At 35.1% G+C, this 144,179-nt stretch overlaps 1 pseudogene; it reads left to right on the top strand.

Moving 5' to 3' along the window:
- Positions 1-39,865: 39,865 nt before the first annotated feature.
- LOC141494072 (polypeptide N-acetylgalactosaminyltransferase 11-like) lies at positions 39,866-118,513 on the top strand (annotated as a pseudogene).
- Positions 118,514-144,179: the final 25,666 nt, after the last annotated feature.

Genomic DNA, 144,179 nt, shown 5'->3' with positions numbered 1-144,179 from the left:
AGTCATCCTTGTTTCACCCTGATCTTATTGGGAATGCCTCTAGCTTATCCGCATTTTTGACAGTTTAGCTTGAGAAAAGATCTCAGGGTCTGGTATCTTTTCCTGCCAGGTGATCTTCAGAATTTTCTTAAGAAAATTTAAATGGAAATAATTCAGTTTCCTGGAATGGTGCTAACAGACTGTCCAGGTTTCACAAGCATACAGCAGCACAATGACTCTATAGACCTTCAGTTTGATGGAGCCTTCCAAATACTGAGCTAGCTCTGGCAATACATTTGTCAACCTCATTATCAATGTGTACCCCCCTGGAAAGGACACTTCAAAGGTAAGTGATACCACATATAGATGGTATGGTTCTGGCTGATGGAGCACCTGGGTTTTCTTGTTATTAATTGTGAAGCCAAAGTTATCACAAGAAGCAGAGAATCAATCCATACTTTGTTGTATTTCAGTTTCAGATGCTGCATTGAGTGTACAATCATCTGCAAACAGAAGATCATGCACCAACTCCCCTCCCCACACACTTTGGTCTTGGCTTATAGCTTTTTCAAATTGCAGAATTTACCAGTAGGGTGCTAGTTGACTTTGACACCATAATCCTCCTCAATGAAGGTGTTTGATAACATGACTGAAAATGTCATGCTAAAAGTATGGGAGCAAGGACAGCCTTGTTTCATTGGCGACTGGGAAATCACAAGAGCATCATCCACTGTCCAGCACTCAGACAAGCACTCCATCTTGAAACTGATGTACAATACCAATGAACTTCTCTAGGCAACCAAACTTTGACATAATTTTCCATAAGTCTTTGTGACTGATGGTATCAAGTGCCTTGGTCAAAGGCCTTCCCCTCAAAGATGGTACCAACATTTGAACTCTAGATGAAGTCTTACCAAGGACTATCAACTCCTTACTCTTAAAACTTCTAAAACTAACTACTTAGCCAAGTAGTCATTAATTTTCATCAATTCTTCTTTGAAGTGTCTCTCATGGGTGGTCCTTTTTTAAAGAAAAAAATGTTATTAGAAAGCTAACAATCACCAAAAACAAACATTTCAATCAATAAAAACCAGAAAAGAAGATTGACATATGAAACCAGAGTCCTTTTACACAAGTTTGCAGTTTATAAATGTTTATTAAATTATCAAGGTAATAATAAAATTGTTCTTTTTACTTGTCTCTCCTACCGAATTTTTTCTTTTGTATATCTTTTAAGTGTTATGATGCTGTTTCTCTTCTACCTGCTTACCTTAAGACTTTTTACCCAAGCAGAAGTCCTTGCCTTGTTATAAACAAGGATAGCTAAGAAAAATCAATACTTCGTCCATATTTGAAAATATATATCTTAAACTACATACACCTTTAGGCCTGCCAAGAGCCAAAAAGAAGACAATCAATCTTTTGAAATTAAAGTTGGTCACTGAATTTATCAGAATACTGTAGCCTTTTGAAGTTATTTTTCTCTTAAATTTTTGCAGTTTGGGATAAAAATTTTCTCTTGATTTTGCTTATTTTACTCTGTATCAGTTTATACAAATCTTCCCACGATTTTTCAAATTCTCCACATTTGTCCTTTCTTATGAGCGAATTTTTTTTTACATTCATATCCCTTTTTTTCTGTTCCCAGTGCTACTCAAGTTTAGTTCAGTATCTCTCCAATTTATACTTGTACTATGTCACTATGGTGACAACTCCCTAAGGGACCTCTATTTCCAAATCTCTTATTCCTTGGTTTAAACTCACTCTCTTAAACACTGATTTTATCTTGTTATTCTTTTGTTCAAAATCTTTTAATCCTTTCCCATGGTCTACAGCTGTGGTTTCCAAACTTTATAATTAAAATTGTGATGTTTCATCATAATTTTCATAAAACTATGCAAATAAATTTCATAGCTCATTCTATTCAAATAAAATTAAAAATTTATCTTAAAACAACACAAACAAATCTTAAACATAGGATAGAAAATAGCAAGGCACTTATTTATAAAAGTCTTTATGATATTCACATTTATAAATTTTAAAAACATCAACCAAAATAATATTACTAATGGGATTGGTGAGCTTTTTTTTCAGTACAAGGATTTTCAAACTATGGTGTCAATTTTGCTAATCCATAATTTTTTTCAATCTCTAATCAAGATCAGTACTTTGTCATTCTAGCATTTAGAGTAGAAAATGCTATTTCACAAATAAGATACCAGGTACAGTAGTAAAATTTGTATCACCCTGATAAACTAGAGAACATGTTATTCCCTCTCAGACAAAAAATATATCTATCAATTAGTAAGCACTCAAGTTCCCGGTATGTGCCAAGTTCTATACTAGGTATTGGGAATACAAAGACAGAAAAGGAGATAATTTCTACTCTATTGAGTTTTCAGGGACAGAAAATATGTGCATCTACAAGCATGTGTGGTAAATATGAAGAGAATTAATACTAACAATTGTAAAGTAGTTAAATGCAGGGTGGTTGTGATGGTGGGCACTAGCAGAGAACTAGGAAAAGATGGTGCCTGAGCTGTGTCTTAAAGGAAGTGAGGGGTTGAGTCTATAAGAGGGAGGTAAAATTTGCAGGTTCAAGTGCTTATAATCATAATCTTCATAACCATTCTTGTTGAGAAGGGATAATGCCAAATGTGGTCTATTTGTCTATAACAAATGCGTTCCTTATCCAGTCATATTTTAAAATATCTTTCTTTTAAAAATAAAATAAAAATTGCTTCTGTAGACCAATCAAGTGATTAACCACTTGTTCTTTATTTTCTTCAATTTCAGTTTCATTTACAGGCTAAGTAGCTTTTAAATTGGAAAACATTAAAATGCTATTTTGCAAATTTATTATCCATAGCTTAAATTTTTTTTTCATATATGCAGTTACTTTCTTTTTTGAATCAGAGATAGAATGTAAGTATCTTGCCCTGAGTTAGAGTACCGAGTTTTTTAGAAATATTCAGCAAATGAGAAAATCTCAACAAAAATCATCAAACTTCAAAATAATGAAATCTGAGAGTTGGAAAGGATGTCAGTGGCCACCCCCTTCAACCCATGAAGTAAAATAAATTTACTTCCTCTATTCTTTTCACTAAGAGAAAATGACTATTTCTTTTTTTAACTGAAATGCCTTTGCTGGTACTTTGATAAGAGTAAGCCAGCCTGTTTCACAATAATATAAAAGAGCCCTTTGCTCTGCCCCCCAGATTATCACACAATTTTGCCACTGTATTTCCTTTTAATGGACTATAGTTATTCCTATAGCAACATGAAAAACTATATCTAGCCAGTTGCTCTCTCATTTTTCTTAGAATAAGCAATAAATATCATTATAAAATAAACTTAAGCATACCACATGTCCAAATTGCTTGAGGAGTCACATTTTTAGCTAGAGTTTTCTCTTTGAGATTATTTCCAACTTTTCTTGTATATTTCATGTTTGTTCATAATTGTTTTTTGAGATTCTTGAGAAGAAGAACTGTTTGTATCCTGCACATAGTAAGTATTCAGTATTGTTGACTTGATTGATGGCTTGCTGACTTACATTTCACCCTTATACTGATTGTGATCTGTTCACTGCAGAATATAATTCTCCAACATTATTGCAATTTCATTTTAAAAAGTCTATCTTTGGTGGTGGCTAGGTGGCGCAGTGGATAAAGCACCAGCCCTGGAGTCAGGAGTACCTGGGTTCAAATCTGGTCTCAGACACTTGATAATTACCTAGCTGCATGGCCTTGGGCAAGCCACTTAACCCCATTTGCCTTGCAAAAAAAACCTAAAAAAAAAAGTCTATCTTTTATGGTGAAAATTTTTCTTGGGATGGTGCTGTTATTAATGGACTTGGGTAACAAATCTTCTCTAATATTAATTTTTAAAATTAATATACTCAAAAGAACATTAAGCTATAGCTAATGCTTTCTCTCTTGAAATTCAAAATAAGAATATTTTATATTCTCAACTAATTGATCAAAAAGATCTCCAAATATATGGGCAGTTCTCCCAACCACATTATCTCTAAGCAGGACTATTAAAAGCTACCTACAGTTGGTTCATCAAATGTTGTTTTGACCATAGTAGTAGCTCCAGGGCAGTTAGACGGTGTAGTGAATAGAGCACCAGCGCTGGAGTCAGAGGATCTGAGTTCAAATTTGACCTCAGACATACTTAATAGCCATGTGACCTTGTACAATTCATTTAACTCTGCCTCACATCCAGGGCTCTCTCTAGTTGATTCATATCTGGCCACTGTGCACCACTGAGCCTGGTGACTTAACATAGCATTCAAATCCAATTCATTTACTTGTCATGGAATCACCTCCCTGATATCATGATCCTCTTTGAGAATAAAGGACAAATATCATCATCAATTGTAAGCAATTCCAACTTTTTTCTATCAAGTGAGGTTATTTTTTACATTTAGCAGTTCTGTAATCAAATATAAAGTAGAAGCAATCTTTTAGAACCATCACAGATGTTTTTAAGTTTGTTTTTGCATATTAAAAGTGCCTAATTTTCTCTCTAAAATTCTTTGCATACATTTTCAAGCTATCATATCAATTTATTAGATTTCATAATATCTGCAGCTAAAGTATTAATAAAAGTAGCAGGGTTTTTTCCCCTACTCATCAACAATACTTTTGATTAATGCCATGATCCCATAATAGATACCATGGATCACCTTTCCTGGTTTTTGACTTTTCCCAATGTGTTTCTATATATCTGATACTTAAAACTATTTCTATGGTCTTAGCTTATACTAGTTTTACATGGTATTCAAAGCCCTCTATAATCAATCTATCCCTTTCCTGATGAATTTTATCTCCTTTTGTGCTCACAATCAACTTTATTCCCATCTTCAAAAATTTGCTAAAGTTTCTCCCCTTACTTGGAATAGCCCTTAACAAATCTGTCCTCTTACCAAATCATGCATTCCTACAAAGGTCAGCCCCATTCCTATGTCTTCTATGAGACCCTCCCCCACCTCCTTTTCCCAAAGTGATCTCCCATTTTTTTAAAAATTCCTATAACCCTTACTATATATGATATTTATTTTGGTCCATATAACATGCTGTCTTATATAATTTAACAATTTCATATATGTAGACTCCCATTACAAGGTAGTCTGGGGTTTCTGTTGTTATACAAGTTGTGTTACTTAGACAAATCACTGTTTCTCTAGGCTTCAGATTAACTGTAAAATAAGGATTTTTGTTGTTCAGTCATGGCAGTCATGACCACCTCTTTGTGAACTCATAGGGGTTTCTTGGCAAAGATACTGAAATTGTTTGCCATTTTCTTCTCCTGCTCACTTTACAGATGAGGAAACTGAGGCAAACAAGGTTAAGTGTCTTACCCAGGTTCACATAGCTAGTAAATATCTAAGGCCAGATTTGAACTCATGAAAATGAATTTTCCTGACTCCAGGCTTGGGGTTCTATCCACTATACCACCCAGTTCTTTTCAGATTTCTCTGTATATTCTCTGAATACTGTCACAGTCTCATCCCTTAGCATAGTTCTATGAACATGGTAGGCATTTAATAAATAGAAGTATAACTAATCTTTTTTCCCCTGACCAACCTCTCTCTTGAGGAATGAAAAGAGGGGACTTCTGGCTACGGTTTATAGTCTCTATAGGTGACTTGAACCTTTCAAATTCTACCCATTGATTAAACCTTTTCCTTGCTGATTTTGTGACAAAACAAGGCAGATACAAGATGCCACAAGGTTTCTTTTGGCACTTACTGGTTCCTCTTCAAGCTACTCCTTGGTCCCTCAGCACCTGGACAGCTCAGTGGTGATTTCTCAGCACTACCCTGGAGGGGCAGCTCATAGCCACATGCTGAGCCCTCTGGTGGTAGTTATGGTCCTACACAGTTCTTTAAGGGAACTTGGTGAAAGTCTTTAGAGTTGGTTAAAGTCCTTGTATAGAGTTGCATTAGAAAGCAATCCTAATTAGGATATGCTCCACCATAGCTGCTCTTACAATCTGGACACAGTACATTGACTCTGCCTAGACTTAGCCTACATTCTCACACTCCCAAGGGTTCACTCATAGAATGGTGAATGCCTTCTTGAAATATTTAAACTTGTTAGGGTAGTGTTTCCTAACCCAAAGTCTAAAGCATATTGGTAAAACCATATAACTTATCTATTGCATGTGATTTTTCCTTCTGAGTTACTCTCAGATGCTCAGAGAGAGAACTGAAGTCAAGAGGGAGCTGAGAACTGAAAGAATAGAATGAAGAAAAAGGGAAGGGAAAGAGTCAGGTTTTTTTAAGTTTCTAGGTTTTAAAACTTGTAGTAAAGGTGTCTCTGATATTTCATTGTGACATGGGCTAACGACAGGTCCTAACAGACTGGAAATGACTTTGGCAATGTCCTCTATATTTCTTGTCTAAGGACTAGTGTAGTTAATGTAAAGGGATCGATGCCACTTTGTATAGCATTTGTCTGAGGATAATTATGATGTCTCAGGTGTTGCTTTATATGTCTTTTGTCTAAGTACTAGCCTAAGTTCAAAGTATCATAGATGTATAGTTGGGAGGGATCTCAACACTAATCTAGACTAACCCCTCACTTAATAGGTGAGGAAACTGAACCCCATGGAAGTTAATGACTTGCTGAAGGTCACAAAGATGATTTGAACCTTAATAGTCTTGTTTTGTTTTGTGGAGGCAATTGGGATTAAGTGATTTGCCCAGGGTATATAGTTAATAAAGTCCTCCTGATGTCAGGGCTAATGAGCTATCCTCTGTGCTACCTAACTGTCCTGTGAACCCCAGTATTTTGATTTAAAAACCAATGCCCTTTTCATTGTACCACACTAACTCAGAGAGGTTTATTATTTAGTTGGACACTGGCTAGTGATTTCTTTTGGCCACAGCAATTCTCTAAGGCAGTCTTCTAAATTATAGAAAAGTTCTTATCTATGCAGATGGAGGGAGCACCCACTATGATAGCATTACAGGTCCTTAAATGTTGAAACATATGTTTTAAGAAAGAAGAACTTCTACTAGTGAGTGACTAGTGAAAATTGACTGTACATCAGCTATTGAGAAACAAATTGAAAGATCACAGAGAACAGGAGAAGTCACACTGGACTGGAGAAAGGCAGATTTTGCCTTAATTTTCAAAAAAAAGGAAGAGAATAGGATCTGAAAAACTACAGAAATGACTTTGATTTCAGACAGAAGTAGAGAACATATTATTAAAAAGTTGGTTTGTGTATGTTTACAAAAGAAAGCAATAATGAGAGAGAGCCAACATAGCTTCATCAAGAAGTCAGTTCAGACTAACCTCATGTCCTTTATTTGATAGGGTTAATAGATTGGGTTGATCAGGGAACTCCTGTAGATCTAATTTTCTTAGAGTTTGCCATCTCATACTATTCTTGTGGAAAAGATAAATGTCAGCCAGAGAACAGATTATGAACTGATTGAATTGCTGAACTCAAGATTAGTCATTAATTTCTTCAAGGTCAGCTTTGATGATCTCCAGGGGAGCCCTCCCAGGAATTTGTACTTGACTTTATACTGTTTATCCTTTTTTCGTCAAAGACTTGAAGGAAGACAAAGATAGCATCCTGATCAAATTTGCAGATGACATAAAACTGAGAGGGCTAGATGACATACTGGATATCAGGGTCAGAATCCAAAAAGACCTTGGCATACTAGACATTGAACTGACTCCAATGAGATGAAATTTAATAGGGATAAATGTCAAAGGCAGCATGGAACAACCTTAGAGTGAGAAAGACTTGGCTTTAGGCATTGTAGACACATATTAACTGTGTAACCACAGGTACATCATTTACCTCCTCTGTGTCTCACTTTCCTCATCTGTAAAATGAGAGGAATTGGGTCATTGAGGACCCTCCTTGCTCTATGACTATGATCCTATGAATTTAGCCAGACTAGGTTTAATTCTAAGACAATAGGTATATATACCATTTTCAGTTTGACATGACCTGCCAGAGTTAGCCCTCTCCTGGAAAAGCCTTTGAGAACTTGGGGTCAACCCCAAGCCTAATGGCACATCAGAGCAGGCTTCTAGTAGATATATTAAAATCTTTAAAGTTAAAAACTCCTCGCTTTCCTCCTATCTTGTCCCAGGTAATTCTCTTAGGACTAAGTTAGAGGAGTTGCCAACCTGTATCAGTGGAGGAAGTTTCCACTTGAGGGAGTTTCCCAAAGGGATGAAATCACAATGAGAAGAAGAAAAAGAAGGAGAAGGAGGAGGAGGAGGAGGAAAAGGAAGGAGAAGGAAAAAAAAGAGAAAAAGGAGGATGGAGGAGAGGAAAGAAGGAAGAAGAAGGAGGAAGAAAAGGAGAAGGAGAAGAATCTTACATTTTTACTCAAAAAAATTAAATTCTCAAGGTCAGCATGAAGGTCATATAGTTAGACAGTTGGACTGAAAAGGTGCTGGGAATTTTAGATGACTGTGAGCACCATTTGAGTCAAAAGTTTGATGGAATAGAAAACCTAGGAAAAGATATGAGACTTCCATTTAAAAGAGACATGAATTCTGCTCCAGACTTTGACAATCCCCATCAGTGTAGCTGCAACTATATGACTTGACTTCTCCAAACACGAGTTTTCTCTTCTGTAAAATCATAGGATTATGATACCTATAATACCAAAGTTACTGTCAGTAAACTATTTTGTAAAACTGAAAGGGTAAGCCTAAAAATGTGGATCATTGTCTTTATGGTATATACGAAATTGTCCTCTGCTGCAGATAGTTCTCATAGATTTATACACAAGGGGACCTTCCCCAAGCCCTACAATTTTTACCCTGAAGGCAAACAAATCATGGTTTGGACATCTCCAGAAAGATAATGCTTTCTGTCCAAATCAGTTATTTGGCAGAAATATATTCATTGATTCTAATTTTCTAGATGCTTCAAGAATATGATCATTTTGGGGAGAGCTTCTCCTTTCAAGTATAATGATTGTTTGGTTAGTCAACATATAACATGCTATTATTATGGGGCTCCTTATTCTGGTGCTGAGAGTTTAAGAAAAGATCCACCAAACCTTTGAATTTTTGTCTTTGTACAGTTTTGGAGTATTAGATTAAGGAATTGAAGTAACTAGGCAGCTTGGTGGATAGAGTACTGTACCTGGAGTTAGGAAGACTGATGTTCCTGATTTCAAAGTCTTGGACACTACTTGTATGACTCTGGGCAAGTCACTCAACTCTGTTTGCCTCAGTTTCCTCATCTATTAAATGAACTAGAGAAGGAAATGTCAAGCCACTCCAGTATCTCTGCCAGGGAAACTTCAAATAGAGTCACAAAGAGTTGCACATGCATGACTGAAAAAAACAACTCAACAGAAACAGTTAACAAATTGATGTGGTCTATGGCTCTCCAATTTTAAAATCCCTGAATGCCTCCCCATACCAGACCAATGTCTTCTGCATTCCAAGGACTCTACGTTTTCCCATGCTAATTTCTTCTGTACTGTAGATATTGCAGAGACAAAACTAAAATGTGTATTGGAGTCAAGAAATTATTATAATTTAAGGGGGTAAGAGAAATAGGGAGCAGAACTAGGATTGTAGAGAGGGATGAGAACACACCAAGAATAGTCATCTAATGTGACTTCCAGAGGGGAAGGAACATATCCTAAATTTCTAAGCAACTGAAAGATAAGCTGTTGCTAAGAAGGTATGGGGTAAGATAATGTGATGCAGTAGATAGAACCCACAGGCCTGGAGTCAGAAGAACCTGAATTCAAATCTGGTTTCAGATACATGATACTTAACTAGCTGTGTGACTTTGGTCAAGTGACGTCACACTGATTCCCTCCCATCTAGAGCCATCTCCAGTCATCCTGATCCATATCTGGCCATTAGACTCAGATGGTTCCAGAGGAGAAAGTGAGGCTAGTGATTTATCACACAGTTCCCTCCCTTCTCACTAAAATCCAGTTAACTTGCACATTTTGTCATCACCTCCCTGATATCATGGTCACAAAGGACAAGCATCAGTATCATCATGGAGTTCAAAGATATAAGTACATTATAGGGAAATGTCATCTCTAAAATTCGATACTCTGGAACAAAACTCGTCAGCCTTCTTAGTCACAACTCCAAGATTTTAAAACTACAAATTGTAGTTCTTTTCTCCTCTACAACCTCCTGACTCACTCAAAATTTCCTAGTTCCTTCTCACAGTTTGAAAAACAGTAACTCATAAGCCAAAGAAGTCAGGGACAGTGTTCTGCCTAATTCTGGCTATCTCTGTGACTTTGTTAAATGTATCTAAAAATACAGAACTTGATAAACCTAGAAGACTTAATTTTATGTATGAGATTTATGTTGATGGCTATGATTTTCTAACCAACTAAAATCTTATGACAACAAATATGGAAGATATTTTGGTCCTTCAGTCCAAAGATGGTATATATAATGGTTGATAAACCTTGCCATCATCATCATCAATCCCCATATTTCAGCTGGGGGGAGGGTTATGGGAGCTGGAATTTTAAATAGCCAAAAGTGGTCAACATTCCTTAGTCTCTGTTGTTCCTATTGTTCAACAAGTACTGTGCTAGCCTCTGAGGGTAGAATTAAAATGAATGATAGTTCCTGCTCATAAGGAACTCACATTGGTGAGTCTATAAATAATCAAATATATGTATAAGGTAATATAATATATAACACATTATATACATGTATACACAGACATGTGTGTATTATCTGTGTGTGTTTGTGTGTATAAAATCAAGTGATTGCAAAGTAGTTAACCATACAGGAGTCTGTACTAACAGATGGGATCAGGAATTATAAATGGTACTCGGGTTGAATCTTGAAGGGAAAGAAGAATTATTTAAGCTAGAGATAAGGAGGGAGTATATTCCAAGCATGGGAGACAACCTCAACAAAGGAACTGGGGTAAAGTGCTATGTATGCACAATTGAAAAGGCTGGTTTCAGTGGGGGTGGGGGATGGGGAGTGATGTAGAGAGTAAGAGAGATAGTAGTTTACAGTGATTCTGGAAAAATGGGGTCAGGTGGTAAAAGACCTTCAGAACTAAATGGAAGAGTTTCTATGTGATCCTAATGAGACATTGTAGTTTACTGAGGATATAATCAGATTTACACTTAAGGAAATTCATTTAGGGAAGTTTTGTGGAGAAGAGATTGGAATGGGAAGTGACTTGAGGCAGCAGACCAATGAAGAGGCTGTTACAACAATCTAGGCAAGAGGTGATGAAGGTTTGAACTATGGCAATAGATCTGTATGAGTAGAGAAAAGGAATCCAATTCAAGAGATGTGAAACTGGAAGCGGCCAGATTGGGCAATTGATTACCATTGTGGAGTGAGAGAAAGAGTGAAAAGTCTAGGATAATGCTGAGGTTGTAGCCCTGGGAGACCAGAAGGATAGCACTGCCTTCAACAGAAATGGAGAAATTTAGAATAGGTATGGGTTTTGGAGGAAAGCTGAGTTCAGTTTTGGACATATTGAATTTGAGATGTCTTCAGCACATCCAGTCTTAAATGCCAAGCTAAAATTAGACTTTATTTTGGTAATATGGATCGGTTGAAAGCTTTGAAGTAATCAACATTCTAGGAAGAATCAGCATTGTACAAGGCAGAGGAGAGATTAACAGGAAGAACCACGAGTGTATGCAGAAGCTAGCGAACTGTGGCCCAAGGGCCAAATCTGACCAAACATCTGTTTTTGTATAGTTGGACAAGCTAAGAATGGTTTCCATTATCATTACCTTGCCAGTCATTGAGAAGCAAGTTAAGGGACAGATTTGCCCCTCAGGCCTTGGTTTGCCATCCCTTGGCTTATTACAATAATGGAGACATATCGACATAGGATAACAAGGATCTGAACTAAAATGGTGGGGTTGGGAATTCAGAGAAAAGAGATAATCTGTGATGTGTTTTTAGGAAAGAATTAAAAGTACCTGGTGACTAATTAAGTGAGAAGGGAAGACTCAAAGAAGATTTTCATACCAGGAGACTAGGATCAGGGTGGTTCCCTTAACAGCAAAAAGGAACTTAGAAGAACTTGCCTTCTGTGCAATGAACACCAAGGTCTCATTCATCTCTATAGGTCTCCATGAAAAGTGGACAATAACTTAAGTTTTGAATTTGAAGTCCAGCTTTTTTTCTGATTCACGTGGTCCAGATTAAGGTCTGTTTCTCTGTTCCTTAGCTATAAAATAACTATAATGATATTAACTCACTTCATTGAAATACAGTAATACAAGAACATACTTTGTCTCCATCATTAGGATCTCAAAGCATGATCTAGTTTAACCTTACAATACCTCATTTCCCCATATAGGAAGGTAAGAACAGGTATCATAATAGCTATTTTACAACAGGGAAAGCTAAAGCACAGAGAAATTTCAGATGACCTTCATAAAATCACACTAGTCAGCAACAGTTCTGGGAATCAATCCAAGGTTTCCTGGTTTTAGCTCAGTCCTTTGTTTTATTTTTGCAGTAGACCAAGCTACCTCTAATAAGAGTGAACAAAGTACTTTGTAGATATCAAGTGCTATATAAATACTAAATAATACCTCTAATTCAATTCCATACAATTCAAAGAACATTTATTAAGTATTTTATTTATTTATTTGCTTGTTTGTTTATTTATTTATTATCATCTGCATATAAAGCAGTGAACATAAAGATAAAAAGACACAGTTTCATAAATTCATAGAACTGCTTTCAAAGACTAAATAGTACCAAGATGAAATGTGCACAAGAAACTATAATACAAGTTAAAAAATGATTGAGTACATAGAAAAGGTCAAACAGAATAACCTGTGAGACAAAATGAGGTAAGGATAACATCTAACAGGGGAGGCAGAGCCTAAACCAGACAGTGAGGAGAGAGGATGTCAATAAATAAATTTTAAGCAGAAAGAATTGATAAATAGAAATGTATAGAATGATTTAATAGATATACATATTCATACCTAATGATAATCATCTCTAGGCGGGAGGAAGAAAGAAAAAAAGAAATTTATATGATCACCTTTTCATATATTTAAAAGGAATAGTAAGTTGAACTTAATAGATTTTCAGTTTCATGTGCAATCAACTTTTTAAATTGTACTATGTTTTGAAAATGTTTGTTTCATTCCATAAATTAAAAAGAAAAATAAAGAAAAATTTTAAAAAAGGGAAAATGATAAAAAAAAAAAAAGCAGATTAGGTTAAGTCTATTCCTTGGAAGATTCAGGTGCAAAAAAAGGATCAGAAGGCATTGAGGAATGAAGAATACTACAATTTGACAATAATAATAATAATAATAATAGTTACTAGCATTTATATGACATTTATAAAGTACTTCACATATGTTCACTTGTTTGATACAACAATCCCATGAGCTAAGTGCTACTGTTACCTCCATTTTACAGATGAGGAAACTGAGGCATAAAGAGATTTTTTTTTTTAAGTGACTTGGCCATAGTCACACAGGTAGTAAATGGCCAAGGCAATATTTGAATTCATATTTTTCTGACTCCAAGTCCTGGACTCTATCCACTGTACCACCAAGATTCCTGGAACATACAAATTATGTAACAAGGTTTTGGTGCTTGTTTTTCACAGGGGGAAAACTTTTTTTTGGGAAGAGGGAATTTGAATCTTTATAGGGTAACTTTACTTAAAGTCATTCCCATCCACAGAACCCAGAAATAAGACATGCCATAGCTAAAGCTAGTAACTAGTTAGACAGATCATCATCCTGATGTTTGTCTAGGCACTGGTGCACCCTTCCCTTACCCGCTAAATTACCTGTTTTTTAATTTTCCATATATTTTGTGAAACAGAATGAGATGTAGAAGTAGCCAAGTGGTACAGTGGATAGAGGGTTGGTCCTAAAGTCAGGAGGACCTGAGTTCAAATGTGACCTCAGACATTTATACTGTGTGACCTAGGGAAATCATTTAATTCTGTTTGCCTCAGTTTCTCATCCAGTCTCAGAAACTCTCTAAAGAGCTAGAGAAGGAAATTGCAAACCACTCCTGTACCCTTGCCAAGAAAATCTCAAATGGAGTCACACAGACTGAGATCGACAAAACAATAACAGTAGGGTGAGGCAGATAGAGATGTAGCCACAGGGTTAGGGAGTCCTGCTTCTGGAATGTATTATCTGGCTGACTATGGACAAATCTTTTCATCTCTCAGGATCCTAGGGTACTCTCTAAGACCATGAGTTAGTTAAATAGTTCTGAACTGCATTAGGTCCAGTCCTGATCCTTATATTTTGTGTACACTTTTAAATGTATACATCTCCTCTCTCCATAGAATATAAGCTCCATGAGTGAAGAAATAGTTTTGCTTTTGTCTTTGTGTCCCTAGCAAACTCTCCACAGTGCCTGGAAGATAGATAGCACTTAATAAATACATATTGAGTGATTGAGTGATGCAGATTTAAAGCAAGAATTTGGTTAAGTCAGCATCGAAAACAATTTAACCAAATTCTCTGGCCTGACAATAGTCATCATTGATTACTGGTAAGAGAGGTTACCATTTTCCATTCAAGCTTGTTGCCTGAAGAAAACAATGTGCTGGAGGGGTTGGAGACAGGTGTTTCTTCCTTACATAACCAGAAAGGACACTTTGTTGTGCCTTCCTAATTTTCTCTTTTTGCTAAACAATGGAGTTAAGTGACTTGCCCAAGGCCACACAGCTAAGTAAGTATTAAGTGTCTGAGACCAGATCTGAACTTAGGTCCTCCTGACTACAGGGTCAGCACTCTATCCATTGTACCACCTAACTGTTCCATTCCCTCCTAATTTCAAAGAAGAGAATGAAACTCCATTATAATTTTCTGAAATGTCCATTGATATATGTAGCAGACTATAATCACCAAAGACAAAATAGATGCCTATACATTTCCTTCCTATATGGAAAGAAGAAAAGAATCCAAGAAAACAATGTCTAATTTATCTACCTGAAAATATAACATTGATCAAACTAGTTAAAATAAAACAAACTGAAACTCATTTCTCCTAAGAAAATGTTAATTGTTCTCTTCAATTTAGGAACTGAATTTCTAAAAGTTTAACCATTTTATTCACATTCTGAACAAAACATTGAAATATACTACATCAATAAACTGATTGTGTAACCTGGTCAATAATTAGCTTCCCTTGGACTCACAACATGCCCTTTTCTTACAAGGACAGATGTTCATATGTAATGAAACCAGCGATAACTTCAAAGGGCCCCTAGACTCCCTCCTTGATCCCACTTTCTCCTTAAAAGGAAAAGAGTTTTATAAAGAAACAAGTAGAAGAAAAGGAAAGAAATTATTTCACATTAGATAGATATGACCAAACTAATCTAAACTAGAATTGGTAGAAAAATCAGAGAGGGCCTCCAAAAGGAACTATATCCCTTTTTTTATTCCATTATGAGAGTAAAAAAGGAAAAAAGGAAACTTCCACTTTCCCTACAAGAAAAAAGAGGGATGTTGGAAGTCAGTCATAAAGAAAGAAGCAGTAGTTGTCACCATTACTGAATGTGTAAAAATTGTTCCTTTGTATTTGTACCTTCCAGGCCTAGAAAAGTACTTGTCTTAATAGGAAGTAATTAATAAATATTTTGTTGATTGATTCATTAATTCATAGTGGGCCACACTTGGTAGGAGGGGCTACCTTACTATTTATTGTGAGAATTTGAAGCTGTCATAGTAAAGAAAAATAGATGAGTGGTAACAGGATAAAATCATAGGCTGGCAGTATGTTATGACTGCAAGAGACTTTAAAAGATCCATCTGGGAAAAAAAAACCCCACTAATATTTCTTCTCTCCTCTGCTACCTCTATCCCACAGGTACCATTATCACTCCACTCCCTTGTTCTCTCAGTCAGATAGAACTGATTCCAAGTGGAAGAGAAAAAAGAAGAATGATTGCCAACTGATAAACTCAAGTTTTAAGGAAGATGGCAGAAAGGAAAGATAGTTAAGGATAAAAAGAAAAGAGTGATAAGAATAATGTTGGGAAGTCATTATTAGATGTATTACCCATGATTTTTTAACTGCATTTGTAGTAGAGGGAAGATCAAGGAGGAAATAGTTCTCTAACTTGATGAATCCTGTCCTGGGTCATAGTTTTAGTAATGTCTTGGTGGAGAGCTGTGATATCATGTTTATCCAGTTAGCAGAAACCCAAAGCTGAAAAAAGATGGAAAATACAAGAGATGACCAAAGGAGAATCCATAGAAGTCTCAACAGACTAAGATGGTGGTTTGACAAGTTCAAATTTAATAAGGATACATATAAATTTTTCTATGTGGCTTAAAAAGGAAATCCACTGCGCATATACAGGACTGGAGTAATGTGAGTGGGGGAATATTAGTTTTCATGAAAAAAAAAGAAAAAAGAAAAGATCTAACAACTCTAGTAACAACTTCCAGATCAATATTAATCAATAGAATAGTCAAAAGATTTAATCTGATCTTAGGTTAAATTCATAGAAATATTGCAGCTAGACCAAGGGAAGTAATAGTCCTTCTGTGCTCTGCTGGTCAGACCACACAGCCACATGGATATTATTAAATCTGATTCTAGACCTTTAGGAAGAACTTTAACAAGCTAAAGCACACACACAGGCAAGGTAGCCAGAATGGTGGTGCAGTGGCCTGGAGTCACAAATAGTCATCTTCTTGATTTCAAATATGGTCTAAAACTGTGTGGCCCCAGACAAGTCTGTTAGTTCTGTTTGCCTCAGTGTCCTCATCTGTAAAAGGAGCTGGAGAAGGAACTGGCAAACTGCTGCAGTATCTTTGCCAAGAAAATCCCATTGGGGTCACAAAGAGTTGAATACAATTGAAATGACTCAACAACAAAAGGTTGATTCAGGCTGGTTCAGTGATTCGGGCTCCGGGTTACTGTAAAATCAGATATTTATTGATAATATTGGTTGATGGTGGTGGTTGTCCTTTGTGTACAAAGAGGACCAAACTGACATCACTAAGTTGGGGTCAAGGTACAAAATGTCCTACTGTGGCTAATTAGACCAACATGAACTCAGAAAGCTCTACCACAGTCAGGCACAAATAGCCCCTGAGAACACTTAGAGATGTCTCTCTAAATTTGTGTTATCTCACATTTCTTTTGAGCTACTATAATTCTGCTTTGCTCATGGAGTACAGCACCTTCTCATTAAACAAGAGCTATATATCTGCTCTATAGATCATATAGCATTTAGCAAAAGTGTATTCATCAAAAATAAGTATCTTAAAAACTTTAACATGGAAATGATATGCAGCAAAAACAAAGTGTTGGTTCTGTTACACAAATTTCCTCCTGGCCACCACATTTGCCATAAAGACACATACAGAAAGGTATTGGACTGAAGAATATTACTAATTTATGGACTGGAGTTTTACACTTTGGGCAACAAGAAAGCTACTGTCTGGTTTTTTTTTAGGTTATATACGTACAATCATGTTGAACATATTTCCATATTAGGCTGTTGTGAAAGAAGAATCAGAAGTAAAGGGAGAAAAACATTAGAAAGAAAAAAACATAAAACAAGTTTTAAAAAGTGAAAAGAGTATGTTTTGGTTTGCATTTTGGCTCCTCAGTTTTTTGGGGGGGTTTTTTGGATGTGGATGGAATTATCTGTGATCATTAAACTGCTGAGAGAAACTAAGTATAGTTGATTATCACACAGTGTTGTTATTAATGCGTACAATGTTCCCCTGGTTCTGCTTACTTCACTCAGCATCAGTTCATGCAAATCTCTCCAGGTTTTTCCGAAGGCCTCCTGCTTATAATTTTTTACAGGATAATAGTATTCCATCACATTCATATACTATTATTTATTCAACCATTCTCCAGTTGATGAGCATCCCCTCAATTTCCAATTCTTTGCCTCGATAAAAAGAACTGCTATATTTTTATACCTGTGGGTCTTTTCCCTTTTTTTTGTGATCTCTGTCTGTTCTAACCTTAATCCTTTGAACCAAATTACATTTCAAGGATGACTTTGTTGCCTTTAAGACAAACAAACAAACAAACTAGTCTAGGTGGTAAAGTCCTTCCATTCTTCCTGGGCCATTTGTTGTGAATTTCTAGTTACACTGTGGAGTCTACTGCTATGGATCCCACTAAATGTTGCTTCTTTCATATTGGGGGAACTCAAAACCATGCTATAAAAGAGAGTATTGGGGGGAAAAGTAACATGATAACATATTTGGAGTATGGTTATATGGAAGAAGGTTTTAACTTCTCTACTTGGCCCCAGTGAGCAGAATAGGGACCAATGGATAGAAATTAAATGAGGCAGATTTTTTTTTGCAAGGCAGTAGGGTTAAGTGGCTTGCCTAAGGCCACACAGTTAAGTAATTATTAAGTGTCTCAGGCCGCATTTGAACTCAAGTACTCCTGACTCCAGGGCCAGTGCTCTGTCCACTATGCCACCTAGCCGCCCCAATGAGGCAGATTTTTAGGACTTCCTTAAAACCAGAGTTGCATAAAGTTAGCTGCAACTATGAAGCAGTGGGTTCCTCATCACAAGAAGTCAGTATGATAAGTACTGTGCTAAGTGATGGGAATCCAATTACAAATAAAAAGAAACTCCCAGTTCTCAAAGAATTTATATTCTAATAGAAGAAGACAAACATGTAAAAGGAAGCTAAAAAGGGGAGAGACTCCAGGAAGAAAGAAAGTGGAGGGGCTTGACAAAGGAAGTCTGGATAAGGAATCAAACAATAGATGACCTAGGGGTTATCCTTAAAATGGAGGAGCCATATTTTCATCAAATCAGAAGAAGAGGCTGCAGAAGTGGAGGATATTTCCAATATATAAGTTCCAGGATTGTAGTGAGGCTTCAGGATGAAGAACTGAGGCATGGTAGAAGAGATCTGAGTGCATCCTAGATAAAAATTATCTAAGCATAGTAGGTAGCCTTGAAAAGAATTTCACCAAATTTTTTAGTCTACTAGCTTGCCCTGATTTGGTTCAGAATTGGACCAGGTAACTTTGAACTTAGAACTTTTAGATTGTAGGATCCATATTTTTATGATTTAGTTCTTCTATAAAAGGTAAAAGGGACCTGACTGTAAATGTGACAGAAGTGTGACTATGTTGAAGTATCCAGTAAACAGACAGAAATATTGCACCTTCATGAGACAATCCTTCCCATCCTTGAAATCCTTGCAGACTACAACCACTGGAGCTTCAAAGGTATTGAACACTAAAAAAAAAAAAACAAAAAAAAAACAGAAAACAAACCACAAAAGGGATAAAATTATTAATCGCATTATAATAATATTCAAGGACCCTTGGAATGGCCTATATTCATTATATGGGAGTCTGTTAGCCTGACATTTTCCAGGACCTACTCTTGGCTCCAATCTAACTAGAAACTGACTCAAGTTCTGGGAACCAAGAAACCTTGCTCTTAGCTTCCATAATGTAATTGAGAGTGCAGCTTCTGGAAGTAGCCAGCCTCTTTAACTCTTTGGCCTAAAGATATTATACTAAAACTTGGAGTAAACAATTTTCTTATTTAAAATCCATGGTGCTTTAAATTATGCTTATTATATTATCCTTTTTTAGGACAAAGTCATAATTTTTTCTGGGTTCAGTAACATTGTAATTGTAAGACTACTTTGACTTTAGGTGGTACAATTAGATAGAGTGGTGGGCTTGGAGTCAGAAAAAATTAAGTTTAACTCTAGTCTCAGAGACTAGTTGTATGAGTTCAAATTTGGTCTCAGACACTCAATAGCTCTGTGACCTTAGGCAAGTCACTTAACCCTGTTTGTTTCAGTTTCCTTATCTGTAAAATGAGCTGGAGAAGGAAATGGCAAACTACTCCAGTATCTTTGCCAAGAAAATTCCAAGTGGGGTGGGTCACAAAGAGTCAGAAACAACTGAACAACAACAAAATGCTTTAAAATGTATTTATATTTTATTAATCACCATAGCATCTTTATAATTTGAAAAATGGTAATACATAGAAAGAATATCATTTATTCTGGCTTCTGTACTGGGTTGAGAAGGAGCATAGGATTATAGATTTAGTGTAACTTTGGTCTCCCCCCACCCCAATCCCTTGTTCTTCTCCTTATTCTGTGCTTCTGTATGCCTGTCCCTGGAAACCATTTTTGTTCTGTTTATAAAATCATGAAATTAGAGCAAAAGGTTTCTCGGAGATCACAGATCATCGCTTTTGAGTTAGAAGGTACTTTTGATGCCATCTTAAGCACATTTTTTTAAAGTTTTTTTTTAGGTTTTTTTGTTTGTTTTTATTTTTATTTTTAGGTTTTTGCAAGGCAAATGGGGTTAAGAGGCTTGCCCAAGGCCACACAGCTAGGTAATTATTAAGTGTCTGAGACCAGATTTGAACCCAGGTACTCCTGACTCCAAGGCCAGTGCTTTATCCACTACACCACCTAGCCACCCGAAGCACATTTTTTAATGGAGAAACTGAGGTCCAGAGAGGGGATGGACTTACACCAGATCATGTTTCTAGGAAGTATCAGGTGAGGTATTTGAACCTCGATCCTCTGATTCTAAATTCAAAGCTCTTTCTCCTGTGCTAGTGTAGCCACTGGCTACTTGGGTTCAATTACTGCCACATGAATAATGACAACTCAGACCTGGGAATTCAGGTGTGGAAAGAAAAATAAAGATTTATTAAAAGAAGTTACAACATATAAAAAGTGATAGGTAAAGAGAGAGACAGAAGAACAGTCAAGCAGAGTTGACTGTGCCAACAAGTCAGACAACTGGTCCCAACAGAGATCCAACCCAGATTTTTAATATAACAATTACCTATAACCAGAGCTTCCCTTATCCAGGACCCAGAATTAGGAAAAGGTTTGAAGCCTGAGGAGATCAGGATACAAATTTTACATTAAATAATGAAACAATGGTAGCCAATTTACATCTCAAGAGTAGGGAACTTCCACTCAATTTAACAAGATTTAACAGCCTTTAAGATGACAAATTTTGTTACTACTACATTCATAATTCTCTACATCTAGTCAATTTACATCTCAAAAGCAGGAAACCTCTGCTCATTTAACAAGATTTAACAGACAGATTCTGTTTCTGCTAAATTCATAATTCTCTATATCTTTTCCTTGCATCGTTTCCCCCTTCAAATTATTCGGGACCCAGATTCTAATGCATCACAACAAGAACTTCAGTGAGTCAGGGTCCAGAAAAGGATTGGTTGGCATAGATGGTTGCCATCCTGAAGAGGCTGGTTTTGGAGAAATACAGCTAGAGAAACGAAACTCAAGGGAAAAAAATTGAGGAAGCAAAAACCAGAGATGTAACAGAGAAGGCTATTTAACAGAGGCCCAATAATTACGAAAATTAGAAGGCCTATAAAGAGCAGGAATTATACTCTCTGATCCTAAGCCAGTATCAAAATACCTTTATAAGAACATAGGTTCCAATATACCACAGATATGTTAATGGATGCCACATAAGTTGCAAACAAAAACACAAAAATAATATAAACAAATGTACTGAAAAGGCATTTTAAAACTGCACATGTCCAAAAAGTAATTTGCACCAAAATTTTCTGTTTTGCTTTGACCATGTTTAGAATGAACAAAAATTCCAGTTGAAGAATGGATTTCTCTTTTAAAGCAGTTAAAAATATACCAATAGGCATTATTCTGATATAAACAGCCATACTGATATTTCTTTTCTTTAAGGGAATTTGTTGTAGTTAAAAAGTCACATCCTATGTTAAAAGGTCAAGACAAAAATAATTATTTAATTAAATTATTTAATTAAATTATTTAAAATTTAGAAGATAGAGTTCCACTGGTTCACTCTCCTATTTAATTATGATGCACCTGGAATGATATGGCAATTTGCTAGTACAGAGCAGAGAGGGGCACAAGGACATGTTCCCTTATGAAGTCATATAGACAATCCTTTTCAATGAACTAGATGAGGTATTCCTTTAAGAGAATCCTACCCCAGTTGAGGCTAGGACTGTTCTTTCAAAGGTCACTCACTCCATCTGCAGTATTTATCATCAAACCCCATAGGGCTAATGGCTTCACTGGCATATTGTTGTCTTTCTATTTTAGCATACCTGATGTCAGACAGATCAATTATCAATACATTGTAATATAACAATTACCTATAACCAGAGCTTCAGCTGACTTGAGTACTAAGGAGAATCAAGAGTGTGCCAGGTTGTAATTTGGTATGAGATCCAGGGAAAAAATTATAATTCAATTGTTGCTCATGTATCTAAGGACAGTGCTGTAAATGAAATACAACAAAACATATTTTGAGATGTAAAAAACACAATAACCCTAATTCATATTTTTTATAAGATCAACTTTTTGCAATGAATCCATTTTGGTTATTAACTACATTTAAAATAACTAAACATCTGCTTCTGGCTAGGAGGTTGCCCATCATTTCCATACTTCTCACATAACAATTGGCTAGAGATTGCCTCAGAGAAATCTAAAATTATCATCATCATTTTATCTTCTTCATGTTACATAAGTGCTTTTCCCTCATAGTAAATAACCATAATTTAGTCTCAGTTTACATATATAGCTAGAAACTTCTATACATAAACTTTTAACTACTACTCATCTTCAAAATGCAAATTATTACTTTCGGAATTCTTTAAAAAACCATTAGAACATCTTAGGTGACTTTAAATTTCTAACATGTCTTATTGATTCCAATGCAATAAAAACGATAGTAAAAACAACCAGGCATTCAAGTCAATTAACAACATGGAGTTATTAAATTTTATAAAATAATATTTCCATCATTATATCATGCATGAATCCACAGATTCATCCCAGAAGGGGTCATAATTTGTGAGATTTCTCTTACCACCCCTTCAAAGCAATCACATGTTAATTCTAGGCTTTAGCATTACAGTATTCAAATAGTTCACATGCTTACAAGAGAACCAAACATTGTAAATATAATTTTTTGAAGTTACAAAAGAATATCACATAACTGATAAATACATCTTGTTCATCAATAAATTACCCTACAGAGGGAACATACAATTGCTATTTGTTCATCAGTCAGAGCTGTCTGCAGTTACCATGAGAAAGTCCATATTTTTTACTTCTTTAGAATTAAGTATACATTATTAATTTACATTGAACATAAAATTCTTATTTAAACATCTTATTCCCCTTAGAACAAGAACAAAATGCTATAAATGCTAGGCAATGTTAATATATTTTCTTATTTCATATAACAGATGTTAAGTAGATTTTACTTTAGTCATACATATACATATATATTTATATATTCACATATACATACATATTCCCTTCCATAAACATGTGACAAGAGACAAAGATTACACTTTCTTCCTTTACCAACAAAAGACCTTGTAAGATTGTTGACAATGAATTATCAATATTGATTTAACATCAAAACAAATCAGATTACAAAATTTAGTACAATATTTCTCTTTCCCAAAAGAAATCAGTAAATATAATTATATTTGATTCAATATTCCTAAATTCCTTGATATACAATATATCTCAATTATATTTTCCTTCTTAATAACACATATAAATTCTCAAATTTGTTACAAAACTTTCAAAGGCAACCAAATCACTCTCATTTTAAACACAAGGTGGTGACCTTTTTCTATCAAAGGCCTTTCTACCCCCTTTTCAAAGCCTTTTGAGGGCAGAAGGTCTACATTTACTATATCTTAAAGTCCACAGCTATCAATCAATATTAGGTTAACAAAGCTTGGCTCACAGCTGAGATCATTTCACAAACTTTGCAACTTACAAAATTTCAAATGCACAAAAGGCATTAAGATTCCCTAGTGACAGGTAGACTCAGATCCCAACTTCATTAATTACTTAATTTTAAATTAGACCTTTTTAAGCAATTAAATTAATATCCAAAACTAAAAGGAGCAATATTTAACTCAGGTAACTGTAACTGTTTCAGAATAAACCATACACACACACACACACACACACACACACACACACACACGGACACAAACACTGAGACTACTCTTTCAAATTTCAGATTTCAATTTTACCAAAGTGAGATTTTGGGACACCCTGGCTGGCATTAAAATCTCAAAATTTATAAACATTTTCCCACCTCTCCAGAGAGATGTGAAAATGTCCAATTGAAGTAAATACATACCACACATATATACACATATATTTATATTATATATTTTTTTGAATTTACCAATGAAAACCAGTAAGAAAATAATTTTTAGAATCGATCAGAATTTCTTGAGGAATTTCTTATATATTCGTTAAGATTTTAAAATAGCCAATCAAAAACTAAAATTGAATAGTCTTAAGTAACTTTATATAAAGTTCAAATCCAGTTAATCTATTATAGAGATATTAGTTATTAGCACAGGTTTAATTAAAAGATGATTTCCTACCCCTTACCCCTTTTAACTAATTGACCATGAGGCTTCTCAAACTGCCCATTTCCCCTTCCCCCTCCCAAATGGGGCTTTCTCAGCCCAGGTAATATCTTTAGGGAATGGGGCTGGGAAGTGATGAGCACATGTAGTCTAAGGAAAACATGATCATTCTTCCAGGCCCCCTCCTCCCCAAACCCAGAAGAAGGCATGGGGGTCCCTATCTTAAACAATGGAGCTAAAACAAATTTTGGGGGGAATCTTACCCTTCCTGCAGTGAAGCATGGATTCCATCTGAGACATAGGTTTGAGTTTCTAAGTTCTAAAAAGGAAGATTTCCCTTCTCCCTCCTCCTCCCCCTGGTGGGGGGGGGGGGCACAGAGAATGAGAGAGAACATTTTAAGAGAAAGAGAGTCCCACCCAAAGATAATTTTCAGGAGCTCAGGTGCTTTGCTAATCAAATCTAATTCCTTCCAAGGAGCTATCACACAGCTGGGGGTGGGGTCTTTGGTATCAAGTTTTCCCCATGTTTTAATTCTCCTAAACTTTTAAAAAGGCAAACACGTCAATTGGACATACATCAAACGTCCTTCTTTAACAACCCACCACTCCATAGTGGGGGTCCCAAGTACTTCAGGACTGCTTTAACCCATCAGCCTGAACAAAACACAAGACAGGCCCATGTTTAAGGGCTACTATGAACAACACAGGACAGGTCCACATAAGGGTGGCCGAAACCAAACGAGATGAAAACCCGGGTCACATCTGAGCCAGGCCTCTGCTAATCTCTCAACATCAACCTGCTATCCCTACCCTGGGAGGCTAAGCAGGGAACACACAGGAGGGCTAGAGGTTCAATAATTTTCCTACTTTTGTAAAAATCTAGGATCTAAAAAGGGGTGTTCTTCTCACCTATGGAGCTAGATACAGTTCCCAGGTCTGGGCAGAAATTTCTCCTGGTTGGCTCACCAAATATGTAGCTTCTGGCTACTTGGGTTTGATTACTACCATGCAAAGAATCATGACACAGACCTGGGAATTCAGGCGTGGAAAGAAAAATAAAGATTTATTAAAAGAAGTTATGCACATAAGAAGTGACAGGTAAAGAAAGTTGACTGGGCCAACAAGTAAGACAACTGGTCCTGAGCAGAGGTCTAACCCAGATTTTTATGGTCTTGCCCCTTATCCAGAGGGCAAAAGGTGAATTCCCTTCCCCCTTACTGGACCCAGAATTAGGAAGAGGGTTGAAGCCTGAGGAGATCAGGATACAAATTTTATATTAAACAATGAAACAATGGTAGTCAATTTACACCTCAAGAGTAGGGAACCTCCACCCAATTTAACAATATTTAACAAAGCCTTTAAGAAATACAAATTTTGGGGGTCAGCTAGGTGGCCCTGGAGTCAGGAGTACCTGGGTTCAAATCCAACCTCAGAAACTTAATAATTATCTAGCTGTGTGGTCTTGGGCAAGTCACTTAAGCCCATTTCCTTGTAATAAACAAATAAATAAATAAATAAAACCTAAAGATTACAAATTTTGTTTCTACTACATTCATAATTCTCTACATCTAGTCAATTTATATCTCAAGAGCAGGAAACCACTTATTTTACAAGATTTAACATTCTGTTTCAACTACATTCATAATTCTCTATACTATGACTTGTGAGAACTCTCTCCTTCACTACTCTATTCGTATAAAAAACCTTCTTATACTTCCTATCTTTTTTGTCTTTGAAGCCCTTGACTCTATTCAACTACTTGTGTTATGAATTTTCTCTAAAAAATTTTTGATATTATTCATTTTTAAAAAGTTTAATCTACATTATTTTCAGTTAATAAACATTTATTATAATATTATGTAATCAGCACTGTGTTAATAGCTAGGGATTAAAAGAAAAATCAAAAAGAGTCCTTCCCTGGAAGAGCTCACAATCTAATGGACAAACAATATGCAAATAACTATATTTAGGCAAACTATATATATAGGATAAATAGTAAATGTCATGATTTTGTCCTAAAGTAGAACATATTCACCACTACTTCCAGTTCATTCTCCTTATTACCCAGTTCAGTGACTGTGTAACCTTGCAAGGAGGACTTCTGTATTAGAGAAAATAGTGCAGGAAGTGAAACTAAATAAGCCATGATTAAGTGAAAGCTTTTTCCATTTTTCTACCTCAGAAGATTGTCCTTTATTTTCATTACTTGACAGTCCTCTGAAATGTTCAAGAGTTCCCCCTCATGGAAGTCCATAGAACTACAATATGCCAAATAAGGACCATGACTTACCTGTTGCTGAAACTCATCCCCTGAACAAGGTTTTGAAAATTTCAAAGGATTATTTAGGGATTCTTTATGCAGTGTAGATTAATTATACCCTTCAATTTTCCTTTATGTCTTTTCTGTCCTATGAGTTTACTTGTGTCAGAGGGTAGCTAGCTCCAGCAACAACAATGAGAAACTATTTGGGGGGGGGGGGGTACATTATATGTAGAAATACATGTCATACTGAAGGAAATATAAAACTTAGATGAGACTTGTTTCTTGTGTTCATGGAGTTTACATTCTGTAAGATAAAAACACAGGTGACTTTAATACACAATATTAAATGATATCATATGAGGGCCAAAGGGAATGATCATTCCCATCGAGCTTATTTTAGAGGGCTTCATGGAAGATTGTAGGATGGATCATAGATCCAGAAATGAAAGGTAGCTCAGTGGCCATCTAGTTAAATTACTCATTTTAAAGATAAACAGAAGAGTAAACGGATTAAGTGTCTTGACTGAGGTTACACAGATAATTAATATTAGAAGTAAATTTAAATCAAGTGTTTTGATTCCAGAGCCAGTGACATTAAGAGAATGTATAGAATTTTAATAGGTGTAAGGAAGATATTCAATGTATGTGACATACTCTGAATTATATGTGCATAACCTATATTAGATTACTCTCTCTGGAGGAAGGGAGAGAGAAAAAAATGTGAAAATCAAAATCTTACAAAAAATTATTATTGAAAACTATCTTTACATGTAATTGGAAAAATTAATAAATACAATTAAAAAACAGATATGGGGAAACAGTTAATATTTGGAGAGCAAAGATTAATATAGTTAGAAGTACAGAATTTATTGAGGAGAATAATAATTAGTAGTCCTGGAAAGGAAAGGGTGACCAGATTTTGAAGCATCTTAAATAATAGGTAGTAAAGCTTTTCTGAATATACAATGAATATTTTTGAGTAGAATAATGCTATCACCAAACCTAAGGTTAAGAAACATTATTCTCTGTTGAAAACTATTTTTTCATGTAAAACTATTAAAATAAAAAATTATTCTGATTAAATACGCTGTTGGATATGGTCGATATTTTGAATAGTTTTGCTGAATTGTTTTTCCCTCCTTTTAATATCTTTATTATGAAGGATGACTTATTGGGAAAAAGTCAGAAGAAGTTATATATATGGAAATGAAAGTGATATAAAATAAAAGGATCAGTGGCTGAAAATAAAATAAAGTTGAAAAAAAAATATGTTCCATGAAGTAGTTCTTCCTGTTGAAATCACTGATCTAGGGATTCTCTCTGGTTCAGTAGAGTAATTTTGCTATTCTTTGGTCCCCTACTGCCTTTATTCTCTCTTTTTGCTACACTTCTTTAAACTTATCATCTTAAACCAATTTTGTTCTCATGCTCATACCATTAGAATCAAAAGTCTTCTTAGAGATCACAGAATTGTAACTTTTGAGCTGAAAGGGAACTCTCATGGCATCTAGATCCACCATCTTTTCCTTAGGGAAAAATTGAAGTTCAGAAAAAGAATAGGACTTGCTCCAGATCATGCAGCAGGCAAAGTGTTTGAACTTCACTTAATTTCTTGGTGCCTCAGTGTCTTCATTTGTAAAATGTCAAAATAAAATTTACAAAGTCTCCCTAATAACATTATTGTGAGAAAAATATTTTTAAAAGAGCTGGGGGCAGCTAGGTGGTGCAGTGGATAGAGCACCAGCCCTGGAGTCAGGAGTACCTGAGTTCAAATTTGACCTCAAACACCTAATAATTACCTAGCTGTGTGACCTTGGGCAAGTCACTTAGCCCCAATGCTTTACCAAAAAAAAAAAAAAAACCCAAACAAACAAAAACAAAAAAAGTTAAAGTGCTTCTAATGCCTTGTTAATGGAGTTGTGAACTGGGTCTAGGATTCTGGAGAGCAATTTGCAACTCTGCCCAAAGGACAATAAAAATGTGCATACTCTTTGATCCAGCAACACCACTACTAGGTCTGTATTCCAAAGAAATTATTAAAAAATGGAAAAAGACCTACATGTACAAAAATTCTCATATTAGCTCTTTTTAGTAATAACAAAGAACTGGAAATTAAGGGGATGTCCATCAATTGAGGAATGACTGGACAAGTTATGGTGTATTAATGTGATGGAGTGCTATTGTTCTGTAAGAAATCATAAGCAGACAAACTTCAGAAAAGCCTGGAGAGACTTTAATGAAGTGAAGCTAAATGAAGTGAACAGAACCAAGAGAACATTGTACACAGTACCAGTAACATTGTGAGAAATTATGATGGACACAATTCCTCTCAGCAGTTCAATGATCAAGGATAATCCTAAAAGACTTGTTATGGAGGCAGTTAGGTGGCACAGTAAATAGAGCACTGACCCTGGAGACAGGAGAACCTGAGTTCAAATTCAAGCTCAGACACTTAATAATTGCCTAGCTGTGTGATCTTGGGCAAGTCACTTAATCCCATTGCCTTAGATAAATTGAATTTTTTTTAAAGACCTGTTGTGGACAATGCCATCCACATCCAGAGGAAAAAAATACTAGGGCATTTGAATGCAGAATAAAGCATATTATGCTCACTTTTAAAAAACTTATTTTATTATATTTTCTTTCTCATGATTTTTCCCCTTAGTTCTAATTCTTCTTTCACAACATGATTAATATGGAAATATGATAAACACTATTATAGGGGGCAGCTAGGTGACACAGTTCAAATCTGACCTCCAGCAAGTCACTTAACCTCATTGCCTTAAATTTAAAAAAAATTTAAAAACACTATTATATATGTATAACATATATCAGATTGCTCACTGCCATGGGAAAGGGGGAGGGAAAGGAAGGTGGTAGAAAAATGTGGAACTCAAAAACTTGCACAAAGATAAATGTCAAAAACTATCTTTGCATGTAATTGGGAAAAGGGGGGAAAAAGTTAAAGTGCTATAGAAATTAGTTTTTTCCAAGGAAAAGCATAACTACTTACATCCTCCACATGGACAAAATGCTAAAAACCACAAGAATCAAAAGTACAAATTGACAAAGATAGAAAACATGAAACGGTAAGTTCCAGTTCCTATTTTACTTTCCTAGAATAATGTTACATAAAACTTCAAAGAATATAACATTTTATTGTTTTTGTTTTTTTGTATGTGTTTTTGTCCTTCATTTTTGAAGACCACAACATTAGGGAGGTGATGCCATGACAAGCACATGAATTAGATTTGAGTGAGGGGCTACTGTGCTAAGTCACACCTCACTTTCTCCTCCAGAGCCATCTGAATCCAGTGGCCAGATATGAATCAGAATGACTGGAGATAGCCCTGGAGGCAAGGTAATCAAAGTTAAGTGACTTGCCCAAATGTCACACAACTAGTAAAAGTCAAGTATCTGAGGTCAGATTTGAACTCCTGCCCTCCTGACTTCCAAGGCCAGTGCTCTATCCACTGTGCTTCCTAGCTGCCTGTGTAACATTTTATAGGTCTGCTCAATAACCTTTTCACTTTTATCTTGAACTGTCCAACTCACTCAGTAGTCTTTTGCCATTTCAAACCATATCTTAGGCTCATCCTCCTGACCATGGTTAACTTCTCCAAGAAGAGCTACAAGGGATCAAGAAGCACCTTTTATAGTATAGCCAATACCATCTGAAGGATCCAGATGTCCCTTCCCTACATGTTAAACATCTAAGGCTGAAAATATCTACCTCTATGCTTAGGAAAGAAACATAAAATAGGAGGAATATCAAGAACTTTGAGATACAGTCCCAAGTTCACCTAGGCTGGCATACCTCCTAGCCTTTTCATGTGAGAGCAGCTCACCATTTTTGGCAGATAAAGGAAATGACCCTTCTCCATCCCTCAGGGAAATCTAAGGATAGAAATGATACCCTCTTTCAAAAGACAGGAAAATAGTTTTACCTCTTTTATGTTTTTGTGATTTGCCTTCCTAACTAAATTCCTTGAGGGCAGGAACCTTAACTTATTACTTACCTCACATACTGCCTAACATAATAAATGACTCAAAAAATTTGAAGGGGCTAACTTTGGTTGAACTTATCCACCCAAGAAGTTAGGCAAATTTTAGCTCTTGCTCATTAAAAGTTTCTGGGGTTCAGTTTCCATTTCTGTAAAATTATGAAGGTTGAGCTAGGTAATTCTTAATATCTTTTCCATTTCTAACATTATATGACTACACCTGCAGACTGGGCTTCTGGTGATTGTTGGTGTCTTTTGTGATGTCACTTGAACCACCTGAGGTTGTCTGTTCCTGGGGCTTATCCAATACCATAGAAGTAAGGTTAAATACTCAGAGTATTTATTTGGACCCCAGAAGACAGCAGTGTGTAACCCAAGGGACAGTTCAAGATTAAAAATGAAAAGGTTATTGAGCAGGCCTATAAAATGTTACATGGTTTATCTAGGTAGCACAGTGGAAAGAGCACTGTCCTTGGAAGTCAGGAGGGCAGGAGTTCAAATCTGGTCTCAGACACATTTGGTATCTCATACTATACATTTCCCTAATATCTCCCCTCTACCCTATTTGGAAATTCTTTTGACCACAAAATAGAATTTCAAGCCAAGCAGCCACCTGAACTGTAAGTGAGGTCAGGGTGGTGGAGAGGATTGGCAGAGATGTTAGGGAAATAACCCTCCATGCTCTCTCCCTCCCATGCCAGATACATACTATTTACAAATGGTACATCTACATTTCTCTTTCTTATTCATACCCTTTTATAAATCATGGAGTTATAGATTTAAATCTGAAAGTGATTTTAGATTTCACTTAATCCATCCCTCATTTTACAATTGAGGAAAATGAGGCCCTTAGAAGAAGTAAATTGAGGCCCTTAGAAGTGAAGTAAATTATCCAATTGTCACAATGTTTACTAATAAAATTGAAAGAACTGCAATTTACCAAGAAAGGGATATTTAGAATAAAAGTTTGGTATCATCAAAACTATAATATTTTCTGATTTATCATTTAGTTCCCCAAAGGGATGTTGGAAGCCTTCGACAAAATGAAAGCTCTAAGATGTGAATTCTATGTAATTGTAGTAAACTGCAAAACTAGGAATCAAACCTAAGTCCTTTGATTCCAAATCTAGTGCTTTTTCCTCTCTATTACAGAGGACCTGCCACACATACTAAAAGTTTTTCTCTAGACCATTAGCATTTTCAGGGCAACATGCTGCCAAAACACTACCCCTTATTCTCATTCCTTTTAAAATAATAAATTTCTAAAAGCTGTCCTTGATGAAATTTCTCTAAGTCCTTGTTGTTATTACTATAGCTAACCAATACCTGCCATGTATCTAACCATAATTCTTTGGGTCAGCCCCAATTTTAAGATGGTAATAAGTCTTGATTTATATTTACAATGTGATGTATCACATTGTCCAAGGGTCACCAGCATCCTGAATTGAATAAAATCATGGGAATCCAGTCTCTTGCATAGCTAGCATCACCTTTCATGATTCAGTCCAAATATGTAAGCATTCCCACATATATATGTATACAGAGAATATGCATAAGTTGATACATACATGTGTATACTTATTTTTACATACACATCTGGAATCCCAGATTTTACTGAATTGAGGGTGCTATTGGCTGGCCCTTTACACAAGACAATCTCACCTTAAATGACAATCAGAGCTTTGCCTTTTACATTTTCAGTTTTTGCACAGGACATACCCTTTATGTTATTGGAAAGTCACAAACTGTAATATTTAAACTATTATTAAGAATTTTCAAGGAAAATTAGCAGTTGAAAGCACTGTTTCAAAAGTAAAATATCTTGCTTTTACTTTACCAGTCACAGTCTAATTTTTGTTGCTAAATGTGGGTCCACTTTTAACCAACCTTCTATATAGTTTTAGATTTCTTAAAAATTACTGAGGGTGCTTCTATTCATAAAAAATTATAGTGGAATTCACAATATTACATAAGAAATTGATTGAATCAGATTCGTTGGAAAAGCACATGGGTGAAAAATGACTGCTTCTCATGAAATTGGGTAGAATGAGCACATCAGTATATGCATCCCAGAGAAGCATTGTCTTTGAGTTGAGTTTAGGAAGTCAGAGTCAGAGGAAGAGACAGATGCATATTGAAATTGCCTAGTATTTTCACAGTCATAGATATACAGATCAAATAATACAAGTTCATTTTATAGATGAGACCCAAGGAGGATAAGCTACTAGCTCATAGACAAGTCATGTTAAACTCTTAAAGTCCCAGATAATTCTCTAAAGTAGAGAGAATTTCCATACTAATATTAAAAAAAGCAAACTTCAGTTGGCAAACCTTCAGTTTATTAGAAAGGAAGCAGAATACTAATGACCTCTTTGTTTCTACCCCCCCACACACACATATATACACCTTTTTGTTTTTTAAATTTTATTTATCTCTCTATTTCTCCAGCCATGGAAGAGAATCTGTATTCAAGCATTTTAATTAGAAAAATTGGTTCCATGAGAACTTCTCATTTTGAAAGGATAAAAATTCTAAAGGAATACAAAAGATATATTCAGTATTCCAGATAATTTGGTAAAAGAAGCACATAAGAAAAATTTCTAACATTTCTTTAGTCTTACCATCAAAAAAACCAGTCAAACAACCTATCACATTTCAAAACATTTGCATGAGAACCTTGACAAATCATATTAAATAATTTACTTCTTTAGTTAAATAAAGGATAACAAAAAATACTTTGAACTTTTTTGAGAATATAAGATAATTCTATCAGCATAATTATTTTACTGTGCTATAATAAATTTATATCCCTCAAATGCTGTCAAGATATGGAGGGCAATGTGCCCTTTCTCTAAATAACCCCAGATTATCCAGAGTTCTTGGATCTATTTCTAATGATTTTATGTGTCTTTTTTGCCTCTGGCAGTTCCATTTCCTGCTCCCCCTTCTTAATAACTGCTTTAAATCTTCATGAATTGAAGAAATGAGCAACCAAGTTTTTGAAATGTATGTGAAATAAGAACAGTGTATCTAAGAGACACTCATGTGAGCAAAATCTGTTTTAGAACTATTCTTTATGATCTCTACTATGACTCTTCAGAAGTCTTTTATCCCACCACCCCCAGTTCTCAAAACTGCTTTAGAAAATTGAAATTGCTAGTTAAATAATTACAAAGTGATAGTCTTATTCTCTGTTTTCCAAATTGTGAGTAAAGATTTTCCAAAGTTAACTATAATTTAGATGAGAATCTTTAGTGACAGAAAATAAAGATAGAATTTAAAAGAATGAGTGGAATGGGATGAAGAATAGGGGAACTTGGAGTTTATTTAGAGGAAAAGGGTAGGCTGGAGGGCAAGACCAGGTCAGGAGATATTATGAAGGCAATTATGGTGAAAAAGGAAAGGAACAACATTTAGTGATAAAATTGAAAGAGGATGACTGCAATTTACTTAAAAAAAGGATATTTAGAATAAAAGTTTGGTAATTATTGAAACTATAATATCTTCTGATTTATCATTTAGTTCCCCAAAGGGATGTTGGAAGCCTTCAATAAAATGAAAGTGCTAAGATGTGAATTCTGTGTAAACTTGGTCTTCTTGATCAAAGTCTTAATTAGGTTGCAAAAATGATTAGGGATCAGGTAATGGCAACACATTTCTTGAAGTCTTCTCAAAGCCCCTCAAAAGTCCCATACTACTTATAGCTCAGGCACTTTTAATTCAAGAAACAGTTATTAAGCACTATGTGCAAGTTATTATACCAATCATCTTTGATCACTAGATATTTGTTAGTAGAAATATGGTAACTTGCAAAGGATCTCTTGGGGAGGTCCAGTATGGATGTTCCTTTGCCAAAGTAGATCACAATTTGTCCATCATTTAATTGATTAGTTCTAGGGAGTTGTCCAAGGAACACAGATAAAGGTCAAATGATTACCCAGGGTCACACATCTATTCAGACTCCATGTCCAGCACGCTTTCCATTGTGCCAAATTTCCTCCTTATCAGAATTTAAGAGCAGAACTTGTGCTTAGATATCTGTAAACCTCCAGAGTAATTTCAGAAAGCTTATTGAAATTCAAAGAAATATTCCACTTTCTGAAAGAAAGGCTCTATTCTCTAGAGTTAACTTCTTTAATGGAATAATAATGAGGTCAATGAAGGCCAAGGGTGCTGTCTTGAACCTTTAATAAAGACTAAGGAATAGTATCTCTTGAAAGTGTGTATTTTCTGCAAATTAAAGCATCTCTGAGATGCCACCTCACACCTCTCAGACTGGCCAATATAGCCAGAAAGAACAATGATCAATGCTGAAAGGGATGCAGGAAATCTAGGACACTAATACATTGTTGGTGGAGCTGTGAACTTATTCAACTTTTCTGGAGAGTAGTCTGGAACTAGGCCTAAAGGGCAACAAAAATGTGCACACCCTTTGATCCAGCAATAGCACTACTGGGTCTATACCCTGAAGAGATTATGAAAAAGGGTAAAAACATCACTTGTACAAAAATATTCATAGCAACCCTGTTTGTGGTGGCAAAGAATTGGAAATTAAGTGAATGCCCTTCAATTGGGGAATGGCTTAACAAACTGTGGTATATGTATGTCATGGAACACTATTGTTCTATTAGAAACCAGGAGGGATGAGAATTCAGGGAAGCCTGGAGGGATTTGCATGAAATGATGCTGAGTGTGATGAGCAGAACCAGAAAAACATTGTACACCCTAACATCAATATGGGGGCGATGATCAACCTTGATGGACTTGTTTATTCTATTAGTGCAATAATCAGGGACAATTTTGGGCTATCTGCAATGGAGAATATCATCTGTACCCAGAGAAAGAATTATGTACTTTGAACAAAGGCCAAAGACTATTACCTTCAAATTGGGGGGGGGGGCGACCTGTTATCTTATTATGTAATTTTACTAACTCATACTTAATTTTTCTTCCTTTCAGGCTATGATTTCTCTGTCATCACATTCAACTGAGATTAATGTATAACATAGAACCAATGTAAAGACTAGCAGAATGCCTTCTGTGGGGGATAGGGAAGCAAGAATGGAGGAAAAGTTTTAAAACTCAAAATAAATAAAATCTTTCTAAAAAAAGAAAGTGTATTTTTTGTGAGATTTTGCTATTACATCTCTGCTAAATATATGTGTGTGTATGTGACTTATATGAAGGATATATAATATCTACAAAATATGAATGTAGGTTCATTAAAGGAATGAAGTATCTTAAGGCTTATGCTGAAGAATTAATGAAGCAATAGATCATGCTTTGAAAATAATCTACAGTTCTGGATGACTTGGGCATTATTTGAACATATTGTTTTACCCAGTTCAAAATCAGTGTCACCTCTTCCATAAAACTTGATCCCTTCAACCTAAAGGTTGGAAACACTCCTTCCTTAAACTTTTCTAGGGTACTTTATCTGTATTTCTCTTGGTTTTTGTTATGTTCCACCTTACACCCCACATGTTTGTGAACTTATTGTATCTTTCACCATTGGATTGTAAACTTGAGGGCAGGAAGTGTGGAATCCCTGGAGCCTTGCATGTTCATCATAATCAAGGGGATCTTCTTAATGATAACTATCATTTATAGAGTACTTTGGGCTGCCATAGTGCCCCCCTGTACTCCATCACCTCTCTTCAGTAAGACTTATCTAAAAAGTTCAAATCTGGTCTCAGATACAAAGTAGCTGTGTGACCTCGGGCAAATCACTTAACCCTGTTTGCCTCAGTTTCTTCATCTGTAAAATGAATTGAGAAGGAAATGGCAAGCCACTTCTTTTATCTCTGCCAAGAAAACCTCAAAAGGGGTCATGGAGAGTTGGACATGACTGAAAATAAGACAAAACAAGCAAAATTGAGTATTTTAAGGTTTGCAAAATTCTTTGCATAACTCATCTCATTTAATTCTCACAACAATATGAGTAGTAACTAATATTATCCACATTTTGAAAATTAATAAATTGAGACTCAGACAGCTTCAATGATATGCCTATATCATTTATATGTGTGTGTGTGTGTGTGTGTGTGTGTATCAGGTAGTGAAGAGAGTGTGTCATTTTGTTATATTGGTCATTCTCTGACTTATTTTTTTTCCTATCTAGCCTTAATCACTGAATGGGAATTACCTTGGGTCAAACTGAGAAGCATCAAAGATCTTAGCTAAAAAAGCCAAGGTCTCCCATTGCATCCAGGGCCATCTCCAATCATTTTGATCTATACCCAGCCACAGGACCCAGATGAACAAAAAAGTGAGGCTGCTGACTTTGGACAAGCCCTCCCTCATTTAAATTCAATTCATTTGGCATGTCATGATATCACATCCCTGATGTCATGATCCTCTTGTCTAGAACAATTCTTGTCTAGGAAGATAAAATCCAAACATCTCAATTTATAATCCTATGCAATCCTACCTCCAAATTAACTTTCCAGCCCTATTTCAAACTATTCCCTTTCATGTATTCTGCATTTCAACCAAACTAGATTGCTAACTTTTCCCTCAAATTGCCCTTTTCCTCCTCTTCATGTCCAACTATTCCTCAAGCCTAGAACACACTCTTCTCACTAGATTCTCCTGTTCTTTCAAAATGAAGCTTGGAATTTTTCCTGATCCCTCCAAACAAAATTCTTCCCAGAATTTCCTAGAATATTGTGTCTGAATTTCTCCCTTGCTCTTCTTTCATCTTGTGTCATGCTTATTTGCATACATACTGTATTTCCACCATGAGAGTATAAGTTCTTTGAGGCTAGAGACAGTATATGTAGGGTTTTTTCAACTTTATATCATTAGTAGCTATCATAGTGCCTTACATATCAAAAATATTTCATGTTTGCTAAATAAAACTGAATCAAATTATACTTTGTCAGAGTAAGTAGCCTGTAATTTCTCTTTCCCCTTATCTGGCATGTTACCACATTCATGAATTGGTAGCAATAAACTGATTTTCCTGTAGCCACCTTCTCCCATTGGTGAGTTTTCCCAGAATCTCCAATTTGAGAATGTGCCTCACTAAATTGACTTTGCCATTATGCTTCAGAAGCCTATGAACACTCGTCCCAGTGTTAGTTCCTCCCAAAACCATCCTGCCCATTTTACCATTGTAATATCTTTTATATAACTCACCTCCTTTCCTCTGATACTGCCAGCACCTGGTGTAGACTTTCATTACCTCATGCCTGTTCTGTTGCAGCAGGTTCCATGCCTCAAGTTTCTTCCTACTCTAATCCATTTTCCATGAACTATTAGATGGAAGAGCTTCTGAAGGGCGAAGGGAAGGGAATAAGCATTTAAATAGTATCTCCTATATATTAGACACTATACCTTTAAGCACTTTACAAATATTTGATCCCTAAAGCACATATCTAACCCCCCATTCAATAAATTTCAGTGACTCTATAATTGTAAAATATGAAATCCTTGTTGTCATTCAAAGTCCTTAGCAACCTGCTCCCTTCCTATCTTCCTAATATTTTCAACTCAGTGACACTAGCCTCTTTATCATTCCTCACAGGACACATTCCATCTCTAGGCTCTTGGAATTTTCATTGACTTTCCCCCATTCCTGTTCTCTCTCTTTTCATATTTGCTTCCTGGCTTCTCTGAAGTCCCACCTATAATCCTACCTTTTACAAGAAGTTTTCCTTGATTCCCCTTAATTCTAGTGCTTTCCTGCTATTGATTATTGTCAAGTTATAGCACATATATGATGACTGTCCTTCATTCTTGGAGAAGATATATCAGGGAAGTAGGTGATGCCATGACAAGAACATGAATTGGATTTGAGTGAGGGCCCCATTCTCACTTTTTTCCTTTGGAATCAGCTGGGTTCAGGAGCCAGATATGAATCAGAACAACTGGAGATGTCCCTGGATGCAAGGCAATCAGGTTTAAGTAACTTATCCAAAGGTAGCTAGGTGATGCAGTGGAAAGAGCACTGGTCCTGGAGTCGGGAGGATCTGAGTTCGAATATGGCCTCAGACACATAATAATTATCTAGTTGTGTGACTTTGGTCAAGTCACTAAAAGTCACTGTTTGGTGACTTATCCAAGGTCACATAGTAAGTGTCTGAGGCCAGATTTGTATTTAGGTCCTTCTGACTTCAGTGTAGTATATACATATTATATATGTATATATATATATATATATATATATATATATATAGTGTGTGTGTATATACATATCTATTTATCTATATCTTGTTTTTACAGTTGCATTCATGTCATCTTTCTCATTAGTCTGTGAGCTCCTCAAGAACATGAACTGTCTTTTTGTCTTTCTTTGTATCCTCAACACTTAGCCTAGTGCTTAGTACAACAAAAGTTAGTCATTTAATAAATACTTTTTAACTCACATACTTTCACTCCATGACCCTCTTCTCAGCTCTCTTTTATATGTTGTCTTCCACTATTAGAACATAAGCTCCTTGGGAGCAGGGGCTGTCTTTTACCTATTCATTTTTAATAATAGAAGGATGTCTTGGGAGGGAATACTGCTGGCCAAAGCAAAATGCTTTGAGCTTCATGGATTTATTTTTAAAAAGAGACTATATACTGTAATGTTAATGATTTTGTTTTTATTTTTCTCTATGAAAAGGGAAATATTAAAAAGAAAACAAACCAGAAGTCAATCAAGCATGAATGAACAAAGCTCATCTATTTTGCTGAATGTGATTGCTAGAGGACTAACAAGTGTGCCTGTGACTTTAAATGAAACTTCTTCATCCAAAACTAATTATGTTACCTTGATCAGTAGCCCTTTATTTAATTTGGGGAACTGATGACATTATTGAAGAGTAATTTATTGAAGACCTTCTTCAACATAGACCCAACCTTTTCTTACAACCTTATTTCCCCAAATATTTATACTCTGGACAATCTGGATCACTCACAGTTCCTTATGCCCACTGTCTACTTTCTGATACCCACACCTTTGCTCCTGCTGCTCCCTCTATCTGGAATATCTTCTTCTTGTCAAAAATTTGTTCATCTTTCAATGCTCAACTTAGATGCTACCTCCTTCTTAAAGTCTTCCCTGAAATATTCAACTTGATGCTATATATAATATATATATATATAATATATATTATATATAATATATATTATATAATGGATATGCATATACACATACATATATATATATATATAATTGTATCAGAATCATTTTGTACTCTTGTTACACTAGCAGTTAGCCTACACCTCTCTTTTAGTTTTTGCTACTGAGCATGTCTGTCATGAGCATCCTGTCACTGTGCAAGGTACTGTTAGTCAGCCTAGATGCTGACAAACCCTGGAAGGGACTCTAAGTCTTCAGCCCCTAATAGTTCTGACATTGGAAACTAAAAAGTATGTAGAGTGGGGGGCAGCTAGGTGGTATAGCGGATAAAGCACCAGCCTTGAAGTCAGGAGTACTTGGGTTCAAATCCAGTCTCAGACACTTAATAATTACCTAGCTGTGTGGCCTTGGGCAAGCCACTTAACCCCATTGCCTTGCAAAATTCTAAAACAAACAAACAAACAAAAAAGTATGTAGAGTAGTCTATTCTGTCTCTGATATTCCTCTTAGGACTAGGAAAGAACAAACATGAAGAGGAAAAGAAACAGAGGCACTATTTTCTTGGCAACTTTTGTGCAGGGAAATAGGTAACTAGTAGCAGGAACCTGCAGGGGCAGCTAGGTGGTATAGTGGATAGAGTGTCAGACCTCCAGTCAGGAAAACTCATCTTCCTGAGTTCAAATGTGATCTCAGACACTTACTAGCTGGGTGACCCTGGGCAAGACACTTAACCCTGTTTGCTTCAGTTTCCTCATCTGTAAAATGAATTCAGGGAAGAAATGGCAAACCATTCCAGTATATTTGATAAGAAAGCCCTAAGTAGGGTGGCAATGTCTTAGACACGACTTAACATAGCAGGAGGCTGATGGCACCACCACTGTTACCTATCTCCCCATCTGGATGTTGATTGCATCGCTCACCAACAAGATTTACAAGTTTACTGTCCTTTGTATTTCACTGAGTTCTGGCTCAGACACAAGAAGCAGTCATAGACTACTTATGCATGCTTTGAAGTGGAGAGCAAAATCCTTACTTTATACATTAGCATGAGCTTCTTGAAGCAGGCTCGCCAAGCTAGAGTCCCTTGTGTGTGATCTGAGAATGGGCTTCAAATTGCCAGCCCTATTACATGATGAGAGAGTTTATCCATTCGTGGGAACCAAGTTCTCATAATACGTAGGGTCAAGAGAACCTTATTTATTAAATAAAACTTCTTGTTCTCTAACTACCAGAAGGCTGTGCATGGACTGGACAGTAACTAGCTAAGTAGAAGTTTGTTAAGCCCTTTCCATTTGCTGGATATTATGCTAAACCACTGAGATATAAACACACACCAAAAAAGAGAATCCCTATCCTTGAGGAATTTACATTTTAAAAGGAAGACATCACATAAGGAACACATAGTGGAAAGGTGGACTGGGAGAAAGCTGCTGAAAAGAAGGTAGAAACATCTAGAGATTGAATTGAACAGGAGCAAAGTGAAAATGGTAGGAGTCCTCATGAAATGACAGTCAGTCCCAAGAGCAGTGTTCAGGAAAGGGACATCTCCAAGGTGGGCAAAGCTGCTGATGAGGAGGGGGAGAAGTCAAAAGAAGGAACTGAGTCAGGAGTATATAATAACAATAATAATTCTGATTGAGTGGGTGAGTTTTCAATGCATTCAATTTAAAAGTTGGAGAGTCTTGTTATTGAGGGGGAAAGATGGCTATAATTAATTGTGGATAATATCTGCATATACACATTCATGTTTTTCTATATTAACCAGGTGATCATTTCCCACACCACAGCAATATTCCTTTCTGGATGAAAAGAGCATCTTTCTCCATTGGATCTAAGGTTAATTTGGGTATTTATAATAGAATGACCTGGTTGCTCAAAATTGTTCTTAAAACAATACTGCTGTTATTGAATACGGCATTCTCTTGGTTCTGCTCATTTTGCTTTTCATTATTTTGTGGAGGTTTCTCCATGCTTTTCTAAAATCATTGAGCTCGGCATTTCTTATGGAGGAACAATGTTCCATCATAAACATAACAACACAATTTGTTTAGCCATTCCCCAATTGACAGGCATCCCTGCAACTTCCAGTTCTTTGCCACCAGAAAGAGAGCTGCTATATATATTTTAGAACATGCATATTCCTTTACCTTTCCCCTAATCATCTTGGAAACCAGACCTAATAGTAGTATGACTGAATCAAAGACTATAGGTAATTTAAAAACTTTTTGAGCAGAATTTCAAATCTCTCTCCAAAATGTTGGATCACCTCACAGATCCAATAATGAATTAAGGTCCCAATTTTTCCACATCTCCTCCAACATTTATCACGTTCCCCTTCAATCATTTTATTCAGTTTCATAGGTGTAAAATGTTATCTCAAGGTTATTTTAATTTGCATTTCTCTAATCAATAATGATTTTAGTATTTTCTCATATGACTATAAATTGTTTTGATTTCTTTATTAAAAAACTGCCTGTTCATATCATTTGACTACTTATCAATTAAGAAATTGCATTCTTATAGATTTGACAAGTCCTTTTTATATTTAAGAAATGAGATCTTTTACCTGAGGGACTGTTGTAATTTAAAATAAGTTCCATTGATGCCTTTTGTATCCATATCACAGACATTTCTGGATGGATTACATCCACACAATATCCCCTGAAACTGAACCTTCCCTTGCAGCAAAGAAAAATAGCCAAATCAAATATCTGGTGCAGCAACTATGTCCAACACTGTATACAACATTCTGTCCACAGTCCCCCAGTTTTGCTTTATTTTTATTCTTTGGGACCATTATTGTTTTTTCATTTGCTTTCAAAAGAATGCTGTTTGTTTATTTGATTTTTTAAAATATTGAATTGGATTTAGTAGCTTATTTTAAATGACATGTAAGCATCTAAAAGAACTTTCTCTCACAGGAAATTGAAATTGCAATGAGAATATAAATAATCACCATTTTGGTCATTGTTTCTTTGATCTGTATGTGTTGCTCTTTACTTATTTAAATTATATTGAAGTGAACCAACTTCTCAAGAATGTACCCCTCAAGAGTGCTGGATCCCATCAGACATTTCCTACAAAATTCTCTGTCTATTTTTCCAACTTCCCAAAGCAAATAAGACCACAGTTTAAAAAATGGTGTTGAAAATAAGTTAGATATTAAAGCCACAAATAACAAAGTGATTTCTCATGAACTGAGTAAGTGGATTTAGCTTCCATTATTAGCTATTTTGAGATTATAATTTAATCATTGAAGATTTAGAAAAAAATGCTTTTTTTCTTAATTGTATTTTCAACTAAATGTTGCTTAGGAATTTGTCCTTTTGGTCACAATAAAAACTCATCTTGCCTTTTTAAAAATTAAATTTCATATTGTTCTCAGTAAAATGACTAAATTTTTTGTTTTTATGTAGACCCATGAAGTAGCTCCTCCATGCTTCCCATACTTGTATCCTATTCTAGTCTTCATATATGCCTTTTAATCTAATATACTTGACTTCTTTCCTCCTCAATTCTTTTTTTTTTTAGTGTTTTTGCAAGGCAATGGGGCTAAGTGGCTTGCCCAAGGCCACACAGCTAGGTAATTATTAAGTGTCTGAAGCCAGATTTGAACTATGGCAATTTAGATACCATATTTAATTTGGTACTTTCAACAAGCTGTGATTTCATTTTTCCTTTTGACATAGATCATACCTTTTCAATCAATCTTGACCAAGTTTTCCCATAAATCCTCCACAGACAATAATATGCTAAAATGAAAGGGAGGTTTTCCTTCTTCCTATAAGTATTTTTAGAATACTAATATACTATCTGAGTTTTTTATATTTGATAAACCCATATTTATTTTTTGGTCATGTATATGCTCTATAATTGCTTTTACACCACTTTCTGCAAGCACATCATCCTTAGTAACTTTTTTCATCCTGCTTATGCCTACTGTGCATCACTGCATTGATCTCTGAGTTATTTATTACAATAATTCTTTTGAGATTAGATTGTTCCCCAATTTGTGGCCATATAGTATCACCAAGAAAATATTGCTAAGAGAGTGGTTTTGTGACAGGAAACAATTTGAAATTGCAATTAAATTATTAAGATCATTAGGTCTTGAACAAAAGGCCAGGTAAGTGGTTTCTGTCACTGCTGCTAATCAAAAGTATGGATTTTAAAGGAGGAAGACACTTAGGAAATGTAGAACTGGTTGAAAAGATGGCATCTGAGAAGGAGATTTGAGTTTCTGGTTATAATATAGGAGTAATAAGTATTTGTCCAAAGAAGGAATATTCTCAGAAAAGACTGGTAAAACTATTTGCCTGGATTCCAACAAATCCATTTAAAGGGAATTTAAGCTGAAAAACAAGTAGTGTAGTGAAAACTACATCTATGCATCATAATGTATGAAGTAGAGACACTCGGAAGTTGACACAAAGCAAAATTCAAGAAAGCAAGCAACAAAATCCATGGCCTTAGATGTCTTACTCAAAGTTACAAAATATGAATAACAAGCAAAATAGACTAGAGATCCTAAATCTGGAAAGCAAATTTAACCTCAAAGATATCATTGAGACTTTGAGGAATGGAATCCAGTATTAGAATATGACTGGAAAAGTAAAGCTTATTCAAAGGGAATGGTATAGCTAAAAAAAATTTATGTATACATATTTATCTATCTATCTCTCTCTCTATATATAATCTTTATACATATATGTATATCATACATATTCATACATAAATATGCATACATACAGAGTAATTAGATATCTTTATTTGTGTAAAAAGTAGTAAGTGCAGAAATAGAAGTGATAGTCTTCAGAATATACTATCGATCAATTGATCAGATAAATTAAATAGAAAAAGAGTTTAGGGAACCAAGTCTATCTTGAGGCATGATGTAGCAGTGCTGAAGGGTTTTTGATATCCAAAAACTTATTGTAATTCTCTCTGTCAAAATCAGAGTAACTAATAATTTCCTTACTTGCATTTATGATAGTTCTTCTTCGAAAGTAGAGCAACCATAGAAGAAAATTTCTATTCCAGATCTGATTCTGACTAGCCAAGACTGACTAGCTTGTTGAAGCAGAAATCATGGAAATCTTTGAGAAGTGATAACTACATCTTAGAAATTGTATTAGACGAGGGGAAAGCCAGGTATAGACTTAACGTGCATGATAGATTTTGGAAGAGCAATGTTCAAAGACTTCAGAGAAAGGATAGGAAGATCCAACAGACTGAAGTTATTTCAGGAAGGATAGATGCTCTCATGAATTAAATTCTGAAGACAAAAAGAACTCATTCTAACGAGAAGGAAAATGGGCATAGTTAAAAAAGTTAACATGGGTGCCAGAAAAAAACTTTAGTTTTAAGAAAGATGTGGAATGTGACTTGGAATATGAAATTGTAGCATCTTCCTTTAACAAAAGTGATAAGTGTTAGCCAAAGTTGAAGAAGAAAATCATGGTCAATGAAAACTGCTGTAAAAGCTATTTTGAAGAACAGAAGGATTAAAGAAGAGACAGGAACAAATTCCCAGAACTGATGGGAATGATTAAAAAAAAAGTCAGTGGAGAGAAGCCAGAACTTACTGAACTCTTTTATTCTGTTTTCTCTGCTGAAGATGCAGAATAATTTTTGGATTGGGAAGAACTGAACAAAAATGGCAGTATTAGGCAAATCTATCTATCTATCTATCTATTATCTATCTATCTATCTGTCTGTCTTTCTGTCAATCTATCTCTACAAATATGTTTCAAAGGGCTATTAAAGTTTTAAACTGCACTTTCTCTTCTGTGACACCTGTTCATGCCTATATGTGTATAAATATAAATATATATATAAATTTATATATATGCATATATATAAACACATTTGTACATGTCTGTTGGGATATTTATGTGAATACATGTTTCAGGGTCCTGAAAAATGTAATAGATGTGGTTGTTCAGTCACTGTCAGTGATCTTTGAAAGATTATAGAGATAAGAAGAAAGGCAACTAATATGACTGTGGAAATCTATAGTTCAGTCAGCTTGACTTTAATTGCTGGCAACATAGTAGACCATTGTATTTCATGTATGGTTTGTTCTTCTGTGAGAATGAAGGACAAACATCATCATCATCATCATCATTATTCCATGGATGGTCATTGTATAGACTTATTTTTTGTATTTTTAAAAATTTGATTTATTTAAGGCAATGGGTTTAAGTGACTTGCCCAAGGTTAGATAATTATTAAGTATCTGAGGTTGAATTTGAACTTAGGTCCTCCTGACTCCAGGACCAGTGCTCTATTCACTGTGCCACCTAGCTGTCCATAGACTTATTTTTTACAATATGAATTCACTTATCAAGAAATAAACTCTCAGGGGTTACTAATTTTTTATACTGTTGAGATGAAAATATTCAGTGATGGGTAAGAAAGAAACTAAGGGGACATTTCTTGTTTTACATTTTGACAAATATCTACTAGTTTTCTTCCTGACTCCCAGGAATAAACCTGGAGTATAATAATGGAAACATATTTTACCCTTTGAATTTTGTATACAACTATGTTGATAAGGCCAAAGAGAAGAAAACTGCCAGCATTAGTAAAAAACAAAAAAGTAATTAGGTTTAATAGTTTAAAATGAATTGCCCTGGAAAGGTTTGAAGGTATAAGAATGCTGTCCTAAACCATAAGACCAGAGAAGAAAATAAGGTAGTTTAACTGAAAACAAAGTACCATCTAACAAAATAATTTGGGATCATCAACTCATGATTTGAGCTGTCAAAATATCTTAGAGATCACCTAACTCAAACTCTTTATTGAACTCCAAGGAAATAAAATGACTGACCCAAGGTCACATGTCTAAGAGTAGAACTATGACCATATTCCTAGAAAGTACTTTTAGACTTATATTATCCTAAATGCCTTTTGACTTTGGAAAACAGACTCTACCTTGGTTTTTAAATAGTTTCTAATCATAGTCATAGTGCCTGCCTCATAGTTTCTAAATAAATCTCTATATTTCAAGATTGTTGTGTCTTTTGAAATTTTTCATGTCCTAGTATAAATATTTGGACTATAAACTGATATTCAGGTACTTAAATTGCTTCATTTTAATACTATTTGCAGACTCTTTTTTTTTCTAATTTTTTTGTTATCTTGGGATATTATTGTCTCATATACTTTAAGTATCCAACAACTGTCAGAGTGGGGATTCCTTAAAAGAAGAAACACAGTAGAAAAATTCTGGATGATAACAACCAAAGGATGCAGTTATTTATTTATTTTTGTGAATGATTTATTATTATGGATGATTTAAAGTAATGAACAAAATATGTTTTAGAACATATTAAAATATTCACTTTTCTACTACTACATGTCTGACTGATAGCTAAGAATAGATGTTTTTTCTGGTTCTCTTGTGGAAAATGATCTTTACACTGGAAAGGGTCAAACAACATCTGAGTTGGAAGTTGTTACCAGAGATAAATAAAGAGATAATAATAATGACATTTATAGAGCCCTTTTGTTTCCAAAGGACTTTACATTCATTAACTCATTTGATCCTCACAATCATCCTATGAGGCAGGTACTATAACTATTATTATCTCTTCTTTAAAGATAAGAAAATTAAGGCCCAAAGAGATTAAATGACTTGCTTACATACACACAAATGAGTAAGGGTCAGAGTCTAGATTCAAACCCAGTTTTCCTGACTCCAAGTCCAATATTCTGTATATCATACACATTATGACCCTGATGAATTTGGGTCATCTGGCTCATATATCATTCCTCTGTTATGGAAAGACCTTGTAAACCTGATTGTTGGCTACTCTTAATAATCTTTTATAATAATAATGATAGTCATAATCATAATAATTCTATTAATAATTTAAATATCAGTTTTAAGTTTATATCTTTTCTGATCCTCAGTAATGCTGAGAGTTGGTATTATTGTTATCCCTAATTTTATAGATGAGGAAATTGAAGCTAAAAGAGATTGAGTAACTTGCCCATAGTCACACAACTAGTAAGTATCTAGAGCAAGATTTGAACTTGGGTTTTAATAACTCCAAAATCTCTATCCTTGGTGTTGGCTTGATTCTTCTTTTAAATATTCAATTATATAAAATGCAATCTAAATATAAAAAAAAAATAAATATTCAATTATCACTTTTGGCCAAGATGGCAGAGAGAAGACAGGCACACTTCTAAAGTCTCCTGATCTTTCCCCATCTATCATATGAAACAAACTTCTTAAAAGCAATCCGACCCACAAAACCCAGAAAGAAAAGCCAGGAGAAAGAACATCTACCTCAGGATTTGTCTCCCCCAGCAGCACTGGATGAATTCAGGCAGGTGAGTCTGGGCTCAGAGGGAGGATCAGCCCCGATCAATGAGATTAACAGCTGAATTGGAGCCAGCTGAATTGGAGCGGAGTGTCTGAGGGCCCAAGAGCCAGACCTGCTGGATCATCAGTGGAGCTAGATGGCAGGGGCTTGAGTCAACTAGGGAGCAGAGGCACTGGTGTTGGTGTTGTCCCCTGGGAGCTTGAGGACGGGGTGGGGGGTGGGGGGTGTTCCAGTGCAGGAGAGCTATGGACACCATCCCTGGGCTCCTCTGGTCTGAGGAATTCAGAGTCCACACCTCCATTACAGCTCAGACCTCTTCCAGGAACAAACAATTGCAAACTACTTCTGCCTCAGGCACAGGTGCATGATCAGAAGAACCAGCCCAGCTGACAATTGAGAGAGGAATGACCTCAGGTTACAGTAAAGCCCACCATTGATTGAAGGCAAAAGAATTCAATAGCTCCAACTCCTCCCTTCAAGCAAAGGGAGAAGGCCTCAATCAAGGTCACAGACACTCCAGAGAAAGCAACCAACACCTCCTACTGGCCAGCCAGAGAAATTGCCTTTAACAATCCCAAGCCCCTGTGAGCCAGCCCCTCCCCAACTCAAGGTCTTAGAAAAATGAAGAAAGGTCAGCGGAAAAGTGGTTCCATAGAAAAATTCTTGGAAGGGAAAGACCCTAACTCAAAAAGACCCAGAACCTCTGAGGAGAATATGATCTGGTCTTCAGCACAGAAAGACTTCCTTGAAGAAATAAGGAAGGAGCTTAAAAATTTGGGAGAGACAATTAATACCTTGTAACAAGAAAACAATAAATCTCTCAGATCCTCAATTGGACAAATACAAAATGAGAATAAATCTCTCACATCATCAATTGGACAAATACAAAATGAGAATAATTCTCTCAGATCCTCAATTGGGCAAATGCAAAAAAGAAAATAATTCTCTCAGAACCTCAATTGGTCAAATGGAAAGCTCTTTTAAAAGTAGAATTGACCAATTGGAAAAGGAGTTGCAAAAGGTTAATGAAGAAAACTCCTCCCCCCCCAAAAAAAAAGAATGGAGTCTACAGAAACTAATGACTCCATAAGACAGCAAGAGTCAGTTAAACAAAATCAAAAAGTAGAAAAAATAGAAGAAAATGTAAAATACCTCATCAACAAAACCAATGACCTCGAGAATAGATCAAGGAGGGGCAACCTGACAATTATAGGACTTCCTTAAAACACTGAAGAGAAAAAAAAGCCTGGACTTAATATTACAGGATCTAGTGATGGAAAACTGCCCTGATATCATGGAATCAGAGGGCAAAGTAGTTATTGAAAGAATACATCAATCCCCTCCAGAAAAAGATCCTAAAATGAAAACATCAAGGAATGTTGTGGCCAAATTCCAGAACTATCAGATAAAAGATAAAATCCTGCAAGCAGCCAGAAAGAAGGATTTTAAATATCAAGGAGCCACAGTAAGGATCACGCAGGACCTGGCTGCATCAACATTAAGGGATCAAAGGGCCTGGAACAAGATATTTCAAAGAGCAAGGGAGCTTGGAATGCAGTCAGGGAGCTTGGAATGAAGCCAAGAATCTACTTTCCTGCAGAGCTGAGCCTTCTCTTCCAGGGGAAAAAGATGGACATTTAATGAAATGGAAGACTTCCAAAATTTCCTGATGAAAAGACCAGAGCTAAATAGAAAATTTGGACATCAAACAGGAGGTTCAAGAGACACATGAAAAGGTTAAAAAAAAAGAAAGAAAAAGAGGGTGGTAAAAGGAAAAAAACTGCTATCCAGTAAGTTGAAACTGGCTATATCCCAGCATGGGGAAAAAGACTCATAAATCTTGAGAATTGTAACTCTAACAGAGATAATATACCTAGCCAGAAATGATGGACATTCATGATCTATCCATGAGACTATTATCTAAAGAGATGTAACTGGCTTTAACCCCGTTTGGGAGAAAGACTCTAATAACTCTCAAGAATTTTAACTCTATTCAATAGAATATACTGAACTAGAAGTGACAGACACTCAGAATTTTCTATGACTTAGATAGAATGATCTAAAAAATACTACCTCCTTAAAAAGGGAGACAGGAAAGAGAAGGGAGGAGGGAGGGGATTGAATGGGGTAAATCTCATTACAATAAGAGGTACAAAAAAAAACCTATGGTAATAGAGGGGAAGAAGGGAGCAGATAAGAAACACCTGAATCTTCTTCTCATCAGACTTGGCTTAAAGTCAACCTACACATACTCAGTTAACTTATAAAACATCTAACCTTTCAAGTATTAAAAGGGGAAAAGGGGAGGGGGGGACAGAGAAAGGGAAGGGGAGTGGGGGAAAAAGGGAGAAACAACAAAAGGAAGGGAAGGGAAAAGGGAAAGGGAAAAGAAAGGGGAGGGGTGATGTAGGAAGGCAAACACACTAAAGGGGGTGGTATTCAGAAACAAAATACTGGGGAATATGGATAAAGGGGGGAAGGGGGGGAAAATACAGAGGGAAGATAGCATAGAGGGCAAAAAAAATTAGTAATCATAACTTTGAATGTGAATGGGATGAACTCTCCCTTAAAACATAAGCAAATAGCAGAGTGGATTAAAAACCAGAATCCTACAATATGCTGCTTACAAGAAACTCATTTGAAGCAGAGAGATACATATAGAGTAAAGGTAAAAAGTCGGAGCAAAATATATTTTGCTTCAGCTCAAGTAAAAAAAAAGCAGGGGTTGCAATGCTTATGTCAGCCAAAGCAGCAACAAAAATAGATAGTGTTAAAAGAGATAAGGAAGGAAACTTTATCCTTCTAAAAGGTACATAGACAATAAAGTTATTTCAATACTGGATATATGTACCCAGTGGGACAGCACCTAAATTCTTAGAGGAGAAGCTGAAAGAATTACATGAAGACATAGACAGCAAAACTCTACTAGTCAGAAACCTCAACCTCCCACTCTCAGGTCTAGATAAATCGAATCATAAAATAAACAAGAAACAAGTTAAGGAGGTAAATAGATTGTTAGAAAAATTAGATATGGTAGACTTATGGAGGAAACTGAATGGGGATAGAAAGGAATATACCTTTTTCTCTGCAGTACATGGAACTTATACAAAAATTGACCATGTACTAGGACATGAAAACCTAATGATCAACTGCAGAAAGGTAGAAATAGTGAATACATCTTTCCTAGATCACAATGCAATAAAAGTCATATGCAATACTGGGCCAAGGAGATATAGACCCAGAACAAATTGGAAACTGAATAACCTCATTTTTAAAAATGAGTGGACCAAAAAACAAATTATAGAAAGAATTAAACATTTTATCCTAGATAATGATAATAATGAAACAACACACCAAAACCTATGGGATTCATTCAAAGTGACTCTCAGGGGATATATTATAGGTCTGAATGCTTACATGAATAAATTGGAGAAAAGAGGAAATCAATGAACTAAATATGCAACTAAAAAAATTAGAGAAAGAACAAATCAAAAATCCCCAATTAAATACCAAATTAAAGATTCTAAAAATTAAAGGAGAAATTAAATAAAAGCAAAAGCAAAAAACTATTGAATTAATAAATAAAACCAAAAGTTGGTATTATGAAAAACAATAAAAATTGATAAACCTCTGGTCAATTTGATTAAAAAAAAAGAAAGAAGAAAAAGGTGAACTCACCACCAATGAGAAGGAAATTAAAGTAATAATTCGAAATTATTTTGCCAACTCTATGCTAATAAATTTGATAATCTAAGTGAAATGGATGAATATTTAAAAAAATATAAATTGCCCAGGTTAAGTGAAGAAGAGATTAAATACCTAAACAACCCTATCTCAGAAAAAGAAATTCAACAAGCCATCATTGAACTCCCCTAAGAAAAAATCTCCAGGGTCTGATGGATTCACAAGTGAATTCTACCAAACATTTTTTTTTAGGTTTTTTGTAAGGCAGATGGGGTTAAGTGGCTTGCCCAAGGCCACACAGCTAGGTAATTATTAAGTGTCTGAGGCCAGATTTGAACCCAGGTACTCCTGACTCCAGGGCTGGTGCTTTATCCACTATACCACCTAGCTGCCCTGCTCTACCAAACATTTAAGGAACAATTGGTTCCAATTCTATATGAACTCTTTGGAAAAATAGGGAAAGATGGAACTCTGCCTAACCCTTTCTATGAAACCAATATGGTGCTGTTATCTAAACCAGGAAGAGTTAAAACAGGGAAAGAAAATTATAGACCCATTTCCTTGATGAATATAGAAGCAAAAATCTTAAATAAAATCTTAGCAAAATGATTGCAATAAGTTATCACTAGGACAATACATTATGATCAAGTAGGATTTATTCCAGGAATGCAGGGTTGGTTCAATATTAGGAAAATTGTTAGTATACTCAATTATATCAACAACAAACCTATCAGAAATCATATTATCATATCAATAGATGCTGAAAAAGCTTTTGACAAAATACAGCATCCATTCCTACTAAAAACACTAGAGAGTATAGGAATTAATGGAATGTTCATTAAAATAATTAGCAGTATCTATTATTTGAAACCATCAAAAAGCTTTATATTCAATGGGGAGAGGCTAGAGGCATTCCCAATAAGATCAGGGGTGAAACAGGGGTGCCCATTATCACCACTACTATTCAATATTGTATTAGAAATGTTAGCAGCAGCAATTAGAGAAGAAAAAGAAATTAAAGGAATTAAAATTGGGAAGGAAGAGACAAAACTCTCACTCTTTGCAGATGACATGATGTTCTACCTAGAGAATCCCAAGAAATCATCTAAAAAAACTACTGGAAACAATTAGCAATTTTAGCAAAGTTGCAGGTTATAAAATAAACCCTCATAAATCCTCAACTTTTCTATATATGTCTAGCAAGATACAGCAGGAAGAGCTAGAAAGAGAAATCCCATTCAAAGTAACCTCAGACAATATAAAATACTTCGGAGTCTATTTGCCAAGACAGACTCAGAATCTTTTTGAAAACAATTATAAAACACTTCTCACACAAATTAAATCAGATTTAAATAACTGGGCAAATATCAACTGCTCTAATATAATAAAAATGACAATTCTACCAAAACTAAACTATCTGTTTAGTGCCCTACCAATCAAAATTCCAAAAAGTTACTTTAATGAGTTAGAAAAAATTGTAAATAAATTCATATGGAAAAATAAAAAGTAAAGAATTTCCAGGAGCTTAATGAAAAAAAGTGCAAAACAAGGTGGCTTAGCCCTACCTGATCTAAAATTATATTATAAAGCATCAGTCATAAAAACTGTTTGGTATTGGCTAAGAAATAGTGGTGGACCAGTGGAAAAGACTAGGTGTAAAAGCAGGAGATGATGATAGTAATCTGCTGTTTGATAAACCCAAAGAGTCCAGCCATTAGGATAAAAACTCCCTCTTTGATAAAAACTGCTGGGATAACTGGAAGTTAGTATGGAAGAAACTTAGATTAGACCAACACCTAACACTCTTTAGCAAGATAAGATCTAAATGGTTACAGGACTTAGATATAAAAAAAACAATGCTATAAGCAAATGAGAAGATCAAGGACTAGTCTACCTGTCAGATCTATGGAAAGGGGAGCAGTTTATGACTAAGAAAGAGTTGGAGAACATCATCAAAAACAAACTAGATGATTTTGATTACATTAAATTAAAAAGCTTTTGCACAGATAAAACCACTGTAACCAAGATCAAAAGAAATGTAGTAAATTGGGAAACAACCTTTACAACTAATGATTCTGACAAAGGACTCATTTCTAAAATATACAGAGAACTGAGTCATATTTTTAAAACAAAAAGCCATTCCCCAATTGACAGATGGTCAAAGGATATGCAAAGGCAATTTACAGATGAGGAGATCAAAGCAATCCATAGCCATATGAAAAAATGCTCTAAATCATTAATTATTAGAGAAATGCAAATTAAAGCTTCTCTGAGGTACCATCTCATGCCTCTCAGATTGGCCAATATGACCAGAAAAGATAATGATCATTGTTGGAAGGGTTGTGGGAAATCTGGGACCCTATTACATTGTTAGTGGAGCTGTGAATTCATCCAACCCTTCTGGAGAGCTATTTGGAACTATGCCCAAAGGGCAACAAAAATGTGCATACCCTTTGACCCAGCAATACCACTACTGGGTATATATTCTGAAAAGATGATGAAAAAGGGTAAAAACATTACTTGTACAAAAATATTATAGCAGCCCTGTTTGTGGTGGCAAAGAATTGGAAATCAAGTAAATGTCCTTCAATTGGGGAATGGCTTGGCAAACTGTGGTATATGTATGTCATGGAACACTATTGTTCTATTAGAAACCAGGAGGGACAGGAATTCGGGGAAGCCTGGAGGGATCTGCATGAACTGATGCTGAGTGAAATGAGCAGAACCAGAAAAACACTGTATACCCTAACAACAACATGTGGGTGATGATCAACCTTGATGGACACATTCATTCCATCAGTGCAACAATCGGGAACAATTTGGGGCTGTCTGCAAAGGAGAGTGCCATCTGTATCCAGATAAGGAGCTGTGGAGTTTGAACAAAGTTCAAGGACTATTCCCTTTAATTTAGAAAAAAACAGATATCTTATTGTCTGATCTTGTTACCTCTTAGACTTCTTGTCTCTTGTTTAAGGATATGATTTCTCTCTCATCACATCCAGTTTGGATCAAGGTAAAACATGGAAACAAAGTAAAAACTGACAGATTGCTTTCTGTGTGGGGGTGGGGGGAGGGAAGTAAAATTGGGGGGGGGATTGTAAAACTCAAATAATATCTTTAATAAAAACAAATAAAAATATATTCAATTATCTTTTTTAAGGAATTTAGAAAAAAGCACCTTTGGGATCATATTGCTTTTATCAGGATGCTTGTCTGGAAGGTGATATGTTTAGTGCTGGTCACTTTGGAGAGGTACAAATTTAGTATCAGAGCTTTGAGATTTTTTTAATTTGGCTGATGCATATAAAATCCAAAATTACTAACTAGAAAATAATCTTTTTGAGTGTAAACTTGAATAAGTAATTTGTATACTCTTGACATATATCAATGCTGCTTGAGAGGTCTCTATGAAATTTGGACTATGGTGACTGGATTCAGAACTAAGAGTTAGTCTTAGACCTAAGTGGCTCCCTATTGTCTTTAGGACAATACCAAATGTTTGAAATTTAAAGGATTTTAAGCCTTCATAATCTTAATCCAGCCTACTTTGCCAAATTTATTGCATATTACCTTCTTCATACAATATCTATTCCAGTCTATTTGGCTATTCAGGCTTGATTCTTCATTTTTCCACTTGCATCTCTTTGTATAAGCTTTCCACTTTCATCCCCATGGGGGGAATGGACTCTCTCCTCTACCTCATACCTCACCCAGCTTCATTCATGAATCATGTCCTACCACAAACTTTGTTTAATCTCTAGTTCCTGATGACTCTTTCCCATCTTCTCTAATTATCATGTATAGATAATATCCCCTAGGATACTGTAAGCTTCCTGAGGAAAGAGCCTCTTTTCACTTGTTTGTGTCTTCAGTTTCATAAAATGCTCAATACCTGATAGTTATTTACAACTACTTTTGGATTGCTCAAGATTGACTGATTCCATGTATAATAGCTGCTTCCAATCTCTAGTCTATAGAGAATGACTGTGATCCGTTTTTCCTTTTCTTAGGACTTTATATTATATAGTATTTTGCAGGGTTTTTCCTTATCACAGGAGCTTACATTATATAACATTTTGCTGGTGAAGCTTCTAAGGTTCAGATGTTCTATGAAAGTCCTGACTTTTCTCATAATTTGCTTTAGAAGCTCTTCTGAAATGAGTTTATTTCTCTTCCTCCAACATCAGAGAAAAGGCAGAACTAATTAATTCCTTTTGTTTGTATTGTTTTGCTTTTTTTTCCTGCCAAGGAGAATGACCTTTAGACTAGAAAGAATAGAAAATGTGGCTAATGGGTAGTTTATACTTGATAAATTAAGAGAATGTAAGAAAGCATTTAGCTTCTCTTGATGAATTCCAGTCATTTAACACTGATAAATTTTATCCTTGTGTCCTGAAAACTCTTAGCAGATGCAGTTGATGAACCATTATCAATGATATTTAAAAGAGAATAAGAGAGGTATTATAGAACTAGAGCCTCCACTTTTTTTTTAGGTTTTTGCAAGGCAAATGGGGTTAAGTGGCTTGCCCAAGGCCACACACAGCTAGTGCCTCCATTTTCAAAGAAAAGATTTAACTCTACAAATTACAGTTGAGCTATCTTGACTTCAATTCCTATAAAATTCTAGAATTTATTAATAAATAGTTGGTTAGCAAATATCTAGTAAAGGAAGCAAGATGACAAAGCATGGTTTCATCATGAATGGGTCTTGATAGAATAACTTTATTTGCTTTATTTGGCAGAATTATTCAACTGGTAGGTCTGATGAATATTATAGCTATAGATATCTAGGTTTTAGCAAGGAATGTGATAAAATGTCTCATGCTAATCTTGTGGGGAAAAATGCAGTAGATAGGAACACATTTAGATGGAGTAATGATTGATTGAGTGAAAAAAACTCAAAGAGTGATCATTTATGGCACCATGCCAATTTGGAAGGAGTTTTCCTATGGAGTTTCCCCCCACCCCACCCCAGAGATGTGTGTTTGGTCCTGTACTCTTTTTTGTTTGTTTGTTCAGGGTTTTTTTAGGTTTTTGCTAGGCAATGGGGTTAAATGGCTTGCCCAAGACCACACAGCTAGGTAATTATTAAATGTCTGAGACTGGGTTTGAACCCAGGTATTCCTGACTCCAGGGCCTGTGCTTTAGCCACTACGCCACCTAGCCGCCCTGGTCCTGTATTCTTGAATATTTTTTAGCAGTGATTAAGATGAAAGTATGGGAGACATCTTTATCAAAGTTGTCAATGAGGCAAAACTAGGAGGAACAATTAACACTGGATAATTAGTCAGATTACAAAAAATATCTTGACAGCCTCCAAATTAGGCTGAATCAAATAAACTAAAATTTATTAAGAACAAATGTGAAGTCTTACATGAGAGGTTAACAGATTTTCTCCACAAGTACTCCATAGAATTCCAAAACCTCCATTTAAAGAGGAAGCTCAACTAAGAATATCTCATTTCTCATTTTTCTCTTTGAGTGTTCTGACTTTTGCATCATGCCCATATGTAGGGTACCTTCCCCAGGGCTCATCTTCCCACACTCCCTATATAATTTTTAGTTTCCCTTTGAGTATTGTCCTCCCCTGTTACACTGTAGGTCCCCTGAGGGCAGGGACTGTCTTTCTTTTTTTACATTTGTTTTCCCTATAGTATCTATCACAAACTAGATACTTAATTAATGTTTATTGCTTGATTGATAGTTTTGATTCATCTATCCTGATTAGAGATCATATCTGGAATATATTTTTTCAGTTCAAGGACAAGGCTAAGCTAGAGCATGTCAAGAGAAGGCCAGCTATAATGGCAAAGGGCCTCAAATCCATGCCAAGGGTTGGTTGAAAGAACGTGCAGAAGAAAAGGCCAGATTTTCTTTCTTCATCCCTTTCCACACCCACTCCTCATCCCCAATGCATGATAACTATTTTCAAAAACATTCTTGAACATTTCCAAAAGACTCATGATAGAAAAATTTATCCACACCCAGAGAAAGAACTGAGTCTCAATGCAGGTTGGAACATGCTATTTTTGCTTTATTTTTTCATTTTTTTCTTTTGTTCTGTTTCTTCTTTAACAACATAACCAATACAGAAATTTGATTTATGTTATTGTACATGCATATCATATAATATTACTTACCATTTTAGGGAGGGAAGAGAAGAAAGGAGAAAATTTGGAATTCAAAATTTTATAAACAATGAATGTTAAAAATTGTCTTTACATGTAATTGGAAAAAATCTATTAAAGACAAAAAATGAAAGATATGATATTTTTTAAAAACAGCATTGATTCTTTGGAGACATCATGAATAAAGTTTTAAAATTTATAAGAAAATAAAACATATTTGAAAAGTTATCATGTGGAAGAAGGATTATACTTAGTCTAGCTGGTCTTACATGGTAGAACTAAGAACAGTAGATGCAAATTTTAGAGAATCAAATTTAAGCTGGGTGGAAGAACAAATTTCCTAACAATTATATCATAGAATTATGAACTAAAATGACTCTTAGAAATCATCTGTTTCAATCTTTACAACTAATGATTCTGACAAAGGACTCATTTCTAAAATATACAGAGAAATGAGTCATATTTTTAAAACAAAAAGCCATTCCCCAATTGACAAATGGTCAAAAGATATGCAAAGGCAATTTACAGATGAGGAGATCAAAGCAATATATGAAAAATTGCTCTAAATCATTAATTATTAGAGAGATGCAAATTAAAGCTTCTCTGAGGTACCACCTCACACCTTTCAGACTGGCCAATATGACCAGAAAAGATAATGATCATTGTTGGAAAGTTTGTGGGAAATCTGGGACACTATTTCAAGGTTGGTGGAGCTGTGAACTCATCCAACCTTTCTGGAGAAAAATTTGGAACTACACCCAAAGGGCAACAAAAATGAGCATACCCTTTGACCCAGCAATACCACTACTGGGTCTATACCCTGAAGAGATTATGAAAAAAGGGTAAAAACATCACTTGTGGTGGCAAAGAATTGTAAATCAAGTAAATGTCTTTCATTTGGGGAATGGCTTAACAAACTGTGGTATATGTATGTCATGGAACACTATTGTTCTATTAGAAACCAGGAGGGATGGGAATTCAGGGAAGCCTGGAGGGATTTGCATGAACTGATGCTGAGTGAGATGAGCAGAACCAGAAAAACACTGTATACCCTAACAGCAACATGGGGGCGATGATCAAACTTGAAGGACTTGCTCATTCCATCCATGCAACAATCAGGGACAATTTGGGGTTCTCTGCAATGGAGAATACCATCTGTATCCAGAGAAAGAACTATGGAGTTTGAACAAAGTTCAAGGACTATTCCCTTTAATTTAGAAAAAAACCCAGATATCTTATTGTCTGATCTTGTTATCTCTTAGACTTTTTATCTCTTCTTTAAGGATATGATTGCTCTCTCATCACACCCAATTTGGATCAATGTACAACGTGGAAACAAAGTAAAGACTGACAGATTGCTTTCCATGGGGCGGGGGAGTAAGATTGGGAGGGAAATTGTAAAACTCAAATAATATATTTAATTCAAAAAATCATGTTTCCCTCATTTTATATCAAAGGAAGTTGAAGCAGAACCAGAAGTGTGTGACTTACCCAAGGACACACAGGTAGTAAGTGGCAGAACATTGATTTAAAACATGGTTATCAAGTCACATAGCCTATACATTACAGGAGCAGGTATTTAGACCTGGAAGAGATCTTAGAATCATATAGTCTTTGCCTCTTTATTTTTACAGATGAGTTTACAGATGCTTATGTTTTTGTAGTAAGGATTAATTGTCCTTACTACATCTAAGTGTCAGAGGCAGGATTTAACTCTGACCCTGTGATTTCAAAGCCAGTGGTCTTTTCACTGATGCCCTATCAATTCATCTTTCCACCCTACCTTGTCACTTCTTTTTTAAAAAAAATGATCTTTGCATTTTTGGAAGGGTTGTGGGAAATCAGACACTATTACATTATTGGTGGAACTGTGAACTCATCCAACCTTTCTGGAGAGAAATTTGGAACTATGTCCAAAGGGCAACAAAAATGTGTATTCCCTTTGATTCAGCAATACCACTACTGAGTCTATACTCTGAAGACATGATGGAAAAAGGGTAAAAACATCACTTGTACAAAAATATTCATAGCAGCCCTGTTTGTGGTGGCAAAGAATTGGAAATCAAGTATATGTCCTTCAATTTGGGGATGGCTTAGCAAACTGTGGTATATGTATGTCATGGAACACTATTGTTCTATTAGAAACCAGGAGGGACAGGAATTCAGGGAAGCCTGGAGGGATTTACATGAACTGATGCTGAACAAGATGAGCAGAACTAGAAAAGCACTGTGCACCCTAAAAGCAACATGGGGTGATGATCAACCTTGATGGGCTTGTTCATTCCATCAGTGCAACAATCAGGGACAATTTGAGGCTCTCTGCAATGGAGAATACCATCTGTATCCAGAGAAAGAACAGTAGAGTTTGAAGACCAAGGACTATTAACTTTAATTTAGGAAAAAAAAACCTGATTATCTTACTGTCTGATCTTACTGTCTCTTATTCTTTGTGTTTCTTCCTTAAGGGTATGATTTCTCTCTCATCACATTCAATTTGGATCAATGTATACCATGGAAATGGTGTAAAGACTGGTAGATTTCCTTCTGTGGGGGGTGGGGAGGTGGGGGGAGGGAAGTAAGATTAGGGGAAAAATTGTAAATCTCAAAATAAATAAAATCTTTAAAAAAATGATCTCAAAGTAAAAATAGGTTACCTACAGTGGTCCCAGGTCTTCCCTCCCTGAAGGTCTTCCAGGGGAGTCAGTGAGATCACTTGACAGGTGAATCACATGAATCAGATGAATTTTTTTCAGATACACGTCAGACTAGATGACTCCTGAAATCCCTTCTAACTCCATAATCCTATGATCTTGTGATTCTATGATTCCCTACCCTAATTAAGGTTGATCAGAACTCTGAGATTCTGTCTCCTGACTTTCAACTCAATTCTTTTTCTACTAATATAACATTTTAGATTATAGGAAATTAGAGCTGGAAACCATTTTAGAGAAGAGATATCTAATCCCTGCACCACACATTGACGTAGAAAACCACAAATTAGCATGATCTGTGTTACATCTTTATTTATTTTGTTAAATATATGAATTTTGTTTTGGACCTGCCTAATTTGAGATACTTATTCAAAATGACCAATAGTAGTTGGAAATATGGAGGAGAGATACATATACATACATTGATCTGAGAGTTAATTGTAGAGTCTTTCTTTGGGTTATGTCTAAGTTTTTGTTATTATAAACAGTGCTACCATGGTCATCCTGTAAAAAAAAACCTTTTTTCTTATTCTTTTGAGTTGTTCCCTTGAGCTCCTAAGGGCAGGTGCCAGGTCTTAATTATATTTCTATCTTTCCTGTTTTCTGGTACAGTACTTTTCACATAAAGAGGTAGGCTTCTGGATCAAAGGGTAACAAGTGTTTTATAGTTCTTGTTAAATATTACAAGATCTTTGTTCAGAAAGATTAAAACAATTTGCAGTGCCATTAGCAATATGTGTTATTTATTTTCCTAGAATCTTGTCAATATTGTTTTTAAACATTTTGTTTTAGCTAATTTCGTTGTTTATAAGTACTTTAAATCTCTTTTAATTTGCATTTCTTTCATTGCTAGTAGTGCTAAATGTTCTTTCATGTTATATTTTCATAGAGATTTAAGATTAGTATTTCTTCATCTGTAAACTCTCAGTTCCCAGCTAGGCAAATTACAGCTATCTAAATTTTGCCAAGGTCCTTCATTTTTCAGGGCCTCAGTTTCTGTATCTGTAAATGGAAGGATTGGACAAAATCAGGAGATCTTAGTTGTTTTTTTGATAACTTTATTTCCATATATTTGGCTTTCTTTTGATCCTATGCATTTTATTTCATGTATTTTTTCTTCCTTTTTTTTTTTGGCAAAGTAATGGTGTCGAGTTGCCCAAGGTCACACAGCTAAATATTAATTATCCAGGGCTGGATTTGAACTCAGGTCCTCCTGATTCCACGGCCAGTACTCTATTCACTGCACCACCTAGCTGCCCCCTATTTTATGTAATTAGAAGCATTATAAGTAGATTTTATCAGACAGTCAAAGGGATGTACAACATAAAATGAACGTCTGCACTAGATAATCTCTAAGATCTCTTCCAGTTCTAACATTTTATAGCTCTATGATTTGAAGTGGAATCTCATTGCTGAAATTTGTATTGATTTTCTATATATTCTACATAATAAGCTTGTTAACATTTTTATAAGTAAGTTTTGTCTTTCTATTTTTCCTTTAAAGCCTACTATTGTACCTATAGGCACTGAATAAACACTAGTTTGACTCATTTTCCCCATTTTTCCATTCTATTATTTTCCTTTTGATAGTTTATTTTATGGAAGCCCACTGTGCCTTTTAATTTGTATGTCTGAATATATTTGATAGTTTCTGTTCCTGAAATCATCAGAAATTTCCCCTGCATGGCTGAGATGAATATGCTATTTCATTTTATTCTATTTTTAAAAAATATTTGTTTCTTTGACCAACTGAAATTTCTTGCAGTTTATGAAATAAAGTATGAGTCCAAGTCAAATATTATCCATTTATTCAACATTTATTATAATTGTTTAGTTCTATCTTGTCAAATCTGAAAGTCTCACAAGGTTTAAGTCTATTTCTGGATCCCTATATTCTTTTCCATTGATCAATTTTTTTACCTTATGGTTTTCATTATTACCTAAAATTATATTATATTCTTGACAACTTATTATTGAGATGAAATGAGAGGGGGGGAAAAAAGAAATAGTTTTATTCTATCATATACAGGTCACTTTACTTGTCACTGCCCCCTGGATATGATATACATATATATGTGTGTGTGTGTGTGTGTGTGTGTGTGTGTGTGTGTATTGTATAATTGTATAAACAATATATATAGTATAATTATTCACATAGAACCAATTCATTTTCAAAAGTTTATAGGCAGTTAAATGGTTCAATGAATAGAATAATAGACCTGGAATAAAAAGTCCTGAGCTAAAATATTGACTCAGATAATTACCAAAAAAATGTGACCCTGGACAAGACTCTCTCTCTCTCTCTCTCTCTCTCTCTCTCTCTCTCTCTCTCTCTCTCTCTCTCTCTCTCTCTCTCTCTCCTTTATATGTAAAGTGAAAATAAGAATAGCACTTATCACCCAGAGATTCCCTTAGGATTAAATGAGATAATACTGCTCTTTGCAAACCTTAAAGTATTCCATAAAGGTAGCTATTATTAGTTTGTCAGGTTCTATAAAATATTCTTTATATTTTAATGAGTATTAAATTAAATCTATTTTCTACATGATTTTGAATTTATATGATATTAATCTATAATTTCAAGAGTGTTATCTTTAAACATAGGATATTCTAGGCTTTTATTTTAGTTCTGAAAATAAAAATATATCTTTCTACTTTTAATGTCATTTTTATGTTTTTTCCTGGAAAGATTTTATAATTTTCTTTGAGTGAATGTCTGGTATCCCAAGTTCAAAATTCATATTCACATATGATAATTTGGAAGGATAGATATTCAATTATTCTTATGATATTTCCTGTGTCATTAGACTAGAAATGCAAATTATTTTTCTAAATTTATATTGATTTTACTTCCTTAATATGGTCTTATTTGTGTCTTTCTACTACAGATATAATTTTTTGTAGGTTTTTGCAAGGCAAATGGGGTTAAGTGGCTTGCCTAAGGCCACACAGCTAGGTAATTATTAAGTGTCTGAGGCCGACTTTGAACTCAGGTACTCCTGATTCCAGAGCTGGTGCTCTATCCACTGTGCTACCTAGCTGTCCCTTACAGATATAATTTTTTATGAAAATAATCAGAAGATCATAGACTTGGGCTTCAAGCAGGATTGCTTCAATATTCTTATCAGTACCCAATTGAACTATTATAAAGATGGGCCAGATATAAAGAGCATGAAGTATGTTACTATTTTCTGTAAATGCATTTTAACATTGTGCTTTGGGAGCCCTTTTAATTAAGTCATGAGAGTGACTTTGAATTCCTGCAATTAACCATCAATTACTTGTTAGGTAATTCGGAGAAAGAATTCCAATAATGCAGTACTTCAAGTGAAAATCATAAAGATTATATATTCAGATACTATTTTTTTAAAGAGTGTGGGCCAGTGGAAAAGATTACTGAGTTTGAAGTCAGAGGACATGAACTTGAACCTGGTTCTGCTATTTATCGCTTGTCTACCTTAGGCAAATCACAATCTTTTTGGACTCAGTTTCCTTTCTCTGTAAAATAAAAGGTTTTGATTAGATGACTTCCAAGTCTCTTCTAACTTCAAATCTAAGATCTCATTTTTATAGACACAAAATATACCCATTTTCTCTATTAGCTCCTTTTCAATTTTCTTATAATTTTTATGACTATATTCATTAGTTCCTGGCATGTGGACATTTAATGAATGTTGATAATTGCTTAATTACTTTTACCTCTTTGTAACACATGGCAGTTTCTGGTGGTCTTCAACTAAAGAAGGATGATAGTCTCCCTTTTATAAGATATTTGTCTCATAGCTCAGGACTAGGATGGCACAGGGTAAGAATGATTTTAAATCATGAAATCTATAATTTGAAACCATAAATCCTGAATCCAGGAATCTACAAGACTTTCTATATGATGCAAAATCCAAATTAGATAGCAAATAGGAAAGGGTGATAATTATATCTGACTGAAAAATATTGACTATATTATACAAGAAAGATAAAAATATCTACATGTCTGATAAAATGGGGAGGATCATTTTTCCAGACTGAATATTTACTTTCTACACAATTAATGAAGACATAGAGCTTAGCATGACCTAACTATTTTTTCTATTTATATTTCTGTTCATACTGCTAAATACTAGAATATTTCAGTTGGGATACAGGTCACTAGTTGACCATATGCAAATGACTACTGGTAGGCGCTTCCAAGATCAATGTGTATGTATCCTTTTAAAAAGGTGATCTACTTTCCTTCTAGAAACTTAATTTATTAAATCAATATATATGCATATGTATATATAGTAAAGCTCTAAATAAAACTTAAAAATTAAACTACTTATATTTTGTCTAGGAAAATAATAATATATCATAACACTATAATATGATTGATATAAGATAATATTATATAATATAATGTAACAAAGTAATGAAAAATATATGCAATGTAATATATGTTAAACTAAAAGTGGATTGTTTTATATTACCTTCCAAATCCATTTCTGTAATTATAAATTATGTGCATATCTTTAATAGTTGCATTTAATGCATTCTGTATGTTGCTCTTATTCTGTGACCTTTGCTTTGCATCACCTTCCAAAAGTCTTTCTGTATCTAAAGCAGGCATAAAAAATGTTGCTGATGTGTCTTTTCCCATCCTCTAAATCCATAAGATAAAGTCCAAGCAATGGGATCTCTGGGTTAGTCTGAAGGGATAATCAATTGTGTGATGGACTATTGCAATTGCAAGTACAACTTATGCTGCAAATATTTTATATTGTTTCACTGAAGATGAACCCTTACTGAATTTTATCATTTTAAGTGGTTTTTGACTAATTTGATTTGCTAGGTGGAAGATGTATTCAAGTCACCTTATGATTACACCTTCCACGTAGCAAATACATTCCTTAGATTACTAGAGAATTTGTATACATTTTCTAGTGTTCATTAACACCTCCTTCTCCAAAAAGTGTGTGTTCATTATATGAATCATTTATTTGTTTTTCCTCATTTCCACTGTGCTGTCTATGACCTTATCTTCATCTGTTAATTTTGTTCTTGATTATGTCTTTTAATATTTTCAGATTTTCTATTGTGTTCCCATAATCTTAATTCTATTTTTATTTCCTCCCATTTCTTTTTTTACACATTAAATATCTTTAGTTTCTTAAAGCATTTCATTACTACTAGCCTTTAACATTATTTACTAATGTTGCTGTGCCAATTTAGTGTCCTAACGTTTATTTTCAGAACTGTGGCATAAACATAGTTGGCCCACATTGGTATAAAGAGTCTTGTTCAACAAGCAATGGATTAGACACAAAGTTTAGAGAGGACCATTCCTCCATTAAATTTACCATTCACTTGGGGAATATATGTTGCATAACCAATTATGAGTAATTCATAATATTATATATGTTTGTGAGAGATACATACTACAGTATATGAAATGGGAGGAAATTGGAGCTAGTCCTAAAACTTGATGTGACTTTGAAGCCATACCTGGGGGGTCTGCTGCCCTAGGAAGAACATAGAGATTTGCAGATGTTCCAAGAGTCAGGACAAAGCAATGCCACCTTTTTTTGGTAAAAAGAAGAAAAAAATCTTTTATATGAAATATCTTAGCCTATTCCACCTCTCCTTTCTCTTACTCCCAGTGCATTTCCCTTTTAGCCATTAATTCCATTTTTACAACATATATCTTCAGATTCAGCTCTCTCCTGTGCTTTGTCTAGAAAAGCTTCTTCTACATGCTCTATTAAATGAGAAGTTTCCTATGAGTATTATCAGTATCATTTTTTTCTTTGCAGGAATACATGCAGTTCATCATCATTAAGTACCTCATATTTTCCCCTTCTCCTCCACTCTCTATGCTTCACCTGAGCCCTGTATTTGAATGTCAAACCTTCTCTTCAGCTCTGGTCGTTTCAACAGGAACATTTGAAATTCCCCTGGTTCATTGAAAGTCCATCCTTTCCCCTGGAAGAGGATGTTCAGTTTTTCTGGGTAGTTGATTCTTGGTTGCATTCCAAGCTCTTTTGCCTTCCAAAATATGATATTCCAAGTCTTATGAGCCCTTAATGTAATTGCTGCTAAGTCCTGTGTGATCCTGACTGCAGCTCCATGATATTTGAAATATGTCCTTCTGGATGCTTGTAATATTTTCTCTTTGACTTGGGAGTTCTGGAACTTGGCTATAATATTGCTGGGGGTTGGGGTTTTTTTTTTTTTTTGGCTCTCTTTCTGGGGGGAGATCAGTGGATTCTCTCAATTTCTATCTTGCCCTCTGCTTCTAGGATATCGGGGCAATTTTCCTGTAGGATTTCTTTAAAAATGAGGTCAAGGTTCTTTTCCTGATCATGACTTTCAGGTATCCCAATAATTTTAAAATTATCTTTCCTGAATCTGTTTTCCAGATCAATTGTTTTTTCAATGAGATGTTTCACATTTTCTTCTAATTTTTCATTCTTTTGGTGTTGCTTATAATGTCTTAAAATAACATTTTGGTTTTGCTTAAAATGTCTTTTATGTCCAAATCCTGCACCTATTTTGACCTTATCTTGGTATAGAGTGTGAGATGTTGTCTAATCCTAGTTTCTGCCATACTATCCTCCAGTTTTCCCAGCAATTTTTATTGAAAAGTGAGTTTTATCCCAGCAGCTAGATTCTAGGTTTATCAAACAATTGATTACTATAATCATTTCCTGCTGTCTCTTTTTGTACCTAATCTATTCTACTGATTCACCACTTTATTTTTCTTAGCCAATATCAGACAGTTTTGATAACTGATGCTTTATAATTTAATTTTAGATCTGATATGGCTAGGCTGTCTTCTTTTGTATTTATTCATTAATTCCCTTGATATTCATGACCTTTTGTTCCTCCATGTGAATTTAGTTACAATTTTTTCTAGCTCACTAAAAAAAGTGGTTTTTTGGAAGTTTGATTGGTATGGCACTAAATAAGAAATCTAATTTAGCTAAAATTGTTGTTTTTATTATATTAGCTCAGCCTACCCATGAGCAATTGATATTTGCCCAGTTAGCTATGATTTTATTTGTGTGAAAAGTGTTTTATAGTTGTTTCATAAAGTTTCTGAGTCTGCCTTGGCAGGTGAACTCCTAAGTATTTTATGTTGTCTGAAGATATTTTAAATGGGATTTCTCTATCTCTTGATGCCTTATCTGGTTAGTAATATATAGAAATGCTGAGGATTTATGTGGATTTATTTTATATCTTTTGACTTTGCTAAAGTTGCTAATTGTTTCCAATAATTTTTTAGATGATTTTCTAGGGTTCTCTGGGTACTATCATATCATCTGCAAAGAGTAAGTTTTATTTCTTCATTACCAATTCTGATTTCTTCAATTTCTTTTTCTTCTCTTATTGCTAAAGTTAACATTTCTAATACAATATTGAATAATAGTGGTGATAATGGGCATCTTTATTTCATCCCTGATCTTATTGAGAATGTTTCTAGCTTATTCCTTTACCATGATTTTTAAACAGTTTCAAATTCTATTTTCATTTCTGCAAGTGGTAATTTTTGTTCTAATTCATTAAATAAATCATCTACACATTTGAGGTGATCTCTTGGATGTTTTGCTTCATCTTGGTCTCTGTCCACTGCTTTAGCAGATGCTTCAGTTGATTACATACCTCTAAGAACCCCTAGAAATAGTTGTGTTCATCAGAGCACTTTATTTTGCTCTTTTTCAGAGTTTCTCTTATTTTTTTTCAAGGACAATTTGAGGAACCTGGTTTCCTTCTTACTCAGCCATTTCTTCAGAATTTCCAGCTTTCATTCTCAAAAACTTCTTTTCTAAATTAGACACAGATGAAAACAGGCAGTCTCTAACTTAAAAATGTTTGTTTGTAAGTTAGTGTGACACGCAAATTATAAGTCATAAATATAAAACCCAATGACCACAATTTTGACTAATTTGGAGAAAGGCCTATTAGAACTATAGAACACATTTTAAAATAGAGATCAAAACAATTATTTTAAAAATTATATTTTCCATGAAAAATGTAAATTGGGAAACAAAGTGATATTGAAGAAAAATATTGAGGATGCTTAAATTACATCAGGAATTAATTAGGTCTGTCAAAAGAAAAAAAAAGCCCCTTTCATATGCATGAGGAAAGAAAAGCAAATCAGAAAGAAGAAATTCCTTTCCCCTGCACCTAAGGGGAAGGATAGAGACTAAAGGAAGGGAGACCCACCAATAGAGAAACCTATAAATTTGGGGAGGGCAAAGAATGTTATATTAAGACTTTATCATCGGGGTGGCTAGGTGGTACAGTGGATAGAGCACCAACCCTGGAGTCAAGAGGACCTGAGTTCAAATCTGACCTCAGATGCTAATAATTACCTTTTGCCTTGAAAAAACTTTTTAAAAAAGGATTATATCATCATAGAGCTAGAGCCAGGAGGGAGCTCACAAGATATTTGGTCCAATTTTATAGATGAGGAAGCAATGGATCATGGAGATCACAGGGTTGGCACAAGGTCACAAAAGTGATAAATTTCCAAAGTGGAATTTGAACTCAAACTCCAAAGCTTACCAAAAAACTACCACATTGAATTTTATCAACTGTTAAAAATCAATTTTTTAATTAAATTTTTTTCTTCTTGATGCTTTTTTTCTTTTGACATTTTACTAATATGCTACTTAGGTCACCTTTTATAAACTCCTTTTCACTGTCTTCCACCTCATAAAAATGACACAGCTAATTCACTGCAACAAGAAGTTGGGGATGAAAATTTGTAGAATCTTGGTAAAATATGTTTGCTTCTTTGAGTTTCAATTTTATCTTCTGTAAAATGAGAGATTATGTAAGATGATCTTTAAAAACATTTCCAGTTCTGAAGTTTACCAAAACAAGACCAAACAATCAGTATAGTTATTACAAGAGAAAAAAATTACTTGGAAAATATTAGAGAAACCTAAATGAATTCCTTTATCTTTTAACAGTTGTGAATAGCTTATTATTGGTATTATTAATAGCTACCTAGCTTTTATGAATTCTTATCAATGGTGCTTATAAATAATTGATGATGATGTTTGTTCTTTGTTCTCAAAGATCATGACATCAGAGAGGTGATGCCATGACAAAAAAATGAATTGGATTTGAGTAAGGGGGTGCTGTGCTAAGTCACTAGGCCTCACTATCTCCTCCAGAGCCATCTGGGTCCAGTGGCCAGATGGAGATGACCCTGGATGTGAGGCAATCAGGGTTAAGTGACTTGCCCAAAGTCACAGAGCTAGAAAGTATCAAGGGTCTGAGGCTGGATTCAAACTCCTGTCCTCCTGAATTCAGTGCTCTAACTACTGTGCCACCTAACTGCCCTTTATATTATTTATAATATGAATCTTATAATTGTATTTTAAAACTTATTCAATAGCTAGCTATTCAATAGATAACATTTATAAGAGTTTTTAAAAAGTTATTTAATTTCATCTTTAGAATAATCCTGGGAGGTAGTGCTATTTTTATCTTCATTTTACAATCAAGGAAACAAGGCAGATGTGTTAAGTGACTTATCCACAGTCACACAGTTAGTGTCTGAGGCATGAGCATTTGAATTCAAGATTCCTTGACTCCAAGTCTAGTGCTCTGTTCCCTATGATTATTTAATGAACTGGGATGGCATAGTGAAAACGGTACTAGGCTTGGAAAGCAAAAAAAAACTTCGGTTAATTCGTGACCATGTACATTTAACCTTTTTTTTTACACTTCACTTTCTCCTTTCTCTAAAATGAGAATTACTACTCACTTCACAGGATTGTAAAGAGGGAAAGTAAGTTGTAAATGTCTAATTGTCAGCTTCTCTTCCCATGGTAAATAGCATGAGATCAAGACGAAGCAGAGTACGTTAGAAATGGATCTCTAAGATTTGGTTGGTTAGACCCTGAATTATTCAAGGTCTTCCAATGAACATTTTTCTTATTTTATGTCTACAGATGTAAAACCAAGTCTCATCTGTACCATCTTCCGGTTACCAGCATTATAATTTGTTTCTACAATGAAGCCCTTTATGCTTTGCTTCAGACAGTGCACAGTATCATTGATCATACTCCACAACATCTCCTTCATGAAATTTTTTTGGTAGTTGACCACAGTGAATTAAGTAAGGAACTCTAATGTTAAAAATGAAAGCTGACATTCACCTTAGACAGCTGTGATATTCCTGAAGTATTTGATTTTCTCCTTTCTTCTGACAATTGACATTCATCTAGCTGGCATAAAAGAAGATAACAGACTGTCCCCTAGTCAGCACAATGTTTCTAATGGGACTAGGGATAATTAAAAACTTGCTTATCTGATAAATGCTAGTTTTAAGGAAACAAGATATTTATTTATAAGTTTCATAGTTTCAGAACTGACAGGGACTTTCTGGATCATCTAGTATAATTCTTCTCATTTTATAGACCATGAGGTAACCCAATGGTTAGAACACTAGACTTGGAGTCGGGAAAACCTGAGTTTAAATCCTGCTTCAGATACTAGCTGGGTGACCTTTCTGTATCGGTTTCCATATCTGTAAAATGGAGGTAATAATAGCTCTTACATCCCTGGGCTGTTTGTGAGGATAAATGAGATAATTTTTGCCAAGTATTTTTATAACAGCTTAAACTATCATAAAAATGCTAACTGTTAATATTAAGCAAACTGAGTGGCTTTCAGTGGCTTTACCAAAATCATGACAGGTAATAAGAGTGAGATCCAGTACCTGAAGATAGGTATTCTGATTCTAAAGCTAACATTCTTTACATTGTTTTATGCCTACTCTGTGAAATTTGGTTCTATACATTAATCCCATATTATATTTACCTTATCATCATCATCATTCTTTTTTATAGAATAATGTACAAGAACAACTCAAATTTATATCATTCAGCTTGTAAACATCCATACATAATAAATAACTCATTCATGCTGTGGATGAATTGGAGTTCTCCCTAGAACTATGGAGAGGGAAAGGGAGTTCCCATCTTGGGGAATGATATCCCCAAGATATTGATTTCCAAAAAGAAATATTGTTAGTGATCCATGACAGTTGATTTCCCAGGCTAGCCCACGAAAACTCATAAAATACCTGAAGTTTTATGGGAGGAAAAGACAGGGAAGGAAGAGCAGAAGAAAGAAGAATAAAGAGAACCCAAAGGAGAAAAAGAAAGTAAAAAAAGGAGTAAATGAGGGAGTGAAAAAGGAGGGACAATAGCTGAGTCAACTCAAAGGGGAAAAGTTAAATATTTTAACTACATCTTTGGTTAGATATGCTTTAATGAGGTACTAAGTAATGAATCACTATTTAGAGTACTGTTTTGTGAGAAAAAAGATCTGTTCTGAGTTTCCAAACAAATTTTTGGCAAAAAAACACTTGCAAATTGTGGGCTGACTGCGTTGTATTGTGTCTGATTTAAGAAACTAGTGTTTGAGAAATATATCTATCTTGGGAGAGATCCCAGAGATAGCAGCCAAGAGTCAGAAACCTCAAACTACAAAATATGAAGAGAGATTTTATAAGTTTAACTTATTTAACATAAGAAGATGAAGATAATAGGACACCAGTTTCTAAATAGTTATCTTAGGTCAAAGTCAAGTTTATCCACTTAGGAAAGGCCAAAGGTTTTGGTTAAACATTAGAATTTTTTTAACTGGAAAGTTATTTAAAAACTAAGATAGTTTATGGGAAATTTCCCTCATTGTGCATGTATTGTGTCTTCTCCAGTTACTCTAATAGCAGACACATTTGGGCTTTAACTACATATTCTTAGACATTAGTCAATAGATTATCCTGAGGTTGGTTTTAATAAGCAGAGGGTGGGTGAACTCAACTTTCAGTTCAGGACATATCTCTTAATCTTTCCCCTAAATCCTATAATTCAGGATCCCTACCTGCCAAACAGAACCCTTTATGCCTTATCAGTCCTCTCACTATCCAGTCACTAACCTAATAATCTCCCTACTGTCCCTTCTATTATGTTTCCACTGTAGAACCTCTATTTTTTTAATTTTGTTTTTTCTCAACATGTAAAAACAAATTTCAACATTCTTTTTTTAAAAAAATGTTGAATTCTAAATTCCCTCCCTTTCTCTACTCCTTCCTTCTAAAGAAGGCAAGTAATCTGACATACATTATACATATGCAGTCATTCAAAATATATTTTCATATTAGACACATTGTGTAAGAACAAATCAAAAAAATTCAAGGAAAATAAAGTTTAAAAATAATGTTATGTAGGGCACCTAGGTGGTACAGTGAACAGAGTACGGGTCCTGGAGTCAAGAGGACCTGAGTTCAAATATGACCTCAGATACTTAATAATTACCTAGCTGTGTGGCCTTGGGCAAACCACTTAACCCCATTGCCTTGCAAAAACCAAAAAAAAATAAAATAAAATAGAATAGAATAGAATGTTAAAAATTATTTTAAAAGAAGAATGCTTTGATCTACAGTCAAACTTCATCAATTCTTCCTCGGAGGTGGATAGCATTTTTCATCACAAGTCTTTTGGAATTGTCTTGAATTATATCACTGAGAATAGCTGTCATTGACAGTAGATCGTTGTGCTATTACTGTGTATAATATTCTTCTGGTTCTGCTCACTTCAGTTTACATAAGATTTCCCAAAGTTGTTGGAAAGCATCATGTTCATAATTTCTTATAGCACAATGGTATTCTATCATAATCATACAATTTAACTTGGTCAGCCATTCCCCACTTAATGGATACCCACTCTACACTACTATTAACAAACTCCCCTTTATCATAAAGCCCTTCTTCTCACACCTCTAATTTTCTTGAACTCAGGGAAATCTGGCTATCTATAGAAGATATTGTATTAATTTTCCCCAGTATTGTGTGCTCCTTCTGTTGTGCTCTCTGGATACCATGGTCCAGAAAGTGAGGTTAATACTCTGACTATTGCAACTTCCAGGCCTGCCCTCAGTTACCATCACTCTAAAAACCATCCTCTTTTTATAGTCATTCTATCCATCACCCCTACCGCATTTTTGTTGCTATATTAGTCTCTAGATCAATCTCCATCCTTTCTGAAGGAATTCAGTACCTCCTCATAGTCTTCTTCTCCATCTCATCACCTACCTTCACTCTTGTGAATTTCAGTACACACTTTGAATGTTCCTTCAAACATTTAATCAACTTCCTCAGTTCTTTTTAATCCCTATTATCATCCCCAACAGATCCCATTTTACATCTTCTCTAAGACTCCTAAAAAGTATTAGTATTCAACTGCTTTTTCATCAACACCCAATTTACTCATTGTAATTTGTCTTTTCATTCCACAATTCAAAAATGTTTCCATTAGTCTCTCATCTGCTTCATCCAATGACCAATTAAATCCTTGCCCTTTCTTCTGCTCTTGATACTGTTGACTGCCCCATTGTTCTGACACTATCTTTTCTTGGTTTTCTTCCTACTTTTCTGATTTCTTCTTCTAAAGTCTATTTTGCTGTATCTCCCCACTCCTTAAATATGGATCTTCCCCCTCCCTGCCCAAGACTTTGCATACCCCCTGTCTTGGGTAGTTTCCATAGTTCCATAGATCCATAGTAGGTGCTTAGCAAAATGCTTGTTGATAAGTTGGATGCCTGAGTTACACAAGAAATTAAAGAGAAAGAAGTATCAGTAACTTACTCCAGATGGTTAGTATCAGAACTGGAGCTGGCAATAGGTTTCATAATGTTGGCATTTCAATGCTTTTTTTAAAATAATTCAAGCACCAGTTTTAAGTAATGCTTAATCTGTATATTTTGCTTTTGTCCATAAGCCCATGATGTTTTTTAAAATTTTTCCCCATTCAACACAAACTGTTAATTACTATAGTAGTGTTATGATAACTTTTAATAAACGAGATGACAAAAAGTACAAATACCATTTCCTCCTTTTCTCTTCAAATGCATAAACTTTTTCTTTTTTAAATTTTAGAAAGGTTTTATTTATTTTCAGTTTTACAATTTTTGCCCCAACCTTGCTTCCCTACCCCCTACCCCCCCACAGAAGGCAGTTTGTTAGTCTTTACAACATTCCCATAGTATGTATTGATCTAAGTTGAATGTGATGAGAGAGAAATCATATCCTTAAGGAAGAAGCATACAGTATTAGAGATACAGCAGAATTACATAAAACAATTTTTTCAAAATTAAAATAAGGTACATAGAAAGTCTTTGATCAGGGCAGCTAGGTGGCACAGTGGATAAAGCACCAGCCCTGGAGCCAGGAGTACCTGGGTTCAAATCTGGTCTCAGACACTTAATAATTACCAGCTTTGTGGCCTTGGGCAAGCCACTTAACCCCATTTGCCTTGCAAAAAAAAAAGAAGTCTTTGATCTTTGTTCAAACTCCACAATTCTTTCTCAGGATACAGATGACATTCTCCATCACAGATATCCCAAAATTGTGCCTGATTGTTGCCCTGTTGGTATGAGCAAGTCCATTAAGGTTGATCATCACCCCCATGTTGCTGTTAGGTGTGTACAATGTTCTTCTGGTTCTGCTCATTTCACTCAGTATCAGTTCATGAAAATCCCTCCAGGCTTCCCTGAATTCCTGTCCCTCCTGGTTTCTAATAGAACAATAGTGTTCCATCACATACATATACCACAGTTTCTTAAGCCATTCCCCAGTTGATGGGCATTCCCTCAGTCTCCATTTCTTTTCCACCACAAAGAGAGCTGCTAGGAACATTTTTGTACAGGTGGTGTTCAAATGCATATACTTAATGAATCTCAATATCTCTTTTTATATTGTTCAATTTTGGTATTGTCTGTGTTACCTTACCAGCAGGACCCTGCCTGTCCCCAACCTTGCTTTTGGAGAACTCAATGAACAATAGGTGACTGGATGTCATTTCTTAGGCAGCTAAGTACTGTAGTTGATAAAGTGCTGGACCTGTATGCAGGAAGACTCATTTTTTTATAAGTTCAAATCTGACCTCAGACACTCACTAGCTGTGTGATCCTGGTAAATCATTTAACCCTGTTTGCCTCAATTTCCCCATCTGTAAATGAGCTAGAGAAGGAAATGGAAAACCACTTCAGAATTTTTGCCAAGAAAATCACAAATGGGGTCATGAAGAATGAGACAGGACTGAACACTATCATCATTCACAATTCAACCTCAGTTTCCATATTGAAATGAGGATAATAGATTCTACCTCACAGGGTTGTTATATGGATAAAATTAGATAATATGTAAAGTGCTTCCCAAACCTTAAAATGCTAGCTGTTATAATGCTTACAACAACTCTGTGTAATAGATAGTACTATCCCATTTTTACAGTTGAGTAAATTGAGGCTCAGAGAGGTTAAATGACTTGTTCAGAGACACAAAACTAGTAAGTATCTGAGGTAGAATTTACACCAAGATCTTCTGGATTCCAAGTCTAAGGCTTACTGCTTCTCTTTTAGCAGTTTGTTTAAATCTATCCCTTTATTTATTATTTAATTATGCATCTTAGAGAAAAATGATACAACATTTTTTCCCATCAACTGCTTTTCTTCTTATTCTAGGTACATTATAAAAGTCTATTCAGAAGTGCATTTTCATTTTCATATCATCAGAGTTATCTATTTTTATTTGAATTATTGCCTCCATCTCTTGTTTGGCCAAGAAAATATCTCCCACCTGGTATATGATTTGCTTTACTTCTAATTTTTTATAGTATGATCTTTAATATCAAATATCACATTTCCATTTAAATTTCTTGTAGAATTTAGTTTTAGGTGTTGATTTAAATCTACTTTCTGTCAGATTGCTTTCTAGGATTTTGTTATGTGTAATGGTCTTAGGGGAAGACAAAAATAGGAGGAATGGATATATACTAGACAGAGACAGAGAAAAGTACTATCACATAATAGACATGCATGTGTGAGAGAGTTATGTTAAAAAAAATTTACTGAGCTGATCTTTAACCTGGATGAAACAGAGCAAGCCAGAGACAGGGTGCTACTGAATGAAGTATCAGGTTCAATTAGGAAGGGTTGAGTTCATATCCTACCTTAAACAGTTACTAGCTGTGTGACCCTGGGTAAGTCACTTAACTTGTCTCTGCTTCTATTTCCACATCTGTACAATTGGAATACTAATAGAATCTACTTCGCAGAGTTGTTGTGAGGATCAAATGAGATAACATATGCAGAGTATTTTGTAAAACTTAAAAATGGTTTATAAATGCTAGCTATTATTATTGTTAATCAACAAACATGTTAAGAGTAGATTAAAGTTTTTCAATACAAGCTAACACAATCTATGGAGTAATCGAATTATGTTAGAGATTCCAGAAAATATTAAGTCCTTGTGTGTCAATATCTGTGTGGTTGCATCTCATAAGTATAATGTTCTTCTTTTTTTAGATTATTTAAAAAAGAATTATGTAATTATATCAAAGAAAAATTTCCTGAGAATGTTAAATTAATAAGAAATTGAAAACAAGAGGGAGTGATTCAAGGAAGAATGATTGGAGCAACTAAGGCTACAGGTATAATATACTGTGTCCTTTTATTCTTGAGTAAATGGCCACATATATCACAAAGACAGTATGTGGGTATACTTAAATTCCATCACAGGAATACACCCAACCTTTGAATAGCTCAAAACTGATATAGGTCTACCCTATAGCTGTCTGAGAGTTTTAATAAGAATTTATTGCATGGTCAAGGAAAGTAGTACCACTTATTATTTGCCTGTAAATAATATTGACCTTAAATAAGCAAGAGTTAATATTAAAATGTAACTGAACATTGTTGCTTTGATTTTGTTGATTTGGAGTGTTAGAAAATATATATGCTTCCACTGCTCACATATAGTAAACAAATCCTGTGACCTTGCATTTAGGGTCAGCTTTCCCTACTGGAGATATCTGCTTTCCATTTGGAGTCATGATTCCTCTCATATGTAAATCTGATTAAGAGATAATTGTAAGGTTTTTCTAACAGCTGACTCATCCTTGTGCCTTGGGATTCAGCAAACTTACTTCAAAAGATTGTAAATTTAGTCTTTTTTATTTCAATAGGCTTTGGAAACTAGGACTGGTTTTTGTCATAAGCAAAAATATTGCCAGCTGTACCAAATACAAATTGCTTGTAATAGATTCTGTTCCATTGGATTAGGAGGAGGCAAATTAAAGAAGAGAGAGTAAATCTGAAAATAAATTAACACTAAGTGAAATTTTGTCTTTACTTGAATGACTACATCTGGTACTTTTCTTTGACTTGTTTACCTGAATCTGAACTGAATACTCTTCATGACTTTTTCCTTGAACAGTAAGAATCAAGAACTGAAAAGTTCTTAATGGCTTAGATTTAATTTAGTTTTTCCAACCAAGTATTTTCTAGGTATCTACTATGTGCCTTTCTTAGTCTTCAATTATCCTCTTCATCCTGACTCTTGGTTTCCTATGATATCCTGGGAAAAGTCACCTCTATGTTTACCATTACTTCTTTGCATTTCTTTGCTTTCCCTTCACAAAGTCATGTTTTTGAATCTTGATAGTTTCCCAAGGATATTATGAATTAAAAAACTGAAAAAATTCCTTTTTTGAGGGTTAATAGAGAGTCCTGGGACTATAACTATTTCTTCAAAAATCCTTTTGTAATGTTGAATTGATTTTCAAAGGTATATCCTACAAATAAAATTCTATAATTTTTTTCTCTCAGGCCAAGTAAGGAAAGTGCCCCCTTAATTTATGGCAGTTAAAACAACATTTGGTTAGTCTTTAATAACATTAGTTAAAAATCACTGGGGTTATTTTGGTATTGTTTATTTATTCCATCTCCTAGTAAAAAGTTGCTCTTGAATAAATTCCAACTCTATTAGATCCAATAAGCATTTAGTAAGGATTTATGTCCTGCACATTTGTGTGATAGATGATATAGATGAATTAAACCTACTCCTTTTTCTCAAGGTGTTTGCAGTCTAGGAGAGGAGTTAAAAAAGGATCTGTAAACCCATAGTATAAATTAGGACCAGTTCCAGAAACAAAACACACCCTTCTTTTTTTTAATTTTATTTATTTTGAATTTTACGATTTTTCCCCTAATCTAGCTTCCTTCCCTGCCCAGCCCCCACAGAAGGCAGTCTGTTAGTCTTTACATTATTTCCATGGTATACATTGATCCAAGTTGAATGTGGTGAGAGAGAAGTCATATCCTTAAGGAAGAAACATTAAGAGATAGCAAAATTACATAATAAGACAATTTTTTTAAAATTAAAGGGGTCCACAATTCTTTCTCTGGATACAGATGGTATTCTCCATTGCAGATACTCCAAAATTGTGCCTGATTGTTGCACTGATGGAACGAGCAAGTCCATCACCCCCATGTTGCTGTTAGGGTGTACAATGTTTTTCTGGTTCTGTTCATCTCACTCAGCATCAGTTCATGCAAATCCCTCCAGGCTTCCCTGAAATCCTGTCCCTCCTGGTTTCTAATAGAACAATATTGTTCCATCACATCCATATACCACAGTTTGTTAATCCATTCCCCAATTGAAGGACATTCATTTAAATTCCACTTCTTTGCCACCACAAACAGGGCTGCTATGAATATTTTTGTACAAGTGATATTTTTGCCCTTTATCACAACTTCTTCATGGTATAGACCCAGTAGTGGTATTGCTGGATCAAAAGGTATGCACATTTTTGTTGCCCTTTGGGTGTAATTCCAAATTGCTCTCCAGAAAGTTTGGATGAGTTCATAGTTCCACCAACAATGTATTAGAAGACACTTGCTTCTTGACCCCAGACATTCTCACTAACTATCCCCAAGCCTAGAGTGCTCTCTTTCTTCATCTTTGCCTTCTGGCTTCCTTAATTTCTTGAAATTCCAACTAAATTTCCATCTACTACAGGAAACAAATCTGATTCTTCCTCATTTTAGTGCTTTTCTCTTTGTTATTTATTTCCCGTATATAACTTATTTGTACATATTTTTGTTTGTTGTCTGCCATATTAGTGTATGCACTCCTTGAAGGCAGGGAATTTTTTTGCCATTTTTTGTTTCTCTGGCTCTTAGCACTTTGTAACATGGAAGACACTGGCACAGGACCACCCAGCATGCTGTGTTCTCATCAGAGAGGATATATGCTGTCTGAGCAAGGAAGAATTGAAACAACTGAAAGGAAATGTGAGATGCATAAACCTAGAGTAACCACCCCAGGTGTTCACATGGACTTTTGTTCCCAACCTGTGGTAGAGCATTCCAAAGTTGCTTTTGTCTAATCAACCATAATTGTACACACTGTAACTCATCTCTAACATAGTGATTTCATTTTGGTCTTCCTTGATAATGAAGGACAAGAATCAACCAATCAGCACTTAGCCTACTGCTTAGGACAATTTAATAAGCACCCAGCCGATGCTTAATAAATGTTTATTGATGGACTAACTGGCAAGAGTCCAAGGGTGTTCCAAAAAAAGTGCTCTGAGAGATTTGAGGGGCTTCATTATAGAAACAACTCCTAAGTTAATTTGGGATGGAAAAGATTTCAACAGGTGGCTATATGAGCAAGAGTGGAATTGAAGGAATTTCATGAGTGAGGGTTAGTCTCCCTTGGAGATTTTCCACCTCTAGGAACATTGCCAAGAAGGCTGGAGTGTCTTAACAAGCTGGACATGTTGGTCACAGTGGTTGTTTCAGCTTAGGACTTTGAAAAAGCTAGGATACAGGAAAAGGTAAAAACTTATGAAGGTCTTTGGAGTGAAGTAGGGAGGGTATTTATATATGCTAATCCCGTCTTCTCTGGGGAAAACACCATTTCCACAGCTTCTGAAATATAAAATAGTGCTAAAAAATGAGTAGATACTTCCTCCTTTGAAGAAAAGTTATGGGAAATCTGCACAGCATACCAAAAAGCAGATATCATGTTGCCAACACAGGTCCATATAGTCAAAGCTGTAATTTTTCCTGTAGCAATGTATGGATGTGAGAATTAGACTATATATTCCCCAACTGACAAATGGTCAAAAGTTTTGAACAGGTAGTTTTCAAATTAAGAAATTAAAGCTATATATGATCACAGGAAAAATGTTTCAAATCATTACTGAATAGAGAAATGCAAATTAAAATAACCATTAGGTTTTATCTCACATCTATCAGCTTGGCTAAGATATCAAAATAGGGAAGCAATCAATGTTGGAGAGGTCATGGGAGGGTTGGAACATTAATGCACTGTGGGTGGAGTTGTGAATTAATCCAACCATCCTGGAGAGCAATTCAGAGCTATGCCCAAAAAGCATTAAAACTAATAAAATAATTGACCCAACAACACCAATACTAAGCCTATATCCAGAGGAAATCATAAAAAAAATGGAAAAACTCTCACATGTTCAAAAATATTTGTAGCAGTTCTTTTTGTAGTGGCAAAGAATTGGAAATTGAGGAGGTGCTTGTAAATTGGAGAATGACCGAACAAGTTATGATATATGAATGTTATGGAAAACTATTGTTCTATAAGAAATCATGTATGGTCCGACTCTTAAGAAGCATGGAAAGAATTGCACATACTGATGCTGATTGATGGGAACATTCTACAAGAGAACAATTCTTCACATTAACAGCAACATTGTGAGATGATCATCTATGATAGATGCAGCTCTTCCCAGCAGTTCAGAGATCTAGACAATGCTGAGAGACATGTCATGGACAATGCCATTCCCATCCAGAGGGGGGAAAAAAACCAAACTAAAAAAACAGAGTCTGAATGAACACTATGTTCAGACTTTTAAAAAATTTTGCTTATGCTTTTCCTTCTTATACCATAGTTTTCTTTCTTTCCCCTTAGTCCTATTTCCTCATATACAAAATGACTAATATGTAAACATACTAAACACAAATGTACATGTACAACTTTCAGTAGACCATTCTCTGCTGAGGGAAGGGGGTTGGGAATGGAGACTGGAAGAAAATTGTGCAACTTATAAATATGCAAATAGATGAATGTTGAAAAACATTCATAACATGTAATTGAAAATATAAAGTATCAATCAAAAATAGAGTTTGACTATAAGACAAGCTGAATACTTGCAATTTTTGAATTATGATGCTCAATATTTTTGAGATTCCATTGGTCAAGAAGATCAAATCCGTTGATTCCTAAAGAAATTAATTCAATTTATTCATTGAAAGGTCAAATATTGAAGCTGAAACTTACTTAGTCCACATAATGAGAAGATGAGACTCATTAGAAAAGACCCTAATTTGTGAAAGATTGGAAGCAAAAGGAGAAAGGGACAGCAGATAATGAGATGGGTAGATAGAGTAATGGAAACGATGAACATGAACTTTGACAGACATCCATAGATGGTGGAGGATAGAACTTGGTGTGTTGTGGTCCAAGGGATCACTAAGAGCTGGACATGACTGAACAACTGAATGATAACATAATTTAGGGTCTTTGGAAGGTAGATTTTTTTTTTCAGTTCCTACTCCAAAGATCAAGAGACTTTTGTATAGTTTATGTTTTTTCTTTTTTTGTTTCTCAAATTTGAGCCCTATTTACCCATTTATTTTCACTATTCTTTCTTCTCCATCTTTATATAAGCTTTATAACTTAATTAACAAAGTCTTGAGTTATTCATAGCAATTCTCTACTTTGTCATTCTTTGCAACTTAAATTATAATGATCCTCATGGTGGTCTTTGGGCTTAATGCACATCATGAGCATTACAAAGTAAGATGACTAAGTGTCTTATGAAATAATTTTTGTTGTTACCCTTATATACATAATAGGAACCAACTCCATGGGCTTTTTTAGGTGCTTCTTCATGGAAAAACCTATTTAGATTGCTGTTTAGCTACACCTTCCTTATTTTGTTCCTCTACTGTTCTCACAAATGAGTCATAGAACAGGAAAATAAATACTAAAATGTTTGCCACTGCAATGGAAAATGTCCTGTACATTCCCTTTAATTGATGGGGTCCTTTTGGTACTCTTATTTGTAGATTACATTGTTATGATTGCATCAAGCCACAGAAAACTATAGAATTTCCTTAATAAGATTCATACAAAGAATTAACTTTAATACTGGATAAACCAAGTGGAATTAGGATATGCAGTTGCATGCATAGCCCATTGAGCTATCCCACAAGTACATGTAGCATGGACAAGCACTTCAAATAGATGATGAACCTCCCTAGAATTAAAAGGCAGAAGATAAAAGGTGATTTTTCATCACATCTAGACACAGTGTTAGGCAGATCAGAATAGTGCCTCTATGAATACTGATTCTGTGTTGGACCCTCTTTTAATTGACTATAGCGGTAGAAGAGAGAAAGTACATCATTTATGTCCTATGCGATGCTGAGTTGATACAATGTTCTACATAATGCATATGTTTTACATAAAGAAACAGTGGAGGAACACCTCAAATATTATCCTAAATTATTGACAAACATTTGACTGTTTACCCTATGCAATCCACTGTATTCAACCAGGGAGACCAAGGAAGAAGTGTGAGACATAGTTCCTCTTACAGAGAATCACTAGAGGGTTAGCAATGACTGATTCACCCCATCATTACTTTTGATTCTTCTCTGGATCTCCCTCCACACTGATCTTACTTCTGGAGGAAGTGATTCTTTTGGATATTAGTGGGAAGCCTTTAAATGGAATCTGGATGACAATTTATCAGGAGTGTTAAGGACAGAATTCTTGTTCAGGCATCGGTTGGATCTTTAAGGCCCCTTCTAAATCGGAGATGGTGATTCTCTTAACTGATGGGGTAGCTTGCAACTTAGCAACTTTGAGGAGGCTTTGAAATGATTCTGAGATTTACTGAATCAACAGCCTTGTATGGCATCAGATGGTTGACCAGAGAAGTCAATTCTAATTCTGGTGCTGGAATCAATGGTAGAAAATATGAATATATTCCAGGATCTATTAGAATTTACTATGGAATCAGTTGGCTTTAATTGAATAATTGTCAAATGGTACTTGTATCCAAACTAAGATCATAAGGATCTGTCTGGGCCTCAACTCCTTATCTATAAAAATGAAAGAGTTATGGAGGTAATATGAATTTATGTAGTATCTAGTATGTATCAAATGAGATAATAATAATAGGGGTATAAAAAGTTAACTATTATTCTAAGTACTTTGTAAATATTGCCTCATATGTTTCTCACAACTCTTTGAGGTAGGTACTATTAACATTAACATTTTATATTTGAACAAACTGAAGCAGACAGAGGTTAAGTGATTTGCCCAGGGTCACAAAACTAGTGAATATCTGAGGTCAGATTTTTGCTTAAGTCTTCCTGACTCTAAGCCCAGTACTCTAATTACAGTACCAATAGCTGAGATCTCAAGTTCCCTCTCTTTACTCTAAATCTATGATCCAATGAAATATGACCCTCCCATCAGTAGCCACTCTATGATCATAAAAATTGTGCTCTTTGACATGTTTGTGGAGCTTGGAAAAAGAGGTAGGCTGACTCAGAGTAACATCTGCCAAACTGGACTCACACTTTACTACAATTCACCATGGTGAGATTTTACTCAGTAATATTAGTCAGTACTGGCTGTAACCAAAAGCTTAGGGAGAACCCAACTGACCTGCTCCCTGTTCTGCCTACAGAGTATTCCTCTCCTACTTCCAAGTATTTGTATTGTTTGATCCCCATAAATGGAAAACCCTCCCTCCTCACTTTCACCTCTTGGAATCCCTGGTTTCCTTCAAGATTCATTCAAACTTCCCCTTCTTCATGAAGCCTTTTCTAATACCTTCCCAACCAGCTACAAGGGCACCCCCTTCCTCAAACTACTTTGTATTCATTTTGTTTATATGACATATATATATATATGCATATATATATATATATATATATATGTGGATAAGTTATCTCTCCCATTAGAATGTAAGTTTTTTGAGAGTAAGGAATTGTTGTAATTTGATCTTTGTGTCCTATCAGCACAGTTCTTATCTTATAGTAAGCATTTTATTAATATGGATTGATTGATTTATACAGCTCCAAACAAATTAACCTCTCATATTTCCAGTCATCCCGTTGCTATGGCCACTTAGTTCTTAGGAATAATCACATTTAGCTCTCTATGTTGCCATGGGAACTTTGGATGAATCAGACACAGAGCTCACTGCCTGTGTAACTAAACTGGAATATGGCTCAAATTCTTTAAGAGAGTTTTTATATATCTGTGTAAGCTTTTTGAATTGCAATAATTCCATTCAGAAAGAATTTTTGACTAGACATCCCCACATTGGATCTGATTTGTGATTATAGCTTCATTCATATTTAACATTTATTCTGAGTTGTCCATTTGTCTATCTATCTATCTATCTATCTATATATATATATATCTATCCATATATGTGTGTGTGTGTGTAGAGGAATTACAGTAGAGGGTTTCATTAACCACGACACTTTTCAGCTTAAAAACAAATTGGGAGCTTCACACTACCCACAGGACAAAGGTCAAACTTCTGGTCTTGCATTCAAAGTCATCCCACATTTTGCCCCACATTTTTCATCTCCCTCCCTTCCCTAATATGAACTCTGCTCTACCCACTACTTTCCATATGATTTTCCCTAAAGAACTTAAATCCATTCCCACATTATTGCCTTTGTTTTCCTTCCATGTAAAATACTCTTTTCTCTCTATCCTGCTTGAAATTATTTCTGCCATCTAACCAGTTCCATTCATCCTTCAAGCCCTTGTTCAAATCTTCCAATTTCATCCATTGCTGAGTTCCCATAGAGCAGAAATGGCCTTGCTTTTATGTTTGTATCCCCAGCTCTTGGCACAGTGCTTTGCAAATAATATTTGATATATTTTTTCATTCATTGATTCATTCCATCCTCTAAGAAACCTCCTTTGATTATGGTGATTTCTCCCTTCTAGAGTATAGCACTTATATCACACCATTTAGACTTCATTCTGTGTATCATTAATATTCCTGATTGTTTTATTTGTATTAGACATTGTTATAACTAAATTATGAACTCTTTGAGAGCAAGGACCTATCAAGCTTCTTTTGTTTTTCTCACAGCTTCTAGAATAGTGTCACAGCATACAGTTTGTCCTGTAGGATATCTTGAGCAATACTCTAATTATTTAATTGATACAGATCCCTTGTCTTTCAAGACCTAACACAATTCCTATTTCAACCTCCTCTATTCCAATCCACTTTGGCTTTTTCCCTGTAGCTCTAGGGTACTTATTGTTTGTACTATTTTTGCACTTAAAATTAATAGCATATCATTTTGTATTATTATTCCTGTTATTTAACTGTTGCAAACTCCTTGAATACAGAAGTTATGTCTTATATTTCTCTTCAACTCTTACAATACCAGAGTTCCTTGAGGGAAGTTAATTGTTTTTAACTTTCTTTGTATCCCCAACACTTAGCATAGAGTCTGACACATATCAGACACTTATTATATGTTTATTTATTTGTTGATAATGCTGAACATATAGCAGGTGTTCAAGAATGCTCATTGAATCTAATTATATTCTAAAGTGGGTATTTTAGATTGAAGGAGTAGTAATATCCAAGTTGAATGTTATTAGGCTCTACTAGACTTTTGGTTTTATGTTCCTAGAAAAAGTTCTTGTGTTCTTAAACAGCCACCATGAGGTGAAAAAAAATGTGACTATAGTCCTTATTGTTTGCAATCCAAAAAAGACACAACATGGTGTTGTGCCCTCTAAATGATGCAATCAGTGCTTACACTCACAAGTATAAGCCATCTCCTACCCTTTGTGTAGGGTTCTCCTGGAATCTACATTTTATATGGGAGCTTGTCCTTTCATCCAATTTACCAGAATCAAAAGGAACTGCTGCATCAATAAAGTAAGACATCTCTTAATAGATAGAAAACTATTTTGTACTTTATAGAAGAGTATGAACTATTTATTGTGGAGGAAATTCCTTTATTTTCTTGTGCTTAAGTACAAAGACTAAAGAGTATTAGAATTTCAAATGGGTTGCTACTTTTGAAATTCTTTCTGTACGTCTTTTCCAGAGAGATTCAGTGACCTAACACTTGATGGCCACTTGGAAGGTTTTAATTCTCTGCACATTTAATTCAAGATGAACATTATGTGAAACAAGGATGCCTATTATCACCACTACTATTCAATATTGTATTGGAAATGTTAGCTTCAGCAATTAGAGAAGAAAAAGAAATTGAAGGAATTAGAATTGGGAAGGAAGAGACAAAACTCTCACTCTTTGCAGATGACATGATGGTATACCTAAATAATTCCAAGAAACCATCTAAAAAACTACTGGAAACAATTAGCAATTTTAGCAAAGTTGCAGGATATAAAATAAACCCTCATAAATCCTCAACTTTTCTTTTTATAACTAGCAAGATACAGCAGGAAGAGCTAGAAAAAGAAATCCTATTCAAAGTAACCCTGGACAATATAAAATCCCTGGAAGTCTATTTGCCAAGGCAGACTCAGAAACTTTTTGAAAACAATTATAAAATACTTCTCACACAGACTAAATAAGATTTAAATACCTGGGCAAACAACTGCTCATGGTTAGGTGGAGCTAATATAATAAAAATGACAATTCTACCAAAACTAAACTACCTGTTTAGTGCCCTACCAATCAAAATTCCAAAAAATTACTTTAATGAGTTAGAAAAAGTTGTATGTAAATTCATATGGAGAAATAAAAAGTCAAGAATTTCCAGGGATTCAATGAAAAAAAGTGCAAAAGAAGGTGGCTTAGCCCTACCTGATCTAAAATTATATTATAAAGCATCAGTCATCAAAACTGTCTGGTATTGGCTAAGAAATAGAGTGGTGGACCAGTGGAATAGACTAGGTACAATAGCAGGAAATTATTATAGTAATATGCTGTTTGATAAACCCAATCCAGCTATTGGGATAAAAACTCTCTCTTTGATAAAAACTGCTGGGAAAACTAGAAGTTAGTATGGAAGAAACTTAGATTAGATCAATACCTCACACCCTATAAGATACAAATGGATACAGGATTTAGATATAAAAAACAATATTATAAGCAAAGAAGATCAAAGAGTAGTTTATCTGCCAGATCTATGGAAAGGGAAGCAGTTTATGACTAAGGAAGAGATGGAGAACGTCACTAAAAACAAACTAGATGATTTTGATTGCATTAAATTAAAAGGCTTTTGCACAGACAAAACCACTGTAACCAAGATCAAAAGAAATGTAGTAAACTGGGAAACAATCTTTACAACTAATGTTTCTGACAAAGGACTCATTTCTAAAATATACAGAGAACTGAGTCAAAATTTTTTTTTAAAAAAAGCCATTCCCTAATTGACAAATGGTCAAAGGATATGCAAAGGCAATTTATAGATGAAGAGATCAAAGCAATCCCATAGTCATATAAAAAAAATGCTCTAAATCATTACTTATTAGAGAAATGCAAATTAAAGCATCTCTGAGGTAGCACCTCACACCTCTCAGACTGGCCAATATGACCAGAAAGGACAATGATCAATGTTGGAAGGGTTGTGGGAAATCTGGTACACTAATACATTCTTGGTGGAGCTGTTACTCATCCAACCTTTCTGGAGAGAAATTTGAAACTATGCCCAAAGGGCAATAAAAAGAGCATACCCTTTGATCCAGCAATACCACTACTAGGTCTATACACTAAAGACATGATGAAAAAGGGTAAAAACATCACTTGTACAAAAATATTCATAGCAGCCCTGTTTGTGGTGGCAAAGAATTGGAAATCAAGTAAATGTCCTTCAATTGGGGAATGGCTTAACAAACTGTGGTATATGTGTGTCATGGAACACTATTGTTCTATTAGAAACCAGGAGGGACAGGATTTTAGGGAAGCCTGGAGGGATTTTCATGAACTGATGCTGAGTGAGATGAACAGAACCAGAAAACCACTTTACACTATAACAGCAACATGGGGACAATGATCAATCTTGATGGACTTGCTCATTCATCAGTGCAACAATCAGGGACAATTTGGGGCTCTCTGCAATGGAGATTACTCTCTGTATCCAGAGAAAGAACTGTGGAGTTTGAACAAAAACCAAGGGCTATTACCTTTAATTTAGGGAAAAAACTGATATCTTATTTTCTGATCTTGCTATCTCCTATACTTTGTTTCTTCCTTAAGGATATAATTTCTCTCTCATCACGTTCTATTTGGATCAATGTATACCATGGAAACAACATAAAGACTGACAAATTGCCTTCTGTGGGCAATGGGGGGAGGGAAGTAAGATTAGGGGGAAATTGTAAAAAAAAGAAATAAAATCTTTAAAAAAAGATGAACATTATGCTTCAAAATATTGATGATATTGTATGCCATCTAATTTCACTAATGTATGAATAACTGTTAAAGCATCGATCAAGACAAAGAAAAGACTATTGAATCCAACTCTATGATTTTATAGATGAGGAAATTAATGCATAGAGAGAATAAGTGATCTGCCCAGGATCACATGACTAGTGTCTGAGACAGGATTTGAACTCAGATATTCATGACTTCAAGTATGGTATTCCCTTCACCATGTCACCTTTTTTGGATCTCATATTCAGGTTCATATGACATATTTATCCAATGAATTATATGGAACTGTTGCTATAATTTTGCACAGAAGGTACATCTTGTCAAGGTCAAAGAACTTTTCACCAAGTTGCTATGATGAGAGTTTGGATTGAAATTAATATGACTTTCTTAATTCTTTGAAAATTTTGTTTTTAATATGTTCACACACAGACATACACGTATGTCTCTCTGTCTGTTTGTCTGTCTATCAGTCTCTGTCTGTGTGTGTGTATGTATAAAACAAACCAAATTTAATTTGCTGTTAATTCTTGCTTTAAATGGCTAAATGCTTACACTCTCAAGTTTGTGATTTCTCTGTTACTTAAAGCTTGTGATAGAAATAACTTCTCCTGGATGCTATAAAAAGCAAAGCACTTTTTAGCTGATGAAATTGCTAGGGGGCAACCTTGGCTAAGTAACACCTAAGCTATATGTAGATTTAAGCCAAATACCAGAGGAATGGGATCAGGAATATTTTCTTTTAAAAAAAATAGCAAAAGAGATATTGCACAAGGGAAAAGTCATCTATATCCATATGGCATTGGTCAAGGACCTTTCTGTCTTCCAAGAAAAAGATTTTGCATCTTTCCTTATAGGAATATGAGATCTCAGCCCTCAAAAACTGCATTTTTTTTCTTTCCTTCTCATAAACTTCCCTCTTCCTGTTAACTGAGAGAAGGAAAGGAGTCAATCTGTAATGATTCTAGGTTAACTTCCAACCCAGAAAACCAAGTTTATGCTAAGAAAGCTATTGACAACTAGCTAAAGCAGGATGAATCATTTATTATCCTCTAGGATAATTCTAATCAAGATATATATTAAGATGAGGTTTATTAACAACTATAAAAGAAGAGGTTAAAAGAAAGCTAAGGATAACTGAGAAACTTGACTGTATTATATTTTATGCTCTACCCCCATCCCTTCCTGTTACTTTTTGAGAATGGGGAAGAAGGCAAAAGAGGGAGAGAGGGAATATTGTAATATAGAAGTGAAAGTAGAAGGGCAAGATTGAGTTTGTAAAGAAGAAGGGGGGAGGGGAAGAGAAAAACCATCTTCTCTAGTAATTAATAAAACATGGGTATTAACTCTTTGAGCAATAGGGGTTTTTTGTAAATGTTTGTATCCTTCTTTGGGTAAGTATACTAAAATTTTTTAAAACTTTCTGTGCTGTTTTTTAGGCATAACTTTTCTATAGAGATTATCTGATCCAAAAATGGGAGTGGGGGAAGAGTAATTAAAGACTCTGAGAATGTTAAAAAAAAATTTAATTTTTATTGTTATTTTAAAAAGATAAACTCATTTAATTATAAATCAAGAATGGGGAACACAAAAATGTCTGTGTGTGTGTGTGTGTATGTGTGTGTGTGTATTTGGTGTGTGAGGGTCTGTTCCATTCAATCAGTTTAAGGAAGAAAAACTTAGGAGGCAATATAAGAGACAAAAGGTACATTGTACTGGATCCTAGCATCTGGGGCAGTAACAGAAAATCCAGGCTTACCAATGTTCAAAGCAGTAACTATGGTGTCAGGCAAATACTAGGTTCAAGCAGCTAGATTGTCAAATCGACCTTGTTGAAATAGGACCAAGGATAGCTCCTTAGGAATTGTGTCAGTAGATGTTTCTCATTCTGAAGCAGTACCTGCAGAAGTGAAGATAATTTTAATTAAATGCTGAAGGACTATGAAAGAGCTACCATGTGATACCTTTGTCACAACTTAAATTTTTTTATGTTGTGGATTTCAAAGTATTATCACCTTTTGTAATTTTCATTAGAAATGATTATTAGTTTATTATAATTTCTCATTAAGCTTCAAAATTTGGTTCATTGTTCATTGTGTTGTTTTTCTGCTGCCACTACATCTAACTTAAGTTAAGAATTGTTTTAGGGGTGGCTAGGTGGCGCAGTGGATAAAGCACTGGCCCTGGACTCAGGAGTACCTGAGTTCAAATCTGGTCTCAGACACTTAATAATTACCTAGCTGTGTGGTCTTGGGCAAGCCACTTAACCCCATTTGCCTTGCAAAGACATAAAAAAAAAAAGAATTAACTGTTTTAGCTAGTTGTCAAAAGTCTCCTTGGCATAAGCGTGGCTTTCTGAGTTTGGGCCTAATTTAGAATTGTGATTCCTTTTCTTCTCTCATTAAACAGGAAGAAGGATATGGAGGAGGGAGAAAAGATGCAGCTTTATGTGCCCTACTTTATCTGTGAGAGGATGAAGACTTTTCTCTTTCTGCTACCTTAACCACTTTTCACAAAAGGACTTTTACTGTGACAGAAATATTCCCATAATGTCATCAAATTACTTCTACAAAAACATGATATTTTGACAGAATTATAAGGGATGGTTCAATAAGGCAGATATCTTAAATACTATTGAAGTAATGATGTTAGTGGATTTTGGTTATAGTATATTAAAGATATTGTGAAATGATTTTGGTTGGGTAAATAATTATGCAGTTTAAAGTTATATTGAATGATTCACTTTTGGGACAGAGCCAAGATGGCAGTGTGAAATTGGAAAGTTCCTGGATGTTTTCCCAAAACAACTTTAAATGAAAACTTAAACAGACCCTAAAGCTATAGATCCTACAAAGAAAAAGAGTGAAATAAATTCTCAACTCAAGATATCATGAAAGAACTTCAATAGGTCTACCTCACCTGGGTAAAAGGGGAATGGAGAACAGTATAGACTGGAGAGCTAGAAAGCTGGCTGGAGACTCTTAGCCATAGGGAAGGTCAGGTCAAGGTGCAGAAAGCTAGCATTGCAGCAAGTAAGCATTGAGTGTCCCAACCCATCTTAGAAGACTAAATTCAGGCCCTGGAAATGCTGGTGGAACAGATAGCACTGGGTTGGGGTACCCTAACACAGGGAACAAATTGCTGCCTAGGCAATCTCATAGGCAAGCAGAGAGACAAGACTACTCTAAAGGAGGAAACAAACTACTGCATAGGCAATTCCTAGGCAAACAGAAAGTCAGATAACCTACATAATGCCAAGGGCAAGTGACAAACTAGGGACCAGATCCTGGCCCCAACACAAAAAAGCTGGGGATTAAGCTCCCTGTGCCCCAGAAGCAGAGCTCAACTATCAAAATGAACTAAAAAACTCCAAAAAAGCACTAACCATAGAAAGCTACTATTCTGATAGGGATGATAAAAATACCATCTCAGAAAAGTAGTGACAAAATGCCTACATGTGAAGCCTCAAAGGAATTTATGAAGTACCCTCAAACCCAAAAAATACTTTTGGAAAAGCTCAAAAATTATTTTAAAAACAAAAGGGAGAGAAAATAAAAAGGGAGAAAAGAATTGAAAGCCATGAAGAATTATGAAAAATTGACTGAAGAAATCAACTCCTTTAAAAGTAAAATGACTAACTAGAAGAAGAATGTGACTTGTCAAAAAGTAAAATTAACCAGCTAGAAAAGGAAATATGAAAGCTAACTGAAGAACATAAAACTCTAGAAATTATAATTAGACTAATGGAAATGACTCCTTGAGATACCAAGATTTCATCAACAAAACTAAAAGGTTGAAAAAATAAAAGAAAATGTAAAATACCTTAGGGAAAAAAAGACCAATCTGGAAAATTTATCCAGGAGAGATAATTTACAAATTATGGTCTACCCAGAAAGCTTCAATCAAAAAAGATCCTGAAAAAAATCTTGCAAGAAATTAAGATGAAAACTACCCTAACATCCTGGAACAAGAAGAGAAAATAGTCCTTGAAAGACTATCTCTAGAAAAAGATTACAGAATAAAAACTAAAAGGAATATTGTAGTCAAATTTCTGAATTCTCAGCTAAAGAAGAAAATACTACAACCAGCCAAAATGAAGCAATTTAAATACCAAAGAACCACAGTCAGGATTATTCAGGACTTATCAGCATCAATGTTAAAGGATTGCAGGATTGAATATGATATTCCAAAGGGCAAAGGAACATGGATTACAACCAAGAATCAACTATCCTGTAAAATCCAGCATATTTTTAAGGGAAAATATGGATTTTCAATGAAGTAGAAGCTTTTCAAAATTCTGTGAGAAAAAGATCAGAGTTGAACAGAAAATTCGATCTTCAAAGACTGAAAAAATGCATGAAAAGGAAAATGGGGGAAAATGTTAGTCAATAACATTAAACTGTGTACATCCCTAAACAGAAAGACATCACTTGTAATTCTTGGGATTTCTTCTTTTAGTCTAGATAAAAGAAGCTTACTTAGAGAGAAGATATGAGTATAGATTGATCATGAAAGTGATGATGCTTTAGCTGATACTTTAGCTCATGAGGGTTGAATATAGTTGGAGGGAGTGGGTATAAATTGATCTTGAAGTGATTTTGCTTTACAGGATACTTTAACTCCTGAGAGATGTATTTCTATTGGGACAGTTAGAGGGAGTTCCTTAGAGGATGTAATTATAAATGGATCATGAAGTGATTTTGCTTTACTTGATACTTTAATTTAGTGTACTTGGTGTGAATATAAATGAATCATAAAATGATATTTTTATGTTGTATTTTAGCTCATGAGAATTGTATTTCTATAGAATGTACTTAGAGGGAATGGTACAAATTGATCATAATTTGATGATGCTTATGGCTCTTGAGAATTGTGTTTCTAATGAGACAGTTGAAAGGAGTGTACATGGACAGAGGCTATGGGTATGAAGTGACTATGAGGTATTGATGCTTATGAATCAATTAGTCAATCAATATCACTCAGTCAGACCTTGAAAATTGTACTTCTATCAGGACAGATAAAAAGAGTATATCTTCACAGAGGCTTTGGGTATAAGAAAACTTTAAAACAATACAGGAAAAGAATTATATTAGGAGAAGCCAATGCATTAGAGAGGCAACAGGTAGAATCAAAGCATTGGTGAGAAGGGATAGGGCTAAAAGAAAGAGAAAAGTACAAACAGGATAATATAGGATGGAGGGAATACAGAGGTAGTAATCATAACTGTAAATGTGAAAGGGATGAACTCTTCCATAAAATGGAAGTGCATGGCAGGTTAAAAAATAGAATACTACAATATGGGGTTTACCAAAAACCCATTTGAAGCAGAAAGATACACACAAGCTAAAGGTAAAAGACTGACTGGAACAGAATATATCATGCTTCACTTGAAGTAAAAAAAAAAGTCAGGGTAGCAATCCTGATCTCAGATAAAGCAAAAGATCTCATTTAATGAGATAAGAAAGGAAGCTACATCTTCTTAAAAGTCACCATAGGCAATGAAGTAATAGAATTATTATTATTATTGTTATATTAAATATATATAATTTGATATAATACAATAAATTGGTATATAATAAATATATACATGTACTAAGTAGTATAGCATTAGAGAAGAAGTTAAACAACTTATAGAGAAATATTGACAGCAAAACTATAATAGTGCGGGACTTTGACCTCCCTCTCTCAGAATTAGATAAATCAAATTACAAAATAAACAAGTAGGTAGTTCATAAGGTGAATATAATTTTAGACATTTTGGATATGATAGATCTCTGGAGAAAATTTGTTTTCTTGTTGGTGAAATATAATAAAATTTGTACTACTCTCCTCACAATGTTGTGAGGGAATTTCTTAGTAAATCTTGAAATACTAATAATAAACATTTAAAGTATCCAAGACCCTAAGGGGATGGCAGTGCTATCACTCAAAGATAGGGGATGAAATAAAGTCAGATGTTTTTTCCTGTCCTAGGATTGGATGTTAATTAGATTGCTTATATAAATGTGAATGTTACTGAGAATAATTTCATATACAAGTTTTAGCATGCATGGCATAGGTTGACTACCTTAAAAGGATTCCCTTTTAAATTTTATTTTAAGTTGCTTAATTCTCTTTTTTTTAAAGATTTTATTTCTTTTGAGTTTTACAATTTTCCCTCAATCTTACTTCCCTTCCCCCACCCCCCCACCCCGCAGAAGGCAATTTGCCAATCTTTACATTGTTTCTATGGTATACATTGATCCTAATTGAATGTGATGAGAGAGAAATCATATCCTTAAGGAATAAAGATAAGAAATAGCAAGATCAGACAATAAGATATCAATTGTTTTTTTTCTAAATTAAAGGTAATAGTCCTTGGTCTTTGTTCAAACTCCACAATTCTTTCTCTGGATACAGATGGTATTCTCCATTGCAGATAGCCCAAAATTGTCCCTGATTGTCACACTGATGGAATGAGTGAGTCCATCAAGGTTGATCATCACCCCCATGTTGCTGTTAGAGTGTACAATGTAGCTCCTTCCTTTCCTTCTGTTAGTTCCCCTTTTTCTCCCCCTCCCTGTCTCTGTCCCCCCTCCCTTTTCCCCTTTTTAATACTTGAAAGGTAAGATGTTTTTTAAGTTAACTGAGTATGTGTGTAAGTTAACTTCATTTATTTATTTATTTATTCATGCATACATTCATTCATTCATTCATTTATTTGTTTGTTTGTTTATTTCTTTATTTATTTGTTAGGTTTTTGAAAGGCAATATGGTTAAGTGGCTTACCCAAGGCCACACAGCTAAGTAATTATTAAGTGTCTGAGGCCCGATTTGAACTCAGGTACTCCTGATTCTAGGGCTGGTACTCTATCCACTGTGCCACCTAGCTGTCCCTGTGTAAATTAACTTTAAGCCAAGTCTGATGAGAGGAAGATTCAGGTGTTTCTCATCTCCTCCCTTCTTCCCCTCTATTACCATAGGTCTTTTGTACCTCTTATATAATGAGATTTACCCCATTCAATCCCCTCCATCTTCCCATCTCCTTCCTGTTCCCCCTTTTAAGGAGGCAGTGTTTTAAAATCATTCTATCTGAGTTATAGGAAATCCTGAGTATTCATCACTTCTGGCTAAGTATACTCTCTCTAATAGAGTTACAATTCTTCAGGATTATTAGAATCTTTCTCCCAAATAGGGTTATAGCCAGTTTTATCCCATTGGATAGCAGTCTCATGGATAAGTCATGAGTGTCCATCACTTCTGGCTAGGCATATTCTCTGTTAGAGCTACAATTCTCAAGAGTTATAAGAATCTTTTTTTTCATGCTGGGATATAGCCAGTTTCATTTTATTGGATAGCCATTCTTTTTTCTTTACCCCCTTTTTTAACCTTTTCATGTATCTCTTGAACCTCCTGTTTGATGTCCAAATTTTCTATTTAGTTCTGGTCTTTTCATCAGGAATTGTTGGAAGTCTTCCATTTCATTAAATGCCCATCTTTTCCCCTGAAAGAGAAGGCTCAGCTTTGCCGGATAGTGGATTCTTGGCTGCATTCCAAGCTCCCTTGCTCTTCAGAATATCTTGTTCCAAGCCCTTCCATCCCTTAATGTTGATGCATCCAGGTCCTTCATAATCCTTATTGTGGCTCCTTAATATTTAAATTGTTTCTTTCTGGATGCTTGCAGGATTTTCTCTGCTATCTGATAGTTCTGGAATTTGGCCACAACATTCCTTAATGTTTTCATTTTAGGATCTCTTTCTGGAGGGGATCAATGTATTCTTTCAATAACTATTTTGCCCTCTAGTTCCATGATATCATGGCAATTTTCCATCACTAAATCCTGTAATATTAAGTCCAGGCTTTTTTTTCTCTTCAATGTTTCCATGAAGTCCTATAATTCTCAGGTTGTCCCTTCTTGATCTATTCTCGAGGTCAGTGGTTTTGGTGAGGAGGTATTTTACATTTTCTTCTATTTTCTTCTACTTTTTGGTTTTGTTTAACAGACTCTTGCTATCTCATGAAGTCATTAGTTTCCACAGACTCCATTCTTTTTTTTTAGAGAAGAATTTTCTTCATTTACCTTTTGCAACCCCTTTTCCAATTGGTCAATTCTATTTTTGTAAGAGTTTTCCATTTGACCAATTGAGGTTTTGACAGAATTGTTTTCTTGTTGCAAGGTGTTAATTTTCTCTCTCAAGTTTTCCAATTGATTTTTTAAACTCCTTCCTTATTTCTTCAAGGAATTCTTTCTGTGCTGGAGAACAGATCATATTCTCCTCAGAGGTTCTAGTTCTCTCTGAGTGTCTTTTCCTTCCAAGAATTTTTCTATGGACCCTCCTTTGCACTGGCTTTTCTTCATTCTCCTGAGACCTTGTGTTGGGGAGAGGCTGGTTCACAGAGATTTGGTGTTGGGATCCCTAAAGGCTTTATTCACTGAGTGTAATATCAACTGGCCAGCTGGGGCTTTACTCACTGAGTGTCATTTCTCCAGCTGGCCAGTAGGGGGTGCTGGTTGCTGTCTCTGAAGTGTCTGTGACCTTGATTGAGGCCTTCTCCCTTGGCCTGGAGGGAGTGGTTGAAACCGTTAAATACTTTTGCCTTTGTTCAATAATCGGCCACATCCTAGGGTGAGGCAATCACTCTCCTTATTGTCAGCTGAGGTGGTTCTGCTGCTCACACACCTGTGTGTTTCTTCTGGGAAGAGGCTTCAGCAGAAATGGAGGGGTGAGTTCCTCCAGACCAGAAGAGCCTAGGGATGGTGTCTGCAGCTCTCCTGCACCAGAACTTTACCCCTAGCCCTGCCAGACAGCACCACCACCAATGCCTCTGCTCCCTAATTGACCCCAAGCCCCAGTAGTTGACCAGGCTCTAGCCCAGTGCTGATCAAGCCAGTCTGGTTCTCAGGCTCTTAGGCTCTTGGACTTCAGCCCTGCCACTAATCAGGCCAATCTGCCCACTAATCCAGGCTCCCAGACTCTCACCGATCTGTGTTCCTGGTAGAGTTTGCCCTCTGTGCCCAGACTCACCCATGATCTCAGAAGACAAACCCTGAGGTAGATGTTCTTCTCCTAGCTTTTCTTTCTGGGTTTTATCGATCGGATTTCTGTTAAGAGGTTTGTTTCATATTATTTATGATGGAAGATCAGGAGACTCTAGAACTGTGTCTGTCTTTTCTCTGCCATCTTCATGTAATTTTCTTAATGAAAAGATCTGAATTCAGATATTAGTTTAACAGGAAAAATAATGCTTATCAGCATTTTGGGTCTCAAGTTATGCATTTCACTCCCAATATGTGACCAAACTGAGTTTCATATTATCTCCATTTTAGTAATAGTATGACTAAATTTGGAAGATAAACTAAAGTCATATAGTTAACATTAAAGACTTTTAGCTCCAAATGATGAAAAACATCCTTTCAATGAGCATTGTTTAAAAGCAAAACTGACTGCTTTAAAAAAGTTGGAACTCTCCTGTATTTCTGGCAAAGAAAGAAAAATAATGGCAGGGAAAGGGTGGGGTAGCTAATGACCACTTCTTGTGGATTGTAGGACATATATTTAGAGAGATGGATATTGTAGAGGGATTTTGGTTCAGATACAGGTTGAATTGGATATAACTTGTGAGTTCCCTTCTTACTCTGTGAAGAATTTCTTGACAATTAAAGATGCCACAAAAGGAGCAAGCTGCTTCAATAGGGAGTGAGTTCACTGTCACTACAAATATTCAAGTAGAAACTGTTGTTGTTTGTCCTTCTTTCTTGAAGAGAACCAAGACCAGTAATGGTTTGTCAAGTAAAAATTGGGTTATATCCCCTCTGAGAACCCCTCTAATTCTTACATTCTATGGTCTAACTACAGTGGGTTAGAGAAATTAGATCCAGAATAATTAAAGAAAAATATCTTTTCTTTGGAAATTTTGGATTTGGAAGGTTTTTTAAAATCCTTACTAAGTAGAAAAAATATTCAAAAATGTTGAAGCAAATTTATGTTTGTTGTTAAAAAATAAAAAGCAGATATTTTGAGGGGTGAATGGTAATATCTATCTATCTATCTATCTATCTATCTATATAACCTGTTTTTTATATTCTGTCCAAATTTAAATTCACTGTTAGTTTCAAAACATGAAAAATGCATTAGACATAATTTAGTTTACTCATAAAAAAGATGACATTTGAAATTTTAGATTAGTTTATTTAAATGACACATATTTGCTAATGGAATGTTGCTTAAATGTTTTGTTTGTTTTATTACAAATGGCGCTATAAACTGCCAAAGTTTAGGGAATTTTGTATCTTATGTTTTTGTTTATTTAAGAGAAATAGGCAAAACCCTGAGAACAGAAAAGACAATTAATATTATTAGAAAGAAAAGAGAACTATTACTATAAAGGACCCTCAGTTCTAATCCTATGACAAATAGACACATTCATTTTCATGAAAGTAGATCAGGCAAAAAAGGAAGAGATGAGAGGAAATCCCATACTCACTGAGCATTTCATGGCACTCTATCTAATCAATCAGCATCATTTTCTGAATGGTCCAGAAACAGTGGTTTCTGTTTCCTCTGATGTTTGAAAAATAAAAACGTCTAATGGAAACATTGTGAGAGGAACAACTATGATGAATTTAGCTCCTCTCACTAGTTCAATGATCAACGACAATCCTAAAAGATTTGGACAGAAAATGCCATCCACATCCAGAGAAAAATTTATGAATTCTGAATGCAGAACACAGCATATTATGTCTACTTTTTAAACTTCTTTTATGTTTTTTCTTTCTTTCTCCCTCATATTTTTTTCCCTTTAGTTCTAATTCTTCTTTCATATCATGACTAATATGGGGAGGGGACAGGGAAGGGAAGATGGCAGAAAAATATGGAACTCAAAAGTTTACAAAAAAGGTGAATGTTGAAAACTATCTTTGATTGTAATTGGAAAAAATAAAATAACAGAAAAAGAAAGAAAACGTTGAGTTTATCTGACTTTGGAATATTAAAGTAGATTTTAATGACCTTATATTTTCAGGGCTTTTTAGAAATGTTTTTATAATTTTTATGGATTTATTAAAATTGAAGCTTTGTTTTTTCTACCTTTTCACATGTCATTGTAATTCTTAATTTAGTATTAAATTATTTATTTTATTATTAAATTATTATTTTTAAACAGCAGATGAGAGAGAAGTAATGAATTAAGTTCTATCTGGAGGTATTTGTCTATTAACTTATTCAACACAAACAGTTGTTTCTTATATGAGACAAAACTAGATGGAAAAGTCTGGATTAATTCAAATTCATTTACATAAATTTGGAAAATATATTAAAGCTCTGCACACAGTAGGAGATTCAAACCTGAAGGAGATTCAAACCTGAAGAAACTTTACCTTGAGATTTTTTTTTATTGTTCTATAATTGGCATTAATAAGTAAAAAAACAAAACAAAACAAAAGCACCCTGCCAGGATTTCTCCTAGTTTTAAAGGCAAGGATTATTTTTCCTTTTATTTTTAGACCTAATACCTAGCACCTTGTACATAGTAGGTACTTAAATACTTAATTGAATTAGAATTAAATGAAAAAGATATAAAAATATAAAGTATATATAACTTTACATTTCATGATCCTTAGCGACAATAACCTTAAAGTTTATAAGATGGTGATGTTTGCCTATAAAATAAGACAGCATCAAGCTCCAAATGAAATAAGACATGTCCATATTTTTAAAAAAATGAATGTACATGATATATAGTGTGAGTTGAAGATGACATTGTTGAAGTTACTAATATTAAAATAAAAAAATTAAGGATAATAGGAAGAATAAGTAAAAATTATATTGTGGCTACAGACCTAGAAAATCAAGGTCTGATATCAAACAACACTTCAGATAGATAGAGCCTTGAGTAGATCTTGTATGCTCTCCAAACCTCCATTTCTTCATATATAAAATGAAAATCATCATAATAGCATCTAACTCAGAGTTGTAAAGATCAAATGAGATGATATATATAAAGTCCATTGCAAACCTTAGCATTCTCAATTCCATTTTTATTATCATCATAGTCAAATTAAAGTGAAGTAAGAGGACTTTACCCTTGCCCAGATCACAGGAGATAGAAGCACTTATTTCTGATAGAGAGCATTGAGGAGTTGGGGAGGGGGGTGGGTAGCTTCCTTTCAATGACTGTGTGGGTTATGCAGGTTATCTATAAAATTCCCAGATGGCAAAGTGGTCTCTCTCTTTCCAGCAATGGAAGAAGGGTGAAGGTCCTGATCACCCACAGCATGGGTGCCATCAACTAAACTGGGTATGGGGTAAGGCTGCCTACCCTCCCTTAGGCCCCTTGACCCCGTGTTTTGAATAAGCAGAACCATCAACCTTGTTCTCTTCCCCACCCAAAACCAGACATTACCAGACTGTTCCAGTCAGGTACTTTTAAGGATAGAACCTGATCTGAATCTGCAATCAATAAAAAAAGGCAATTATTCCCAACCAAAGGTAGAGGAATACAGAATGTCTTTTCCCAGAAGCAGGTCTCTGGCATCTCACAAATAGGTGCTTCCATCTTGGCTCATCTGTGCATATAAAGCCTCATGACACTGACAAATAAGTTTAATTCGTAATTTAGAAAGTGAGAAAACAACTTTGAGAAAGCTTGTTCAGTTTATAATTTAATAATAAATTTTACTGAAAAGCAAAGAAGTTATGAATTAAAGTTCAATCTGGAGGTATTTATCTAAGAGTTTATTCAACATAAGCAGTTGTATCTTATATGAGAGAAAAATGACCCAGAATATCAGATAAGACACATTCTTCATTCCATTGTGTTTTTAGGGGTGGTTTTTTGGTTGGTTTTTGCACTTTTCTTTTTTTGGTGAAATAAGAAAATGTAGGGGGGGGGGGGGTTAATATGACTTTTTGTTGTTGTTGTTCAAGGAAGTAAGTTCCACAATATGTCCTGGGATTGGTACAGATTCAGTTCAGTGGACTATACACCTATAGCACAAATAGATGATTAGCTCTCTGGAACTGACAGCTTTATAGATTAAATGATTTTCTATATAAATGGAAGATTCCAGCACTGGAATTCACAATCTATCAGAAATCTACAATGTGTCATATGATTCTCAGATTTCTTAAACAAAAGTGTAAATTACTTTTTTTAATAACTCAGAACCATCATTATGAGTATCATTATGCTGTATCTTAGATACCATCAGCTGTGGCATCATTTATAGATGGTCTGGAATGCATTCTATAGGAAAGAATTCCTATTGATTCTTTCCCTTTTCCTGAGGGTAAGAAAAATTGGAAATGATACCCAGCATGTACCATGGAGTATGCTAACACAATGTTCCATGTTTATCTATATTGGGGGCATGTTGAATGAAAATTATTATAGTAATTTCAGAGCTTGATTTCCAGGGCAAAATATCCATTTTTTGGTTATTGTCTTTTTTTAATAAAGTTGGAAAGAACCATGTGAAGTCATATAAACATATAGCATGGTTGCCTTTCAGAAAAATCAGTCATAAGACCAATTTTTTTTCCCAAGAGATATGTATTGCAACTGGATTTTTTTGTTTTTTAATTTAATTTAAATTTTTTCCAATTAAATGCAAAGATAATTTTCAACATTCATCTTTTTACAATCTTATGAGTTCTATATTTTTCTACCGCCCATTCTTTCCTCATCCCTCCTTATGACAATGTACTATTAGATCAATTACAAAAGCATTCTCTTTAGATTCTCAATCTTCAGAGAATTGTGTTTTCCCTACCTGATATTATATCCTTTTACTAATCAACCTCATTTAAAATATTTACTATAGGGGTGGCGTAGTGGATAAAGCACCGGCCCTGGAATCAGGAGTACCTGGGTTCAAATCTGACCTCAGACACTTAATAATTGCCTAGCTGTGTGGCCTTGGGCAAGCCACTTAACCCCATTTGCCTCGCAAAAACCTAAAAAATACAAAACAAACAAAAAAAACCCACTCAAAATATTTACTATAATGTCTATATCACAAACACAATGAACCATAGTCTCAAAGCTTTCTATTTTCATCACTTAGAAGGAAACTTTTCATGGGATCTGAAAGAGGTATATTTTTTACCATTTCAGAAATTTGTGCTTAGATATTTGGTGAGGTAAGTAGCTTATTTCAAAGCCTATGAATTATCCCCATCTATAAATCCACTCGGCTGATATAATAGAAAGAAAGCTGGTCATGGAGTAAAAAGATAGAGATTTGCGTCCTAGTACTGATATTTTGTGATTATGCACATCAGTTCCCCTCCTTTATGCTCAGGTTACTCATCTGTAAAATGGGAATAACAATACTTATAATACCTGCTCCAAGATTATGGTGATGAAAAAACTTTGTAAACCTTAAGAAGTGATATAAAATATGAAATAATATTATCATTATCATACTTCTACCTACATGATACCATGTCATAATTTCCTTCTAGCCCTTTAATATGTAAACTTGGAACAGACTAAGGCTTATCTTGATCATTTATATTATATTAAAAATAAAGTTTATATGCTTTCTTAATAAGGGGAGTAAAGTTTTGTGACTGAGCTGTAAAAGTTAGTCTTCCCCATACAAAATAAAAACTATTCAGTTGATTGACAAACAAGACATACTTCAGATAATGCATGGCAACATCTTTTTTTCTTTGTCTAGACTAGTGATTTCAGGACCTCTTCAAAAGGACATTTCCGGGGGCAGCTAGGTGTTGCAGTGGAAAGAGCACCAACCCTGGAGTCAGGAGTACTTGAATTCAAATCTGGCCTCAGACACTTAATAATTACCTAGCTGTGTGGCCTTGGGTAAGCCACTTAACTCCATTTGCCTTGCAAAATCCTTTAAAAAAGAAAAAAAGAAAGAAAGAAAAGAAGGACATTTCCTCTATCAATGCAAAGTCATCTGTTCTGTATCTTACATATATATATACACATACATATATATATCTATCTATCTATATATATATATATATAGATAGATAGATATATATATGTTGGGGGTTAGCGGTATAGTGTCCCTAGAGCTGAAAAATCCATGTAAAATATTTTGGCCCTCCCTTCATACCAGACTTCACACAGCATGAAAAAGTCAACACAACAAAAATCAAACCAGACTTCCTCATTACTTTCTATTATTCGAATTATATTTTTAAAGCTAGGCAGCAGTGAATAGAGTTCTGGCTCTGGAGTCAGCAAGATTCATCTTCTTGAATTCCAATCTGGCCTAGACTCTTAATAGCTGTGTGACCCTTGGCAAGTCACTTCACCCTGTTTACCTCAGATTCCTCTTCTGTAAAATGAGTTGGAGAAGGAATTGGCAAATCCCTTCAGTATTTTTGCCAAGAAAATCCTATGTGGAGCCACAGTGAGTCAAAAATGACTGAAAATGATTGAAAAACATCTTTTTGATTATTCTTTGGTAAATTATTTCTTCATGGTCAAGGATATTTTTTAATATTTCCAGATTTTTAATTCAAATTAAGTTTTGTTTAGCATTTATTTTGTGCAAAGCATTCTATTAGGCACTAGGGAAGATACAAAGATGAATATAACATACCTTTTCCTTTCTGAATTAACCATATCTTTTTTTTAGGGTTTTTTTTTTTGCAAGGCAAATGGGGTTAAGTAGCTTGCCCAAGGCCACACAGCTAGGTAATGAATTAACCATATCTTATTGGAGGACAAGATTAAGGAAATGTGTTTGAACAACAGAAACGGAGTTATTTCAGATGGTTGAGAGTTTCAGTCAAGTTAATCTGAATTTTCCTATACTTTTTCAAAAGTTTAATTTCACTGACTTAACAGAGAAGCAGGTTGGGATAGAGGGAAAAGATGGAGTCAAGGTCAGGAAAGAAAATTCAAACCCTGCCTCCAGCATCAGCTACATGACCATGGACCAATCACCTAACCATAATGAACTTCATTTCCTTTATCTATAAAATGAAATTAATGATACCTGAATAACCATATCACAAGATTCTTGTGAAACTCAAAGGAGAAATTCTATAGAAAGCACTTTATCAACTTAAAAAACAATTTCAATGTCACCTAGGTGAGGCTCTGTGTAATACAACTTAGAAAGGTTTTCATCAAAAAAAAATTGAAACAAAAGTTTTGGTACATATATGGATAATATTCTCTTTTCAAAAAATTTCATTATCCAGAAAACCAAATCCCATAACTCTTCTGAATATCTGAGACTCTACTCAATGTAACTAGATTACCTTCTTTAAAATGCATTAGAATCTGTGTTTCCCATGTCTGTGAAAAAATGGTATTGATGTGCATACATCAATATATACATAAATTATATATATATATATATATATGTTCATATGCATAAAGAGGTAGCCTTCATCATTTCAGGAATTTATGCTCAAATATTTGGAGACTTGGGTATAAATTCAGCTTCAAGCATTTCATGGTTGAATGATCCTGAATAAGTCTCTTCACCACATTTTTTTTAACCTGGGTTTAAATCTCTATTTTTTCTTTTTTAATTTAAATTATTTACTTTTCCAACTACATGCACAGATAGTTTTCAACATTCATTTTTTTTGTAAGGTTTTGAGTTCCAAATTTTTCTCCCTTCTTTCCTCCCCACAGTGACAGTGAGACAGTGAGTAATCTAATATAGATAATAAATGTATAACTATGTAAAGGATCTTCAAGAAGTCCAATACATTTATTTTCTAGTCAAGGATAAAGGAAGACTTGTCAGAGATTTGGTGAAGGGCAGGGCCTGCTTTTCCAAGACCTGTTGAGATGGAAGATTAGCCAGTTGAATCATCATCTAAACTTCATTATTCTGTTTAATTGCCTTCATTTTTAAGTTGAAAACACTTTTCATTGGCAATTAGTTTTTTCTTTCCTGAAAGAATATGATATAAACTAATTGAAAATAGCTACTTTATGTTTGATGATGTTTATTTTCCTGAAAAAATATCCTAACCTTTTGTTTGTTTGTTTTTTGTTTTTGCAAGACAATGGGTTTAAGTGGCTTGCCCAAGGCTGCGCAGGTAGGTAATTATTAAGTGTCTGAGGCTGGATTTCAACTCAGGTCCTCCTGACTCCAGGGCTGGTGCTCTATCCACTGTGCCACCTAGCTGCCCCCTATCCTAACCTTTTAACCAGAATTATAACTTCTTCTTCTTCTTCTTCTTCTTCTTCTTCTTCTTATTATTATTATTATTATTATTATTATTATTATTATAGTAGCAATCTATTTTCACTATCAATGGTTAAGTCTCCCAGAGTTATAATTTTTAAGGAAAAATAGCCAAGATAATGATGATCTTAGTCATTACTATGATCATCATTATCTTGGCTATTTTTCCTTAAAAATGGAAATTTGTTTAATAATTATTTTCCCTTCGTAGGTCCCCTACAATGATTGGAGGTATTTTTACTATAAACAGATGTTATTTCTTTGAAATTGAACAATATGATAGTGGTATGAATATGTGGAGAAGAGAAAATTTGGAAATTTCATTTAGGGTAATTCAGACTTTTATGTTTGTTAAATTAATAATTTTCTACATTAGAGAATAGAATCTGATATTTATCCACGGTTTTCTAACTTCTACTCATTTTTCCATTGTTATCACCAAACTGTGTTTAGTCAATGCACAGTGAATTATACTAGTAAATGTAATTAATGATATATAAGAAAATATATAAGAAAAATATTATCAAGTTATATAAAAAAGAAAGTAAGAGGAGAGTTGGAACAATATGGTTTTAAATTTCTCTGTACAAATATACAGTTTGAATCACAAACATCAATTTTATTCTTAACCTTCAAAATTAAAGAATAGAGGGAAAAGCTCTATATTAGAGTCATGCAAAATAATGTTCTTATCTTTGCCTTGAAATAATTACTAAAGGTCCTAAAAAAAAGGTGAAAATTGGTTTTATAATTTGTCACTTATAGGTTACCATAGGGTTTAGAGCTGAAAGGGACTTTGGAGGTCATCAGGGTCAGCCTTTTCATTATGCAGGTAAGGAAGAGTCAAACACATTGAGTAACTTGGCCAAGGTTGTGCAAGCAGAAGTGACAGAGTCAGGATTCAAATCCAAGTCTTGTATCTTCAAATTCACTGCCCTTTTTGTTGTACCAAGCTGCTTTTTAAAAATACTTTTCTATGTATCAGGGCATGTTTGGATTTTATTTATCACCTCTATCAGACATGGTGTTTTCAGTCAATTAGATGAAACTTCTTTTACTTGTGTCATTTTTTACTCCATGCCTATAACTGACATTTCTAGTTTAAGAACTACAATAAGACCAAATGTGTTAATAAGCTTTTTCATTTCTTTAAAGTGAATGTTTGTTTTTTAATAAGCATCTAGTACCAAAATGGCACAAGATGATGGAGGCAAATGGAATAATACCCATATAAGCATCATATTATATAATTATATTAAAATCTTACATTTATAGAGACATTATAGTTGACAAACTACTATCCTATCAATTCTCATCCTATCCTCAAAATATTCCTGTGAAGTAGGCAGGAAAAGTACCATTAAGTACTATTATCCTCATATCTCCCATCCTGGACTGACTTGAACAAACTTCTCCCTCATTCTGACATTTAATTGTATGATAAATAATAAGAATTAATTACCACAGTTGTCATACAGTAAAATCCTATTGGACACAATTTGCTTGTTAGTATGTCCCTAAGAATGTAAATAATATCTTCTAAAAATATGATCAAAAGAGAAGGTAAACTAATCATGCATCAAGAGCAGAAGGTAACAGAAAGCCTAAATGCTGTGCTCCTAAAATATAGAATGTTAAAAGCCCTATTACATTTTGGGAAAATCCTTAATGGAGGATTTTAATGAGAACATGGACAAGAATTGGATAAGTGCATTTTAGCTTTTAGTACTAAAATGCTTTTGTTGTTCGTTTGTTTTAGTCTTGTCTGACTCTTCAGGATTCCATTTGGGATTTTCTTGGCAAAGATACTAGAGTGGTTTGCCAATTCCTCCTCTAGCTCATTTTACAGATAAGGAAACTGAGACAAACAGCATCAAAGGGCTTGCCTAGGTTAACACAGCTAGTAAATGTCTAAAGCCAGATTTGATCACAGAAAGTGGAGTCTTCACTCCAGAACTGGCAGTCTATCCACTGTACTACCTAGTAGCTGCCCTACTAAATCTGCTAGGTACTACAAACTTTTAAGAAAAAGTTTTGATCATGCCTTTTGTTTTGTATTGTGGTTGCTTCTGGATATCTCTCATTCTGAGGACTGAACCAAACCTTGTAGTTAAGAAAAACACTTAAACAAAAACAACCACTATCTGCACCTGAGGGTGTATGCCACATTCTTCCCATATGGTGACCTATCTTTGGACTGAGAAGAGGGAGTAGAGTTGAACTGGAACTAATACTGACTTGTAAAAAATGGTTAAATTTTCATTGTAAGCATTTTCATCTTGGAAAATCCGGGGCTTAATTTATTGCTTAATTAATTGTCTAGACATAATGATGGAGAAAATTTAATAACGCAGATTAAATTTTAAAGTATGTCAAAAATATATCTCTCTGTCCTTCTACTCCCACCAGTTGTTAAACATTTATCAATATACCTCTATGAGGGAGGTATGTTTCATTGTCTGATGCTCTACAGGACCAATTATTTAGCTTTCCCTTTCCTTTTGGCACTCTTTACATTTATACTATTAATGTTATTGTGTATCATCTTAAATCATCTGGTGCCAATTCATAAGTCTTCTCTTGTTTCTCTGGATTTCTTCAAAGGCATCATTTCTTTCTTTTTTTTTTAGGGTTGTTTTTTTTTTGCAAGGCAAATGGGGTTAAGTGGGTTGCCCAAGGCCACACAGCTAGGTAATTATTAAGTGTCTGAGACCGGATTTGAACCCAGGTACTCCTGACTCCAGGGCCGGTGCTTTATCCACCACGGCACCTAGCCGGCCCAAAGGCATCATTTCTTAATGATATCACACTGTACTCAGTTTTAAAAAAAAAACTATTCTCTAATTAATGAATGTTTATTTTCTTTCTAATTCTCTGCTGCCATAAAAAAATGAATACTATGATTATTTTTGCATATGTATGAGATCTTTCTAACTTTGCCCTTGTTAGGTTATATGCTCAATGTGGCGGGCAACATTAAGAAAACTGCAGTTCTAGATTGTTTTCTAAAATCTTTGAGCCAAATAACAATTTTACTATGAATGTGTTTATTTTCCCACTTATCCCTTCAGCATTGACTGTTTCTACTTTATGCCATCTTTACCAATTTTCTAGCTATGAGGTGAAACCTAAGTTGAAAAAATATCTTTTTAAAATGAACGTTCTGGGGCAGCTAGGTGGCGCAGTGGATAAAGCACCGGCCCTGGAGTCAGGAGTTCCTGGGTTCAAATCCATTCTCAGATATTTGATAATTACCTAGCTGTGTGGCCTTGGGCAAGCCACTTAACCCCATCTGTCTTGCAGAAACCTTTAAAAAAAAAAGAATGTTCTCCTGATGCTGAGTGAGATGAGCAGAACCAGAAGAACATTGTACACTCTAACAGCAACATGGGGGTGATGTTCAACCTTAATGGACTTGCTCATTCCATCAGTGCAACAATCAGGCACAATTTTGGGGTATCTGCGATGGAGAATACCATCTGTAACCAGATAAAGAATTGTGGAGTTTGAACAAAGACCAGAGATTATTACCTTAAATTTAAAAAAGCTATCTTATTATATAATTTTGCTCTTATACTTTATTTTTCTTCCTTAAGGATATGATTTCTCATCATATTCAACTTAGATCAATGTTTACATGGAAATAATGTAAAGACTAACAGACTCCCTTTCGGGGGGTGGGTGAAGGGAAGCAAGATTGTGGGGAAAATTATAGAATTCAAAATAAATAAAATCTTTCTTTTATTAAAAAAAAAAGAATGTTCTCTTAGTTATGCTTCATGGCTATTAAACACAGAACATCATGACCTCAAAAGAATCGAAACTAAAAAAAAGCAGTTAAAAGTTATAGTGGGTTTAAGTTGGTTGTTAGCATATGGTCAGAGAAGTGGTATAAGTGTAAAATATGTAAAGGTCATGAAGGATGTAAGCTTTCTGAGGATAGGGACTGTCTTGCTTTTTTTATTTGCATCTCTATCCCATTACAAAGTGCATAGAAAACAGTAAGTACACCCCCCCCACACACACACACACACACATATATGTCCCAAAATGATAGATGATGGGAAAAAATCCCACCATGTTAAATAATATAAAATTATGAAGCAATTGATTCTATCATGTAGTATGAGTGAGAAGAAATAGGGTGAGAGGAAATAGCTTATATTATATTAATATTACTTAGACATTAATTATTAAGTATTTTTAAAATTTTTTACCATGGACTATTGCATTAGCATTCTTTCTCTGAAAAATGCCTTTTCCTTTGAGGCTCTTTCCTCGAATTAGACAGTTTTTTCTCCCTAGAGACAACATTTTGAGGAAGTGCCCAGGTCAATCATATTTATTCAATTCTTTTCTAGTCTTTGCTCTTAGCTTTCTGGACTTCTTCTCTACCATTCTCCTGCATAGGTACTTTCTTCTCCTCTCATCCTTTTTTCAGTTTCCTTTTATGTATTGTCATTCTGTGTTCCCCATTACAGTATAAGATCTTTGAGGATGAGGACTATCTTTTTCTTTTAAGGGGGAGGGGCGTTTCAAGGCAATGGGGTTAAGTGACTTGTCCAAGTTCACACAACTAAGCAATAATTAAGTGTCTGGGGAAGGATTTGAACTCAGGTCCTCCTGACTCCAAGGCCAGTGCTCTATCCAATGTGCCACCTAGTTTCCCCGAAAATATCTTTCTCTTTAACTAATATCTTTATTTCCAGTGCTTTTTGTTGAGTCTGGCATATGGTAAGGACTTAATAAATACTTGTCGACTTGATTGATGCTAAAAAGACAGTAACAGTGAAACAGTTAACTATCCTCAAAGAGCATACAATCTACTGAGGGGAGACCAGAGAGGCACTACTAGCTTCTTGTGAGTTCATGAAAGGTTTCATATAGCTGTTGTTACTTGAGTTGAGTCTTGCAAGAAGTATGAGATTCTAAGAGATGAAAGTGAAAAGTCACATAGAACATTTTATGTAAAGAATAGTGAAAAAGGTCAGTTTAGCTAAAACATAGTATGCATGGCGGGGTGGGGGGGGAGTAGTGTCTTCAATATCTCTTCAAATATGCTTTCTTCTTTCCTCTCAATTCCAGTGATTAGAGTCGTTCATGAATAGAATGGGCTATCTTAAAGATATAGTGAGTTCTCCCTGGTAGAAGAAAAAATTATTGCTTGGCTTTTGGGGTACAATCTTATCAAACTAAAATTTATTAATGATTTCCTTTTGAGTCTCTTTTTACTTAGAGAATTCCAAAGGGACAGTGATCCATCCTGCCTTTGAAAAACACTCTGGGGGCGGCTAGGTGGCATAGCGGATAAAGCTCCGGCCCTGGAGTCCGGAGTACCTGGGTTCAAATCCGGTCTCAGACACTTAATAATTACCTAGCTGTGTGGCCTTGGGCAAGCCACTTAACCCTGTTTGCTTTGCAAAAACCTAAAAAAAAAAAAAAAAAAAAAACCCCAAAACCCCACTCTGTTCAGTCATTTTCTAGTAACAATTTAAAACCAAAGAAAAACCAAGATTAAAAAAATACAAAGTTAGGGAACAGTTTTGATTTATCAGACAGAACAATAGTAACTTAACTTTATTCTATACCCTGGAGCATCTGTTTCCCTAAAACCATTCAATCCTTCTTTAACCACTACCTCTGAGGATTTCCCTTTCAACCTGGTAAAAGGTAAACATAAGAAATGCTTCTTTTAGTTGAAATAATCAAAAGATGTTCCTGTTTTTACTCTGATCATCATCCTAGTCAGTTTCTACCTGGAGCTCTATTTCAGGAGGAATCCAACTCGAAATGTTCAGACCTCTTCCTTTAAAGATATAATAAGAGTAATAGAGAAATGTTTTCTTGGAGGTTTCAAAGCTAATAGCTAATAGAATGCTAATAAGGTTTCTCATTTTCTTATAAAGACCAAACAAAGTCAAAGACACAGAGAAGGTGACTTCTTAGTATTTCTCTAAGAGAGAACAAGGGTCATTAATGTGCTTCCACAACCCACATTGGAGGCCTTGAAGCAAGGGTCAGATGACCATTGGTCAGCTCTGTTACAACATACTTGATCCTTGCTCAGGTAGAGAGGCATCATGACCTCTGAGATTTCTACCAACTCTGAGATTTTATCATTTTAAGACCAGTGAAATAAGAGCTATACCAAGGTCTTAGTAAACCAGGACATAAATTCACCAGAAAAAAATGGTATTATATAGACCTTGTTCTCAGGGAGTTTACAATCTAAAGGAAGTAGAGGAATGGAAAGAGGCATGTATACAAATAACTACAATTAAGGGGAGAGTTTAATAATGAGTACAACCTTAAAATGCTATATAAATGTTAACTATTATTATGATGATCATTATGTGCTATAATAAACTTAAGGAAATTATTTTAACCTAATGGGAAGAAGAGGCACCTATTCTGGATCTTGAAAGGAGGGAGGGATTTCATCACATGGAGGCGGAAGTAATCCATTCCACATGAATGGATGGATAAAGGATGATGTGGGCAAAGTGAAGAGATAGAAGTCAGAACAAAGAGGGATAGTCTTATTTTAGTATTTATTAAGAAGTCTACTGTGGATTAATCACTGTGCTAAGCACATTATAAATGTTATTTTGCAGCAACCCTGAGAGGTAGGACCTATTATTATTGTCATTTCACAGTTGGGAAACAGAGTTTAAGTGATTTGCCCAGGGTCATACAGGTAGTAGATTGTCAGAAGCTGGATTTAAACTCAGGTCTTCCTAACTTCAGGCCCAGTGTTTCATTCATTGTGTTACTTATTTGCCTCTGTGTGAGAGAACAGCATATCTCCCACAGAATACCTAAAGGGAGTAGTATGGGATATTTGGAACTGTAGTTTGAAGGAAAATTTCAGAAAACTATGAATCCTAGTCTAGCAGGTAGAAGGTACAGGTAGAAGAAATTGTTACTCCCTCTCTCTGGCTCCCAGCCTGGAGGTTACTCTTTCCTAATCTCTCTCTTAACTCTTCTCTTCAAGTATGACTTGGTTTTCCTTTCATCAAGGCAAGGTGAATGGCTAAAACCCCAACTAGCATCACAGTCCTAGTTCATCACAGCCTCCTTCAGTCAAAACTGCTGCATAATTGCCTAGAAGTATTCAGGTTTAAGTTTCTTTGCTCTGAGAAGTTGCAAAATTGAATCAAAAATTTCCTTTTTATATCTCTGAGACCTTAGACAGGACAACTATCCCAGCAAATAAAAATAGATAGGGAGGAAGAGAGAGAGAGAGAGAGAGAGAGACAGATATAGTGAAATAGACAGAGATGGATAGTTAAATGATATGGATAAGTAAATACAGCCTAGTTACAAAACAATCTCTCTTTCTCTTTGTGAATGTGTGTGCCTCTCTCTCTCTCTCCTTCCTCATTGTCTAAATTTATTCATGGTATTTAAGTAATGAAATATCATAAATCAATAATGAAATAGTTAACTATATTTATCCTAAAACTGATTCTAAAGACAAGTTGAAGAGGAACTTAAATAAATTTTAAAGAAACAAGTAAGTTTTGGAAACAAACCAAAGCTCTCCAGAGAAGGGAGAGACATGGGAAAAATAAAGAAGGGAGTGGGAATCATCAGTCATGGGATTGATGGGTCATCAATCACCTCTCTGGTTGAGCTTAGCAGAAATAGGGTCTAATCCTATATGCTTCCTGGTTTTGGAGTCCAATGCTGGTGACCTTATTTCTTCAGTTTTGATCAGTTTATGGCACTTGCCTTAACTGTCCAGTCTACCACCCCACCAGTTGTTTGGGAATGCTCTCAATATACCCTTTTTCACTGTCCTCTTGTTTTCATGTTAACTCCTGCTTCAGGGTTGATCTTACCCTTAAGTTGGGAGGACTAGTTTGTTAGTCAAATTCTGGCTAACTCAATATGACTTCCAAGGGGATTAAGAGACCTGAAAAATCATAGACTGGGATGTCTGGCCAAAGCACAAATCATTTCTTCCTATGATCTTTATCCTCTTTGCAGTCTAAGGGGTGTGCTACAGTAGGACAATAACTGTATTATTTAGGTAATAAGAGTCCATTAAACATTTTTCAGTAGTGAATTGACGGAATCAGAGCCAGGGATGAGGAAAATTACCAGGTCACCAAGCACAAAGAAGAAAAGGGGCTAGGCCAGACACAGGAAAACCTTTTAGAACCAGTTATAGAAGGCTCTTTTCACTTTCAGTTGAAAAGAGATAAATACTTGAACTAAGATAATTGCAGCGGGAGTGGAAAGAAAGAGATTTGGAAGAAAAATGATAAGAATAAACAACTGGAGTTCCAGGGTTTTGCATAAAAGTATATTACTGCTTTTTAATGTCTCATATGTCCTGTACCTCTAGATCACACTATTTCCTATTCCAAAAAAGACACTCCCTTCCAGAAACAGAATAGGAGGAGCTCTTACCTGATTCAGATGAGCTATGTAATGCAACCTTGATTAACAACCTCTTGTTGGAAGAGCTGCTATAGAGAGGAAGGATCAGACAATTTGTTTAGTAAAAGGCAGGATTAAATGGAAGATACAGGAATGGGGTGGGGGGCAGATTTTAGTTTATTATAAGGAATAGCTTTTTTTACAAGTAAAAACTATTTGAAAATGGAATGGGCAATCTTTTAAGCTATAACATCCTTCTCCTGTCAGAGAGAATCCCTGCATTATATAAGGTCCCTTCTAACTCTCATATTCTATGATTCTATTAAGATAATATATAAAAGCATTCCACTCTCAGTATTATTTGATGCTATTTAAATTTAATTAGGTAAAACAGTCTGCCAAGTTTAATTTTTTTGCAAAGTTTTATAAGGATCTCTGTCACAGTTATTTCCAAAGACCAGTAATCACATCTCACAGTCAGAAGATAATATCTTTTGTTCTTTTTCTTAGGGTTAGATCTGGAAGTGTTGAGGCAAGTTCTTCATAATTCCTTGCTCTAGAGTTGGACATATTTCCCGTAAAATGTTACCATACAAAGCTCTTGAAATCATGGACACTTTGCGGTATAATTCTCTGTGGCTGGCACATATTTGACTGGATGAATATAAGGTAAGAATTAATTCCTAATTTGAAAAGAGAAGTGATAGGCACAGTAAGTGCTATGGTTATCTTTTCTACTCCTTCCTTCTTCAAGTTTCAAATGCATTTAAGTTCATTTTTGATTGGCATCCTCTTTATTCCTATTCTCCTCTTTGGAAAGGAGGCTTCATTATTTTCCCCTGCTTATTCATCTTCATTATTCACTCCCCTGTCAATTCTAACTCTTATTTTCATTTTACTCTGTCGAAAACCTTAAATTCCTTAGAGGTAAGTCAGACAAAGGTCCCTTTTCTCTCTTACTCCCTTCATTTCTTTTTGGTATTATTCCCTTGATCTATTCCTCACAGTAAATGAATATATTCCTAGCCAATATGGCTTTGCTCCATTCCATCAGTTATTGGATCCCTAATTAATTTCTACTTCCCATTTTTTCACTGTCCAAGCCCAAGGGTTTGGGAATAAATGTTTCCATTTTTCCATAGCCAGCAGAGGGCAGCAACACCCCAGCAGTGATGATGTTTTGGCTATGGCCAAAAGGGTAGTGGGAAGTTAGGCAGTAAACCACAAAAAGTTGATTCTAAGGAAGTATCACTTGTTGAGGAAGATGGAAGAGTCTTAAAAACTGTAGCCTTCAATATGAAAGAAGGAAGATGGTATGGAATCATAGCATAAAATCCTAGAATCCAGATTGTAGAAAAGAAGTTTAATAAGTCAATAAGGCTTAATGGGAGCCAACAGTAGTATAATTCATAGAGCTGTTAGAACTGGAGTCAAGGAAGGAGAAACCAGTAAAAGTAAACAAGTCATCATAAAATAGAAGCAGCCATGGCTCACCAAAAAGACTCTATGATTGAGGAAGGGATTTTGACCAATGGGATTTTTAGATGTCATACCCTACTCAAGATCTTAAAATGCTAGCACCTCACCTGGCTAGAATCTATTTTCCCTTCATCCATAGTCAAAATTTCAACAGTATCAAAAGTTAACAAGATGCACATTTCCATTGATGCATTCCCTTATAGCCCAGTGATCCTGGCCATTCCAAGATAAGATGCATACCCAGAAAACAAAGAGAATTTTGTTTCCTTAGAATTATAAACTAGGGACACTATTACACTGTTGGTGGAGCTGTGAACTCATCCAGCCTTTCTGTAGAGAAATTTGGAACTATGCCCAAAGGGCAACAAAAATGAGCATACCCTTTGATCCAGCAATACCACTACCCTGAAAAGATGATGAAAAAGGGTTAAAACATTACTTGTACAAAGATATTCATAGAAGCCCTGTTTGTGGTGGCAAAGAACTGGAAATGAAGTAAATGTCCTTCAATTGGGGAATGGCTTAGCAAACTGTGGTATATGCATGTCATGGAACACTATTGTTCTATTAGAAACCAGGAGGGACAGGATTTCAAGTTAGCCTGGAGGGATTTGCATGAACTGATGCTGAGTGAGATGAGCAGAACCAGAAAAACACTAAACATCCTAACAGCAACGTGGGGGTGATGATCAACTTTGATGGACTTGCTCATTCCATCAGTGCAACAATCAGGGACAATTTTGGGCTGTCTGCAATGGAAAATTCCATTTGTATTCAGATAAAAGAGCTGTGGAGTTTGAACAAAGACCAAGGACTATTCCCTTTAATTTAGGAAAAAAATAGATATCTTATTGCCTGATCTTGTTATCTCTTAGACTTTTTGTCTCTTCTTTAAGGATATGATTTCTCTTTCATCACACTCAATTTGGATCAATGTACAACATGGAAACAAAGTAAAGACTGACAAATTGCTTTCCGTGGGGGGGGGGGGGAGGGAAGTAAGATTGGGGGATAAAATCTTTAATAAAAGAAAAAATCTTTTAAAAAAAGAATTATAAACTAACCAAGAGGCCTTTTGCTCACCACCACCACCACCCAGATAAATAAGTAGAAATGTTGAAAGTAATTGGATATCAGTTGTGATTCTGCCATGATTTTAAGTTAATATAAGGAAGAAGTCAAGCAAAAAAAAATTTATTTGTTTACTATGTTCTGGACATTTGTAGAAAAGATGCAAAGAAAGGCAAAAAAACAGATGCTCTTGGTAACTGCTCTCAAGGAGCTCACAGCTCTAAGCAAATGGCCTCAATTTTTTCAATGAAATGTAAGGCAAAGAACTAAGCTGAAAGAGTGGGAGAGAATTACTGTGGTGACCTTTGAAGAGGGATGAAAATGTTTATAATGGCTAGTACATGGGATGGCAAATTCATTTAAGAGGTCAAAAGACTGTTTTTCTGTAGTTAAGTTGAAGTTATCTATCAAACTGGTAGTAGACCCAGTCAGCATGCTTCTGTGATTTTCTCCAACTCAAGAAGCAAAGGAAGTAGGTCAAAAGTTAAATCTACATTTGAGTTTGAAAAGACATGATCAGCAAAAGGACAAAGAGGCAAGGGATTTAAGTGTAAAAGTTAGGGTAGAAGCTGATTCATCACAAAGCCAAATAAGGGAGAGAAGAAAGGAGAACCAGTATAAAAGGTGATAGCCTGGCAAGAACGATGGAACTGTAGAAGATTAGGATCAGAAAAGAATTTCAGAGTACATGAATATGAGTCATTAGGGTTTCAAGTTTATAAGTCTAGAATATTAATGTTTTAACTTTCATAATGAGGTCATAAGTCACAGAATCAGAATATCTCAGAATTGGAAGTGTCCTCAAAGGAAGAAGTTATTCAATAACATCCCTAAAAAATAATTAATCAACTTCTGTTAAGAGGTCCAGTAATGAAACTTGCAACCTCCTGGAGCAACACGTTCTGCTTTAGAAACTCTAATGGATGGATTTTTTCCACCCCCTCAATTTAAATCCTGCTTCTCTAAACCTATTTTTCCTATATCAACACTCTAGAGTCAAGCAATTACTTTAGATTGTTGGAGATAACCTCCTGTCACCCTTATAAACTTCCTCAGTTCCTTCAATTGAATCTTTTTTTTTAGGTTTTTTTTTGCAAGGAAAATGGGGTTAAGTGGCTTGCCCAAGGCCACACAGCTAGGTAATTAAGTGTCTGAGACCAGATTTGAACCCAGGTACTCCTGACTCCAAGGCCGGTGCTTTATCCCCTATGCCACCTAGCCACCCCCACCTTCAATTGAATCTTGCTTGACATGGCCACCTCAACATCCTGAGTAATCTTCTATAGACCCTTTCCATCTTTTCCATATCCTCAGAACTCCATTCTAACCCTAATCAATGTTTCTGATCCTAATTATAACCCCTAATCCTAACCCATGGATTTTCTATCCATGAATATGATATTTCCTAGTTCTTAATCCTGGAAAGATGAAGTCAGTATCCTTTGGGTGAGAAAACATCAATGAGTGTTTTGAATTGAGAAAAATATTGGGTTGCAAATCATTTCAGTAATATTTGGATAACATCTATCCAGAACTGGAGATATTTCCACTCCCTGCTAAAGAAAATTAACCCTTCAAAATGATCTCATATTCTGCAGCATGGAAGAGTGAGAAAATAATGCTATAGGGAGCTTCTTGTGTGTTTTTAAAATGTGAAATGCACAAAGGATGCAATAAATGGCATTCTAAAAAAATAAGTTAGCTTCATTTATTTAATGATAGCCCATAGTGTCTGGTATTGCTTTGGTCCTAAAGGATACTGACTTCATCTTTCCAGGATTAAGGACTTGAAAATATCATATTCATGGAGATCTGTCACAATACAATTCACATTTAGATCTTATCATAGATTGGAGAAAAGACTATGGTTTTTATTAAGAGAAAGTATGGCTATTAAATTTACTGAGGAAAATAACATATGCAGATAAAGAGCAATACATAAAAATTTTTATACTTTTGAAAAACCTCTGATGCTATTCTCTACCAAAGACTGTTTCAAAAATTAAGTCACCAATGAGATTATAAAAATCATTTTTATCATGGTTATTAAGCAGAAAACAAAGGGTAAGAATAAGCATTCATGTATCTGGAGAGAGAAGTAAAATTTCTCAAGGATCAGTGCTAGGATTGGAAGGCAATATTCTGTAATGCAGTATTTATTAAATTGTGTTCTGTGGGATCTAGGGATTTCACAAAGGAATCCAAAAGGAGTTTGAAAAGAAAAACGTTGCTCACAATCAAGAAACAAAAGGCTTCAAATGCTCATAGATGGCACTCATGATTATATACTTATGGAGTCAGGTCGAATTTCAATTCTGATAGCCCCTTTCTATCTTTGTGGCCTAGGATAGTCATTCATCCTCTCTATAAAAAGAGAAAGTTGAACATGTAATAATACCTTTTCTCCTTCTCTCCCTTACCTCAAATTATTTTGCATTATATTTATATATAGACTTGTTCTCTCACTCAGAATATAAACTCAAGAGGAGGGACTGTTTCATTTCTATCTGTGTATACCTAATGTCTCGCATAATTCCTAAAACAAGAGTGGTGCTGTGAATGAACTTTAATAAAAAGGTAAACTGAGGTACATCTTTTCCAGTAAGATAGCATTTATTCATAGGATGTGAATCCTGAGAATAAGATGGCCAATGGCTTGCCTTTGTTTTGTCTAAAGACTCTTAACAAAAGGAAAACTCCCCTTTTATAAGTTTTGAGTAGTGCAAAACAAAAAACAAAACAGAGTAGGTGACATCATGGGTCTGAGGACAACATGGACGATTATATAGCTGAAACATGAAGAACAATATGATTGGTTGTAAATTGGCAATTGAGGGTTAGCAACACCTCCTGCCTTTCTTCTTTCCTATGATTGAGAACAGTTCATTGTGTGAGTACCTGAAAGACTGGGGCCCAGACATCTTTGAAGGATAAAGTTATTAGTCTAATTCCTATATGGCAAGCTTCATCCCCAAGGTTAGTAGAATTCCTATAGAATAGAACAGTGTTTGGCAGGAGAACTGTATTTCTAAATTTAATCCACTATAAGGCAGTTGAATTCTGAACTAAGTTCAGAGGCAGAGAACCATGACTTAGGCAGTTACAGCAGCAAAATCAATTAACTGTAAATAGGATCAATAAGTAAATGATGCAGGATCAGTTTTAATGTTCTCAGTAGGCACTTAACAAATGCTTCTTTGTTGATTGACTAAGTGTCTTCTGGGTCCCTGGTTCTGCTCACTTAGTTTTACTTCAGTTCTTATAAGACTTCCCAAGCTTCTCTGAAACTATCATGTTCATTGTTCTAACACAATAGTATTCCATTATAATCATATACCTCAACTTGTTCAGTCATTCCCCAACTGATGAACATTCCCTCAATTTCAATTCTTTGACACTACAAAAAGAGTTGCTATAAATATTTTCTACAAATAAATCCTCTTTGGGATAAAGATGTAATTATGGTATTAATGAGTCAAAGAGTATATACAATTTTAGAATTCTTTGGGTATAGTTCCAAATTGTTCTCCAGAATGGATGTATCAGTTCACATCTCTCCCAATACTGCAGTAGTGTCTCTATTTTTCCACAGCTCTTCCACATTTATCATTTTCCTTTTCTGTCATGTTCATCAATCTGTTAGGTGTGAGATGGTATCTCAGAATTGTTTTAATTTACATTTCTCTAATCAATGTGATTTAAAGCATTTTTTCATGTGAATAATGATGATTTCTTCTTCTGTTCATATCTTTTGACCATTTATCAATTGGCAAATGACTTTTAAAAAAATGAATTTGATTTAGTTCCCTATATAATTGAAAAATAAGAGCAACTTGGTGAAATTTCCCTCGGCCCCCACACTGCCTAAATTTTCTAATTTTGGCTACTTTGGTTTTCTTTGTGCAACATGTCTGTATCTTAACAAATCAGATTTATTCAGACAACTGATTCCAAAATTGAGTGTTTTCTTACTATATGCCAGTATTGAAGGATGATCAATTCTTAAATAACTTTAAAAAGGGAAGCTACTGTATGAGTAGGAAAATCAAGAATATTATTGGAGTACATAAATGAAGTTTATATGAGACCTAATTCTTGGTGCTTTGACCTCATGACACAATGATGTGACAAAAAAAAAGAGATATGACTGTTATTGTAGTGTATTTACTGAAGGTGCAGGCACTATATTCAGCCTAAAGGTCAATGAGATGTTGTACAGAAGCAAGAAAGACAATGGAAATAAATAAAACATGAACCTACTCAATATAAAAGTATGCTGTGTCTTTGCCCAGCACACCATGTCACCATAATGCCTCAAAGTAGGGAGAATGACTCAGAGAGAGTATTCTCAGGCATTCATCAGAATTCATGACCTTAGAAGTAGAATTGTTGTGATTGTGAAGATGCAGTCTGCTTTTGTTGATCAACTGGAAACTGCTTGTGGTGACTGATGATTTTAATCCCTGCTTGCCAGTCTTAAGATGACATATCCCTGAACCTTAGGAGTTCTGAACTGCAGCGGGCTAAGGTGATCAAGTGTCCACTCAAAGTATGTTGAGCTAAAGACACAGTCTTTTTCAAATGTAAAAAAATACAAAGTTGTTTGCATTTTTTTCATAAAAAATAGAATAGTCATATGTATACCATCTCATAAAGATTTTTGTTAAAAGACAAAGTCTAATAGACTGGTATTTGTTGATGCTCTTAAGGTCACTTTTTTAAAAGAAAAGAAACAATCCTTTCTATATTTGTTTACTCTTTTGATATCCTCTCATCTCTGTGATTTCTTGAAATCTGATCCACGGTACTTTCAAGGTGGTGTCACCTCAAGCATCAATATCTTCTGTATATATTTGTTCAGCTACACACTTCTACTTCTGCTTATTTTGCCTTCCTCACACAGCACATGAGGCATTGTTAGAGAAAATGAATTTAGTGGTGTCACCATCACAGAATCTCAGATTAGAAGGAACCTAGGATCATCCAATCCAGCCGGTACTTGAACAGAAATTTTTTTACAACTTCTCTAATAAATAATTGCTCACCTTTCATTTCCATTGATGAGGAACTCTCTCTCTCTCTCTCTCTCTCTCTCTGGTGTCTATGATGAGAATAGATTTTCATGGTAATGCTGGCAATTAAGTTAGATTTATATCATAGGAATGATAGGAACAGTATTCCTTTATTATTCTAATAATAGGCACATTATAGGAACTTTATTTGTTGAATTTGTTGAATTTTAAATATTTGTTGAATTATTTCATTTGAGACTCACAATAGCATTGTGAGAAGGTACTGCGTGTATCACTAACTCCATTGTACAGATGAGGAAACTGGGGTTAAGATGTTAAATGAACAGTTCACTGTCACACAGTTTGTAACAAAGTCTGAATTTAAACCCAGAATTTTCTGGGTCCAAGTCCAAAACACGATGCATTATGTCAATTGCCTCTCTTCCATTTTTAATTTATCTTCTGGTTTCACCTAGAATTAAACCTTGAGATGATTTGGCTTATTTGAATTTCATACCAACATTTTAAATGGTAGCAGCATTTATATCACATTTTAGGTTTTGCAAAGCACTTGATCCTCCACAACACTATGAGTTTGGATGCTATTATTTTCCACATTTCACAGTTGAAGAAATAGAGATTAAGTGACTTGCCCAATCAATCATGCAACTTAAAAGCATCAGAGGAAGGATTTGAACTACGGTTTTTCTGACTCCAAGTCAAGCACTTCATCTACTATACCACCTAACTGACTATTTTTTATTGCCTACTTTTCCCTTGTTTTTTTGAGGTCACACATAATTTTTCATCACCTATCTTTATAATGTTCTGGAAATGAGTTTACATGATAAACATGGTAAAGAAATTCCAATGTATGCAGGTTACTTATTTGATAATTATAACCATCTTAGGTATAATGGAAAGCAATAATTATTTAGTTGAGAAACCTCACTATAATATAGTGGAAAAAGAAATGTATTTCAGTATTCAGACTATATGACACTATAAATTTCAGGTATATATTCAGCTTTGTACTAATTTCAGTCTTTATTTAGCAAGTTGGTGAACTGAGCATATACAGACTCCTAATTCAAGAATGATTCTTACATTAGTTGTAAGTCATTTTAAGTCAATTCATTAAAATATAACTTCATTTTTGTGATATTTTTCTGTGTTTACTAGGCCCAACTCTCCGTGTGTTTTCTTGAAGAAATTATTTGTTTTGCATAGGCATGAAGCTTCTGTAGTAACCTACAAGTCTTTGGTTCTTTCATTATTTCTGATCCAAATTTTCCTATATATTTCTTGACATCTTCACCTATAACTATCTTCACATTGAAGTTTACTACATATTGAACTTAAGATTTAAATGAAAGGTCTTGAGGTTTTCATAGAATTTCTCTGGATCTTCTTAGTCTGAAAATAAATGTTGGTATATATGACATAATTATTCTTGTAGTAGTCTTTTTTGCAAATGCTTATCATGAGCACTGCAATATGAGATGGCCAAATGACCCATGAAATTATGTTTCTTGTTGCCCTTGGGCATTCAATAAAAACCAATTCTGCTGTTTTCATGATAAGCCACGAAGCAAAGAAAATACAAAATGATCCCCGGGCCATGAAGCCTCCTTCTGCATGTGCTATAGTGGTGACAGAGTGGGAGAAATGGGAAAGAGAATGCTAAGAATTATAGTAAATCTTAAACTGTCTACAAATTCTAATTTAGCTATTGGTACTCCAAATATGAAATCCTTGTCCAAAGGCCAATTGACTAATATTATTTTTTCAATAATATTAGAAGAAAGAAATTGTACTAATCATGATATTTTTGCTATAAACAAAGCAAAAAAGAAAAAAAAAAAGGAATGGCCAACTTTGTAGAAGGATGCCAGACAAGTTTTCCTTGGAGAAACCTGGTACATAATAGGAACTTAAATGTTTGCTGAATTAAATGGTCACAAAAGACTACATGTATTATCTCATTTGATTTTCATTACAACTCTGAGAAATAGGTAATATAAGTGAAGCAGATTAGAAGACTGGTCATCATTACCAGCTGATGAGCCTAATGAGACATGTTTTTGGACTAATCGTCTCTGCTTCATGACTCGGCATATTCCACCACATATGGCACTGCACCCTACCATTTCATGGAATCTTTCTTTGTGCTTGTACTTCCCATCTGAGCTAGATAAGACTCCCTACCCTGAACCAGATGGTGTTTATCCCATTTTTAGTGAGATGAGCTGTAATTCTATAGCCCTAATTGACTTGTAAGTACAAAATTTTATAATGCTTGCCTATGATTAGGACAGTCTGTAATGCTTTTCTTTACTTCATAACACTTAATGGCTGATTAGTTCAGGATCATAATTTTTGGTACTTCATACTTCTAGAAAGCATATAAAAAGCTACACATTCATCTAGACCCTTGTACCACCTTTTCTTAGGCAATGGTTTCCCTAGCACAGCATCAAAGGGCAGAGAAAAATTAGCAGTGGTGGTGGTTTTTGTTTGCCCTTTGTTCTTAAAGAGAACCGTGATATCAGGAATGTGATGCCATGATCTGTAAGTGAATTAGATTTAAGTGAGAACAGGTTGAATGGTGGTAGACTCCATACTGGAAATATAACTCTGATTATATTTACAAGTCACTCAGATATGCATTCTGCCACTTTATTAAAGACTATTAACTCCCAACAAAAACAGACATTATGTTACAATTTGGTTGTTACTTTGTTTGGTCATTTTTCAATCATGTCTGACTATTCATCACCCCTTTTAGGGCTTCTAGACAAAGGTTTTTGGAGTGGTTTGTCATTTCCTTCTTCAGCTCATTTTACAGATGAAAAAACTGAGGCAAACAAGATTAAGTGACTTGCCAGGGTCACACAGCTAATTTGTATCTGAGGCCAGCTTTCAACTGAGATCTTCCTGTCTCTAGGACCAGTACTCTATCCCGCCTCTGCCACCTTGCTACTCTATGTTATAATGTACCTCATTATACACTTGAATCTGGGGTCAGTGGTCACATGTCCTTGGTGAATGTCCTTTCTAATAAATAACCTTGATCAACTGAATAGCAAGTGTGGACTTCTTTGCCTCAAAACTAAATCATAAGTAAAGGTTCTATTGAATTAATTAACTACTTTTGCTGCCTCAGACTAGCATAGCAACCTTTATCACCCTTTTTGTAGATGTGGAAATTAAGGTTCAGAGTTATTTGATGTACCCAGGGTTGTGGAGCTAATAAGTGGTAGAACCGGAGTCTCCTAAATCTTGCTACTCCTAGGTCAGTGGTCTTTTCATAGTGGGCTATTATGCTGAGAACACGTGACCATATTGAAAGTCATCTTAAAAGTTCATGTCCAGGCATTTAAGTAGCATAAAAAAACCCCAGAAGATCATCACTGGACTCAGTGTTTTTAAGATTCTCTGCAAAAGTTCTTCAGGCTGAGACAACTAAGTGGCACAGTGTATAGAGCACCAGACCTGGAGTCAGGAGGATCTGAATTCATATCCAGCTTCAGACACTAAATAATTACCTAGCTGTGTGACCTTGGACAAGTCACTTAACCCCATTGCCTAGCCAAAAAAAAAAGTTCTTCAGGCTGCTTAACTCTAAGCTGGGTCATCATGACCTGCCCAACACTTGAGGTACACAAGTCTTTTTTTTAACACAAAAATAAAGTCTGAGAAACTAGACCAATCATTTGACCTAGCTCTTTCATTAATGGATATATTCTCCACCCCAGAAATTTAAAGACAGAAAAGTCTCATATATATCAAAAGAATCAGAGCAGCACTTTTTGTGATAACAAAGATCTGAAAGCAAATGGGATATCCATCAATTGCAGAACAGTTGACTTGTGGTACAGGAAGGAATATAATGGAATTTAATTGTACTATAATAAATCCAAAGAAACATAAAGACTTTGACGAAATGATACAGAGTGAAGGAAACCAGGAGAAAAAATATACACAATGACTATAATAATTAAATTAAAACAATACTAATAGGTGTTTGAAGAAGAAATAAGACTCAAAGGTATTATTTGACTTGCCCATGATTTCACAACTAATAGACTCTGCAGTGAGCAGTTTGAACCTTAAAAAATAACTGATGAAGCTGCTTTCCAACTATATATCAAAGAGTGGGAAACTGTAGGTTTAGAAACTGTTACATACAATACAGAAACAGTAATTATATTGGTTGATTTAACTTTTTTCTGTTTCAATGGGGATGGTGATAGAGTATATCAGGAAAGGATTGTGGCATAACAAAAGGCATCATTAGAAATTTTAAAATAAATATAAAAATTAAGCCCAAGAAAATAAGGATACAAGAGTGATAGAAATGACAAGTGCAAATTTTTTAGGTGGCATACTAGATAAGCTAATGCATAGGACTTTGAGTCAGAAAGAGCTGAGTTTGAATTCTACCTCAGACACATACTGTTTGACCCTGAACAAATCATTTAATCTCTCAGTGCTTAGATTTCTCATATGTAAAGTGGAGAATAATAGCAGTACCCTCTTCTTAGGGTTGTTACGAGGTACAAATGAGTTAACATATATATATATCACCTTATAAATGCTACATATTATTGCTGTTGTTTTTACCTAAAGAAGCTGTAGTAAGAGCTTTGTTGGATTCTGCTGGTAGCTCTGATTGAAACCATTTTCCATGCAATCAATATTCTACATTTTCTATTTCCTCTTTAAAAAAAAAGAAACTCGATCATTTAGTCTTTTCCAGTTAGGGAAAGTATGAAAATTTCCAACTTTAAAAGTTTGTTTTGTTATTTATACATTTAGGGATTGGCAAACAAATGCCTGTGATCTTGTGAAATGCATTGTCACTTGAGTAGCAGAATGAATTTAATAGTAAGAAATTCTAAGGTTTTAGTTTATGTTCATTTATAGGACTGTGGATCTTCAAGAACAGGAAATAAAGGCAATTATTTATGCAACATTGTGTTTTTCTGTGCACATTATTAAAAAAATCCACATAACCAAGCAAGTATTTTTTTGCTACTTTTTAGCTTGATTTAAAACACAGTTATGGCTAAACACACACACACACACACACACACACACACACACACACACACACACACACACAGAGTCAGTGGTGGGATTCAGCTGGTTCCCAAGGTTAGGCAGAGCCAAGATCTAATTTTATGTTGCATTTGGCACACTGGTGGTTAAAATGGCACTTGTAATCACAGTTCTCTCTAAGGTGGGTGAATGAGCAACCATCCAATGTGGAAATCACAAATTTATATTCCTTACTCTCTTTTAACATTCATCTGCGCAACTGTGCTTTCTAAGTGCTTGTAGTAATGTTCATTCCATCCATAGGTGAAATAAAAATTGACAGAACTGTTCGTAGTTTGTAATATTTGTATATTCATTTCTTAGAACTCATTATACTTTGATGAAATATACATTTTAATGCCTTCATTTTTATTACTTCAGTAAACAAATATATAATATAAAGAGAAAAAGTACCAACCAACCAGGGGGTGACAAGCTGTCATTTGTTTCTGCTTTGTGTTACAACCAAAATTCCCTGGAGATATGAGTGCACTGGTATTCCCTGTATGGTGAAACCAATAGGAAGTTGAGATATTTTCAAGGGTTATTTTATCGCCTGTTTTGGAGAAAGCCATGGAAGTAGAAGAAAAAAAGAGTTAGAATAGGTAGAATGAGTTTTGGTTCTGCATCTGTTCCAACACTGACTGCTGTGGTCACATTGCTACTTTTGCTCCATAAGGATGCATTTGCTTACTGTGAGAAATATAACATAATCTAGTTTTGTGTACCTCTTTTACTGTTCTTATTTGAGTATTAAATGCATGATATATTAAACAGCCTTTTGGTTTATCTTTTTGTATATTTAAAATAGTTATTAGGGCAAAGAACCAGATGTTAATTTATTTAAATCCCACACAATAGTTTGAAAGTATATTTTAAATGAACAAGTGAATTTTTAACCCCCAGAGACTGAGTAGCAACTAGCTGGCATGACCAGGACTTAGTTCTTGGACAGTGATATCTGGAGGAAAAAGAAGTAGTTTTCTACCTTCAAAGGTCATTCCCCTCCCTGCCCATACCTTACCTCATCTTTCAGTTTTCTGATAGACTAGGGTGGCATCTAGATGCAAGAGAAATCGGTATTACCGATGCAAGGTAATGTGGGGAAAACAAAGATGGACAGGGCAAAATCTTTAGCTTAGAAGCTTAGGACAATACAATAATAGACAAGTTCTGATCGGTTATTCATATTGTCTCCTTACCTTATAGTCCTATGATTTCAGATTGTAGGGACTGGTGGGGAATTTAGAGATAAACTAATCTAAAACTTTAATTTTATAGATGAGGAAATAGGATCAAAGAAGTTAATTGACCTTCTCAAGATCACATAAGTAACAGGGTTGGGATTCAAACTTCTATTCTGTGTTTTCCCCTTTAAATCCTTTTCTTTGCTTTTTTTTTTTTGCTCAGGGAGCAAAGACTAGAAGATGATTTCTATGATTTCTAAGCAGGTCTGCCTTTCATCATCCTCAAGGTTCTTTGCTTCTTTAGCCCTTGGTTCTTTTGCTTCCTGATGAGTGCCTAGATTGAGCTGCTTTCTCTCAAGTCCTCCAGATTTTATTTATTTGAGAGGTGGTTTGGCATCAATAAAGTAATCACCAAGCTTTTTAGTGTTTACTTATGCCAAACACTGTGCTAAACTCTAATAATACAAAGAAAAGTCAAAATGATCCTTGCCCCCAAGGAGTTTTCATTTTAATGAAAGAGACTCTCTCTCTCTCTCTCTCTCTCTCTCTCTCTCTCTCTCTCTCTCTCTCCCCCTCCCTTTTTCTCTCCCAACTCTCCCTCTCCTTCTCTCTCCTCCCTCTCTCTCTGCCTTTCTGTCTTTCTTTCCTTTCTCTTCCCTCCTCTCTCTCTTTTCCTCCCCTCTCCCTTCTTTCTCCTTCCTCCCTCCTCTCTTTTTCCTTTCTCCTCCCTCCCACTGTCTCTCTTTCCCCCCTCTCTGTCTCTCTTACCTTTCTCCCCCCTTCTCTTTCTCCCCTTCTCCCTTTCTCCCTCTCACTCTTTTTTTCCTTTCCTTTCTCCTCCCTCCCTTCCTCCTTCTCTTTCACACAATCTTTCTCCCTCTCTCTATTTCTTTTCTCCCCCCCTTTTCCTTCCTATCTCTCTTTTTTTCTCTTTACTCTCTTTCTAGAGATATATTGTACACACATTTTATAAATGCATACACACATACATAAAACACATTTGCACATCCAAGAAATGAACCAACATTTCCACAAAGTGGATTTAGAGCAGGCCTCTGTGTTAGGTTTGTCTGAGTTCAAATTCAACTTTAGAGTCATACTGTCTATGCAATCTTGGGTAAATCACTTTATCTTTCAGCTGCCCGAGCTACTCTCCAAGACTATAAAGTGCAGAATTGTTCTGTACTGGTAAGGGGGGGAGAAATTAGAAGTTCAGTTTTTGAAAATCCACTTAATTACTATCATCTGGAATTTGAAGGGCATCTGAGCTTAATTACCTAGGGAAATACCACACACACACACACACACACACACACACTGATTCCTGAGGGACCTGAATATAAGAAAGAAAATTGACCCATCTGAAAATATGCCTTAGTGATTCCTTTGTAGGGGGTGGGATAATGACTGAGCTGGGCAGGTCATTCCCAGGAAATAACTTTCTGGTTTGCCATGTCTCTCACTTTCCCTTTCATGTTTTTCCAGAAATTTTATATTTATTTCCCTCCTGGCCAGAGTCCCTCTTCCAGAGAGTTATTTTGCTTCATTACTTTCTTCTCTAGTCTTTGGTTCCTTTTTTTTTTATCATAATCCCCCTGACTTACTTTTTCATGCAAGTGTGGATTCTGAGTGTGTGTGAGCTAACCTGCAAGGAAATATCTGCCTTTGGGGCAGCTAGGTGGCACAGTGGATAGAGTACAGACCCTGGAGTCAGGAGTACCTGAGTTCAAATCTAGCCTCAGATACTTAATAATTACCTAACTGTGTGGCCTTGGGCAAGCCACTTAACCCCTTGCTAAAAAAAAAAAAAAAGCCTAAAAAACCCCCCAGAAATAACTGCCTTCCTGGGTTCCTGAGTAATCTATTGAAAATGCAGCTCACTTTTAAAGCTGTTTTCTTTTCCTTTCTTACCAGCCAACAGCTTCTTTTTACTATAAGGGCCTTTTCCTCTTCATCTTTATCTCAATCCTTCCCTTATCAACTTCATTCCCTCAGTCTTACTGACTATGCCTTCTCCTAGCTATTGGTCTTTTTTCTCCTCTCCACTCTTTCTCTTCCCTCCACTTTTCATTCTAAATGCTCTTCCAAGTATGTCTGTGACAGTCCTGAGAAATAAGAATACTTTTGTGGTCCCAGCTCTCTCCCCAAATTATCTCTTGTTTGAAAACATTCCAACAGAATTCTTAATCAAATAAGATCTAGAGGAAATAATAGAAGATAAAACATATAATTTTGATTATATAAAATTGAAAAGCTTTCGTCCTATTAAAAACTGATGGAACTGGGGGGAAAAATCTTTCCATCAAGTATCTCTGATAGGGATCTGCCATCCAGTATATATAAGGAATCATCACAAATATATAAAATTGTGATTAAAGGATATAAATAAATGGTACTAAAAAGGTAAGTATAGCATATTAACCATATGGAAGTATAGCATATTAACCATATGGAAGTATAGCATATTAACCATATGGAAGAATGTTCCAAATGATTAAAATATAGAAATATAAATCAAAGCAAATATGATGTTTTATCTCATACCCAGCAAATTGACAAAGACGATGAAAAGATGGAAATGGTCAATATTAGAGAAATTGTGGAATGACAGCCACACCAATATATTGTTGGTGGAACCATGGAACTATGGAAAGCAATTAGGAATTATGCTACTAAAGTGACTAAATTCTTCATGTCCTTTGATCCTTTAATCCCACTGCTAATGATATCCCTCAATAGAATCAAAGACAGAAAGGAAAGTCTGATTTATTCCAAAATATTTATAATTGTATTTTTCTAGTAGTAAAGAACTAGAAATAAAATAAATGCTTATTGGTAGAGAATGACTAAAAAATTATATTACATGAGTGTAATGTAATATTCCTTAATTATAAGAAATAATGAATAGCTTCCAGGACTTCCAGCCAAGATGGTAGAGAGAAGACAGGCACTGTGTTAAGTACTCCTCTTTCCCCTCAAAAACAATATGAAAGAAATCTCAACAGAAATTTGATCAACAAAACCCAAAAAGAGAAGTTAGGAGAAGAACACTTACCAACAAGGTCTGTCTCAGTGGACTGTGGGTGAACTGGGAGACAAGAGCAGAGGGTCAGCATGGGGACAGCAGCTGTGGGAAGCCAGAGGGGCAGCCTCAGCCATAGAGACTTTGGTGAGTGGCAGGTGAGAGATCCAACTTTAAATGCAGAGTCTTTGGTGGGGGGGTGGGGGGGGGGTGGGGGAGGATCTATGGGAGGGTGAGTTCCAGCACAGAGTTTCAGAGCAAGCCTGGACAACAACCAGATAGGCCAGGGACCTGAACTCCATGCTTTCAGCAGAGCCCTTTGCCCAGAACAAACAATAAACTATCCCCCACCCCCTCAGGCTCAGGTGTGGGCAACTGAGTTCACTGAACAGAAACAGATATCAACTCTCTCCCCCAGGGCAGCACATTGTTCAAGGTCAATTCAAACCCTGCTGCTGAGGGCCTAAAACACTCCAGAAAAAGAAACCAAAGCCCCCTACTGGCCATTCCTTAGAATTACTAAGCCAAGTGAACAAAGCCTCTAGGATCTCCAAAAGCCCCACCCTCAACACAAGATCCTAGAAATATGAAGAAAGGCCATTGAAAGGGGGCCCCATGGAGAAATACTTAGAAGAAATAGATTCTAACCCAGAGAGATCTAGCACTTCTGAGGAGAATATGAATTGGTCTTCAACCCAGAAAGATGTCCTTGAAGAAATCTGGAAGGAGTTTAAATATCTATTGGGAAAACTGGTGAAGGAAACCCAAGAAAAAATTAACACCGTACAACAAGAAAACAAATCCTTGGAAAATACAATTGGACAAATACAAAATGAGAATAATTCTCAGATCTTCAATGGACAAATGCAAAAAAGAAAATGATTCTCTCAAAAACTACACTTCGGCAAATGGAAAACACCTTCAAAAATAGAACTGACCAACTGGAAAAGGAGTTGCAAAAGATTAATGAAGAAAATTCTTCTCTAAAAAAAAAGAATGGAATCAGTGAAAACTAATGACCTCATGAGACAATAAGATTGTGTTAAACAAAGCCAAAAGATTGAAAAATAGAAGAAAATTTAAGATACCTCATCAGCAAAACCACTGACCTTGAGAACTGATTGAGAAGGGACAACCTGAGAATTATAGAATTTCCTGAAAACATTGAAGAGTAAAAAAGCCTGGACTTAATATAACAGGATTTAGTGATGGAAAACTGCCCTGATATCATGGAACCAGAGGGCAATATAGTTATTAAAAGAATACATTGATCCTCTGGAAAGAGACCCTAAAATGAAAACACCAAGAAATGTTGTGGCCAAATTCCAGAACTATCAGATAAAAGGGAAAATCCTGCAGAAAGAAACAATTAAAATAGCAAGGAGTCACAGTAAGGATCTGGCTACATCAACATTGAGGGATCAAAGGGCCTGGAATGAGATATTCCCAAAGAGCAAGGGAACTTGGAATGCAGACAAGAATCACTAAACAGCTAAGCTGAGCCTTTTCTTCAAGGTGAAAAGATGGACATTTAATGAACTGGGAGACTTCCAACATTTCCTGATGAAAAGACCAGGGCTAAATAGAAAATATGGATTAAAAAACAGGAGGCTCAAGAGACACATGAAAAGGTAAAAAAAAGTTAAAGAAAAAAAACCTGCTATTCCATAAGATAAAACTGGCTAAATTCCTACCTTAGAGAAACACTCTAATAACTCTTGAGAACTGTAACTCTATTAGAGAGAATATACTTAGCCAGAAGTGATAGGCATTCATAACTTTTCTGTAATTCAGATAGAATGATTTAAAAACAATACTCCTTTAGAAGGGGGCAGTAAGGAAATGGGAGGATGGAAGAGACTGAATAGGATAAATCTCATTACATCAAGAGGTACAAAAGACCGATTGTAATAGCGGGGTAAAAGGAAGGAGATGAGAATCACCTGAATCTTCATCGCATCAGACTTGGCTTAAAGTTAATTTAGACACACTCAATTAGGTAAAGAAACTTACCTTTCAAGAATTAAAAGGGGAAAAGGGGAAGGGGGGGACGAGGATGGGTAGAAAAGGGGAAACTAATAGAAAGAAGGGAAGAAGGGGTAAAGGGAAAGGGGAAAGAAAGGGGAGGGAGTTGATATAGGAGGGCAAACACACTGAAGGTGGCAGTATTCAGAAACAAAACACTGGGGAATATGGATGAATGGGGAAAAGGGGGAAAAATACAAAAAGAAGGAAGATAGCAACTTTGTGAATAGGATGAACTCTCCCTTGAAACATAAATAAATAACAGAGTGGATTAAAAACAAGAATTCTACAATATGCTGCTTACAGGAAACTCATTTGAAGCAGAGAGATACATATAGAGTAAAGGTAAAGGTTGGAACAAAATATATTTTGCTTCAGTTGAAGTGAAAAAAGCAAGTGTAGCAATCCTTATCTCAGACAAAGCCCCTGCAAATATAAATGGTGTTAAAAGAGATAAGGAAGGAAACTATATCCTCCTAAAAGATACCATAGACAATTAAAGTAATTTCAATACTAAATGTGTATGCACCCAATGGGATAGCATCCAAATTCTTAGAGAAGTTGAAAGAGCTACAGGAAGACATAGACAACAAAACTCTTCTAGTGGAAGACCTCAACCTCTTGCTCTCAGATTTCGATAAATCTAATCATAAAATAAACAAGAAGGAAGTTAAGGAGGTAAACAGATTGTTAGAAAACCTAGATATGATAGACCTATGGAGGAAATTGAATGGGGATACAAAGGAATATACTTTTTTCCTACAGTACATGGTACTTACACAAAAACTGACCATGTACTAATGATCAACTGCAGAAAGGCTGGAATAGTGAATACATCTTTCTTAGATCATAATGCAATAAAAATTATATGCAATACTGGGCCAGGGACATATAGCCACAGAACTAATTGGAAACTAAATAACCTCATTTTAAAGAATGAGTGGATCAAGCAACAAATTATAGTAATAATTAATTATTTCATCCCAGATAATGACAATAATGAAACAACATACCAAGACCTATGGGATATACTCAAGGTGGCTGTCAGGGGATATATTATATCTTTAACTGCTTACATGAATAAAGTAGAGAAAGAGGAAATCAATGAACTAAATATGCAACTAAAAAAAATTAGAGAGAGAAATAACAAATTTAAACCCTCCAATTAAATACCAAATTAGAAATTCTAACAATTGAAGGAGAAATTAATAAAATCAAAAGCAAGAAAACTATTAAATTAATAAATAAAACCAAGAGCTGATTTTATGAAAAAGTCAATAAAATTAATAAACCTCTGGTCAATTTTTTAAAAAAAAGAAAGAAGAAAACCACATTGCTAGTATCATAAAGGAAAAAGGTGAACTCACAACCAATGAGGAGGAAATCAAAGCAATAATTCAGAATTATTTTGCCCAACTCTATGCCAATAAATTTGACAATCTAAGTGAAATGGATGAATACTTACAAAAATATAAGTTTCCCAAATTAAATGAAGAGGAAATTAAAAACCTAAATAACCCTGTCTCAGAAAAAGAAATTCAACAAGCCATTATTGAACTCCCTAAGGAAAAAACCTCCAGGGCCAGATGGATTCACAAGTGAATTCTATCAAACATTTAAGGAACAATTGGTTCCAATTCTATATAAACTCTTTGGAAAAATAGGTAAAGATGGAACTCTGACTAACTCTTTCTATAACACCAATATGGTGCTGATACCTAAACCAGGAAGAGTTGAAACAGAGAAAGAAAATTATAGACCTATCTCCCTGATGAATAAAGATGAAAAAATCTTAAATAAAATCTTAGCAAAATGATTACAAGTAATACATCATCATCTTAATACATTATGATCAAATAGGATTTATCCCAGGAATGCAGGGTTGGTTCAATATTAGGAAAACTGTTAAGATAATTAATTTTATCAATAACAAACCTATCAGAAATTATATGATATATCAAAAGATGCTGAAAAAGCTTTTGACAAAATACAGCATCCATTCCTATTATAAAAACTAGAGAGTGTAGGAATAAATGGATTGTTCCTTAAAATAATTAGCAGTATCTATCTGAAACCATCAAAAAGCATTATATGCAACAGGGATAGGCGAGAGGCATTCCCAGTAAGATCAGGGGCGAAACACAGATGCCCATTATCACCACTACTATTCCATATCTTATTAGAAATGTTAGCTTCAGCAATAAGGGAAGAAAAAGAAATTGAAGGAATTAGAATTGGGAAGAAAGAGACAAAAACTCTCACTCTTTGCAGGTGACACGATGGTATACCCAGTGAATCCCAAAAAATCATCTAAAAAAACTACTAGAAGTAATTAGCAAGTTTAGCAAAGTTGCAGGATATAAAATAAACCCTCATAAATCCTCAAAATTTACAAGATACAACAGAAAGAGCTAGAAAGGGAAATCCCCTTCAAAGTAACCTCAAACAATATAAAATCCCTGGGAGTCTATTTGCCAAGGCAGAGTTAGAAACTTTTTGAAAATAATTACAAAACACTTCTCACACAAATAAAATTAGTTTCAAATAACTGGACAAACATCAACTGTTCTTAGATAGGTTGAGCTAATATAATAAAAGTGACAATTCTACCAAAACTAAACTACCCGTTTTGTGCCCTACCAAACAAAATTCCAAAAAATTACTTTAATGAATTAGAAAAAGTTGTAAGTAAATCTATATGGAGAAATAAAAAGTCAAGAATTTCCAGGGATTCAATGAAAAAAATGCAAAAGAAGGTGGCTTAGCCCTCCCAGATCTAAAATTATACTATAAAGCATCAATTATCAAAACTGTCTGGTATTGGCTAAGAAATAGAGTGGTGAATCAGTGGAATAGACTAGGTGCAATGGTAGGAAATTATTATAGTAACCTGCTGTTTGATAAACCCAAAGGGTCCAGCTATTGGGATAAAAATTCTCTCTTCGATAAAAACTGTAGAGAAAACTGGAAGTTAGTATGGAAGAAACTTAGATTAGACTAATACCTCACACCCTATACCAAGATAATATCAAAATGGATACAGGATTTAGAAATAAAAAACAATGTTATAAGCAAAGAAGATCAAAGAGTAGTTTACCTGTCAGATCTATGGAAAGGGAAGCAGTGTATGATCAAGGAAGAGATGGGGAACATCACTAAAAACAAACTAGATGATTTTGATTACATTAAATTAAAAAGCTTTTGCACAGACAAATCCACTGTAACCAAGATCAAAAGAAATGTAGTAAACTGGGAAACAATTTTTACAATTAGTATTTCTGACAAAGGACTCATTTCTAAAATAGAGAACTGAGCCAAATTTTCAAAATAACAAGCCATTCCCCAATTGACAAATGGTCAAAGGATATGCAAAAGTAATTCACAGCTGAGGAAATCAAAGCAATCCATAATGAAAAATTGCTCTAAACCATTACTTATTAGAGAAATGCAAATTAAAGCATCTCTGAGATACCACCTCACATCTCTCAGACTGGCCAATATGACCAGAAAGGACAATGATCAATGTTGGAAGGGATGTGAGAAATTTGGGACAGGAGCTGTGAACTCATCCAACCTTTCTGGAAAGCAATTTGGAATTATGCCCAAAGGGCAACAAAAATGTGCATACCCTTTAATCCAGCAATACCACTACTGGGTCTATACCCTGAAGACATGATGAAAAAGGGTAAAAATGTCACTTGTACAAAAATATTCATAGCAGCCCTGTTTGTGGTGGCAAAGAATTGGAATTTAAGTGAATGTCCTTCAATTGGGGAATGGCTTAACAAAAGAAAGAATTGTGGAGTTTGAACAAAGACTAAAGACTATTACCTTCAATTTAGGAAAAAAACTGTTTATCTTATGGAATTTTGCTGACTCATACTTTTTTTCTTCCTTGAGGATATGATTTCTCACTTATCACATTCAACTTAGATTAATGTATACCATGTAAACAATGTAAAGACTAACAGAATGCCTTCTGTGAGGGATGAGGGGGAGGAAAGCAAGAATGAGGGAAAAATTATAAAACTCCAAACAAATGAAAATTTTCTTAAAAAAGAAATGATGAATAAAAATAATTTAGGGAAGCATGGGGATACTTGCATGAATTTTGAAGTTCAGTATGAAGTAAGTAAAACCAGGAAAAATATGTATATATATGTACAAAAATTTAAATGTAAAGAAAAAATGAAACTGAGCAGTGAAAATTTATGACCATCAATCTTGTCCCTAAAGATGAGATGAAGTGGGGAGAGAACAAGAAATATTTATTAAGCATCTATTATGTATAAGACATTGTGCTAAGCACTTTACAAAAATTATCTTATTTGATTCTCAGAGCAATTCTGGAAGGGTGGTGCTACTATCATATCCATTTTACAGATAGGAAAAAATGGAGTTGACAGAGATTAAGTGACATGACCAGTAAATGAGAGATTTGAATTCAGGTTCACCTGAGTTTTGTACAACTAGATGACATAGCAGATAGAGAACCAGACCTGGAGTCAGAAACATCTGAGTTCAAATCTAGCCTCAGACACTTGCTATGTGGCTCTGGACAAGTTACTTAACCTTTTTTGCTTCAGTTGCCTTATCTGTAAAATGAGCTGGAGAAGAAAATGGCAAATAACTGTATTGTCTTTACCAAGAAAAAACCAAATAGGGTCCTGACAGAAATGACTGAATAATAATAATAACTCACCTGATTTAAGGTTTAGCACTCTATCTACTATGCCACCTTTTGCTTCAGAGAGTATGTACCTATCTCACTTAGATGGGGGTAGGGTAGAGGAGAGGGGTTATAGTTATAGAACATTCCATATTCTGTTGACTTGGTTATGTATGCTTAGTTTTGTTGAACTTCTTTTCCTTTCACTTTTCTTTTTTATTCTTTTTTCTCTCTTTTCTCTGAACAAGGGATGACTTGTTGGGTGGGTTAGAGGAGGGATTTATTTGAAAATAAAGGTAATTTAAAAGCAAAAGGTATCAATAATTTCTTAAAATTAAAGAAAAAATTCTCTAATATTTAGTCTAAGTGCTCTAGGGCGATAGGTCCCATGATATCCATGAATATCTCCATGATTTGATAAATGTGACTGCCTGAGATCTTTCACATTGACCAATCTGTAGGAGGGGTTAGTAGGTCTCCTGCAGCTTTATACCCAATTTCCAAGATGTTGTTTGAACCTTCAGAAAAGCCTCAGCTTAGTAACTTCTCAGCAGACAGTGCATCTTTTTTAGTGTGGCAATATATGATTCTCATCTGCCATAATATTCTGTGTTTTAGTAGAACATCATTAAAGGGATTGATTACTAATATCATATAATGTAATATTTCATATATATGCTATACTATACTAATATAGAGAAGCAATGTGGTAGAATGAATAAAAGAGCTGTGTGGGACACAAAAATCTAATCTGTGACAAAAGGAAACTGAGGGAGAACTCAGTAATGATCAATTTATTAGGAGGCCAGTGGTCCCTAAGCAATTGGCTGTAAGACCTTACTCACAGTCAAGGGTCCCTCTCCTCACTGACCAGATCCTTTCTATGGACCTCAGGAGATGACTAATGAGGTGTTACATTTCATGATTGGTCATCTGCAAAAGCAGAACTCCAATGATTAACTAAAGGAGGTATCTATCAACCACTAGTACTTTGTTGGCGGTATTCTGGGACTTTCCACTATAAGAGCATTTGTGATGATGAACAAGGAAAGGAAACTATGATTTTTTTTCCAGCATAATTCTCTTAGGAGCTGGGAGTATGTGTGTGTATGGGGGGGTGTAGTGTTAATAGAGCAAATTCCTAACACAAGTTAACATAATTCCTTATAACAAGCTTAAGTACAAAAGTATAAATCTATCCTCTAAATCAAATATAAATAATCTTATCATTATATGTTGGTTTAATTGTAACACACATATAGCATTATCTCTACTTAACTTATTAATACAATCACTGATACTCATGAGAGCACAATGAACTGATTAAATACTGACTAAATTGAGTAGGGGTATAAAATTTATTTTCACAATCCTTCCCTTTGATCCTTAAAAAGCCTGTCTTTTGTGGATCATTAAGACCCAAGGACACCTAGAGGAACTGCATCTATTATTAAAAGAGCAGTCCCCTAATGGGACACAAGGGTGACAATAAGGGGGGAAAAGACTTGAAACAGTATCTATGGTAGTGGATGCAATGTTCTTTTTTTTAAAAAGATTTTATTTATTTTGAGTTTACAATTTTCCCCCTAATCTTACTCCCTACTCCCACCCCCACCAGAAGGCAATTTGCCAGTCTTTACATTGTTTCCATGGTATACATTGATCCAAAATTGAATGTGATGAGAGAGAAATCATATCCTTAAGGAAGAAACATAAAGTATAAGAGATAGCAAGATCAGACAATAAGATATCAGGTTTTTTTCCTAAATTAAAGTTAATAGTCCTTGGTCTTTGTTCAAACTCCACAGTTCTTTCTCTGGATACAGATGGTATTCTCCATTGCAGACAGCCCAAAATTGTCCCTGATTGTTGCACTGATGGAATGAGCGAGTCCATCAAGGTTGAACATCACTCCCATGTTGCTGTTAGGGTGTACAGTGTTTTTCTGGTTCTGCTCATCTGACTCAGCATCAGTTCATGCAAATCCCTCCAGGCTTCCCTGAATTCCCATTCCTCCTGGTTTCTAATAGAACAATAGTGTTCCATGACATACATATACCACAATTTGCTAAGCCATTCCCCAATTAAGGACATTTATTTGATTTCCAATTCTTTGCCACCACAAACAGGGCTGCTATGAATATTTTTGTACAAGTGATGATTTTTACCCTTTCCCATCATCTCTTCAGGATATAGACCCAGTAGTGGTATGATGCAATGTTCTTGTAGACAATACAGAACAGCATGGCCTTGTGCTATCCAAATGGGGGTGGGAGATAGCACATGGGAAATGGAATGGCCATGCACTCCAGGTAATAAACAGTCAAGTGTCTTTTGAAAAGGAATATTCTTTAAATCAGTTAGTATTGTACTTTGAATTACTTTTTAGTTTGATTGCAGGATTAAACCTCCTTCTTCAGGAAAAGTTAGCTCTAACAACTAAGACATAAATAACATAATGTGGATATTCTCCTACATCATTGAACTTAATGAAAAGATAAATCGATAAGACTTTATCACTTAGTAGCACATAATTTAGAATAAGACCCATATCTTTGAAGGAATAAAATATCATGGGATTAGGCTAAATTCCCCTTTCTGGCAACTAGAGAAAGTAGGATTGATTAAATTAATTCCTCTTTCGAGTCTTAGTGGATCAGTTATCCTTTTTCCTTGAGCTAAAAGTTAAATATAAATTCAGTAGTGTAATCTTCTTAAATTGGGTTTCCTTTTTTTGGCAACTGGAGGATGGGTGGGGTGGGGTAGGGTGGAATGGGTTGGGGAAGTGACTGCTAATTTACCGACCACACACCACAAATTCCTTCTTTCCCAATTAAGTTCCAACTATAGAACCCTTTAAAGTATGCTTTTTAAATTGCAAAGTGCTACAAATTTAGGGCAGAAATTCCTAAGGCAATCTAACTTTGATAGATTGATAGATATAGGCCTAAATCCAATAGAATATCAGATTTAATAATTGCCCACCCTAGAAACTCACCCTTAGTACGATCCTGACATGTTCAGGCATTCAAATATTGCAAATTAGCCTACTTCCCTGTTCTCCTTATACTTCTCTATTCCTGTAAATTTTATGCTTCTTTTTTATCATAAAAATAAGCTCTGTAAATCACTTCTTTCTCACTAATTACCAAGGGATTAGTTGACCTGATTTAACGCTAACCTGCTGTCTGTTACTGCTAAATAATTATTTACTTGGATGTTTGGTATTTCAGATAATTAATTTTAAGACTTTTTATCCTATTGTGTAGGGTTAACTGTGAAATCATAGGTGTTTGACTCAGATTGTGAGTAGAAGGACGTAGGCATGGGCAGGTTGACCTGAGCAATGGTAACTGCCATCCCTAAACAAAGTATGTCCTCTCTCATTATCTGGAAGAGCACATCCTTGCCCATTATCTACAGCTATCTGTTGAAAACTTCTTGAACCTTCCTGGGAAACCAGAGAACAGAAATCTCCCTACCATCTTCTCTCCTGGGAATTCTCCAAATGGAAAATTTCCCTAGTTTGTAGTTATCTGACTGTGGTTCTTCCATCCCCAATAGTCAGTCAACTAGTTTTGGCCCTGTTTATGTCCCACTTAGTTTTTTTGTTTTGTTTTGTTTTGTTTTGTTTTGCCCCAATAAAAAAGATTGACTGAAATAGGCCCCTGTGTATCTGTGTGAGTCTCTCAGAAACCACCTCTGGACCAGGGTCCCTAGAGCCTTGCTGGGGCTCCTGAGAGCCTCTCTGTTTACTACTGTTTAGGGGATCTCCTATTGTCAATTTAATCTACAGTTGACTTTCAGGTCTCAGGTACTCATTTGGTCCTTGGAAACAACTGCTCATGGTCCTACTCAGGAGTAGATCTCAGTTGATGGTAATTTGGAAAATGAATCTTCTGGGACAGGCTGCCACTTACAGAAGTTCCTAGGTGTTTCTTCTTTAACCCCTTTTACAAAATAGATCTTAATATAATTTAGTAACTAGTTGAGGGGATGAAAAATAGAACATCAAATTAGGAACTCACATCTGAAATCAAATCTTCCATGCTTTTGACCATTTTTATATCTTGACTTGTAAGGGGTAGCTAGGTGGAGCAGTGGATAATATACTGGTTTTGGAGGCAGGAGGATGGAGGTGGGCATCTAGCCTTAGACTCTTGACACTTAATAACTGGGTGACCTTGGGCAAGTCACTGAACTTTGCATTTTATGTGAACACTGCCACTAATCTTAAATGAAATGCATAAGGGCCTGTTTTATAAAATGAGCCCTTCATATGTTTTATCATTTATTTCATAATTAAAACTCATAAGAGAAAGAAAAATTAAGCCTTTTAAAACTAGAAAAATAGGCTGATAGGTTATTGTAATTCCATGAAATTTACATTTATATTTGTATTTGAAAACCAATAGAAAACCAATACATATCTTGTTGTTCCTCAAAATTGTGTGCTCCATTTAATTTTAAAAGATATTATAGTCATCTCCATTCATTTTTATCTTTCATTTTTTTTATAAATCTGATTTCAATTCTGCCCCCCCCCCACTCCCCCTGCCCCTTAGGAGGATATTGTGATTATATTATCATTAAAAAAAGACTTATGAGTCACAGGTTATCACTAGATCCCATTCTAGATGGGAAAATGTCTTATTTACCAAGATGGGGAACTAAAGCTAAGAGAATCTTACTTTCACTTTTGCAGGATCATTCTTTCAACTTTCCCATAAACAGACATCAACTTATAGAGATACTTGGACCACAGAAGCACATGGCATTTCCCTTGAAAATGAGGGGTCAGATATGTATATCTGAAAGTAAAACTTAGAATAGTAGCAGATTAAAATACTTAGAGACTTTTCCACAACAGTAACATTTCACTAATTACAGCTTAGGGCTAGTTTATTATTTTTTTCTCATGTCTTACTAAATATTTGAATATTCTATTGATCTTTCACATATGGTAAATACCAATCCAAACATACAAAGAATAATTCATTCAAAAAACTTCAACATTATATACTACTTTTTAACAGATACCAGTTAATGATTTTCCAAAAGATCTTAAACGAAACTCAGTTATTATTGTAAACTTATTTATTTTGCCTGGGGTGTCCTAGTTTTTTAAACTGCACTACTGTAGAGTTTCACAACATAGCTTTTTAGCAGGGCTGTTAAGGTCTTATCCCCCTACTCAAAAACATTCAAGAAAATGAATGTTGAAAATTATCATTACATGTAATGGAAAAAATAAAATACTATTAAAAATTTTTTTAAAAAAAGATTTTTGTGATTTGCATGAACTGATGCTGAGTGAGATGAGCAGAACCAGAAGACCACTATACACCTTAACAGCAACATGGGGGTGATGATTAACCTTGATGGACTTGCTTGTTCCATCAGTGCAACAATCAGGGACAATTTGGGGCTGTCTGCAATGGGGAATACCATCTGTATCCAGAGAAAGAATTGTGGAGTTTGAATAAAGACTAAAGACTACTACCTTTAATTAAAAAAAACAAATGTGATCTTATAATGTAATTTTGTTGTCTCTTATACTTTATTTTTTTTTTCTTTAAGGATATGTTTTCTCTCTCATCACATTCAACTTAAATCAATGCATACCATAAAAATAATGTAAAGACTAACAGACTGCCTTCTGTGGGGATGAGGAGAGGGAAGTGAGATTAGGGGAAAAATTGTAAAATTCAAAGTAAATAAATAAATAATTTTTTTTAAAAAAGATCTTTGTGGGTAGTAAGATACAACACATTTTTGAAAGGAGAGAAATAGTCAAATAAATTGGGGTGAGGGATGGAGGGAAATACAGCTAGCAACAGCAACTGTGGGAAAAAATACTGAAGCAATTTCTCTAACGATGATAAAGAATGATATCAATCCCAAAGACAGATCTGATGGTGTCTAAATACAGACAGAAACATATTTTTTTTCTATTTTACTTTCCTTAAGGTTTCTCTTTCTTTGTAGGGGGATATGTTTACTTTTACAACATGACTATTGTAGTAATGTTTTTTTATGGCTACACATTTTTAACCTACATCAAGTAACTTCCCCCCAAGTGGAGTGGGAGAAAGGGAGAGAATTTGGAACTCAAGGTTTTGGAAGTAAATGTTGAAACTTGCTTTTGCATGTAGCTGAGGGGCGGAAATTTTGAAATAAAAAAATAAAAAAGATCTTATCTCTTACAAAGATCTCCT

Source organism: Macrotis lagotis, chromosome 7, assembly GCF_037893015.1.
Source record: "Macrotis lagotis isolate mMagLag1 chromosome 7, bilby.v1.9.chrom.fasta, whole genome shotgun sequence".
NCBI classification, from domain to species: Eukaryota; Metazoa; Chordata; class Mammalia; order Peramelemorphia; family Peramelidae; genus Macrotis; species Macrotis lagotis.
This window is presented reverse-complemented; position numbering and strand designations above follow the sequence as displayed.